The following is a 121896-nucleotide window of genomic DNA, read 5'->3' as shown; positions in this document are numbered from 1 at the left end:
TTATTTCATAATTTACTGGCATAATTTACATATTACTATTTAACTATTTATGGTTCTATTACTATTTATTATTTATGGTGCAACTGTAACAAAAACCAATTTCCCCCTGGGATAAATGAAGTATGACTATGACTACTATGACTATAAAAGAGGTATAATAATATAATGGCTAGGATGCCTAAGACATTTGTACAGTACTGTGGAGCAGAGAGTGAGTTTGTAACTCTGGCAAGAGCAAAGGAGCATCCGTTAGTCTTGTGAGACCATGGATCTGCACCCGGAAAGTCTTCACTCTCCAGGGTGCAGGCGTGGGCAAGGTTGTATGGAAGACGGGCAGTTGCCCATGCTGTAAGTCTCCCCCCCTCCACAACACCGATGTTGTCCAAGGGAAGGGCATTAGGAACCCATACAGCTTGGCACCAGTGTTGTCACAGAGCAATGTGTGGTTAAGTGCCTTGCTCAAGGACACAACACGCTGCCTCGGCTGGGGCTCGAACTCACGATCTTCAGGTGGCTAGTCCAATGCCTTAACCACTTGGCCACGTGCCCACACTCAAAGGATATATATATATATATATATATATATATATATATATATCTATATATATATATATATATATATATCTATCTCTCTCTCTCTCTCTCTCTCTCTCTCACACACGCACAATATTGGAGGAACTCAGCAGGTCGGGTAGCATGGATGTTTTGGGCCAAGACCCTTCATTGGGACTGGAAAGGAAAGGGGAGGACACCAGGATGGGGATAGGGAAGGAGGCTAGCTGAAGAACCTGATATGGGTGAGGCCAGAGTGAGGAACAGATAAGAGGGAGGGAGGCTGTTATAAGCGCTAATGTAAACCCTCGCGTCGGGACGGGAATGATAAAGGTTTGCGTGTCTATTGGTGGGTCCTCGGACTCGGAGGGCTGTCGTGGCTGATCCGGGACCCAAATATTCTGAGGCAGTGTGAGCAAGAGTAGGCGGTGTCTGTGGTTAGATTGGTTTAGACATTGTGTACTGAATGCCTTTTGCGGACCTTGGAATTAAGGAAGAAGGTGGAGATAAAGCTGCCCAATAATCTGAGAAGGGAGCAAGTTCTATATAGTCACATCGTTCATTGCCGCCCAGCTGCTCAGGGTTAATCAGTAATTTAGGTGTGAATAAGAAGCGGGGCCACGGGTGTCGTTCGCTGAACGGAGCAGGAGCGAAATTGGTGTATTTTTGGCTCCGGGAATTGGCTTTGGAGCGGAGGTGTATTTCACTTCGTCAATAAACCAGTGAGTATTCTTACAAGAGCAAACTTTAGCCTTGAACTCGTTTTAACCCTTTAATATAGAAATGAGTTAACAAGGTAAAACTCCGGCTGTTTTGATTTGCATGCTGTTTGAATAAGGTTGTTTGTTGATACCATGTAATCAGGAGACAGTGTGCGCTTTAATTACAACTTTATTTTATATAATTACAGAGATGAGCGGGGGAGAAATTAGTTTTAAAATTCATCCCGCGGCGCTTGGCAATGCCATCTACTCGGATGACCAGACCTGGTGAAGAGAAACGGGAATTAATCTAAATTTTACCAAGTTTCCATCTTATCTATGTTAGGAAGAAAACTTCGTTTAAAAATTTTAAACGAATTCCCGCTTTTCTAGGTCCATGCGCCGAAAATCAACGGAGAATAGCAGGTGCAGGAGAAAAGAAAAGTTGCTGGAGATACTTAGTGGATCAGGGCTGTGTCTGCGAAGATAGTAAAATCCAGTTATTCAGTTCTGAAAAATGGGTCTTTGGCATGACTCCGCTTTCGCCTTGATCAGCCGAGTTTCCCATAACCTTTGCTCTTACTCGCATTTACTGGATACGGGAGCCGGTCTTAAAGCAGGCGGACCAAAGCTTCCCCGTATCGACCTGGAACGTTGACTGCATTTCCTCCAGCACCTTGTGTGAGTTGCTGTTTCTTGCCCGTTCTTTTTTCTCAGAATGTACGATCTGCGATCGGCTTGGCTTTGTGGGCTTAGCCGTACGTTTTCAAAACCGCCCTTTTATTCCGCACGGCTGCAGGCACAGTATAGGAGAGTGATTGCTGGTTATTTGCCGGTGTCAAATTATGACATAGGCGATCACCGTCTTTCTATGACCACGATTGCTCTTGGCAAGTTTTTTACAGAAGTGGTGTGCCATTAACAAGAGAAAATTTGCAGGCGCTGTTAATCCAAGCAACACACACACACACACAAAATGCTGGAGGAACTCAGCAGGCCAGGCAGCATCTATGGGGGAGGGGAAAAAAGTACAGTCGACGTTTCGGGCCGAGACCCTGCCGAAGGTTCTTTCATTGATTCTATTATAGTTATTATTCTGTTATCGATTTATTGAGTATGCCCACAAGAAAATGAATCTCAGGGTATATATGTACTTTGATAAATTTACTGTGAACTTTGAAAAGCACGGCCCGGCTGTCGGGAAGATATTTTCACCAATAAAACACAAAGAATTTGCATTTTTGTTCATTTTGGTTTAATATTATTTTGTGTAATTGCTGTGAGTGAATCCACCTGTTTGAGGCAAAGTACTGGTCAGTGGTTTGACAGTGGGGCAGAAGAGCAGAAGTACTTGCAGGTGGATTGAAAGAACTATGGCTCAATTTAATATCAGAGAATGTGTAATGTCACGGACCCCGTGACGGGTTAAAGAACCAGCAGAGATGGAAAACACTTTGGAGCCCAGTATTGTTGTTAACTAATATTATTTATTAGTAACTACGCAATACAATAATATAAATGTAGATAAATCAAACAGGTTAGCAATGATTATATATAAGTAAGTAAATCAGTAAGTGTGGAAATATATATGAAAATCAAGCTGCTTCAAGTCTAGGGGTCAGTAGATAGTCTTACAACAATGAGTAAAGTTCAGTTCAGTTTGTGGTATTCAGTTGAGTAGTGATGTGGAGAGAGAGAGGGAGAGATTTGAGTCTTCAGGTGAGCTGACGCCGTCGATCTTCTCGTTGTCCTCCGAAATCCTTTAAAGGTCACCGACTGTGACCTCAACAAAGGGGACCGGTTTTCGGTGGTGGAAACCACAGTCTAGAGTCCATCAAAAATTACTGTCCATCCTAACACTTTGACATCTCAACAGTCTGTCTCTGTGTGCCTCTCTCACAAGGGGGAGATGTATATAAATATATATCTCACCAATATGGTCAAAAATAAAGGCATAGACCAAATAATCAAATTACCAAAAATATCATTTTTTAATCAAACACAAATGGAGACAGAAGAAACACTTCCAAATTAAACAAATAGTAAAATCAGAATAAAAACACCTATATCTTTGCTCTTCATATCTGAGTATAAACTCTGAGAGTATTCACATAATTGTCTTTGAATTGTTGTAAAGAGCGTTAATTAATCATTTGTTGCATTGCTCAGCTGCAATCTAACACTGAGTCTTGGTATGATATTTAAATAATTCTCGTTTCTGTACTGTCTATTTTATGAAGCGAAGTAACTGCCTCATTGGTTTCTCTTATCATCAGCGCTCACTGTAACATTTTTTTTTACAGCTACATCAACCAGACATTGCTCTGAGCAGGAAATTTTTACATGGCCACTTTAATAAAACTTTTTTTTTGTAATATGCATACTATGAATATTTAGAATGAAAACTGAAACATCACATACTTCTGATTTTATTTATTATTTGAAGGATATAATGAAGTACAGCACAACAAAGAAAATCTTTCATGTTTTCTCGTCTATCTTTATTACAGCTGTGTGGTAACAAAGGTTATGTACACAGCAGCGTTGCTGTTACTGCAGGGCTCTCTGTCTATCCATCATGACTGATTTATTATCCTTCTCAACCCCATCCTCCTGCCTTCTCCCTGTAACATTTGACACCCTTGCTAATCAAGAACTCATCAACTTCTGCTTTGAATATACCCAAGGACTTAGTTTCCACTGTTGTTGCCTGACCTGCTGAGTTTCTCCAGCATTTTATGTGTAGCCCCCTGGCCACCCTCAGGGACGCTCGGCTCGCTGTCGTCTGGGGAAACAGCCCTCGGCCCCGCCAAACTGGGTAATCAGTTTGTGTGGATGCTGTGTGATGTACCCCACCCCGCCCAAATAACAGACAATAAACCAGATACGATTAAATGATTTACAGTTTATAGATATTACTGGAACTATATAATTAATAGAGAATAAAATATAAAAGGAAAACAAAAGGCGCCGCACTTATCAAAGTTCAATCTCTTCGTGCACAAACAGTTGGAGTTCAGGACCCTTCTTCTGCACCCTGCGACCCCTCGGACCACCTCAACCAGCCGCCTGGGACCAACAATGGTGGTCGACCAGACGCTCCACACGAGTCCGTCTCCGTCTCCTCTCCTCGTCAAACGCCCTCCTCGGGGTCCGACCCCGTTAGCGGATCCTGTGTCTCTGTCTCTCCTGCCTTCTGCCCCCAAACCCCGTGCATACAATATCTTACAGGTACACCAAAAACATAACAGCTATCGCAATTGGTTCATAACATCATCTTATCAGTAACATGATTCAACGAACTGCTAACGGGAGGACTTTCTCAGCATTTAACATAACAAAGAAGCATTCCCAAGTATAACGTAACAAAGAAGCCATTTTAATTAGCCTACGTAGTAACATAAGAGACGAAACCCCCTTACATATGTGTCACTTCATACACAAGACTGTGGTTCTCTCCCCATGACATCTTTGCAATGGCTGCACTAGCTTCCAGTGCATGGCTCAACATGTACTCTGTACCTTGAAATGTGCCAGTCTGCAGCGTTCACTCGACGATATCTCCTAGAACTGGAAGGCCAACAAGTTTCAGGTTATTTTTAGCTAAGTTTCAGCACACCTACATCAAGTGTTTTCTCAAGAAATCAGCATCTATTATTAGGGACTTTCATTACCCAGGTTATGCTCTCTTCTCACTGCCTTCAGCAAGACTGCACAAGAGCCTTAGGACTCATCCCACCAGGTTCAGCAACAGTTATTACCCTTCAACTATCAGACTCTTAACTAAGGTGAATAAACTCAGGGCTTGCATCACCACGTGGAATTATGATGTAGCCATTAGTGAGACTTGGTTGCAGAAGGGGCAGGACAGGCAGCTCAATATTTCGGGATTCCCAATGGATAATGTGTCATACTGGTCTGCTATTAGGGAATGAAACAGGGCATTTGATAGAAGTTTGTGTAGCAGAACATTTTGCATCTAGTTACCACAATGCCATTCATCATCATCATCATCACCATGGATTGGCTTCACGAACGAAGATTTAGGAAGGGGGCTGCCCACGTCTGCTGCAGGTTTGCTGGTGGCTGACGAGACCAATACGGGACAGGCAGGTCTGGCCACAGCGGCTGCAAAGGAAATTCTGTTCTGGGTTTGGTGCTGCTGTGTCACGGTTCTTTCTCCTTCTCTTTTTGTCCTCAATGCCAGCCCTGCGAGCATTCTCAAAGGGGGAGACAAACTGGCGAATGGTGTGTCACCAGGCCTCGCAATCAGAGGCTAGGTTAGACCACTGGCGATGGTCAATGTGACAGGCACCAAGGGATTTCTTCAGAATCCTTTTACCCCTTCTTCGTTGCCCCGCTGTCACAGTGGTAATGGTGAGTTCGCCATACAGCACAATCTTGGGCAGGCGATGATCCTCCATCCTGGAGACATGCCCTGCCCAGCGCAGCTGCGTCTTCGACGGCATGGCCTCGATGCTGGTGACCTCCGCCTGTTTGAGGACTTCGATGTTGGTGACAAAGTCACTCCAGTGGATGCTGAGGATGGTGCAGAGGCAGCGCTGGTGGAAATGCTCAAGGAGTCATAGGTGGTGATGGTAGGTGACCCACGACTCGGAGCCGTACAGGAGGGTGGTCAGTACAACGGCTCTGTACACACTGATCTTTGTGCCTTTCTTCAGATGTTCGTTGCTCCAGACTTTTGTACAGCCTGCTGAATGTGCTGTTTGCCTTTGCCACTCTGTTGTCAATCTCTTTGTCGATCTTGGCATCTGACGAGATGGTGCACCCCAGGTAGCTGAACTGGTGGACTGTCTTCAGCTCTACCTCACCGATGGTGATGCGGGGAGGGTGGTAATCTTCCTGAGATGAGGGCTGATGGAGAACTTCTGTTTTCTTCAAGCTGGCTTCCAGTCCAAAGAGCTCGGCAGCCTCTGCGAAGCAGGACGTTATACGCTGCAGGGCTGTCTCTGTGTGGGCAACAAGAGCGGCATCGTCTGCGAAGAGTAGCTCTCGGATGAGTTGCTCCAATGTCTCTGTGTGGGACTGTAGTCACCTCAGTTTGAACAGGCTGCCATCGGTGCGTTATTGGATGTAAACACCGTCCTCATCTTCAAGGTCTTCTGTGGCCCTTCCGAGCATCATGCTGAAGAAGATGGTGAAGAGAGTCAGCGTGAGGATGCAGCCTTGCTTTACTCTGTTGCCTATTGGGAAGAGTTTGTGTAGCAGAACATTTTGCATCCAGTTACCACAATGACATTAGATTCAAAGTAAATATGCAAAAAGATATGTTTGGTCTGTGGGTTGAGATTCTAAATTGGAGAAAGGCCAACTTTGATGGTATCAGAAATGATCTGCCAAGGGTGGATTGGGACAAGCCGTTCTCTGGCAAATATGTACAGTACTTGGTAAGTGTGAGGCCTTCAAAAATAACATTTTGAGAGCATAAGGCTTGAATGTGTCTGTCAAAGTAAAAGGTAAAGATAACAAGTGTAGAGATTCTTGATTTTCAGGAGATATTGAGGCCCTGGTTAAGTGAACAAAAGGAAGTGCTTGGCAGTATGGGCAAGCAGGACCGAATGAGGTGCTTAAGGAGCATAAGAAATGCAAGAAAACTCTGAAGAAAGAAATCAGGAAAGCTAAGAGAAGGCATGAAGTTGCTCTCGCAGACAAGGTGAAGGTGAATCTTAAGGGATTCTACAGATATGATAAGAGCTAAAGGATTGCAAGGGACAAAGTTAGTCCCCTGGAAGACCAGAATGGTAATCAATATGTGAAGCCTAAACAGATGGGAGAGATCTTAAATTAATTCTAGGTATCTGTATTTACTCAGGAGATGGACACAGAGCCTATAGAAGTGAGGCAAATGGAATGAAATTCACGGACCCTGTACAGATTAGAGTAGGAGGTTTTGCTACCCTGAGGCAAATCGAGATGAAAAAATCTCCAGTGCCTGTGAAGTGCTCCCTCAGACCCTACAGGAGGCAAGTACAGAAATTGCCGGGACCTTAGCACAGATAGTTAAATCATCCTTGGTGGCATGGGAGGGAACATACAATTTGAGGATAACCAATGTTGTTTCACTGTTTTTAAAAAAGGCTCAAAACAGAAACCAGGAAATTGTAGGCCAGTGAGTCTGATATTAGTTGTGGGAAATTTATTGGGATGTCTTCTAAGGGACTGGCTATATAAGTATTTGGATAAACATGGACTGATTAAGGATGGTTAGCATTGCTTCCTGTATGATAAGTCATATCTAACCAATCTTGTAGAGTTATTCAGGGAAGTCACCAGGAAGGTGGGTGACAAGGCAGTGGATGTTGTCTACATGGACATTAGTAAGGCATTTGACAAGGTCCCACATGAGAGGCTGGTCAAGAAGCTTCAATCGCTCGGCGCTCAGGATGAGTTAGTAATTGGATTAGACGTTGGCTTTGTGGGAGAAGCCAGAGAGTGGTAGTAGAGGGTTGCCTCTCTGACTTGAGACCTGTGACTAGTGATATGCCATAGGGATAGGTGCTGGGTCATTATTGTTTGTCATCTATATCAATGATCTGGATGATAATGTGGTAAACTTGATCAGCAAATTTGCAGATGATACCAAGGTTGGGAGTGTAGTGGACAGTGAGGAAGGCTATCACAGCTTGCAGCAGGATCTGGACCAGCTGGAAAAATGGGCTGAAAAATGGCGGATGGAATTTAATGCAGACAAGTGTGAGGTTTTGCACGTTGGTAGGACTAACCAGGGTAGGCCTTACATAGTGAACTGAAGAGTGTGAGAATCTGGGAATGCAGGTCCATAATTTGTTGAAAGTGGTGTCACAGGTAGATAGGGTTGTAAAGAAATTTTTTGGCACATTATCTTTCATAAATCAAAGTTAAGTACTGGAGACATTGGTGAGGCCTAATTTGGAGTATTGTGTACAGTTTTAGTCACCTACCTACAGAGAAGATGTAATTAAGGTTGAAAGAGTACAGAGAAAATTTACAGGATGTTGCTGGGACTGGAGGACTTTATTCTTTAGAATGTAGGAGATTTAATGGAGGTATATAAATTATGAGGGGTATAGATAGGGTAAATGCAAGCAGGCTTTTTCCACTGAGGCTACGTCCACACTACACCAGATAATTTTGAAAACGCCGTTTTCGAGTAAAAACAACTGGCGTCCACACTACGCGTTTTTCAAAATATCTCTGTCTACACCGAAACGGATATTTGGGCGAATCTACTCCTACTGGGCATACGCAGACACATCTACAGAAAACAAGCGAAGAGGAAACGGTGTAATATTTACATTTCCGCGGCGGCGTTGCGCTATTTCCATAGAATAAAACTAGAGTACCAACAATAACAGCGAAATGAAGTTTTCAACAATGTCTTCGAGGAATACAAAGAAAACCTCCGCTGGAAAAATTAGACCGGACTTCTCCGTTTAGACAGACAATGAAGTCGAGCTGTTTCTGCGAGTTACAAACGACTACAAAGTCAGCAAAGCAGTGGAGATGTTTAACTCCAAACAAACTATTAACATAGACAATAAACACACGCATGAAGCCTCCCTCTACCCAAGATCAACAAGTGAGTGGAATCTTCTGCCGCCAGACCTGCACAGTGTTTCTGATATTAATATTTTTAAAGATAGACTCAATCAAATCAATTTAGGGGATCTAGTCAAAAAAGCTCACTTTACAATTTAACTCTCACGCCGTTCACACCGACTGCGCGTTAGAACAGCGGTGGTCAGTCAGTGACAGTGCCGGCTTGGAGACCCCGGGGTACAGGAGATGGAGGGTACGACCACCGGAGACTGGGAGACCGGAGGGTACGGGCTGAAGAACAGAGGATGCGAACAGAGAAACCGAGGGGGCCAGCTTGAAAGCCACCTCCAGTTTAAATTCCATGCGGAATATTTTGAGGATCAAGAACCAAGAACCAGGAATCAAGAACAGCCGTCCAGCAATGCTTGCGTAGCACCAAACAGAAGCAGTAAAAAAAGCATTGTTGTTGTGGTGTTGTCATGACAACGTTTTAAAATCTCTCCGTTTACCCCGTACACACTACAACGCGAAACAATCGTTTTCAAATTTACACACTGTGTTTTCGAAAATCTCCGTTTTCAAAATTATCCAGCGTAGTGTGAGGTTGGTTGCAACTACAACCAGAGGTCATGGGTTAAGCATGAAAGGTGAGAAGTTTAAGGAGGACATTAGGGAAACTTTTTCACTCAGATGGTAGTGAGAGGGTGGAATGAGCTGCAAGCACAAGTGGTGCATGTGAGCTTGATGTCAAAGTTTAAGAGAAGGTTGGATAGGTACATGGATGTAGGGGTATGGAGGGCTATGGTCCCAGTGCAGGTCAATGGGAGTAGGCAGTATAAATGGTTTCAGCCTGGACTAGTTGGGCTGAAGGGCCTGTTTCTGTGCTGTATTTCTTTATGATTCTTGATTCAAAGGGGATAACATCACACAATTTCCTGTGCCCCATCACTGAACTGTTCCCACAACCTTTGGTCTCACTTTCAAGCTTCCTTCATCTCATGTTCTCACGATGTATTGCCTACTTATTATTATTATTATTAATTTCTTTTTGTATTTGCACAGTGGTGTTTTGCACACTGGTTGAACACCCATGTTGGTGCTGTCTATCATTGATTCGTGGTTATTGGATTTATTGAGTGAGTATGTCCACAAGAAAATGAATCTCAGGGTTTAGATTATGAGGACACATAGTCCTCTTTTATTGTCATTTAGTAATGCATGCATTAAGAAATGATACAATGTTTCTCCAGAATGATATCACAGAAACACATGACAAACCGACTGAAAAACTGACAAAAAACACATAATTATAACATATGTACTTGGGTAATAAATTTACTTTGAACTTCGTATTTTTAGTCAAATTGAAGATTTTTCTGCAGCAGTCAACCTTCGTGTCAGTATCCCTGGGAACAGCCCGTAGATACTGTTTGAGCACGTTATTTTAAGCTTAGTCAGCTAAGGCCTTTTGAGACATTCTTGCTCATCTCTGACTCTTAAGACCAGAGGACATAGGTGTAGAAATAAGCCATTTGACCCATTGAGCCTGCTTTGCCATTCAATCATGGCTGATTCTTTTTTCCCCTCCTCAATGCCATTCCCTGGCCTTCTCCCCATAACCTTCGATGCCATGTCCAATCAAGAATCTATCAATCTCTGCCTTAAATACACCCAACTAAGGTTTAAAAAGCCAAGGTTTAAAAGGAGAAATTTTCAACGGTTCTTGTTTCAGTCGAAGCAAGCAGCTGAGAAGAAGGGAGTGAAGAAATCGGGTAGAAAAAGTCATTTTTTTTAAACACTGCTCGGGGAGAAGGGTCTGCACTGCGCAGGCGCGTGACATAACGCGCCAAGGTTTAAAAAGCAGAACACCATATACAGTGGCCATCGTTGTAGCGGCCATCGTCGGAGTGGACTGAGTCAGAGTGGGACGGCTTTGGCTCAACAGGCTTCAGCGAGAACAGGCAGAGGCCAGGGTAGGTTCCGGTAAGTTCTTTGTTCAGATTGTTTAGTGCAGAGAGAATGCCAGGCAGGATGTTGGAATGCTCCTCTTGCAGGATGTGGGAAGTCAGGGAGCCCTCCAATGTCCCTGACAATGACACCTGCAAGAAGTGCATCCAGCTGCAGCTCCTGACAAACCGCGTTAGGGAACTGGAGCAGGAGCTGGATGACCTCCAGATCATTCGGGAGAATGAGGAGATTATAGATCGTAGCTACAGGGAGGTAGTTACGCCAAAGGAGCAGAGGACAGGAAATTGGGTTACTGTCAGGCGAGGGAAGAGGAAAGGGCAGGCAGAGCAGGGTTCCCCTGTGGCCATTCCCCTCAATAACAAGTATACCACATTGTATACTGTTGGGGGGATGACTTACCTGGGACAAGCTGCAGTAGCCGGATCTCTGGCACTGAGTCTGGTTCTGCAGTGCAGAAGGGAGGGTGGAAAAAGAGGAGAGCGGTAGTGATAGGGGACTTGATAGTTAGAGGTGCAGATAGGAGGTTCTGTGGTCGTGACAGAGAATCCAGGATGGTTTGTTACCTCCCAGGTGCCAGGGTCAAGGATGTCTCTGATCGCTTGCATGACATTCTGAAGTGGGAGGCTGATCAGCCAGATGTCGTGGTGCACATCGGTACCAATGACATAGCAAGGAAGAGTGAGGAGGTCCTGGAGAGTGAGTATAGAGAGCTTGGTAGGAAGTTGAAAAGCAGGACCTCAAGGGTGGTAATCTCAGGATTGCTACCTGTGCTACATGCCAGTGAGGGTAGGAATAGGATGTTCTGGAGGATGAACAAGTGGCTGAGGAACTGGTGTAGGGGGCAGGGTTTCAGATTTCAGGATCATTGGGACCTCTTCTGGGGCAGGTGGGACCTGTACAAGAGAGACGGGTTACACTTGAACTACAGGGGGACCAATATCCTTTCAGGGAGGTTTGTTAGTGCTATTGGGGAGGCTTTAAACTAGATTTGCAGGGGGATGGGAACCAGAGTGCCAGAGCTGACAGTGTGGCTGGGGTGAAAATAAATGATGTTAAAAGTTCAAGCAAATCCGCTGATAGAAAGGTTGTGAGTGGTGGTAAAAATCTTCTGAGGTGTATATATTTCAATGCTAGGAGTATTGCGGGGAAGGCAGATGAGTTGAGGGCGTGGATTGACACGTGGAATTATGATGTTGTAGCAATTAGTGAAACTTGGCTACAAGAGGGGCAGGACTGGCAGCTTAATATTCCAGGGTTCCGATGTTTCAGATGTGATCGAGGCAGAGGAATGAAAGGAGGGAGGGTAGCATTGCCTGTTAAGGAAAATATTACAGCAGTGCTCAGGCAGGACAGATTAGAGGGCTTGTCTACTGAGTCCTTATGGGTGGAGCTGAGAAACAGGAAAGGTATGGCCACATTAGTGGGATTGTATTACAGACCACCCAATAGTCAATGAGACTTGGAAGAGCAAATCTGCAGAGAGATAGCAGGCAACTGCAGGAAACATAAAGTTGTGGTGGTAGGGGATTTTAATTTTCCATATATTGATTGGGACTCCCATACTGTTAGGGGTCTATATAGTTTAGAGTTTGTAAAATGTGTTCAGGAAAGTTTTCTAAATCAATATATAGAGGGACCAACTAGAGGGGATGCAATATTGGATCTCCTGTTAGGAAACGAGTTAGGACAAGTGACGGAAGTCTGTGTAGGGGAGCACTTTGGTTCCAGTGATCATAATACCATTAGTTTCAATTTGATCATGGACAAGGATAGATCTGGTCCTAGGGTTGAGGTTCTGAACGGGAAGAAGGCCAAATTTGAAGAAATGAGAAAGGATCTAAAAAGCGTGGATTGGGACAGGTTGTTCTCTGGCAAAGATGTGATTGGTAGGTGGGAAGCCTTCAAAGGAGAAATTTTGAGAGTGCAGTTTGTATGTTCCTGTCAGGATTAAAGGCAAAGTGAATAGGAATAAGGAACCTTGGTTCTCAAGGGATATTGCAACTCTGATAAAGAAGAAGAGAGAGTTGTATGAAAGGTATAGGAAACAGGGAGTAAATCAGGTGCTTGAGGAGTATAAGAAGTGCAAGAAAATATTTAAGAAGTAATCAGGAGGGCCAAAAGAAGACATGAGATTGCCTTGGCAGTCAAAGTGAAGGATAATCCAAAAAGCTTTTACAGGTATATTAAGAGCAAAAGGATTGTAAGGGATAAAATTGGTCCTCTTGAAGATCAGAGTGGTCAGCTACGTGCGGAACCAAAGGAAATGGGGGAGATCTTAAATAGGTTTTTTGCGTCTGTATTTACTAAGGAAGCTGGCATGAAATCTATGGAATTGAGGGAAACAAGTAGTGAGATCATGGAAACTGCACAGATCGAAAAGGAGGAGGTCCTTGCTGTCTTGAGGAAAATTAAAGTAGATAAATCCCCGGGACCTGACAGGGTGTTCCCTCGGACCTTGAAGGAGACTAGTGTTGAAATTGCGGGGGCCCTGGCAGAAATATTTAAAGTGTCGCTGTCTACGGGTGAGGTGCTGGAGGATTGGAAGGTGGCTCATGTTGTTCCGTTGTTTAAAAAAGGATCAAAAAGTAATCCGGGAAATTATAGGCCAGTAAGTTTAACGCCGGTAGTAGGTAAATTATTGGAGGGAGTACTAAGAGACAGAATCTACAAGCATTTGGTAGACAGGAACTTATTAGGGAGGGTCAACATGGTTTTGTGCGTGGTAGGTCATGTTTGACCAATCTATTGGAGTTTTTCGAGGAGGTTACCAGGAAAGTGGAAGAAGGGAAGGCAGTGGATATTGTCTACATGGATTTCAGTAAGGCCTTTGACAAGGTCCCGCGTGGGAGGTTAGTTAGGAAAATTCAGTCACTAGGTATACATGGAGAGGTGGTAAATTGGATTAGACATTGGCTCAATGGAAGAAGCCAAAGAGTGGTAGTAGAGAATTGCTTCTCTGAGTGGAGGCCTGTGACTAGTGGTGTGCCACAGGGATCAGTGCTGGGTCCATTGTTATTTGTCATCTATATCAATGATCTGGATGATAATGTGGTAAATTGGATCAGCAAATTTACTGATGATACAAAGATTGGAGGTGTAGTAGACAGTGAGGAAGGTTTTCAGAGCCTGCAGAGGGACTTGGACCAGCTGGAAAAATGGGCTGAAAAATGGCAGATGGAGTTTAATACAGACAAGTGTGAGGTATTGCACGTTGGAAGGACAAACCAAGGTAGAACATTTAGGGTTAATGGTAAGGCACTGAGGAGTGCAGTAGAACAGAGGGATCTGGGAATACGGATACAAAATTCCCTAAAAGTGGCGTCACAGGTAGATAGGGTCGTAAAGAGAGCTTTTGGTACATTGGCCTTTATTAATCAAAGTATTGAGTATAAGAGCTGGAATGTTATGATGAGGTTGTATAAGGCATTGGTGAGGCCGAATCTGGAGTATTGTGTTCAGTTTTGGTCACTAAATTACAGGAAGGATATAAATAAGGTTGAAAGAGTGCAGAGAAGGTTTACAAGGATGTTGCCAGGACTTGAGAAACTCAGTTACAGAGAAAGGTTGAATAGGTTTGGACTTTATTCCCTGGAGCGTAGAAGAATGAGGGGAGATTTGATAGAGGTATATAAAATTATGATGGGTATAGATAGAGTGAATGCAAGCAGGCTTTTTCCACTGAGGCAAGGGGAGAAAAAAACCAGAGGACATGGGTTAAGGGTGATGGGGGAAGAGTTTAAAGGGAACATTGGAGGGGGCTTCTTCACACAGAGAGTGGTGGGAGTATGGAATGAGCTGCCAGATGAGGTGGTAAATGCGGTTTCTTTTTTAACATTTAAGAATAAATTGAACAGATGCATGGATGGGAGGTGTATGGAGGGATATGGTCCATGTGCTGGTCAGGGGGACTAGGCAGAAAATGGTTCGGCACAGCCAAGAAGGGCCAAAAGGCCTGTTTTCTGTGCTGTAGTTTCTATGGTTTCTATGGTAACTACCTGGTCTCCACAGCTGCATGTGGTAACAAATTCCATAAATTCACCATCCTTTGGCTAAAGAAATTTCTCTGCATCTCTGTTTTAAATGGAAGCCCCTCTATCCTGAGGCTGTGCCCTCTTGTCCTAGACTCTCCCACCATAGGAAACATCCTTTCCACATCTACTCTGTCTAGGCTTTTCAACATTCGAAAGGATTCAATGAGATCCCCCCTCATCCTTCTGAATTCCAGCAAGTACAGACCTAGAGCCATCAAACGTTCCTTGTATGATAACTCTTTCAGTCCCAGAATCATCCTTTGTGAATCTCCTCTGAACCCGCTCCAATGCTGTCACACATTTTCTTAAAGCTGTTCACAACATTCAAGGTGAGGCCTCACCAGTGCCTTATAAAGCCTCCACAGCACATCCCTGTCCTTGTTCAAGACCTCTTGAAATGTATGCTAACATTGCATTTGCCTTCCACACCTGCAAGTTGACCTTTAGAGTGTTCTGCATAAGGACTCCCTAGTCCCTTTGCATCTCAGGTTTTTGGACTTTCCCCCCATTTAGAAAGTAGTCCGCACATTTATTTCTACTACCAAAGTGCATGACCATGCATTTTTCAATATTGTATTTCATTTGCCACTTCCTTGCCCATTCTCCTAATCTGTCTAAGTCCTTCTGCATCGTTCCGGTTTCCTCAACACTACCTGCCCCTCCACCAATCTTTGTATCATCTGTAAACTTGGCAACAAAGCCATCTGTTCCATCATATAAATTATTGATATACAGCATTAAAAGAAGTGGTCCCAACACCGACCCCTGTGGAACATCATTAGTCATTGGCAGCCAACCAGACCAGGATCCTTTTATTCCCACTCGCTACCTCCTACCTATCAGCCATGCCAGTAACTTTCCTGTAATACCATGGGCTCTTAACTTGGTAAGCAGCCTCATGTGTGATACCTTGTCAAAGGCTTTCTGTAAGTCCAAATATACAACATCCACTGCATCCCCTTTATCTATCCTACTTGTAATCTCTTCAAAGAATTCCAACAAATTCGTTAGGCAAGAGTTTTCCTTAAGGAAACCATACTGACTTTGTCCTATCTTGTCCTGTGTCACCAAATACCCCATAACCATAAAGCAAAAGGTAATAAATAGTAGGCATCCATTAGTCTCATGAGACCATGGATTTGCGCCTTTGAAGGTTTCCAGGGCGCAGGCCTGGGCAAGGCTGTATGGAAGACCGGCAGTTGCCCATGCTGCAAGTCTCCCCTCTCCACACCACCGATGTTGTCCAAGGGAAGGGCATTAGGACCCATACAGCTTGGCACCAGTGTCATCGCAGAGCAACGTGTGATTAAGTGCCTTGCTCAAGGACACAACACGTTCCCTCGGCTGGGGCTCGAACTCACGACCTTCAGATCACTAGACGAACGCCTTAACCACTTGGCCACGTGCCAACACAAAAGACAGTAAACTTGGGGCTTAAATGGACCACAAGGAGGTGGATGTGCATCTCAGCGGTGCCAGGGTTACTATGCAATAGGGTTGAGACTTCAGTTGTGCTTTAAAAGACTTGACTGTCCATTATCAAAGCCAGATCTTATTCTTAAGCACAAGATTCTGCAGATGCTGGAAATCATGATCAAAATACACAAAATATGGATGAACAGCAGGTCATGCAGCTTCTATGGAAATGAATATATAGCCAACGTTTCAGGCTGGGACCATCGGGAAGATAGCAGAATTAAATAGTTGTGAGGAGGAGAAAGAGGATAGGTAAAATGTGATGGGTGAATCCAAGTGGGTAGGAAAGGTGGGGAAGGAATCTGATAGGAGAGGGGAGCGGGCCATGGGGAAAAAGGGAAGAAGGAGGGTGCACAGGGGAGATGATAGGCAGGTGATAAGAAGTAAGTGGCATGTGCATGAGTGGGGAATGAAAGAAGAGGAAATGAGAGAATAAAAAGATTCCTGTGAGGAGAAATTAATGTTCATGCCATCAAGATGGAGGCTAGCTAGATGGAATGTGAGGTGTTGCTCCTCCACCCTGAGAGTGACCTCGTCATGGTAGAAAAGGAGGCCCTGGACAGTAATGTTGAAAGAGTAATGTCAGAGCCCCTGGGTGGTGGTCTTTAAGGCAGCCTGTTTTTCTTTGGGTGGAGGAATGGTAGTGGTCTTAATCCAGGGTATGACATGGGTCTGGCCTGGATGACAGGGTGATAGTTTTGGACAGAATCTTGTACTCTATGTACAACAGAGAGGAGGATCTTCAGTTTCTTATCTCTGCTCCCTTTCCTCCTACTGAGGGCTGTGACATTCATCCCCCTGGATTCTGATGCTGTCAGTCAGAGGCTTCGGCCGTGCTGGAAGTGTGTGAGAACAGGCCTGATCTTCCCCCAGGGGCTGGGTTTCATTGTGGTGAAGTTGGCGGGGTTACCGAGGGAAGAACAGCCTGGTTCATGACCACTGTTGTCTCTATCTGCTTCTGGCCTAATAAGTTGATGCTCTGGATCTCAGAGCTGGGCTGCATTGCTATTTAAATTGAGTTGTTTCCTTCTCTTTTGGGCTGTATTTTTCCCTCCATTCTGTCCCTCTTTGTTTTCCTCTTCCCCTTCCCTCTTCTATTCCCCAGTCTGGCTTCTTGCCTCTTCTCACCAACCCATCGACTCTCCGTGGGTCCCTTTCTCCTATGGTCCACTCTCCTCTCCTAGCAGATTCCTTCTTCTCCAGCCCTTGACTTCCCTAACCACCTGATTTCACCTATCGCCTCATAATTCACATCTTTTCCCTCCACCCTTTGCAGTCTTGAAGAAGAGTCACGGCACAAACATCAGCTATCTATTCCTTTCCACAGATGTTGCCTGACCTGCTGAGTTCAATCAGCATATTGTGTGTGTCCTCTTTATTTGATGCTGTTTCCCTCTGCATCCTTTTGGACCTTAAGTTTTGGAGAGGCTACTGATATCCAATAGGGAATACACTGCTTTTTATCCCCACACATCTCAGACGAAAGGAGGTGTAAGAAGCCCCTTCCCTCTGCTAGCCTGCAGGTCACCCCAGGGCAAGGTGTAGCACCTGCTTAGCCACCCCAGGACGGGGTCACATGAAGCCACGGGAGCAGGTGGTGGATGGTCGTATGAGCAGCTGGTGCATATCACAAGTCCTGGTTATGCAACCACTAACATCAGCCACACAACCCCTGAAGAGTATTGATAATGGCTGGAGTCACCTGTCTTGTAAAGACACTGCCCAGAAGGCAGCAATGGCAAACCACTTCTGTAGACAAAATTGCCAAGAACAATGATGTTCATGGAATGACCATGATCACCCATGTCATACGACATGTTTTAATAATGAATGTATGATGCTTCCTTAAATATTTTATATAATCACCTAGATACAGTGCCTATAAAAATATTCAAGCCTCTTAGAAGTTTTCATGGTTTATTGTTTTACAACATTTAATCATGGTGGATTTAATTTGGCTTTTTGGACACTAATACACAGAAAAAGACTCTTTTGTGTCAAAGTGAAAACAGATCTCTACAAAGTAATCTGAATTATTACAAAAATAAAGCACAAAATAATTGATTGAATAAGTATTCACCCCCTTCAAGTCAGTATTTAGTAGATGCACCTTTGGCAGCAATTACAGTCTGTGCGGATAGGTCACATTGCATTCTTGGTGTGATCTTTGCAGGATGCCCACTCCTAGGGAGAGTAGCAACTGTACTGAATTTCCTCCATTTGTAGACAGTTTCGCTTACAGAGGACTGATGAACACTCGGGCCTTCAGTTGTTTTGATCAAGACACGGTGCACATAAACAGCTCTTTCTTGAGAAGAGCAGGCCCTGTCAGTAACCTGACTTTGACAGGGCACCTCTACAACCCACAGCTCCAATCTCATCTCATTGATTGGAACCCCTGACTCTAAATAGCTTTTGCAGAAGGCATTACCACAGAGGTTCAGATACTTTTTCCAACAAGTACATGTAATATTGGATCACTTTTCTCAATAAATAAATGAACAAGTACAATGTTTTTGTGTTATTTATATAATTAGGTTCTATTCATCTAATTTTAGGACTTGCATGAAGATATGATCACATTTCAGGTAATATTTATGCAGAAATAGAGAAAATTCTCCAGGGTTCACAAACTTCTAGCACCACAGTAACTAAGGATTGTGAACAGTTTCCTAACTTGAAGCCCAGGATGAACCATCAGATCTGCATTCTGCAGGGGCGATCAGAGGCATTCACGTCTGGCGACTAAGAAAGTTACAAGAAGTCCAGGAATGATCTCTGGAAAGTCATTTCACGGGCAAAGTGCCAGTTCCAGACTAAACTTGAATCAATGAAACAGGGTGCCGTGCACAATCCTGATTTGATGGAGACGGACGTGAGAGTACGGAGGAACATCTGGTGAAACTTCTGAAATGCCTGTTTCGCTGCTGCTGTGTGATCCAGAATCTCCAGAGGGGAAGGCCCCGAGTCCTCGGCTTTGCTTGTTGCTTGGTGGCTGGGGCGGGATGGAAGTCCTCCGCAGAGATGGTGCTTGGTGTCGGAGAGCTGGTCGGAGGCTCAAAGTTTTCAGACGGACTCAGAGTCAGACTGTGGTCGGGTGCTTCCAATGGTGCTGCATCGACAAGTTTGCGGCACTGGAGGTTCATGGCAGGGAGAGTTTCTCCCATCTACCGTCTGCGTGAGATGATGGGCAATTGGGACTTTGAGACTTTTTTTTTACCATGCCCATGGTCTGCTCTTTATCAAATTACGGTATTGCTTTGCACTGTTGTAACTATATGTTATAATTTTGTGGTTGTTGTTAGTTTTAGTCTTGGTCTGTCTTGTGTTTCTGTGATATCATACTGGACAAACATTGTATCATTTCTTAATGCATGCATTTCTAAATGACAATAAACAAGGACTGAGTGTCCTCATAATCTAATCTAGTAATCTAAATGCTCAACAGCTGTGGCAAGATTTGAATGCTATCACCACTTACAAAGTGAAATCAAGTGACATAGATGACAGCAGGGCTTCGCTTCCAGATGAGCACAACACCTTTGATGTTCACTTTGACTGTCAGAATCAGGTTTATTATCACCGGCATGTGACGTGAAATTTGTTAACTTAGCAGCAGCAGTTCAATGCCATACATAATCTAGCAGAGAGAGGAAAAAAAATAATAATAATAATAAATAAAACCTAATAATAAATAAACAAGTAAATCAATTATGTATATTGAATAGATTATTTAAAAATGTGTAAAAACAGAAATACTGCATATTTTTAAAAAATGACGTAGTGTCCAAAGCTTCAATGTCCATTCAGGAATCGGATGGCAGAGGGGAAGAAGCTGTTCCTGAATCGCTGAGTGTGTGCCTTCAGGCTTCTGTACCTCCTACCTGATGGTAACAGTGAGAAAAGGGCATGCCCTGGGTGCTGGAGGTCCTTAATAATGGACCCTGCCTTTCTGAGACACCGCTACCTAAAGCTGTCCTGGATACTTTGTAGGCTAGTGCCCAAGATGGAGCTGACTGGATTTACAACCTTCTGCAGCTTCTTTCGGTCATGTGCAGTAGCCCCTCCATACCAGGCAGTGATACAGCCTGTGAGAATGCTGTCCATGGTACAACTATAGAAGATTTTGAGTGTATTTGTTGACATGCCAAATTGCTTCAAACTCCTAATAAAGTATAGCCGTTGTCTTGCCTTCTTTATGACTACATTGATATTTTGGGACCAGGTTAGAACTTTTTTTTTGTAATATAATTTTTATTGAATTTTCAAAAGGAATACATGAAAAAATAGAATCCACCCTCCCCCCTCCCCTTAACCCTCCCCCCCCCCCCCCATATATAGTCCTACCTAAAAAGAAAGAAAGAAAAAATAAAGAGAGGAAGAAAAGAACCGCCTGGGTATTGGAAGGTTTCCACATGCTCCATGGGATTCAAAATAAATTTGGTATAATTATTCGTTACTTTCCCCAAGTGACCAAAGTCTTTATCGGAGCATTTAAATATGCCATCCTATCTTTTGTAAATAAGGGCGCCAAATATTCAAAAATGTTACATATTTGTCTCTTAAATTATAAGTAATTTTTTCGAGTGGAATAGAACTAGCCATTTCATTATTCCAACGATCCATACTTAAATACGAATCAGATTTCCAAGTAACTGCTATAGTCTTCTTAGCTACTGCCAATGCAATTTTTATAAATTCTTTCTGATATTTATTCAATTTAAGTTTCGGTTTTTATCCCTTCAATATCACCTAATAGAAATAATACAGGTTTATGTGGAAGTTGAGTTCCAGTAATTTGTTCCAATAAGATTCTTAAATTTATCCAAAAGGGTTGAATTTTAAAACAAGACCAAGTAGAATGTAGAAAAGTACCAATTTCTTGATCACACCAAAAACATTTATCAGATAGATTTGAATTTAATCTATTTATTTTTTGCAGTGTAATATATAATTGGTGTAAAAAATTATATTGTACTAATCTAAGTCGAACATTTATTGTATTTGTCATACTGTCAAGACAAAGTCTTGACCAATTTGTTTCATCAATATTAATATTCAGATCTGTTTCCCATTTTTGCTTTGACTTATGGGTTCCTTGTTTAATTGTCTGTTCTTGAATCAAATTATACATACAAGAAATAAATTTTTTAATTTTCCCTTTTTGTATTAAAATTTCAATTTCATTAGGTTTTGGCAAAAACATTGTTTGACCCAGCTTACCTTTTAGGTAAGCCCTTAATTGAAAGTAACAAAAGAAAGTATTATTAGATATTTTATATTTATCCTTTAATTGTTCAAATGACATCAGTATACCTTGTTCAAAACAATCTCCTATAAATTTAATCCCTTTTTGGTACCAATTATATAAAAGTTGATTGTCCATTGTAAAAGGGATAAGTCTGTTTTGGAACAAAAGCCTCCTTGCTAATAGAGATTTCTGCGTTTCATTATCAACATTTATCTTATTCCATAGATCAATCAAATGTGTTAATATAGGAGATTCTTTCTTTTCCCATATCAATTTAGATTCCCATTTATATATAAAATCTTCAGGTCTATTTTCTCCTATCTTGTCTAGTTCTATTTTAATCCATGCTGGTTTTCGATCATCGAAGAAAGATGCAATAAATCTAAGTTGATTTGCTTTATAATAGTTTTTAAAGTTTGGAAGTTGTAACCCTCCTAACCCAAATTTACATGTCAATTTTTCCAATGATATTCTTGACATTTTACTTTTCCAAAGAAATTTTCTCACACATTTATTTAACTCTTGAAAAAATTTCTGTGGCAATTGTATTGGTAATGTTTGAAACAAATACTGTAATCTAGGAAATATATTCATTTTTACAACATTGACTCTACCTACTAATGTTATTGGTAATATCATCCATTTGTCAAGATCTTCTTGAATTCTTTTCAATAGTGGTAAATAATTAAATTTATATAAATTCTTTACATCATTATCAAGTCTTATACCTAAATACTTTATACCATTTACCGGCCATCTCAATTGGGTTACTAATCGACATTGACTATAGTCTCCTTTAGTAAGAGGTAAAATTTCACTTTTATCCCAATTTATTTTGTAACCTGATACCTTCCCATATTCATCCAATCTAGAAGATAATTTATGTAACGAATGTTGTGGGTCTGTTAAATAGATCAAAACATCATCGGCAAAAAGATTAATTTTATATTCCTCCTGATTAACTCTAAAACCCATAATATCTGGATCAATTCTAATTAGTTCTGCTAATGGCTCTATCGCCAATACAAATAAAGCAGGTGATAGTGGACAACCTTGTCTAGTTGACCTTTTTAACTGGAATGGTGTTGAAATTTGAGAGTTTGTCACTACTTTAGCTTTAGGGTTAGAATTTAAAGTTTTAATCCAATTTATAAAAGATGTTCCTAACCCATATTTTTCTAGTACTTTAAATAAAAAATCCCATTCTAATCTATCAAATGCTTTTTCTGCATCCAAAGCTACTACTATACTCTTCTCATCCCTTTTTTGTGCCAAATGAATTATACTGAGTAGCCGGGTTACATTATCTGCCAATTGTCTATTTTTAATAAATCCTGTTTGATCCATATGTATTAATTTTGGTAAATATTTAGATAATCTATTCGATAAAATTTTTGCTATTATTTTATAATCCGTATTCAATAAAGAAATAGGCCTGTATGATGTTGGTTTCATAGGATCTCTGTCTTTTTTTGGCAATACTATTACAATTGCTGTTGAAAAAGATTCTGGAAGTTTATGTATTTTTTCTGCTTGACGGATTAGTTCCATAAAAAGAGGAAATAATAAATCTTTAAATTTTTTATAAAATTCAAGTGGAAAACCATCTTCTCCTGGAGATTTATTACTTTGGAGTGATCCTAAAGCTTCTTCAACTTCTTTTAATGTAAAAGGCATATCTAATCCCTTCTGTTCTTCCAAATTCAATTTTGGAAGAGAAACTTGTGATAAAAACCTTTCTATCTCGTTAACATCATTTTGGGATTCTGATTGATATAATTCAGAATAGAAATTTTTAAAGGTTTCATTTATTTCAAGAGGTTTATAAGATATTTTATTTGCCCTTGTTCTAATTGCATTTATTGTTTTGGAAGCTTGTTCTGTTTTCAACTGCCAGGCAAGAATTTTATGTGCTCTCTCACCTAACTCATAATACCTTTGTTTAGTTCTTATAATTGCTTTTTCCGTTCTATATGTCTGAAGCGTATTATATTGTAACTTCTTAATGACAAGTTGTTTTCGTTTTTCTTCTGACATATATCTTTGAGATTCTTTTTCTAATTTTATAATCTCTTTTTCCAATTGATCTAGGTCTGCCATATATTCTTTCTTAATTTTAGATGTATAACTTATTATCTGGCCCCTAAGATATGCTTTCATCGCATCCCATAATATAAATTTATCATCCACTGAATGAAAATTTGTATCCAAAAAAAATTGAATCTGTTTTTTCATAAAATCACAAAAATCTTGACGTTTTAATAATGTTGAATTAAATCTCCATCTATAAGCCACTTCTTCCTTATCAGCCATTATTATTGTCATTAATAAAGTGGAATGATCTGATAATATTCTTGCTTTATATTCCATATTTTTCACTCTGTGTTGAATATGCATTGATAATAGAAACAAATCTATCCTTGAAAAAGTTTTATGTCTATGGGAGTAGAACGAATAGTCTCTTTCTTTAGGATTGATTCTTCTCCATATATCAATCAGATTTAAATCCTTCATCAATGATAAAGTTAAATTTACTACCTTCGATTTTATAACAGCCTTGGTTGATCTATCTAAGACTGGGTCTAAGCAAAAATTAAAATCTCCTCCAATTAATATTTTTTCATGCGCATCTGCCAAATTCAGAAAAGCTTCTTGTATGAATTTTGCTTCATTTTCGTTTGGTGCATAAATATTCATAGAAGTCCATAGTTCAGAAAAAAGTTGACAATGTATAATCACATATCTCCCCGCAGAATCAGTTATTACATTTTGTATTCTAATTGGTAACGTTTTATTGATCAAAATTGCTACTTCCCTCGCTTTTGAATTAAATGAAGCCGCAACAACGCTACCCACCCAATCTCTCTTTAGTTTCTGATGTTCTGTTTCCTATAGGTGCGTTTCCTGAAAAAAAGCTAAATCTATCTTCATTTTTTTAATATGTGTTAAGATTCTTTTTCTTTTCACTGGTCCATTAAGCCCATTAACATTAAAACTCAAAAAATTCAATAAATTAGTCATTATTCTTAACAAAGTTACTCCAATCTAAAACATTATTTATCTTCTCAACTCTCATAGTTCCTTGGGGAATCTCTTTAAACTTCACCATGTTGCTATGTGTCTCCCTCCCAACCTTCCAGGCAGAAAGAAAAAAGAAGATAGAAAAAAAACAAAAAAAGAAAAAACAAAATACCCCCCCACTAATGTTGTGAATGAAAGGATACACAACACTACCCCCCTCCATTTTACAGGTCGTGGCAAAAGCCACACTAGCACACATGACTAGCATAGCAATCAATCAGTGCTTCTTCCAGCTCCCCCGCAACAAAAAAAACATTTTATATATATATATATAGACAAAATTAGTATTACTATTCCCAACTAATATTCCTCCAGTTTTAACCTTTCTTACCCCCCTTGTATAATTAATAATATATTTATACATTCATCCAGCTTCAAAAATCCAACAAGTCCATTCTTTAACCCAATCTTCATCTTCAATCTATCTCGCTCTCCTGGGTTTGTTCTTGTATCTGGTGAATATTCAGAGAATCTCGCACAAACTGCTCTGCTTTCTGGTAGTCATCAAAAAATCTTTTTTCTCCACCAGGCAAAAAAAATCTTCAAGGTTGCAGGATAATGCAGTGTAAATTGATAACCATGATCCCATAGGGCTTTTTTCACTGGGTTAAATTTCTTCCTTCTCTTCAAAAGTTCGTAACTTATATCAGGGTAGAAAAAAACTTTGTTCCCTTTAATTATCAATGACCCTTTTCTATCTTTGGCAGCTCGAGCAGCTGCCTGTAGAATCCTTTCCTTGTCTTGAAATCTTAAGAATTTTATTAAAATCGATTGTGGATATTGGTCATCTTTTGGTTTTGGTCTTAAAGCTCTATGTGCCCGCTCAATTTCAATTGGTCGAACCTCCTCTTCCATTTGTAAAACATCCGGGATCCATCTTTGAAAAAATTCTATTGGTTTATCTCCCTCCGTACCTTCTTTAAGACCAACAATTTTAATATTATTACATCTACTAAAATTTTCCAACATGTCCACTTTCTCCAAGAGTCGGTTTCTTTCCGAATTCCAGACAAGCAGATCATTTCCTGTTTTTTCCACTCTATCATTCATATACCCCATTGCTCTTTCCATCTTCTGAAGCTTCTTATCCATTTTGTCCTGTCTTGCCATAACTTTATCATAGCACATCTTCGTATCTCTAAGCTCTTCTCTTACTTTTCTTAATTCAGCTGTTAACTGCAATATAGCCTCTCTCATATCTCTATCATCTCCTTTACTTCCAATCGCTTCCAATTCTTCCTGCTCTTCTTCATCTATGTTCTCTGCAGAATCCAATTCTGACTGAGTCATTTTCAATTGCAGTGGCTGTCGGTTCTTGTAGTTTGTGTTGTGTCGATTTGCGCATGCGCATTTCCGGTGTCTTTTTCAAAGAAGCCATTGCTCCCTGGTCTACCGAAGGAGATCCAACCTGAGTCCGAGGCTCCATCGTTGCAGTAGGCCCTTTTTTTCTTCCCGTCTCGCGGCTGCTTCGCAACAGCAGACTTGTTGTGGTTTAGGAGGCATATCGTAAAGTAGTCTTACAAAGTTTATAAATAGTTTTCAGAAAATATTTACTAACTTAGTTTTGTTTAAATGGTACTTTACTGATTTGTTGCGGGAGAGCTGGATTTACACGTCTCAATCCCACGTCATCACGTGGCGCCCCCTCCCTCCCAGGTTAGAACTTGAAGCTGCTCATTCTCTGCACTTCTGATCGCTCCATGAGGATTGGTAAGTGTTCCTTCGTCTTACATGGAGGAACCATCTCAAACTCTCACAACCCCCAATGATTCAATGATTTCCATCCCTGAAGTTGACGTGAAAACATCCCTCGGGAGGGTAAGCTCACAGAAAGCATCTGACCCAGATGGGGGACCTGCCTAAATACAAAGACCACTGCTGATCAACTAGCTGGAGTGTTCACTGAGCTCTTTAACCTCTCACTTCAGCAGACATCAATTATACCAGTGCCCAAGAAGCACACGGCAACCTGCCTCAGTGACTATTGTCCACAGCACTTTCATCCACATTGATGAAGTGTTTTGAGAAGTTAGTGATAAACATATCAACTCTTGCCTGAGAAGAACTTGGATCTCCTCCAATTTGCCTACCATAGATCCACAGCTCTTCACTCAACCCCGGAGCATTTCAACAACAAAGATGCATGTATCAGGATGCTCTTTATCGACCACAGCTCAGCATTAATACCATACGCTCCAAGACTTTGGCCTCATTATCTTCTTGTGCAAATGGATCTTCCATTTCCTCACTTGTAGACCCCAGTCAGTTCATATTGGCAACAACATCTCCTTTACAATCTCCATCTGCACAGGTATACCATTAAGGCTGTGTGCTCAGCCCCCTACTCCATACTGCTTTATACTTACGAATGGGTGGCTAAGCACAGCTACAATGCCATATATAAGTTTGCTGATAACACCACTATCTTTGGCTGATTCAAAGATGGTGATGGATCAGCATATAGGAGGGAGATTGGAAATCTGGCTGAGTGATGCCCCAACAGCAACGTCTCACTTAATGTCATGACCAAAGAGCTGATTATTGACTTCAGGAGGAGGAAACTGGAGGTTCATGATCCAGTCCTCATCAGAGGTGGGGAGGGTCAGCAACTTCAAATTCCATGGCGTTATTATTTCTGAGGATCTGTCCTGGGCCCAGTATGAAAGTGCAATTACAAAGAAAGCACGGCAGCACCTCTACTTAGAAGTTTGCAAAGATTCAACATGACATCTAAAACTTTGACAAACTTGTGTTGATTTGGTGGGGAGTAGATTGACTGGCTGCATCACAACCTGGTATGGAAACACCAACGCCCTTGAATTGTACAAAAAGTAGTGGATACGGCCCAGTCCATCAGGGTAAAGCCCTCCCCATCATTGAGCACATCTACATGGACCCCCACCACCCAGGATATGCTGTCTTCTCACTGCTGCCATCAAGAAGAAGCTATAGGAGCCTCAGGACTGGCATCACCAAGTTCAGTAACAACTATTACCCTTCAACCATCAGGCTCTTGAACCAGAGGGGATAACTTCACTCACCCTCAACAATCTATGGACTCACTTTCAAGGACTCTTTCTCCTCATGTTCTTTATACCTATTGCTTGCTTATTTATTTATTTATTTATTATTATTTCTCTCTTTGCATTTGGACAGTTGGTCTTTTTCACACTGGTTGTCCATTCTGTTGGTGCAATCTTTCATTGATTCTATTATGGTTGGTTGAGAATGCCCACAAGAAAATGGATCTCAGGGTTGTATATGGTGACATAAATTTACTTTGAACATTGTACTTTAAAAGAGAATGTGCTGGCATTGGAGAGCATTTGGATGAGGTTCACAAGAAAGACCCCGGGAATGAGGAGTGCTTGATAGCTCTGAGCCCGTACTCAATGAGTTTAGAAGAATGGGAGTGGGGGATTCTCATTGAGACCTACAGGATATTGAAAGGCCTAGATAGTGTGGATGTGGAGAAGATGTTTCCATTAGTGGGAGAGCCTACGACCAAAGGACACAGACACAGAACAGAAGGACATCCTTTTAGAACAGAAATGAGGAGAAATTTCTTTAGCCAGTGGCTGCACAGATGACTGTAGAGGCCACGTCATTGTGATTTATCTCGGTATTGTGAAGAAAAATCAGGGAAATTGATTGTAAGTTATAGTTTTGTGTTCTTCTTTGACTAGTAAGCGGTGCAGCTCCCTCGATTTGGGCTTCAGAGAGGGTTACTATAGAATCGCCCAGAGTGGGTGCATGTCTCGTGTTAGAATCTCTGAATGAGAGTTTTAATGTAGTTTATGAGCTAGGACTTGTGTGCTGATGAGCCTGTGGGCCAGTGAGTGCAAGGATTAGAGATTTCATTTCCTAAAGGACAGATATTTTCAGAATCATGTTTAATATCTCTGGCATATGTTGTGAAACTTGTTGGTTTTGTAGCACTGGTACAATGTACTACATAATAGGGAAAATGTATTACAGTAAATGTTTTCTGTAATTCACACACATTTTATAAAATTCTTAAATAACTAGTGCAAAAATAGAAATTAAAAGAGGTAGTGACGTACTGTTCATTGGCTCAATGTCCATTCGGAAACTGGGTGGCAGAAGGAAGAAACTATCTCTGCATCATTCAGTGTGTGCCTTCAGCCTCCTGTACCACCTTCCTGATGGTAGCAATGAGAAGGGGGCATGTGCTAGGTGATGGGGGTCCTTAATGATAGATGCAGCCTTTTTTTGAAGCATCGGTTCTTGAAGATGTCCTGGATACTGGGAAGGCTAGTGCCCATGATGGTGCTGACTGAGTTTACAACTTTCTGCAGCTTTTTCTGATCCTGTATAGTGGCCCCTCCATTCCAAATGGCAATTCAACCAGTTGGAGTGCTCTCCATGGTCTAGCTATAGAAATTTACTAATGTCTTTGATGACATACCGATTCTCTTCAAACTCCCAGTGAAATATAGCTAATGTCATGCTTTCTTTATAATTGTATCAATACGTTGGGCCCAGGATAGATCCTCAGAGACGTTGACACTCAAGAACTTGAAACTGCTCATTCTTTCCACTCCTGATTCCTTCATGAGGATTGGTGTGTGTTCCCTCAAATTGCCCTTCCTGAAGACCACCATCAGTTCCTTGGTCTTACTGATGTTGAGTGCAAGGATATTGCTGTGACACCACTCAACCAGCTGATCTATCCCATTCCTGTACACTTCCTCATCACCATCTGAAATTTTGCTAACAATAGTTGCATTATAGGCAAGTTTGTAGATGGTGTTTGAGCTGTGCCTAGCTACATTTGTGGGTGTAGAGAGAGTAGAGCAGTGGGCTAAACATCCTTGAGGTGAGCCAGTGTTGATTGTGAGTGAGTAGGAGATGTCATTTCCAACCCACACTGATTGTGGTCTCCCCATGAGGAAGTCAAGGATCTGGTTGCAGATGGAAGTACGGAGGCCCATGTTTTGGGGCTTGTTGATTGAACTGAGGGTATGGTTGTGTTTGACACTGAGCTGTAGTCAATAAGCAGCAGCCTGATATAAGTATTATTACTATCCAGGTGATCCAAGGCCAAGAGGCAAGCCAGTGAAATTGCATCTGCTGGAGACCTATTGTGTTGATTGTTAAATTGCAGCAGGACAAGATCCTTGCATAGGCAGGATTTGATTCTACCCATCCACTCAAAGCTCTTCATAACAGTAGACGTGAGTGCCACTGGGCAATTGTTGTTGAGGCAGCTTACAGTTTGCTGAAAGAGGATGTGGAAGCAAACAGGGTAGTGAATAAGGTGTTTAGGGTGCTGGCCTTCAGCCTGTGCAGCCTTAGTTGTAAAGACATTATGTATATACACCATTGGTGAGGCTCCACTGAGAGTATTGTATAGTGACAATACTCTAAACTAAAGACTCTCAAGTAACCTACATCGCATGTTCTTAGTATTATTTAATTTTGATGTGCACAGTTTGTTGTCTTTTGCTTATTGATTGCTTGTCAGATTTTGTTTTATATAGTTCACAAATTCTATTTTATTTATTTTTCTGTGAATGCCTGCAAGAAAGTGAATCTCGAGGTTCTTTGATAATAAATTGACTTTGACATTGCTTTGATCACTCTGAGATTCATTTTCCTGTCAGCATACTCAGCAAAACTATAGAATATAGAATAGTAACTGTATCAATGAAAGATCAACCAGAGGGTAGAAGGTGAAAAAACTGCGCAAATCCAAATATAAATTAATAACGAGAACATGTGATAACAAGATAGAGGCCTTAAAGTGAGATCATTGGTTGTGGGAAATATCTCAATCATGGGTAAGTGAGTAAAGTTATCCCCTTTTATTCAAGACCCTGATGGTTGTGTGGTAGTAACTGTTCTTGAACCTGATGGTGCAAGACCTGAGACTCTTGTACCTTTTATCCGATGGCAGCAAAGACAAGAGAGCATGGCCTGGGTGGTGGGGATCTCTGATGATAGATACTACTTTGGCAAGCTGGACAGGAGGTGGAAGAGATTTACAAGGATGCTGCCTGGACCATATAGCCCAAGTTTCAGGGAGAGGGTAGGCATGCTGGCTCTTTCTTCCTTGGAGCACAGGAGAATGTAAGCTTATAAAAGTTTATAAAATCACTAAGGGTATGATTAAGGTGGCTAGTCATAGCCTTTTCCCTGAGATGAGGGGAGAAATTCAATATTAGAGAGGTAACTTCTTGGCGCAAAGGATCGTGAGTACCTGGAATGAGCTGCCAAGGAGATGGTCAAGACAAGTACAACTGTGACATTGAAGAGCAGTTTGGTTAGGTTTATGGAGGAGGTGGGCTTGGAGCATCATGGGCTGAATGTGAGTAATTGGGACCAGCGGAGAGGTTGCTGAGTTTGGCATGGACAAGCAAGGGTGAAGATGCTGTATTCCTCTCCAAGGTCTCGGATAGATGTACTTTTTCCGCAGTTTCCTGCACTAGAACATACACTCAGTGGACACTTTATTGGGTACCTCCTGTACCTAAATGTGGTGACTGAGTGTATGCTTCTGATCTTCTGTAGCCCATCCACTTCAAGGTTCAATACGTTGTGCATTCAGAGATGCTTTTTTGCACATCACTGTTGTAATGCATTTTTATTTGAGTTGCTGCCTCCTTCCTGTCATCTTAGAAACATAGAAAACCTACAGCACAATACAGGCCCTTCGGCCCACAAAGCTGTATCGAACATGTCCTTACCTTAGAACTGCCTAGGCTTTACCCATAGCCCTCTATTTCTCTAAGCTCCATGTAGCCATCCAGGAGTATCTTAAAAGATCCTGTCATTTCCGCCTCCACCACCGTCACCGGCAGCCCATTCCATGCACTCACCACTCTCTGCTTTAAAAAAAAAACTTACCCCTGACATCTCCTCTGTGCCAATCTTGAAATGGACTGGCTATTATTCTCTGACCTCTCTCATTAACAAGGCATGCTCACCCACAAAACTGTCATTCACTGGATGTTTTTTTGTTTTCACACCATTCTCTGTAAACTCTAGAGACTTGTGCGTGGAGATCCCAGGAGATCAGTTGTTTCTGAGATACTCAAACCACCCCATCTGGCACCATCAATCATTTCACAGTCAAAGTCACTTGGATCACATTTCTTCTCTATTCTGATGTTTGGTCAGAGCAACAACTGAGCCTCCTGACCATATCTGTATGTTTTCATGCATTGAGTTGCTGTCACATGATTGTCTGATTCGGTATTACCTAATAAAGTGGCCACTGAGTTTATATGTTCAGTTAGCTTGGATGAAAATGGCAAGGAATCCCCATAGTTAAGCTTTTTTACCCAGCTAATACTTTTTTTCTCTCTCTATACTTTGACAGATCAGAGTACAAAGAAGGCAACTTCAGAAAGGTACACCTTTATTATCATCTTTCATTCACTTACAGCAAGCCCAAAACCTGGTAAGGATGTAAAGAAATTGTGCATGTTATGTTACAATTTCCTGTGTCCATTTGAGATTACTCAAGTGGTAATAAAAGGGGCCTTTTCAGGTTGGCTACCGGTGACTAGTGGTGTTCCTCAGGGGTCAATATTAGGACCTCTACTTTTCGCATTGTTGGTCAGTGATTTGGTTAATGGAATTGGCGGCTCTGTGTCAAAGTTTGCGGATGATACAAAGATAGGTGGAGGGGTAGGTAGCGCTGAGGAAGCAATGCGGTTGCAGAGAGTGATGGGGTGAGCATGGATGTCTGGAAAATGGAGGAGATGCAGGTGAATGTAGCATCAGTGGTGGAGGAAGGGAAACTCTGTGTTTAAGGAGAACATCTCTAATGTCCTGGAAAGGAAAGTCTCCTCATGGGAACCATTCGTCTTCATTGTGGAAGACATGAGCAGTATGGTAGAAGTCCCAGGTGTTAGGAAGTCATGAAGTATGTGAAGTTAGAATGTTCTAGAGAGAATGTCCAACGGGAAACAAAGTTCTGGAGGTAGATAAGTCACCTGGACCACATGGCGTACGCCAGGTTTCTGAAAGAGGTTGTGGAGGCATTAAAAATGATCTTTCAATAATCACTAGATACTGGAGTGGTTCTGGAAGACTGAAAATGGTGAATATCACACCACTGTTCTAGAAGGGAGAGAGGCAGAAGAAAGGAAATTATAGGCAAGTTAGTGTTTGGAAGGAATTTGGTGCCCATTATTAAGGATGAGGTCTCAGATTACTTGAAGGAATATGATAAAATAGTAGTCAGCATGCTTTCCTCAGATCTGTTGGAATTCTTTGAAGAAATACCAAGCCAGATAGACAAAGGAGAATTGGTTGATGTTGTGTACTGGGATTTCCAGAAGACCTTTGACAAGGTGCCCCACATGAGGCTGCTTAACAAGCTATGAGCTGATGGTATTACAGAAAAGATTCTAGCATGGATAAGGCAGTGGCTGATCAGCAGGAGGCAAAGAGTGGGAATAAAGGGAGCCTTTTCTGGTTGGCTGCCACCAACTAGTGGTGTTCCACAGCGGTGTGTGTTGGGACTGATTCGCTTTATATTTTATGTCAATGACTTAGATAATGGAGTTGGTGGCTTTGTTACAAAGTTTGAAGATGACATGAAAATAGGTGGAGGGGCAGGTAGTTTTGAGGCAGTAGAGAGAAGGATTAGGAGAATAGGCAAAGAAGTGGCAGATGACATACAGTGTCAGGAAATGTATGGTCATGCACATCGGTAGAAGAATTGAAAGAAGAACTGACTATTTTCTCAATGGAGAGAAAGTACAAAAAACCGAGGCATAAAGGGACTTGGGAGTCCTTGTGAACAATTCCCTAAAGGTTAATTTGCAGGGCGAGTCTGTGGTGAGGAAGGCAACTGTGATGTTGGCATTAATTTCAAGAGGACTAGAATTTAAAAGCAAGGGTGTAATGTTGAAGCTTTATAAAGCACTGGTGAGGCCTCGTTTGGAGTTTTGTGAGCAGTTTTGGGCCCCTTATCTTCAAAAGGACATGCTGAAACTGGAGAAGGTTCAAAGGAGGTTCACAAAAATGATTCAGGGATTGAACAGCTTGTCATGTGAAGAGCATTTGATGGCCCTGTGCCTGTATTCACTAGAATTTAGAAGAATAAGGAGTAACTTTATTGAAACCTGTCAAATGTTGAAGGGCTTCAATGGAGTGGATGTGGAGAGGACACTTCCTATGGTGGTGGAGTGTAAAACCAGAGGACACAGCCTCAGAGTAGAGGGACATCCTTTTAGTATAGAGATGAGAGGAATTTCTTTAGCCAGAGAGTGGTGAATCTGTAGAATTCTTTGCCACAGATAACTGTGGATGCTAAGTCTTTACGTATATTTAAGCAGAGGTTGATAGATTCTTGATTGGTCAGGGCATGAAAGGATACAGGGAGAAGGCAGGAGTTTGGGGCTGAGAGGAAAGCCAAGTTGAAATGGCAAAGCAGATTCAATGGCATAATTGTGGTCGTATGTGTATCTTGTGAAATTATTTTTCGTTACACAAGACAGGGTGTGAAAAGATAAAGTTGAGATAACCATGGGAATCAGTAGGTTTATAAAAGATGTCAGTAGACAGTTTGTCTTCAGAGATGGAGACAGGGAGATCAAGAAAGGGGGGAGAGGTGCCAGAAATGGACCAAGTGAATTTAAGGGCAGCGTGGAAGTTGCAGGCAAAGTTGATGAAATTGACAAGCTGATTGTTGGTGGATGAAGCAGTACCATTGCAGTCATCAATGTAGCACAGAAGATTTGGGGAACATTGGCAGGGAAGGTTTGGAGCATAGACTGTGCCTCATAGCCAATGAAAAGGCAAGCATCGCTGGGGCCCATGAGGTTGTCCGTTGCTTGTCCGGAGAAAGTGGGAGAAGCCGAAGGAGAAATTGTTGAGGGTGAGGATTAGTTCTGCCAGATAGACAATAGACAATAGGTGCAGGAGTAGGCTATTCGGCCCTTCGAGCCAGTACCGCCACTGTGATCATGGCTGATCATCCACTATCAGTATCCAGTTCCTGCCTTATCCCTTATATGCCTTATCAGATGGAGGAAGGTTGTGGTGGAGGGCAGCTTGGTGGGTCTTGTGTCGAGAGAAAGTTTTAACTTTTACTTGATAGGGGATAGAAGTTTGGCATTTAGGAACCAGTTAAACAATACCAGCTCTGCCACCTGGTTATTTGAATGGTTGAAGCTGGTATTTTAAAGCATTGTGCTGACCACCAAAATAGGGGATCTCCATTAGCCAGATGATTAATCCTTTCTTTGCCCAGCTTCTGGCATGAGAGTTCTTCCTTGCGATGATGGGTCTCTTAACAAAGTTATTGTTGATAGCACACTTGAAGTGTCCACTTTTATACTCGTTCCTTACCAATTCAAATATTGCATTCCAGTATCATTGGCTGCAGGTAATTTGATTGATCTTTAACTCTTTGTTATTGGCTCTGCTCCAGACCTGCATCCATTTGTTGCCCTCTTCCCAGCAAGTGATCATCAGTAATTTATGGCTCTTTGTTCTCCTCAGTAATCAGCCTGAATCACTCCAGGCAGGCATCATCCCCAATATTCACAAACCTGCATATTATGTTATATCAAAGAATACCTCACAAATAACTTCTTATTTGGAAATCATCTCTAAACCCACAGATTACCTGAAATATCATTGTGTTTACTTTTAAACACAGAAAGCAAAGCAACTCCATCTCACAAAATGGAGGATGTAAAACAGTTCCACAAAATGGCAGCCTCCATCTCCAAGCACATGGCAGGAACAAAGACAATTGATCTGTCTACTTCCACTGTCCTTGACCCATTTGAGTTCAACGTTTTAAATCTGCCATGGCCAAGAACTGTGTTAGTTGATGCAAAGTTGCATTTCACTGCAGGTTTCCATGCACATATAACAAATAAAGCTAATTTTTAATCTCTTTATTGCTCAGGATTGTGGGTGTTTTCACTAGTGAATATTGGTTGCCTTTCATAAACCTTGTGGATTCTTCCCCTGGATCTTGAGGCAATTTTTTTAATATTATTAAATGCAATCGTGAACAATAGCCAGATCAGAAATGCTGATCAAGTCAACTAGTTCCCAAAGAGAACTCTGACAGGCCAATCAGAAGGTTCACTGCTGCTCAGCGATAGAACACAAAAAAAATCATATGTACAATTAAGAAACATTAAAAAATATAGTGGAAATACTGGCGTCATGATGATCATGATGAAGTCTGCTAGAGAGAGACATTTATACACATGCTGTCCTCCATAATTCAAAGAGATTGAAGGATAAGGTTGCAGGGTGACAAAACGTGGCAGGAGCACTTGGAACTAGAAACTAATCCCTACCGGGAGAAAACAGCACCCGTTCTTTCCACACTGTTCTCCAGCAGTTGAAGGACTAAGTAACTGAGTTGACTTTCATTGATGTAATCTTCAGTTGTCATATCAATTGTACTACTGCCACATCAGGACACATTTCACAACGTATGCCAGGGATATTAAACTTAATTCTGATTCTGATGCATTGTGGGATGGGAAGGTGACTACTATTGATTTCAGTTGTTCATCAGAACTATCCAGTCCCAAGGATCAAAGGCCTATTTACTCTGAGATGACTTGAGGTGACTTTGGTGTTCAAGTGCTGGAGGCCAAAGTTCACCTGAAGAAGGATATAGCAACTCCAAGAAGCCATTCAGATAATGCATCTGATACGGGATTAGGAATGTTCCAATCATTCTTATAGATTGGAAAATCATTTGGAATCTGTTAATTATTATCCCCACAGGGGAGCTATTTCAACATGTGCCCGTTGGCCTGAAGGAAAACCTTGACAAGTGATATGCTTAATTCTTTTCTTATCTTGTGGTCTTGCACAGAGATTGAGCTGAGCAAAGGTTCTAACTAATAAGGTAGATATCTGCTCTGGATTTGTCATTCTCAGCCTCTGGGCAATGTGTAACAGAGTAAATAAATTGATTTGAATATCAAAGTGAAATTATTGTCAAAGTGCGTATATGTCACCGCCTACAACCCTAAGATTCATTTTTATTTGAGATGTAGTGTGAAACAGGCCCTTCCCACCCTCTGAACTATGCCAGCAATTTACCTCTATCCTAATCACAGGACAATTTACAATGAGCGGTTAACCTTCCAACTGGTATATCTTTGGACTGTGGGAGGAAACAGGCACACCCAGAGAAAACCCACACAGTCACGGGGAGAATGTACCAACTCCTTGCAGACAGTGGCAGGAATTGAACCAGGATCACTGGCACTTGTGCTACTCTTTCTTGTGGGCATTCAAAGTAAATGCAAAGAAACAAATATAATCAATAAGAAAACGCACACAACAAAGACAGACAAATAACCAATGTGCAAAAGACAAATTGTGCAAAGACAAAAAAAACTAAATAATTAATACATATCAAGAACGTGAGTTGGAGAGTCCTTGAAAGTGAGTCCTTAGGTTGGAGAATCATTTCAGTGTTGGGCTGATTGACGTTATCCCCTCTGGTTCAGGAGCCTGACGGTTGAGGGGTAAAATACGTTCCTGAACCTGGTCATGTATGACCCAAAACTCTTGGCCTCCTTCCTGATGGACCAGTGAAAGGAGAACGTGGCTGGGATGGTGGGGATCCTTGACGGATGCTGCTTTCCTGCGACGATGCTCCTTGTAGACTTCCTCAAAGGGGTGGATGGCTTTACCTGTGCAATACACACAAAATGCTGCAGATCAGGCTGCATTTGTGGAATTAAATAAACAGTCCGCATTTCGGGCAGTGACCCTTCCTTCATCAGGAATTTACCTGTGATAAAAGTCTACGAAGAGTCACAATTTACTGTAAATGTTCCCTTGATCTCAAGTAGGGCAGAGAAGGGACACAGGTGCCTGGAAGGTATACTTTGATTCCAAAGAAAGGCACGTTTGAGGAAGATTACTCTCTCAGTAATCAGCTTTACCAATGAGATTGATGCTGAAGGGCCCTACTCCTTTGAGGACAAACCCAAGCACTGTTGGATCCGCCTAGTGTGGCACCTTGTCTGAGGGTAGCTGGTGTAATTGGAATGAGGATACACCGAGTTGTATAGGATACTGCAAATGGTATGCTGGCATTCATAGCAAGAGGATTCGAGTACAGGAGCAGGGAGGTACTACTGCAGTTGTACAAGGCCTTGGTGAGACCACAGGAAACAGTTGAGGCCAGTTCATTGGCTATATTTAAGAGGGAGTTAGATATGGCCCTTGTGGCTGAAGGGATCGGGGGTATGGAGGGAAGGCTGGTACAGGGTTCTGAGTTGGATGATCAGCCATGATCATACTGAATGGCAGTGCATGTTCGAAGGGCTGAATGGCCTACTCTTGCACCTATTTTCTATGTTTCTATGAGTTGGTGACCATGTGAGATTGCTAGAAAAGATGGAACCGATTCTGTTACAGTACAAGGGATTGTGGGCATGATAAGAGATGAATCAGGCTCGGGTTTTTTTATCATTGGTGTATGCTGTGAAATTTGTGGTCTGTGGCAGCAGTAGTTCAAAGTGTATTTATTATCAAAGTATGTAGATATCACTATTTACAACCCTTGAGATTTGTGAATACAATAGAATCAATGACGAACTGCACATAGACAAAGACCGACAAACAACCAATGTACAAAAGAAGACAAGCTGGTTTAAGATGGCACAATTGAAGATGAATATCAGGTTATTGGCGGTTCATAAAGTAAGAACTATAACTAAATACTGATAACACTCTGTGGAAAATTGTGGTAAATGATCACCCCGGATAATGAACAGGTGAGCGAAGGTGAGGCTAACTGGAGGGTTGTGGTGTATGTGTGCGATGCAAGGCTGGAGTGAGGTCAAGGAGTGGTGATCAGAGCAAGGTTGAGGCATATTTGAGACAGAGTCGGAGTGGAGGACTTTCGAAGCCTATCCGCCTAAACTGAGAGTGAGGTTTGGAAATGTTGAGTACAGGCCGAAACATGTCAGCAGTGTCCAGGCCCAGAGTGTCCCGACGCAACAGGGCCTGGATCGTAGTTTGGGGGACAACCAGTTGTTTGGACGATTGAAACGCTGGGCCAGATGGGCTGAAACAGCAGGGTGTCGGGATCGAACAGTTCTGTTCGCTGCCCTGTGATGCTTCCTCCACTCCCAGCACTGAGGCCGAGGCTGCCCTGGGCTTCATGTCTGCGAGCTTTGCCACGATTTTCCCCACTGTGTGATGAGCTGAGGCTCTTGGCCTACTCCAGCTGCTCCGGGCATTTATTGTTTGCATGATTTCTTTGGTTTTTTTTCTCCCTCTTCGCATATTGTGTTGGTCTTTTTTTAATTGGATACTTCCTGGTTTCTTGTTTTGTGGCTCCCTGTAAGCAGATGAATCTGAAGGTTGTACAATTTATACATTAATAAATATACTTTGAACTTTTTGAAACTATGCAAACAAAAAATAAATAAATAATACTGAAAACATGAGTTGTTGAGTCCTTGAGGGTGAGTTTGTAGGTTAGACCATTATACCGTAAGACATAGGAGCAGAATAGGCCACTCCGCCATCGAGTCCACTCTGCCTGATCTGCCCTCTCACCGTATCCCTTGATGCTTTGACCGATCAGGAATCTATCTACTTCCACTTTGAGATATACCCACAGACTTGGTTGGCCTTCACTGCAGTCTTTGGTAGGGTATTCCACAGATTCACTACTCTCTAGCTAAAAAGATACAGAAGGCACTGGTGTGGAGGGCTATGAATGACATGAAGGAAATCTGGAAGTTGAACCTGACCAGAGGGCTTAGAAAGAGGATCTTCATAGCAGTCATAGAGTCCATTCTCACGTACGGATGTGAGCCGTGGACACTCACCGAGGCTGTACGAAAGTCTCTAGATGGTTGCTATACACGAATGCTCCGGACGGCTCTTGACGTGAGTTGGCAACAGCACATGACGAACGTCGAGCTCTATAACAACCTACCGATGCTCACCACTAAAATCGAGGCGAGAAGACTGCAACTAGCGGGGCACTGTCTACGCCACCCCGAGCTACCTGCCAGCCTAGTCATCATATGGGAGCCCAAGCACGGGAGGATGAACCCTGGGCGCCCTCCCAAGCTTATGGTCAACATGCTCCTAGAAGACAGCGGCGCGGCTAATGTAGATGAACTGAACACACTGATGAGGGAGAGGGAGAAGTGGAGAGTCCATCATCGTGCCCAACGCCGGCCGCCTAGGCCTGAGTCGACAGTAGTCAGTAGTCTAGCTAAAAAAATTCCTCCTTATCTCTGTTCTAAAAGGTCACCGCACAAGTTTCCTCTAGTTCTGGATACCCCCACCATAGGAAACATCATCTCCACATCCATCCTATCTGGTCCTTTCAACATTTGGTAGGTTTCAATGAGATCCCTCTGCATTCTTCTAAATTCCAGTGAATACAGGCCCAAAGTTGCCAAATGCTCCTCATATGTTAACCCCATCATTCCTGGAATTATCCTCGTGAACTTCCTCTGGACTCTCTCTAGTGATAATACATCCTTTCTGAGATATGGGGCCCGAAACTGTTGACAGTACTCCAAGTGAGGCCTGACTAGTGTCAGGTTGTGGAACCAGTTCAGAGTTGAGGTGAGTGAAGTTATCCACTCTGGTTCAGGAGCCTGATAGCTGAAGGGTAATAACCGTACCTGAACCAGGTGTTGTGGCACTAAAGGCACCTGAACCTCCTTCCTGATGGTTGTGGTAAGAAGAGAGCATGATCTTGATGGTACCAGTCTTTGATGATGGATGCTGCTCTCTTGTGGCAGAGCTCCTTGTAGATGTGCTCAGTGTTGGGTAGGGCTTTTGCTGTGATGGACTGGGCCATGTTAGCCATTTTTTGTAGGCTTTTCTGTTCTCGGATATTGGTGTTTTCATACCATTCCGTGTTGCAATCAGGGTACTCTGTGCATCTATATCATTTTTTCAAAGTTTAAAATTGCAATTATACTAATGTTCAAGAATTCTCCATAAGATTATTAAGGGATTGGACACGCTCGAGGCAGGAAACATATTCCTGATGTTGGGGGAGTCCAGAACCAGAGGGAAGTTTAAGAATAAGGGGTAGACAATTTAGAACGGAGTTGAGGAAAAACTTTTTCACACAGAGGGTTGTGGTTCTGTGGAATGCTCTGCCTCAGAAGGCAGTGGAGGCCAATTCTCTGGATTCTTTCAAAAAAGAGTTAGATAGAACTCTTAAAGATAGCAGAGTGAAGGGATATGGGGATAAGGCAGGATCTGGATACTGATTGTGGATGATCAGCCATGATCACAGTGAATGGTGGTGCAGGCTCAATGGGCTGAATGACCTACTCCTGCATCTATTGTCAGACAACATGTAGCCCTCTGGTCCTGGACTCCACCACTATAGGAAACATCCTCTTCATATCCGCTCTATTTAGACCTTCCAACATTGAATAGGTTTCAATGAGATATCCCTCCCCTCCCCACCCCAACCCTGCCATTTTCTAAATTCCAGCAAGTACAGACCCATATGATAGTGCTTTCATTCCTGGAATCATTCTCGTGAACACCCTCTGCACCCTCTCCAATGTCAGCACATCCTTTCTTCGATAAGAGGCCCAAAGCTGCTCACAGTACTCCAAGTGAGGCCTTAGTCCAGTGCTTTATAAAGCTTCGACATTACATCCTTGTTTTTAGAATAAAATAATAATTTACAGTCAAATATGGTGCAGGAGAGGAATAGTGAAGGAGTGTACATGGACCATTCAGAAGTCTAATGGCAAGGGGCAGAAACTTTTCCTAAAACGCTGAGTGTGCATGGAAGATACAGAACTCATAAACGAGAAGATGCCCAAGAATAAAAGGCCAGATTTAACAATGACACGGCTTTTTCATGGAATTTAGAGCTGGTGGAGAAGCAGACGTTCTGAAACAGTTGCTTGAAGGGCCTCCAGGTATATTTGGTATCAAGCATGCTGTGTTCTGATTATCTGGATTTGTATCCAGTAGGTGTTGAAGGAAAATAGGCTTTAGCAAGAACAGCACCAAGTAACACATCTAGCTCTGATTGCACAGAACTAAGTTTACGTTTTTTTTTTGGGGGTGGGGAAGGAAATGTTTGCCATTATGGAGGCTTGTTCAAAGTGGTTCGAAACAGGTGCTATCGAAAAACATCCGTCTGAAGCAGCGGTTTCAAAATTGAGAATAGTCTTTGTTGTCTGTATGCAGAACCCTGAAAGAGCAAAGTGGTAACTTCACCAGTACTGAATTTGCCCAGTTCCTTTAGGATGAAAGATTAGCTTTACTTGTCATGTATGTGTTGAAACGTATGATGAAGTATCGCATTTTGCATCAATGGCCAACAAAGTTTGAGCTGGACAATCCATGTCAGGGGTGTGTAAAAAGGGCTACCTTTTAATCAGGATGAAATTGGGATTTTAAAGGCAGAACTTCGTGGCAGCTTCTCCGAGTTGAGTGAGCAATCAGCAAGAGGCAGTGTGTGGTATGATCTACCTTTCAGTCAGGTCTGCAGTTCAATATTTAAAAAGCAAAGCTTGGAGCTAGTTCCCTCTGAGCTGGACAGTCTACGTCAGGTGTGCATAAAAAGTGATAGGTTTTAATCAGGTTGGTGATTGAGATTTTAAAGGTAGAGCTTTGCGGCAGTCTCTTGAGTTGAGGAACGACCAATCAGTAAGAGGGATTCATTAGAGAGACACATGCCCTTACACTTCCTCCCCCACCACCATTCAGGGCCCCAGACAGTCCCTCCAGGTGAGGCGACACTTCACCTGTGAGTTGGCTGGGGTGATATACTGCGTCCGGCGCTCCTGACGTGGCCTTCTATATATATATATATATATATATAGGCGAGACTCAACGCAGACTGGGAGATCGTTTTGCCGAACACCTACGCTCTGTCCGCCAGAGAAAGCAGGATCTCCCAGTGGCCACACATTTTAATTCCACATCCCATTCCCATTCTGATATGTCTATCCACGGCCTCCTCTACTGTAAAGATGAAGCCACACTCAGGTTGGAGAAGCAACATCTTATATTCCATCTGGGTAGCCTCCAACCTGACGGCATGAACATTGACTTCTCTAACTTCCGCTAATGCCCCACCTCCCCCACGTACCCCATCCGTTATTTATTTATACACACATTCTTTCTCTCTCTCTCTCTCTCTCTCTCTCTCTCTCTCTCTCTCTCTCTCCTTTTTCTCCCTCTGTCCCTCTCACTATACCCCTTGCCCGTCCTCTGGGGTTTTCTCCCCCCCCTCCCCCCTTTTCCTTCTCCCTGGGCCTCCTGTCCCATAATCCTCTCATACTCCTTTTGCTAATCACCTGTCCAGCTCTTGGCTCCATCCCTCCCCCTCCTGTCTTCTCCTATCATTTTGGATCTCCCCCTCCCCCTCCCACTTTCAAATCTCTTACTAGCTCTTCCTTCAGTTAGTCCTGACGAAGGGTCTCGGCCGGAAACGTCGACTGTACCTCTTCCTAGAGATGCTGCCTGGCCTGCTGCGTTCACCAGCAACTTTGATGTGTGTTGCTTGAAATTCCAGCATCTGCAGAATTCCTCGTGTTTTCATTAGAGAGGATTCATTATTCCTCTATAGGATTAATTATTCACTAAAAATAATTGAACTGCAAGTGGAGCAGCCATTCTTTTAAGTGTGCCAGTCTGTAGAATGGCTTAGGTGAGATCAGAGCTGCGTGAGGTAAATCATTTTGCACGTTACTCTCTCCCTGCTCTTATTTGTTCATTCCTCATCTGTTAGGGCATAGTAGTTTCGTGAGAATGGCTCCAGGAGCAGAGTTTTGTACTCTGTGTGGGATGTGAGAACTCTGGGAAAGCCTCAGACTTCCAGATAAACACGTCTGCACCAGGCACAAAAAGTTGTAGCTCCTGAGAGATGGAACTGGAGCTGCAATTCGAGGGCCTTCAACTCGTACGGGAGAATGAGGAGGTGATAGGAGTTACAAGGTGGTAGTCACCCCTAGGTTACAGGAGACAGGTAACTGGGTGACTGTCAGGAGAAGGAAGGTAAATGTACAGCCATTGCAGGGTACACCTGTGACCGTTCCCCTCAATAATAAGTATACAACTTCAGATACCATTGAAGGGGATGATCTACCGGGGTGGGGGGGGGGGACACGGTGACCGAGTCTCTGGCACTGAATCTGGTGCTGTGGCTCCAAAGAGCAGAGAGGTGAAGAGGACTGCAGGGGTGATAGGAGATTCCATAGTCAGAGGAACAGAGACAAGTTTCTGTGGGCATGACAGAGACACTCGGATGGTAAGCTACACTCACAACATGCTGGAGGAACTCAGCAGGTCAGGCAGCATCCGTGGAAAAGATCGGTCGACATTTCAGGCCGGAACCCTTCGTCAGGACTGTAGAGGGAAGGGGCAGAGACCCTATAAGGAAGGTGGGAGGAGGGTGGGAAGGAGAAGGCTGGTAGGTTCCAGGTGAAACCTACATCCAGGTTCCGGATGGTATGCTACCTCCCTGGCGCCAGGGTCAGGGATGTCTCAGATCAGGTCCATGGCATCCTCAAGCGAAAGTGTGAGCAGCCAGAAGTCTTGGTACACATTGGCACCGATGGCATACGTAGATAAGTTGAGGAGGTCCTGAAGAGATGTTTTAGGGAGCTAGGAAGAAAGCTATGAAACAGGACCTTCTGGGTAATAATCTCTGGATTGCTGCCTGTGCCACGCGCCAGTGAGGGAAATAGAACATAGAACTATACAGCACATTACAGGCCCTTCGGCCCACAATCTTGTGCCGACCATGTAACCTACTCTAGAAACTGCCTAGAATTTCCCTAGTGCATAGCCTTCTATTTTTCTGAGCTCCATGTACCTATCTAAGAGTCTCTTAAAAGACCCTATTGTATCCACCACTTCGCTGGCGGTGCATTCCACACAATCACCACTCTCTGTGTGAAAAAACTTACCCCTGACACCTCCCCCCCCCCCCCCCCCCACCGGTACCTGCTTCCAAGCACCTTAAAGCTATGCCCTCTCATGTTAACCATTTCAGCTCTGGGAAAAAGCTATCCACACGATCAATGCCTCTCATCATCTTATACACCTCTATCAGGTCACCTTTCATCCTCCATTACTCCAAGGAGAAGAGGCCAAGTTCACTCAACCTAAGATAAAGTAAGAATAAGATGATTTGGCAGGTGAATGAGTGGATGAGGAATTGGTGCAAGGGGCTGGGTTTCAGATTTCTGGATCACTGGAATCTCTTCTGGGGAAGGTATGATCTGTACAAAAGGGACGGGTTACACCTGAACTCAAGGGGGTACAGGTTGGCTAGAGTTGTTTGAGAGGGTTTAAGCTAATTTGGCAGGAGATGAGAACCCAGCTGAAGATGAGGTAGTTGGTTTACAAACAGAGGCAATACATAGTGAGACTCCTAGCAATGACAGGCTGATGATAGGGCAGTCTTGCTGTCAACAGGATGAGTTGTAACATAAAAGGTGGACAAAATTGAAAAGCATAAATACAGGACTGCAAGTGTTACACTTGTGCGCACGCAGTATGCGGAATAAGGTAGATGAACTTGTAGCACATTTGCAGATTGGCATGTATGATGTTGTAGGCATCACTGAATCGTGGCGGAAAGATTACAGCTGGTTTAATGTCCAAGGATACACATTGTATCAAAAGGACAGGCAGGAATGCAGAGGGAGTGGCATTGCTCTGTTTGGAAAAAAAAATGAAATGAGATCAAATCAAATCATTAGAAAGAGGTGACATAGGGTTGGAAGATGTTGAATCATTGTGGATAAAGCTGAGGAACTGCAAGGGGACAAGGATCCTGATGGGAGTTTTATACAAACCCCAAAACAACAGTGAGGATGTTGCCTACAAAATACAACTGGAGATAGGAAATGCATGCCAAAAGGGCAATGTTGCAATAATCATGGGGGATTTCAATATGCAGGTAGATTGGGAAAATCAGGTTGGCATTGAATTCCAAGAGGGGGAATTTCTAGACAGCTCATGAGATAGCTTTTTAGAGCGGCTAGTGGTTGAACGCACTAGGGGATCAGCATCAGTTATTCTTGATTGGGTTTTATGCATGTAGTGCAATGAACCAGTACTGATTAGGGAGCTGAAGGTAAAAGAATCCTTAGGGGAAGATTGATTGATAAGATTGAATTCACCCTGAAATTTGAAAAGGAGAAGCTAAAGTCAGATGTATCATTATTACAGTGGAGTAAAGGGAATTACAGAGGCATGAGAGAGGAGTTGGCCAGAATTGATTGGAAAACAACACTGGCAGGGATGATGGCAGAGCAGCAATGGCTGGAATTTCTGGAAGCAATTAGGAAGGCACAGGATATATACGTCCCAAAGAGGAAGAGGTATTTGAATGATAGGATGACACAACCGTGGCTGGTAAGAGAAGTCGAAGCCCACATAAAAGGCAAAGAGAAGGCACATAATAGAGCCAATATTAGTGGGAAGTTAGAAGATGGGAAAACTTTTAAAAACCAACAGAGACAACTTTAAAAAGTCCTTAGGAAAGTAAAGATGGAATACAAAGTAAGCCAGCCAATAATATTGAAGAGGATACCAAAAGTTTCTCCAGATACATAAAGTGTAAAAGAGAGGCGAGAATGGATATCGGACTGATGGAAAACAATGCTGGAGAAGTAGTACTGGGGGACAAATTAAATAAGTACTTTGCATCAGTCTTCACTGTGAAGGCACTAGCAGTATGGTGTAAGTTCCAGAGTGTCAGGTGTCAAAATTGTGTGAAGTTGCCATTACCAAGAAGAAGGTTCTTGGCAAAATGAAAGGTCTGAAGGTAGATAAGTCACCTGGACCAGATGGGATATCCCAGAGTTCTGAAGGAGGTGGCTGAGGAAATTGTGGAGGCATTAGTAATGATCTTTCAAGAACCACTAGATCCTGGAATGGTTCAGGGAAACTGGAAAATTGCAAGTGTCACTCCCCTCTTCAAGAATGCAGAGAGGCAGAAGAAAGGAAAGTATGGGCCAGTTAGTCTGACCTCAGTGGTTGGAAAGTTGTTGGAGTCAATTATTAAGGATGAGGTCTCAGGGTACTTAGAGGCACTTGATAAAATAGGCCCTAGTCAGCATGGTTTCCTCAAGGAATAATCTTGCCTGACAAACCTATTAGAATTCTTTGAAGAAATAACAAGCAGGATAGAAAAAGGAGAATTAGTTTTTTTTTGTGTACTTGGATTTTCAGAAGGTCGTTGATGTGGTGCCACATATGAGGCTGCAAACCAAGCTACAAGCCCATGGTATTACAGGAAAAGTTCTAGCTTGAATAAAGCAGTGTCTGATTGGCGAGAGGCAAGGAGTGGAAATGAAGGGAGCCTTTTCTGGTTGGCTACCGGTAACTAATGGTGTTCTATAGGGGTCTGTGATGGGACTAATTCTCTTTATGATTTATGTCAATGATCTGGTTGATGGAATTGATAGCTTTGTTGCAGAGTTTGCAGATGATATGAATATAGGTGAAGGGGTAGACAGTTCTGAGAAAGTAAAGGCGATAGAAGGACTTAGATTAAGAGACTGAGCAACGAAATGGCAGATGGAATACAGTGTCGGAAAGTGTATGGTCATACATTTTGGTAGAAGAAGTGAAAAAAATGGGGAAAAATAAAAAAATCTGAGGTGCAAGGTGACTTGGGAGTCCTTGTGCAGGGTTCCCTAAAGGTTACTTTGTAGGTTGAGACTGTGGTGGGGAAGGCAAACGCAAATTTAGTATTCATTTCAAGAGGACTAGAATTTAAAAACAAGGATGTAACATTGAGCAACACACATCAAAGTTGCTGGTGAATGGGCCAGGCAGCAACTCTAGGAAGAGGTACAGTCGACGTTTCAGGCCGGGACCCTTCGTCAGGACTAACTGAAGGAAGAGTTAGTAAGAGATTTGAAAGTGGGAGGGGGAGGGGGAGATCCAAAATGATAGGAGAAGACAGAAGGGGGAGGGATGGAGCCAAGAGCTGGACAGGTGATTGGCAAAGGGGATATGAGAGGATCATGGGTCAGGAGGTCCGGGAAGAAAGAAAAGGGCGGGGGAAGCCAGAGGATGGGCAAGGGGTATAGTCAAAGGGACAGAGGGAGAAAAAGGAGAATGAGAGAAAGAATGTGTGTATAAAAATAAATAACAGATGGGGTACGAGGGAGAGGTGGGGCATTAGCGGAAGTTAGAGAAGTCGATGTTCATGCCATCAGTTTGGAGGCTACCCAGATGGAATATAAGGTGTCATTCCTCCAACCTGAGTGTGGCTTCATCTTTACAGTGGAGGAGGCCGTGGATAGACATGTCAGAGTGGGAATGGGATGTGGAATTAAAATGTGTGGCCACTGGGAGATCCTGCTTTCTCTGGCGGACAGAGCGTAGGTGTTCAGCAAAGCGGTCTCCCAGTCTGCGTCAGGTCTCGCCAATATATAGAAGGCCACATCGGGAGCACCGGACGCAGTATATCGCCCCAGCCGACTCACAGGTGAAGTGTTGCCTCACCTGGAAGGACGGTCTGTGGCCCTGAATGGTGGTAAGGGAGGAAGTGTAAGGGCATGTGTAGCACTTGTTCCGCTTACAAGGATAAGTGCCAGGAGGGAGATCAGTGGGGAGGGATGAGGGGGATGAATGGACAAGGGAGTCGCGTAGGGAGTGATCCCTGCGGAAAGCAGAGAGGAGCGGGGAGGGAAAGATGTGCTTAGTGGTGGGATCCCATTGGAGGTGGCGGAAGTTACGGAGAATAATATGTTGGACCCGGAGGCTGGTGGGGTGGTAGGTGAGGACCAGGGGAACCCTATTCCTAGTGGGGTGGCGGGAGGATGGAATGAGAGCAGAGGTACGTGAAATGGGGGAGATGCGTTTGAGAGCAGAGTTGATAGTGGAGGAAGGGAAGACCCTTTCTTTAAAAAAGGAGGACATCTCCCTCATCCTAGAATGAAAAGCCTCATCCTGAGTGCAGATGCGGTGGAGACGGAGGAATTGCGAGAAGGGGATGGCGTTTTTGCAAGAGACAGGGTGAGAAGAGGAATAGTCCAGATAGCTGTGAGAGTCAGTAGGCTTATAGTAACATTATGTAACATTGAGGCTTTGTGAGGCACTATTGAGGCCTTACTTGGAGTGTTGTGAACAGTTTTGGACACCTTATCTCAGAAGGGATGTGCTGAAACTGGAGAGGGTTCAAAAGAAGTTCACGAAAATGATTCTAGGATTTAATGGCTTGTCGTATGAAGAGCACTTGATGGCTCTGGGCCTGTATTCATTGGTATTCAGAAGAATAAGGGATGACCTCATTGAAACTATCGAATGGTGAAAGGCCTTGATAGAGTGGATGTAGAGAGGATGTTTCCTATGGTGGGAGTGTATAAGACCAGAGGAGGTATCCTCAGAATAGAGCGACATCCATCTAGAACAGAAATGAAGAGGAATTTCTTTAGCCAGAGTGTGGTGAATCGGTAGAATTCTTTGCCACAGGCAACCATGGAGGCCAAGTCTTTATGTATATTTAAAGCAGAGGTTGATAGATTCTTGACTGGTCAGGGCATGAAACGATATGGGGTGGGGGGGGGAAGGCCAGAGATTGGGATGAGAGGAAAAGTTAATCAGCCATAATGAAATGGCAGAACAGACTCAATGGGCTAAATGACTTAATTTTGCTCCTATACCTTATGGTCTTGAATGCTGGGGGCAGCCTGCAAGTATTGCCTTGCTTCAGGCTTTCAAACATCCAATGTGCAGAAAAGAAAGTAAATTGTGCAAGGAAGAAATGCAAGCCTGAGTCCACAGCCGCGAAGCCAATATTCTCCGCAGCTGATCTGGGTAGCTTGTTCAGCAAAGACAAGTAAACCTCGTGGAGCAGCGGGCTGAACCAGCCCATCCCTTGCCTCTGACTCTGAAACCCGGATCTTTTCATCGAAACTTCAGGTCTTTCCTCCCCCTTGAGCCTGGGGCCCCACCACCTCAACTCTAACTCTCCTCCGCACGCTCTGCCACATCGAATCCGCTCTAGCAACGGCCAGATCATTCCCTGCCTTCGGACCCAGGTTCCGCTGCCTCGATTCGGTTCGTACTCACCACAGCAGGTCGTACAAGCAGTTCAAAGCTCAGCTCCAAAAGGGAAGTTACAGGCTATTAATTGCCGTGATCGTTTAGCAGAAAAAATGGGTGATTAGTATGTGGTTAGTATCTTTGATTGTTTTGTTTGCTACCGACACAAAGTCGCTGTGCTTCTCCAGCATCACCTCACGTCAGCTCAAAGTTAAAAGTACAGATTACAAATGCACAGTACTGTCTGCTCAGCATAGGCTGCTAGCTCACAGTATGGGGCCGGCTGCTGAACAGATGGGGTCTGCAAAGTGAAGTTACTAGGAAGTTCTCATTTGCATCATCTAAATGTAAAACAATAGAGTATGCTGAATGAGATTATCAGAATCAGATTATACCAAGACAAGGCAAAGGTGCAAACGAGGAACTCAAGGACAACACTTACTGCTGGATACAAGCAACACACATCAGAGTTGCTGGTGAACGCAGCAGGCCAGGCAGCATCTCTAGGAAGAGGTACAGTCGACGTTTCAGGCCGAGACCCTTCGTCAGGACCTCTTCCTAGAGATGCTGCCTGGCCTGCTGCGTTCACCGGCAACTTTGATGTGTGTTGCTTGAATTTCCAGCATCTGCAGAATTCCTGTTACTTACTACTGGATAGTTGTTTTGCTAATTCTCAAGTATTATGGGCCTTTAATACGTAGATTTAGTTGGTTATTATTACCAGTTATTGAGTGCAGAAGTGCATAAAGATTCTATTGGGGGTCAATATCTGTATCCAAGTAATCAATTAATGTATAAAAACGGCACTTCTGTGTTCAAACTTCAGAACAGTTTTGTTCTAGATTTGAGCATCTTGAGTCTCCAGTAACCTCAACGCAATTTCTATTGTTATGTGCTCAGGATTTCCAGTATCCACAGAACCTCTCATGTTTATTGTGTTGTTTTATTTTTATCTGACAATTGGATGAGTATTTTTGATCCTCTTTTATAGGTTTCTCTGTTGCGCAAGGAAAAAAATGTCCTCGACTGGTGATTATTATTTCCAGTACAAAGGTTGTAACTTTATTTCATCGATCTACGAAAAAGAACACTTGGAGCAACTGAGACATTTTGAAATAAAGGATTCTGATGTCTTCATTGTGACGTACCCCAAGTCTGGTAAGAAACTTGTGGGTAATTTCCATACATACTGAAAACTCCTGTTTTCTGTTGGTATTTACCTCTCCAGCATCCCCTTCTGCCAGCATCCAACAAAGGATTTTGTTTTTAGTCACATGCCTCCAGCTCACAGGTACTGGTGTGGTTAAAGACAACTCTACGCTTGCTTTGGTATTCTGTTGTTTAATATTTAAGTTTACTCAGTTACGGGGGAGGCAGCATGATAGTGTAGTGGTTAGTACGATACTTTACAGAAACAACAAACCGGGTTCATTTCCAGCCGCTGTCTGTAAAGAGTTTGTGTGTTCTTCCTGTGGCAGTCTGGGTTTCCTCGGGGTGCTCTGGTTTCCTCTCACAGTCCAAACACACTGGTTAATTGGTCATTGTGAAATCCCTCTTTACCGGGTTCCGCTAGAGATGCGGCTTGTTAGCCCCTTATTAACAGTTCCTGGATTCAGCAGTGAGAAAACCACCTTTCTCAAACTCTGTGCACTTAGGGTCCGTATGACTTGGGTCCCACCAAAACCGTGAAGTTGGGATGTCTTGACTGTGCAAATGCTGTGTAAGTACTACCCCTATGCAATTAGCCGTCGGCAAAAACTAACATTGTACACTGTGTATAATTACAAACGTGTATAGGGAAAGTGTATTTACAAATATCAGCTTTATCGAATAGTTAATAGGAAAAAGGAAAGGGAAAAAAAATAAATAGAGATCATTACAGCTAACAGAGTCCAAATGTGCACATATGCTGGAGCTCACCTTGAAGTTGCCTTTAACTCACGCAGTTGACCCACAGTCTGCGTGAGAGCACACAACACCTTCTGACTGTTGCTCGAAATCCATCTCGAACAAACAGGCTCCCACACAGGAGTATTGGTCGTCCCTCCTTGAAGCCATTCAACTGCCCAAAACACCTTGTGCAACAGGGACAGCGTTCTCAGCCACCTTCCCTCCAGTCTTCTCCCAGCTTCCGTCAAAAAGACCTCGACCCCCATCAGTGTCCATCCCAAAAACTTCTCTGCCCAGTGTTCTCCAGAACCTTCTCCCAATTCTACCATCCTGATTGGCTGACACAACATTCCTAAGTTGAACATCATAGTTCCTTATCTTTAGCTTAAACCCAACCAGGCTGAAAGCAGAACAGACTGCTCTTACAGAGCTGCTGAAATGAGATACCTACAGCACAGCAGTAAAAATCGTAACCAGGGCTTTACGTTTGTAAATTGTCCTTTGATTCAGCTAGGGTTAAATAGGTGGGTTCCTGGGCAGCGTGGCTCGATAAAATAATTTCATAAGCAATATTTTAAAAATTGCCTCAGATCATTTGAGTAATTGGGACAGATAATCAACAGGTAAACCAGAGTTAGTACATTTTTAAAAAATCTGAGGGAATTTGTCCAGCATTGGTGGTTATCCCTTTTGTTGCTTGAGTCATGGCCATGACGGACCGACGAAATCAGAGAATGGCCAGGAAACCAAAATTGGTACACCGGAATGGAGCAACACAGCCAATGAGAGAGAGATTTTGATAACTAGCATGAAATAATTTAAAATTTGGTATCAATCTTGTAACTATATGCCAGTGTAAGTGGCAAGCTTGAAAGTTGTACGGTAATTTATCTTACATGGAGCAAATAATGTATCATTTCTTAATGCATACATTACTAAATGACAATAAAAGGGGACTACCTTGTCTTCAGAATCTAAAAAAAAGTTTATAGCTTAGAATGGGGGAGACTAGGAGTGTGTTGGAAGAGGTATGGGTTTCTTCAGCTGTTGTGCTGTGGTAAGAGTGGAGTTGGATATTATAGAGGTGGCAGCAGGTAGTTTCATTGTAGAACAAGTAGTCACAGAAGTTTTTGCAGATGGTGGAAATCCAGAGGCTAATAACTGTTAAGCGTATTTGCTAATGATAGAAACAAATGGGTTGGTGAGAAGGTTAAGGGAGGCTGAATGTGTTTTTTTTTTGCCCATTACACCACTGGCATTTAGGGCAGCTATGAAGATCCTCCATCTCTGACCGGGTTTAGGGCTTCCTTCGTCAGGCCAGTAGCTTCCTTTCAGACTACAGACAGCCATGTAAGCCCCAGGTAGAGACACAGGATACCGTCGCACTCAGATGTAGAAGCGTTCTTCATTGCTGTTTCTCTAACAGTTTTGTTTTACCAGTCAGGATTGTTAGCCCCGAGCCGAACCCCTTGGTCTGGTCTCTACCCTTTGACCTGTTTGGCATGGGTGACCCTATCAAGAGCCAAAGCCAGCACGGCTCTCTGGATCATTGAGGCATTAAGCCTCCAAATCACAGCAAGGTCGGGAATCCTCTTAGAGGCTGAATTGGGTCTTCAGTGCAAAATGGGCTTGGAGAAGGTGCAGGAGCTAAAATTTTCTGCCACGCCTATTCAAGGCCACCCTGAGATATACGTGAATGAGATTTACCTCCCTGAGATATACGTGAATGGAATTTGGGTTGGAAAGAAAGCTAGCGTGGAGTACAATTATAATGAAATAATCAGAGATTTGTGATTTGGACTGGGGAAAAAATTCCAAGGCTGTGTGAGATGGCAAATGCTGTTAATGTGGTTGAATATAATTCAAGAAATTAATGGAAGAAAAATGACAGCTGAGGGAGAAGCATGACTTGAAATAAATTTCAAATTACCGTGAATAAGCATTTACCCAGAGGCAGAAGGAGAGAAAAACACTTAAGTTGTCTCAGTAAGAAATCGTTTGATGTAGTATCTGAAGTGGTGGTAGAAGACAAAATCTCCCATGATTATCATAATATTGCCCCTTTGACATGCCTTTTCTATTTCCTATTGTAATCTATGGTCCACATCCCAGCTACTGTTAGGAGGCCCATGTGTAACTGCCATCAGGATCAGAGGAACAGAGGCGCGATAGAGACACCCAGATGGTATCGTTCCTCCCTGGTGCCAGGGTCAGGGATGTCTCAGATCAGCTCCATGACATTCTCAAGGGGAAGGCTGAGCAGCCAGATGTCTTGGTACATATTGGCACCAATGACATTGGTAGAAAAGGTGAGGAGGTCCTGAAGAAAGATTTCAGGGAGCTAGGTGGGAAGCTGAAAAACAGGACCTCCAGGGTAGTAATCTCTGGATTGCTGACCATACCACGTGCCACGTGCCACTGGGGATAAGAATAGGATGATTTGGCAGAGTATTGTGTGGCTGAGGAACAGGTGCAGGGGGCAGGGGGCATATTTATTGGGATCTCTTTTGGGGAGGGTACAACCTGTCCAAAAGGGATGTGTTACACCTGAACCTGAGCTGGGGGGGGGGGGGGCGCAATATCCTTGTAGGCAGGCTTGCAGGAGCTGCTCGGGAGTGTTTAAACTAATTTGACAGGGGGACGGAAACTGGAGATGGGGTAGCTGGTTTACAAACAGAGGCAGTGTGCAGTGAGACTCCTAGCAAGGCGAGGCTGATAACAGGGCAAAATTGCAGTCAACAGGATGAGTTGCAATGCAAAAGATGGACAAAATCGAAAAAGGTGAATACAGGACTGAAGGTCTTATATTTGAGTGCAGGCCTAGTGTAGTAAATGGCTGTTGTGTGTTCTTCATGCTGGATGGTGGAGTCCTGGGGGATCCAGAGTCTCCCAGAGTACCGTATCTGCGTGAAGTGCATCCAACTGCAGCTCCTTGAAGACCGTGCTAGGATCTGGAGCAGCAGCTTGATGACCTTCAGCTTGTACGGGAGAGTGAGGAGATAATCAACCAGAGTTACAGGGAAGTAGTCAGCCCGAAGTTGCGGGAGGTGAGTAGCTGGGTGACTGTCAGGAGAAATGGAAATGTGAATTGGCAGTTAGCGTAGAGCATCCCTGTGGCCATTCCTCTCAATAATAACCATACGATTTTGGATACTGTTGTGGGGGATGACCTCCCAGGGGATGTCACGGAGACTGCGATACTGTCACTGAGCATAGGTCTGTGGTGCAGAAGGGACCACAGACCTATGCCCGGGGTGGTAATGGAGACAAGCTCGCACTACCTATTAAATGCTCCCAGTGGTGTGCTCTTCAAATAGCCTCTGACAACCAAGTCCATCTCCTGCCCTTCATGTGTAGGTTAGCTACTAAGCCGAGCGGGACCATTTCTACTGACAGGAGAAGGGGCAAAGGTGGGTTACTGGCGCCTTAAACCAGTCATTTTGGGCAGATGGGGCTTGTCAGCCATGGTTGGCAGCTCGTCTAGGAGAAGGAAAACTCTGATCTCAAACCTCTGCTGCCTTGTGGCTGTACTCACTCAAGGGGAAGGCTTCAGGAGTAAACCCCGAGGGAAAAGTCCGGAGCTGGAGTCCCTAAGGCAGTCCTACGTTGAGTTCAATGCTGACTGGCAACTCCTGCGACACTGCTGATACCAAACGGTATCAGGTCTCGGCCGTTCCATTGGGTCCATCAGCTGGGTGGGGAGCAGGAGCTTGCTACGTGGGCAACAGCTTGCTCTCCATATCCTACTGCCTTGGCTTGTGTATCTAGACAACCAGGATCCATGGTCGACCCTGACCGACAGAGGCCTCAGCAGTACAGAAAGAGGGAGAAGAGGGGAGCGGTGCTGATAGGAGACTCAATAGTCAGGTGTACAGGCAGGAGATTCTGTGGACGTGAACGGGACACCCGCATGGTATGTTACCTTCCTGGTGCCAGGGTGAGGGGTGTCTTGGATCAAGTCCACAACGTTATGGAGAAGGAGGGAGAGCAGCCAGATATCTTGGCACATATTGGTACCAATGACATAGGATGGACAAGCAAGGAGGTCCTGAAGCGAGAAACTTAGAGAGCTAGGTAGAAAGCTGAGAAGCAGGACCTCCAGGGCAGTAATTTCTGGATTGCTGCCAGTGCCACATGCCAGTGAGGGTAGAAACAGGATGATTTGGCAGATAAATGTGTGGCTGAGGAGCTGGTGCAGGGGGCAGGGCTTCAGGTACTTTAATCACTGGGATCTCCTCTGGGGGAATGACCTGTCCAAAAGAGGCAGGTTGCACCTAAACCTAAGGGGATCAATATTCTCCTGGGCAGGTTTGTTAGAGCTGTTGGGGGGATTTAAACTAATTTGGCAGGGGGGTGGGACCAAGAGTGAAGGACAGATGGTTAAAAAACAGCAAAGATAGTGTACAGTCATACTGTCAGGAAGGGCAGGCAGATGATAGGACATAATTGCAGCCCGCAGGTTGAGTATCAGTGCATTAGGGAAATGGAATCAAAAAGGGCAGCAAACACAGTACTCAAAAAGTGTTATATCTCAATGCATGGAGTATAGATGTAAGGTGGGTGACCTTGTTACACTATTACAGATTGTTGGGTATGATGTTGTGGCCATCACTGAACCATGGCTGAAGGATGGTTGTAGTTGGGAGCTGACTGTCCAAGGTTACATGTTGTATCAGACAGATAGGAAGGGAGGCAGAGGGGGTGGTGTGGTTCTGCTGGTAAAGAATGGCATCAAATCAGTAGAAAGATGTGACATAGGACCAGAAGATGTAAAAGGACCCTGATGGCAATTATATACAAGCCTCCCGACAGTAGCTAGGATGTGAACCACAGATTATAATAGGAAATAGAAAAGGTGTGTCAAAAGGGCAATATTTTGATAATCATGGAAGATTTCAACATGCACATCGATTGGGAAAATCAGGTTGGAAGTGGATCTCAAAATAGTTAGTTTGTTGAATGCTCACAAGATGGTTTTCTACACCAGTTTGTTGTTGAGCCTACTAGGGGTTCAACTATACTGGATTGGGTGTTGTGTAATGAACTGAAGGTGATTAGGGAGCTTAAGGTAAAGGAACCCTTAGGAGACAGTGATCACAATATGGTTGAGTTCAATTTAAAGTTTGACAGGGAGAAAGTAAAGTCTGACATAGCAGTATTTCAGTGAAGTAAAGGAAATTACAATGGTATGAGAAAGGAGTTGGCCAAAGTAAATTGGAAGGAGATGCTGGCAGGGATGACAGCAGAGTGGCACAGTCATGAGTTTCTGAGGAAAATGAGGAAGATGCAGGATAGATATATTCCAGAAAAAAAGAAATACTCAAATGGCAAAATAGTACAACTGTGGCTGACAAGGGAAGTCAAAACTAATATAAAAACAAAAGAGAGGTCATACAACAAACCAAAAAATTACTGGGAAGATAGAGGATTGGGAAGATTTTAAAATCCTACAGAGAGCAACTAAAAGAATCATTAGGAGGGAAAAGATGAAATATGAAAGCAAGTTGGTAAACAATAGCAAAGTGGATAGTAAAAGCTTCTTCAAGAATGTGAAAATAAAGAGATGAGATTGGACATAGGGCCGCTAGAAAATGAGATTGGAGAAATAATAACATGGAACGAGGAGCTAGCAGATGAACGAAATGAGTATTTTGCATCAGTCTTCACTGTGGAAGACACCAGCAGTATGCCAGATGTTGAAGGGTGTGAGGGAAAAGAAGTGAGTACGGATACTACTACAAAGGAAAAGGTGCTTAAAAGCTGAATGACCTAAGGGTACATTAGTCACCCGGGCTAGATAAACTGCACCCTAGGGTTCTGAAAGAGTTAGCAGTAGAGATAGTAGAGGCATTAGGAATGATCTTTGAAAAATCATTGGACTCTGGCATGGTGCCAGAGGACTGGAAAATTGCAAATGTCACTCCACTCTTTAAGAAAGTAGGAAGGCAGCAGACAGGAAATTACAGACCAGTTAGCCTAACCTCAGGGGTTGGGAAGATGTTGGAGTCAATTCCTAAGGATGAGGTGATGGAGTACTTGGTGACACAGGACAAGATAGAGATTGATAGTCAGCATGGTTTCATTCAGGGAAAATCCTGCCTGACAAACCTGTTGGAATTCTTTGAGGAGATTACACACAGGATACATAAAGGGGATGCAGTGGATGTTGTATATTTGGATTTTGAGAAGGCCTTTGATAAGGTGCCACACATGAGGCTGCTTACCAAGTTAGGGGTCTATAGTATTACAGGAAAGTTTCTAACATGGTTAGAGCATCGGCTGATTGGTAGGATGCAGTGAGTGGGAATGAAACGATCCCTTCCTGATTGGCTGCCAGTGACTAGTGGTGTTCCGCAGGGGTCGGTGTTGGAACCATTTTTTATGCTGTATATCAATAATTTAGATGATAGAATGGATGGTTTTGTTGCCACATTTGCAAATGATACAAAGATTGATGAAGGGGCAGGTAGTGTTCAGGAAACCGGTAGGCTGCGAAAGGAATTAGACAGTTTAGGAGATTAGGTAAGAGAGTGGCAAACGAAATACAATGTTGGAAAATGCATGGTCATGTACTTTGGTAGGAGAAATAAATGTGCGGACTATTTTCTCAACTGAGAGGCAATCTAAAATTCTGAGATGCAAAGGGACTTGGGAGTCCTTGTGCAGAATGCCCCAAAGGTTAACTTGCAGGTTGAGTCAGTGGTGAGGAAGGCAAATGCTATGTTAGCATTAATTTCAAGAGGCCTAGAATACAAGAGCAGGGATGTGATGCTGAGGCTTTATAAGACACTGGTGAGGCCTCACCTTGAGTACTGTGAACAGTTTGGGCTCCTTATCTAAGTAAATAGTGGTAGTATTGGAGAGGATTCTGAGGAGCTTCACAAGGATGATTCCTGGAATGAAAGGGTTATCAGATGAGGAATGTTTGACGTCTCCAGGTCTGCATTCACTGGAATTTAGAAGGATGAGAGGGGAATCTTATTGAAACCTTTCGAATGTTGAAAGGCCTAGACAGAGTAGATGTGAAAAGGATGTTTCTCATGGTGGGGGAGTCTAGGACAATTGGGCACAGACTCAGGATTGAAGGGCATCCATTTAAAACAGAGATACAGAATTTTTTTTTTAGCTAGAGGGTGGTGAATCTGTGGAATTTATTACCACAAGCAGCTGTGGAGGCCAGGTTGTTGGGCGTATTTAAGGTAGAGATTGATATGTTCTTGATTGGACACGGCATCAAAGGTTATGGGGAGAAGGCCGGGGAGTGGGGCTGAGGAGTGGAATAAAGGATCAGCCACGATTGAATGGTGTAGCAGACTCGATGGGCCAGTGGCCTAACTCTGCTCCTCTGTCTTATGGTCTATACGGAATAAGGTAGATGAACTTGTAGCACAGTTACAGATTGGCAGGAATGATGATATGGGCATCACCGAATCATGCCTGAAAGCAGATTATAGCTGGGAGCTTAATGTTCAAGGATTCACATTGTACCAAAAGGACAGGCAGGAAGGCAGAGGGGGTGGGTTTGCTCTGTTGGTAAAATATGAAATCAAATCATTGGAAAGGAGTGACATAGGGCTGGAAATGTAATATTGATGTGACTCGGACACCGCTGTAGATTGAACAACCTTGTTTATTCACCAGACCTCCATTTTTAAAACCCTTTTCCATGTCCTGACGTCATACGCACTCTGATGCTACGAATACTCACACAATACATTACATCCCCCTTCTCAAGATTTTTTTTACAACACCGCGAATCACCAAAACAATGCCTCTAGGTACGCCCTTCTTACAGTGCAACAACTATAACATAAACTAAAAAAATCTTACCTTCTTGTACAGTATTCTGCATTGTATCTTATGATACTAACAGCAGTGTATTTTCTTTTACTAACATAGACTAATAAACCTTTCATTAGTCTCTGTATCTAGCTGGAAGTTTGACTTGTCTCCCAGACCGTGTGTGATACAACAGTGACTGTGCTTGACCTTCATCCGTGTCAGTCTCTCGAGTGACCTCTGTGTCTTTGGGGTCTGCATGACTCTTGGTGTCATTTGTTTCCATGTCTGTGTATGTGGAAATGTCCTGTGCATCTGTACATGGAAACTCACTCTCGCCTGTCTTCAGCAGCTGCTTCCTGTTCCTCCTGTAGACTCTTCCATCCGGCGTGCGAACTATGAAGGATCTTGGTTGTTGATGTCTGTTCACAAGCACAGCTGGTTGCCAAGTGTCTCCTCTCTGTATTCTGACATTTTCACCTGTATGCAGATCTGGCAACTGTCTTGTATGTCTGTCATAGTAGCTCTTTTGCTTTATTTGCTTGTACTTTTGCTTGTCATGTACTTGAGCATTACCTTCAGGAGTCAGTAGAGTTGTGGATGTTGGCAGTCTGGACTTCAGACGACGTCCCATCAACAGCTGCGCAGGAGAGAACCCCACACCCTCAATCGGTGTGTTGCGGTATTCAAGCAGAGCGATGTAAGGGTCTCCGTTGCTGCTATGTGCCTTCTTGAGCATGTTCTTCACAGTTTGTACAGTTCTCTCTGCTTGTCCATTAGACTGAGCGTGCCCTGGACTGGAAGTAACATGTTGAAATTCCCAGCCTTCTGAGAACCCTCCGAACTCACCACTGGCATATTGTGGACCATTGTCACTAACGACAATATCTGGAATACCATGTCTTGCGAATGTCGACTTCACTGCGGTAATGACACCTCGACTGGACGTGTCACTTAACTTGGTGATCTCCGGATATTTTGAATAGTAGTCCACGCAAAGCAGATATTCTGTACCATTGTAGTGAAAGAGATCTGTGCCAATCTTCTCCCATGGTCTTCCTGGTAGTGGGTGGGGAAGCAGAGGCTCTCTTGGATTGCTGTTTTTGTTTTCATTACAGACAGCACACTGAGACACAATGTCCTCTATCTGAGTTGACATGCCTGGCCAATAGAGAATGTCCCTTGCTCTTTCTTTACATTTCACTATCCCCAGGTGTGACTCATGAATTCTGTTGAGCATTTCCTGTCTCATTTGGTTTGGTACGATGAGTTTTGCCGTTTTGGACATTAGTCCTGATGCATAGCTGATTTCCTCTTTAAATGTCCAGTATTTCTGCATTTCCTTTGGAACATCTTTTCCTTCTGTTGGCCATCCATTCATTGTAATGTCTCTTAGCATTTGCATTTCAGGATCATCTGCAGTCACTTTCCTAAACATGTTCAATTTCTCCTCAGAGATGGGTAGCAGAGGTGTAACCCAGTTGACCCCCAGCTCTCTTCCTAGCAACTCTTCCTTTTGCTCTTTGAGGTAAGCACGGCTCAAAGCATCAGCGATGTACAGTTCTTTTCCTGGCTTATGGGTGACTGTGAGAGTGTACCTCTGTAGCCTGAGAAGCATCCTTTGCAGCCTCATAGAAGCTTGGTGGAGTGGCTTTTTGAAGATGCTCTCAAGTGGTTTGTGATCACTCTCAACCTGGATTTCTTTGCCATATACATATTGGTGGAATTTCTCACACCCATAAACTATGGTGAGTAATTCCTTCTCGATTTGAGCATATCGGCGTTGACAGTCCGTAAGTGCTCGTGATCCATACGCCACAGGCCTCCCATCCTGCAGTATAACAGCTCCTATTCCCTCCGAACTGGCATCCACAGACATCGTCACCGGTTTATTGACATCATAGAACTTGAGTGCTGGTGCATTGGTAACCAACTGCTTCAATGTGTCAAAACTTTTCATTTGTTTGTCTTCCCAATGCCATTCAGTGTTGCTCTCTAGTAGCTTTCGGAGTGGAGTGCTGACCTCTGATAAGTTGGGAATGAATTTGGCAAGATACTGTATCATGCCCATGAACCTCAATAGTTCTTGCTTGTTTGTCTTTGGGTGGTGGTAGCTGTACCATAGCTCTGACCTTTTCATCATTTGGTTTTAGCCCATCAGCGCTGAGCACATGACCTATGTACTTGATCTCTGTAGTTCTGATCTTACATTTACTTTTGTTCAGTTTTAGGTTGTACTCACGTGCTCTCTCCAGGAGCTTCCTCAGTCTCTGATCATGTTCCTCAATTGTGTCACCCCATATCAGCAAATCATCAGTGATGTTGACCACCCCGTCCAGGCCTTCAATCACTTGTGCCACGGATCTCTGGAATACCTCTGATGCAGAAGAAATTCCAAAGGGTAGACGCAGGAAACGATATCTCCCTATGGGCGTGTTGAAAGTGCATAATTTGGAACTTTCTTCATCCAGCTTGATCTGCCAGAAGCCTTGATTTGCGTCTAATACTGAAAAATATTTTGCAGTAGGCATGCGGGAGACAACCCTTCAACCGTGAGCAGCAGATAGTGCTCTCTTTTGATGGCTTGGTTGAGATCTTGTGGATCCATGCAAATCCTCGTCTTTTTCTCTGTGACCACTGTCACCATTCTATTCACCCAGTCGGTCGGTTCTATTTGTCTTGTTATGACTTCTATCTGTTCCATTCTGTGTAGCTCCTCCACTACGCGATCCCTGAGAGCTACTGGAATGTTTCTCGGGGCATGCACGACTGGTGCGATAGTTGGATCAATCTGGATATGGTGTTTCCCTGGTAAACATCCTAATCCAGAAAACAAGTCATCAAAGTCTTTGAAAATGTCATTTCCTTTTTTAACGCCATAGATTCGCTTCACCAGGCCTAGCTTTGTGCACGTTGCTTTGCCCAGTATTGCTGAAACATGTTGCCGTACTATTTCAAACTCGATCTTGTATTTTGACCTTTGTACACACAGGTGAGTGCTTTTTTGCCCAGTGGCAACATCTTGTGGCCGAAATATACAACAAGCTTGCAGGTGGATTTTTCCAGTCTTCCTCTGATGTCCAGTGAGTTGAATGTTTCTGCCGACATTACATTGCACTTTGCCCCAGTGTCAAGCTTAAATGTCACTTTTCTCCTGTTTATTATCAGATCTTGGGTCCAATCTTCTTCATCCTCCAATCTCCTATCATCCTTGGGTCCAATCTTCTTCATCCTCCTATCTGATTTGTCAATATTCTTGATGCATACCTCCTGTTCCACTTCAACTGTTGAATCATTGTGGGTACAGCTGAGGAACTACAAAGGTAAAAAGACCCTGATGGGAGTTATTTACAGACCAACAGTAGTAAGGATGTGGTCTATAAATTACTGTGGGGGGGATGCATGCCAAAAGGGCAATGTTAGAATAATCATGGGGCTTTCACTATGCAGGTAGATTGGTAAAATCAGGTTGGTGCTGAATTCCAGAAGGGGGAAAGCCCATGAGATGGCTTTTTTGAGCAGCTCGTGGTTGAGCCCTCTAGGGAATCAGATATTCTGGATTGGGTGTTGTGGAATGGACCAGAATTGATTAGAGAGCTTAATGTAAAGGACCTCTTAGGGCAAGTGATCATAATATGATCTTATGGTCTTAAAAACAGTGGCAGGGATGGCGGTAGAGCACAATGGCTGGAATTTCTGAAAGCAATTCCAAAGGCACAGGATCTATACATCCTAAAGAGGAAGAATTATTCTAAAGGCAAGATGACAAAACCATGACTAATAAGAGAAGTCAAATCCAACATAAAAGCCGAAGAGAGGGCAGATAATGGAGCATAAATTAGTGGGATATTAGAGGATTAGGATGCATTTAAAAACCAACAGAAGGCAACAAAAAAAAATTATTAAGAAGGAAAAGATGGAATATGAAGGAAAGTTAGCCAATAATATTGAAGAGGATACCAAGAGGTTCTTCAGATACACAAAGAATGAAAGGGAGGCAAGAGTAGATATTGGACTGCTGGAAAATAATGCTGGAGAGGTAGTAATGGGGGACAAGGAAATAGCGGACGAACTGAATAAGTATTTTGCATCAGTAATCATTGTGGAAGATTCTAGCAGTATGGTGGAAGTTCCAGGTGTCAGGGATCAGACGTTGAGGAAGTGGTTTTAGGATCTGCATTCAGTGGAAAATTTGACAAATCTGTTGGTATTCTGTGAAGAAATAACAACCAGAATAGACAAACAAAATTCAGTGGGTGTTATGTACTTGGATTTTCAGAAGCCCTTTTCAAGTGCCACACATGAGGCTGTTTAACAAGTTAAGAGCCCCATAGTATTCTAGGAAAGTTACTGGCACAGAGCAGTGGCTGATTAGCAGGAGGAAAGGAGTGGGAATAAAGGGAGCTTTCATTGGTTGGCTGCCTATGACTAGTGTTCCACAGGGGTCTGCATGGGGACCGATTCTTTTTGTATTATATATCAATGATATGGATGATGGAATTGATGGCTTTGTTGCAAAGATAGGATGAAAGGCAGGTAGTCTTGAGGAAGTAGAGAGGCTACAGAAGGACTTAGAGTCGTAGAGAAATACAAGCCCTTTGGCCCATCTAGTCCATGCCAAAGCCATTTAAGCTGCCTACTCCATTAACCTGCACCGTTATCATAACTCTCAATACCCCCACTATCCATGTACTTATTCAAACTTCCATTAAACGTTGAGATCAAACTCGCATGCAGCACTAGTGAAGAAGTTTCCCCTTATGTTCCTGTTAAGCTTCTCTCCTTTCACCGTTAACCCACAACCTCTGGTTGTAGTCCCCCCCAACTCAGTGGAAAAAGCCTGCTTACATTTACCCTATCTATACCCTCCATATTTTTGTATACCTCTATTGAATTTCCTCTCAATCTTTTACATTCTAAGGAATAAAGTCCTAACCTATTCAAACTTTCCATACGCTATAACTCAGGTCCACCTGACCCAGCAACATCCTTGTCAATTTTCTCCGTACTCTTTCAATCTTGTTTACATCTTTCCTGTAAGTAGGTGACCAAAACTGCACACAATACTCCAAATTAAGCCTCACAAATGTCTTATACAATTTCTACATAACACTCCATCTCTTGTGCTTGATACATTGATTTATGAAGGCCAACGTGCCAAAAGCTTTCTTTATGACCCTATTTACCTGTAATGCCACTTTCAGTGAATTATGGACCTGTATTTCCAGACTCCTTTATTCTACCACATTCCCCAGTGCCCTACCGTTCATGGTGTAACATCTACCCTGGTTTTGGACTTCCCAAAGTGTGACAAACAACAAGGGACTAGCACCGATCCCTGTGGCCCATCTTTAGTACCAGGCCTCTGGTCAGACTACTACCACTCCCTGGCTTCTCCCACAAAGCCAATGTCTTATCCAATTTGCTCCCTCATGATTTAGACAGATTAGGAGATTGGACAAGGAAGTTGCAGATGGGATAACAGTGTTGGGAAGTGTATAGTCATGCACTTTGATAGAAGTAAAAGCATAGGCTATTTTCTAAATGAGAGAAAACTCAAAAATCTGAGGTGCAAATAGACTTTGGAGTCCTTGTGCAGAGAATTCCCTCAAGGTTAATTTGCAGGTAGAGTCTTTGATGAGGAAGGTAAATGCAATGTTAGCATTCATTTCAAGACTAGAATATAAAAGCAAGAATGTAATATTGAGGCTTTATAAAGCACTGGTGAGGCCTCACTTGGAGTATTGTGAGCAGGTTTGGGCCCCCCACCAAAGAAAGGATGTGCTGACATTGGAGAGGGATCAAAGAAGGTTCACGAGAATTATTCTGGGATTGAAAGGCTTGCATTATGAAGAGCATTTGATGGTTCTGGGGCTGTACTCACTGGAATTCAGAAGAATGAAGGATGACCTCATTAAAAACTATTGAATATTGAAAGGCCTCTAGAGAGTGGATGTGGTGAGGATGTTTCCTGCACGGGGGAGTCTAGGACCAGAGGACAAAGCCTCATTATAGAGGGACATCCTTTTAGAATGGATTTGAGGAGGAATTTCTTCAGCCAGAGAGCGCTGAATCTGTGGAACTTGTTGCCACAGGCGACTCTGGAGGCCAAGTATTGGAGGCAGAGGGTGATAGATTCTTGATTGGTCAGGGTGTGAAGAGATATGGGGAGAAGGCAGAAGATTGCGACTGAGAGGGAAATCAATCAGCCATGATGAAATAGCAGAGCAGAGTCGATGGGCCAAGAGGCCTAATTCTGCTCTTATATCTTATGGTCTAATTTTTCTAGACTCCATCATTAGTCCATTCCCCTACACATCTCCGCATGGGAACATCCATGGAAATGGTTAACATCTCTATAAACCATACAAAGGATTGTGAAGAGTGCTGAGAGGATCCCTGGGCTCTCTCTTCCACACATCCGAGACATTTATCAGGAGTGCTTTGTATGCAGAGCCCTTAGCGTTGTAAATGGTCCCTATATACAATATATAGCAGCAGCTATGGAAAAAGAAGCACTGTTTCAGATCTGAGGTCCTTCTCCAAAACTTGATCTGTTCTGGAGAAAGCTCTGGAGAAACCGTGAGGGAGCGCCTTGTACCACCTTTGGTAGAGGTGTATCTCCACCCCGACCCTCTATGGAGTGCTTCTTTTTCCATAGCTGCTGCTTGATCTGCTTGTTTTATTCTGATTTCTAATATCTGCTGATTATTTGATTCACCTTCCGGGAGTTAGTTTCCTCACCGTCCATCGGAATTTCCTACAAGGTGTACGATGAGCGATCTTCTGTGTGTTTTTCTTATCACCGTTCTCTCTTGCATGCAGGTACCATTTGGATGCAACAGATAGTGAGCTTAATTTATGCTGATGGTGATATATCTGCAATCCAGTATAAACCCGCAATAGATCGTGTTCCTTGGATTGAGGTGCCAAACTCAAAATTTCCAGAACGCCCATCACCTCGACTGAATACCACGCATTTGCCCTACCATCTCATTCCTAAAGGTTTGAAGGAAAAGAAGGGAAAAGTGAGTTTTTTTTCCCCTATCATTTATTGGATGAGCATGCCCAAATTTTAAACACTGCACCAGCTATAAACATGCCACTTTATATCCCTAAGCTCTCGAATCTGTGACTAAACCTTTCCAAGTCAATGTCTATTTCCTCCCTTCCTATTTCTTTGAGTTTCATCATCATCTGGAACATTTCTTTGTACTCTATCATAGAACATATTCCGACTTATCAAGCCAAACTGCCTATATGGTAGTTACTAATTGCCTGCACCATGAGGCATGAGCTGAGTCCTGGCCAGGGCTGGTAGGCAATGTGTTCAAGCTACACTCAAACGTGGATACATGGTAATAATCTGTGAGCCTTTAGCCTGGGCAAGTGCACAGAGACACAGATGCAGCAGAGAGGTCAGTCAGTCTCTTAGGGAAGGAAAAATAAGATATTTGTAGTCCAAATAAATAAAATAACAGATATCAAACAGGAAAATGGAGCAAGTACCTACATATACTTAAATAATAAAACCCCCTGAGAGATTTGATTTCTCTAAATCAGAGGACAAAAGCAAATTAAGAGTTTTAATCTGCTTTTTGCAGAGAAAAGGAATGTTACTTTGGTTCCAGGTTGTTCTCACGTGTACAGTTTTCAGCCTGCAGATTTAGATTAGTTTAAGATCTAATTTTGAAAGCAAGAAAAACTTGTGTAGAATTTGTCTCAGATTTTTTTTTGGGAGGGGAGAAAAGAGCATCTCTTTTCGCTATGGAAAATGGATATTGAAGATATTAACGAATTGAAAAATAATTAAGAGAGTTTGACTGTTATTCAGCCTCTGTGTTAAAATTTGATTGGGGGGGATATAGGAAAGGATGCTTGGATCCATGGGAAGGTGATGGAAAAGATGTTGGTGGGGCAAGAAATGTAACATCAATGAGGGTAATCGTTGAAGAAGGATTTCAGCTCAAAACGTCGACTGCTTATTTTTTTCCATGGATGCTGCCTGATCTGCTTAGTTCCTCCACGATTTTGTGTATGTTGCTGAAGGGTTCAAAGACTTGGACCATAAGACATAAGAGCAGAATTAGGCCATTCGGCGCATTGAGTTTGCTCCACCATTCCCTCATGGCTGATCCTGGATCCCCATATACCTGCCTTCTCACTATAACCTTTGATACCCTGACCAATCAGGAAACCACCAATCTCCACTTTAAATACACCCACAGACTTGGCCTGCAGCACAGTCTCTGCCAGAGCATTCCACAGATTCACTACTCTCTGGCTAAAAAAAGTTCCTCCTTACCTCTGTTCTAAATGGTCGCCCCTCAATTTTGAGGCTGTGCCCTCTAGTTCTGGACATCCTCTCCATAGGAAACATCCTCTCCACATCCACCCTATCTTGTCCTTTCAACATTCAGTAGGTTACAATGAGATCCCCCCCCCCCGCCTACATTCTTCTGAACTCCAGTGAGTATGGGCCCAAAGCAGCCAAACGCTCCTCACACGTAACCCCATCATTCCCGGAATCATCCTTGTGAACCTCCTCTGGACTCTCTCTAATGACAATGCATCCTTTCTGATATATGGGGCTCGAAACTGTTGCCAATACACCAAGTGCGGCTTGACTAGCATCTTGTAAAGCCTCAGCATTATCTCCTTGCTTTTATATTCTATTCCCCTTGAAATCAGTCCCTTTGCACCTCTAATGTTGAATTTTCTCCCCATTTAGATAATAGTCTGCACTTTTATTCCTTTTACCAGAACGCATTTCCCAACACTGTTCCATCTGCTACTTTTTTGCCCGTTCTTCCAATGTGTCCAAGTCCTACTGCAATCACGTTGCTTCATCAGCACTACCTCCCCCTCCACTTATCTTCGTATCATCTGCAAACTTTGCCACAAGCCATCCATTCCATTATCTAAATCATTGACAAACAATGTGAAAAGTAGGGATCCCAATACTGACCCCTGAGGAACACCACTAGTCACTGGCAGCCAACCGGAAAAAGCCCCCTTTATTCCCACTCGTTGCCTTCTGCATGTCAGCCATTCCTCTGTCCATGCCAGTATCTTTCCTGTAATGTTATTATACAGATGGCTGCCCATTGGTTGACATGCACTTAATGGGCCAAATGGCCAGTTTCCAGACCATATGACTGAACTTCATTGCATTGGTTAGAAACTACTTTTCCCCTGAAGCAAATAAGGAGATGCAACTCAGTCATTGTAGAATCTAAAATTAAAAGTGGTTTGTACATTAATTAAGACTAAGACATAGGAGCAGTATTAGGTCATACAGAGTAGCAAATCCTCCAAGAGGACACAATCTTGTCGTGGTCTGGAGCTTGTGAGCCTTGTTAAGTAGCCAGCAACAATGGATATGAAATTGAGTCAGCATTTATAACAAACAACAATATTTATTAACCTCTGCTCAAAACATTGAAAAGTAAACAAACGACTAACTTAACCGGAAGATAACAGTTAGGCGACTATATCGAACAAACAGTCAAAACTTATAAACTGTTCTTAAGGAGTTCTCATCCAAGGACAGACTTAAAGTGATAAATTCAAAAGTCTATGTGATTTATACAGTCATTAAGGAGAGATTTCCCCGAAACAATGATTCCTTTGAAGTAATAACGAATCTATCCATCTCAGCCGAGAGATGCCTTGTCCGAAGGAATCACGAAGAAATAAAGGTTTTTGACTGGAGGGTGGTCACTGCACAAACCTTCCTGACCTAGCAGGGGTTTTACTCAAATGTGCATGCCACAATTCCCGAACAAAGTTTAAAAAGGTTGATCGTTGTCCACGGGAATGGTACCGGAGGATTGGAGGGAGGCGAATGTTGTCCCCTTGTTCAAAAAAGGTAGTAGAGATAGTCCAGGTAATTATAGACCAGTGAGCCTTACGTCTGTGGTGGGAAAGCTGTTGGAAAAGATTCTTAGAGCTAGGATCTATGGGCATTTAGAGAATCATGGTCTGATCAGGGACAGTCAGCATGGCTTTGTGAAGGGCAGATCATGTCTAACAAGCCTGATAGAGTTCTTTGAGGAGGTGACCAGGCATGTAGATGAGGGTAGTGCAGTGGATGTGATCTACATGGATTTTAGTAAGGCATTTGACAAGGTTCCACACGGTAGGCTTATTCAGAAAGTCAGAAGGCATGGGATCCAGGGAAGTTTGGCCAGGTGGATTCAGAATTGGGTTGCCTGCAGAAGGCAGAGGGTCGTGGTGGAGGGAGTACATTCAGACTGGAGGATTGTAACTAGTGGTGTCTCACAAGGATCTGTTCTGGGACCTCTACCTTTCTTGATTTTTATTAACGACCTGAATGTGGGGGTAGAAGGGTGGGTTGGCAAGTTTACAGATGACCCAAAGGTTGGTGGTGTTGTAGATAGTGTAGAGGATTGTCAAAGATTGCAGAGAGACATTGATAGGATGCCGAAATGGGCTGAGAAGTGGCAGATGAAGTTCAACCTGGAGAAGTTTGAGGTGGTACACTTTGGAAGGACAAACTCCAAGGCAGAGTACAAAGTAAATGGCAGGATACTTGGTAGAGTGGAGGAACAGAGGGATCTGGGGGTACATGTCCACAGATCCCTGAAAGTTGCCTCACAGGTGGATAGGGTAGTTAAGAAAGCTTATGGGGTGTTAGCTTTCATAAGTCGAGGGATAGAGTTTAAAAGTCGTGCGGTAGTGATGCAGCTCTATAAAACTCTGGTTAGGCCACACTTGGAGTACTGTGTCCAGTTCTGGTCGCCTCACTATAGGAAGGATGTGGAAGCATTGGAAAGGGTACAGAGGAGATTTACAAGGATGCTGCCTGGTTTAGAAAGTATGCATTATGATCAGAGATTAAGGGAGCTAGGGCTTTAACCTTTGGAGAGAAGGAGATGAGAGGAGACATGATAGAAGTGTACAAGATAATAAGAGGAATAGATAGAGTGGATAGCCAGTGCCTCTTCCCCAGGGCACCACTGCTCAATACAAGAGGACATGGCTTTAAGGTAAGGGGTGGGAAGTTCAAGGGGGATATTAGAGGAAGGTTTTTTACTCAGAGAGTGGTTGGTGCGTGGAATGAGTTGGTGCCTGAGTCTGTGGTGGAGGCAGATACACTAGTGAAATTTAAGAGACTACTAGACAGGTATATGGAGGAACTTAAGATGGGGGCTTATATGGGAGGCAGGGTTTGAGGGTCGGCACAACATTGTGGGCCGAAGGGCCTGTACTATTCTATGTTCTATGTTCTATTCCCAAGATGCTGAACGACATTAACTTTACCCAATCCTTTGAACTCGGATAACGCTGGTAATGCCTTCACTCTCCGATACTGGACTGTAAGGGAAAAATAAACCTGCAACAAACAAGACCGGTGGTGTCTCCAAACATCTGACCAGCAACAGCAACATTGCACTAAAAATAAAAATGAGAACAGTGTCACATTGGCAGGTTTTGTTTAAATACTGTTTGGAACATGCCATCACGTGACATAACATCACCCCACAGTTAGGAGACAATTACATCATGCCCATTACAAGATAATTACATCAAGCTCACAACATAATTATGTCATGCTCACGGGATATGTAACAGCCTCAGTGACCCGAAGAGCTATGTTTGCTAGAATCGGAGCTTTATGCTTTGGCTCTTGGTAGGTTCATCCATGCCAAACAGGTCAAAGGTCAGTCGCCAAACTAAGAGTGGTCCACCGGTTCTCCAGGTTGGTGGGGGAGGGGGGTGGATTCGGCTCAGGGCTAATAACCCTGAAAGGTTAAACAAAACTGTTACAGAAACACCAATGAAGACCTACTACGTCTGAGTGTATCTCTTCCTAGAGATGCTGCCTGGCCTGCTGCGTTCACCAGCAACTTTGATGTGTGTTACTCAATCATTTACGTTTTGTGTAATTTTAGCTGTTCTGCTCTTGTTCTTTCCTTGTAGGTTATTTATGTTGCACGGAATCCTAAGGACACCCTGGTCTCTTCATATTATTTCCATAACTATTTTGCCCTGTGTGAAGCACCAAAGGATTTCACGGACTTCTTTGAAAAATTCCTTGATGGTAGAGGTAAATGTGTCAGCTTTGTGTAATTGTCAGTTTGTTCGCCAAACCTTTTATCTTTTGCATAGTAGTGACCTAGTCTTAATTATATTTAGTAAATGAAAGGGTGATGGGGATGTTGAATGAAATGTACAAAACTAGAGAGAAGTCATTAAGGTTGTAGTAGCCGGGGGTGGTAATGGTGGTGCTCCTGAATGAGCCTCTGACAACCAAGACAAGCGCCTAGCTCTCACATTTTTATTCCGGCATCTTTCCCATTTTCTCAGTTCTGAGAAGGGTCTTAGTCTGAAACGTTGACTGTTCATTCATTTCCAAGATGCTGCCTGATCTGTTGAGGCCCCCCAGCATTTTGTGTGTGCTGCATCTGCTAAACTTCTTGCGTCTCTCTAACACTTTTACAATCTCTTCCAGCTTCACGTTGCATCCTGGAATTTGGCGGCCCAGTTACTGGCAGCTGTACTTGGTTGCAGAATTTTTTGGGGTGCTTTCCCAGACTTCATAGTGTTGTCCTGTTAGGATTAGTTATCATTTTTAGTGGGGCAAATACACTTAGTAGCCACTTTATTATGCACCCCCTGTGACGTCTTTGTAAAGTAGCCACTGAGTGTATGTTCATGGTCTTCTGCTGTAGCCCATCCACTTCAAGGTTCAATATGTTGTGCATTCAGAGATGCTGTTCTGCACGCCACTGTTATAACGTGTGCTTATTTTGAGTTACTGTCGCCTTCCTGTCAGCTCGAACCAGTCTGATCATTCTCCTCTGACCTCTCTCATTAATGAGTCATTTTCAGCCACAGAATTGCTGCTCACTAGATTTTTTTTGTTTTTCACAACATTCTCTGTAAACTAAAGACTGCTCTGCATGAAAATCCCAGGAGATCAGCAGTTTCTGAGATACACAAACCATCTTGTCTGGCACCAACAATCATTCCACGGTCAAAGTTCACTTAGATCGCATTTCTCCCCCATTCTGATGTTTGGTCTAAACAACAACTGAACCTCTTGATCATGTCCATAAGGCCATAAGACAAAGGAGCAGAAGTAGGCCATTCAGCCCATCGAGTCTGCTCCGCCATTTTATCATGAGCTGATCCATTTTCTCCTATTTAGTCCCACTCCCCCACCTTCTCACCATAACCTTTGATGCCCTGGCTACTCAGATACCTATCAATCTCTGCCTTAAAAACACCCAATGACTTGGCCTCCACTGCTGCCGTGGCAACAAATTCCATAGATTCACCACCCTCTGACTAAAAAAATTTCTTCGCATTTCTGTTCTGAAAGGGCGCCCTTCAACCCTTAAGTCATGCCCTCTCGTACTAGACTCCCCCATCATGGGAAACAACTTTGCCACATCCACTCTGTCCATGCCTTTTAACATTCAAAATGTTTCTATCAGGTCTCCCCTCATTCTTCTGAACTCCAAGGAATACAGTCCAAGAGCGGACAAACATTCCTCATATGTTAACCCTCTCATTCCTGGAATCATTCTAGTGAATCTTCTCTGTACCCTCTCCAACGTCAGCACATCCTTTCTTAAATAAGGAGACCAAAACTGCCCACAGTACTCCAAGTGAGGTCTCACCAGCGCCTTATAGAGCCTCAACATCACATCCCTGCTCCTATACTCTATTCCTCTAGAAATGAATGCCAACATTGCATTTGCCTTCTTCACTACTGACTCAACCTGGAGGTTAACTTTAAGGGTATCCTGTACGAGGACTCCCAAGTCCCGTTGCATCTCAGAACTTTGAATTATTTCCCCATTTAAATAATAGTCTGCCCGTTTATTTTTTCTGCCAAAGTGCATAACCAAACACTTTCCAACATCGTACTTCATTTGCCACTTCTCTGCCCATTCTTCCAATCTATCCAAGTCTCTCTGCAGACTCTCCGTTTCCTCAGCACTACCGGCCCCCCTACCTATCTTTGTATCGTCAGCAAACTTAGCCACAAAGCCATCTATTCCATAATCTAAATCGTTGATGTACAATGTAAAAAGAAGCGGCCCCAACACTGATCCCTGCAGAACACCACTGGTAACCGGCAGCCAACCAGAATAGGATCCTTTTATTCCCACTCTCTGTTTCCTGCCAATCAGCCAATGCTCTATCCATGTATGTAACTTTCCCGTAATTTCATGGGCTCTTATCTTGTTAAGTAGCCTCATGTGTGGCACCTTGTCAAAGGCCTTCTGAAAATCCAAATATACAACATCCACTGCATCTCCCTTGTCTAGCCTACTGGTAATTTCCTCAAAAAATTGTAATAGGTTTGTCAGGCAGGATTTTCCTTTAAGGAATGCATGCTGAGTTCTGCCTATCTTGTCATATGCCTCCAGGTACTCTGTAACCTCATCCTTGACAATCGACTCCAACAACTTCCCAACCACCGACGTCAAGCTAACAGGTCTATAATTTCCTTTTTGCTTCCTTGCCCCCTTCTTAAATAGCGGAGTGACATTTGCAATCTTCCAGTCTTCCGGAACCATGCTAGAATCTATCGACTTTTGAAAGATCATCGCTAATGCCTCCGCAATCTCCACAGCTACTTCCTTCAGAACATGTCAGACTGCTTTTAGACATTGAGTTGCTGCCACATGATTGCCTGATTAGATTTTGCATTAACAAGCAGGTGTACCTGATAAAGTGGCTACTGAGTGTATTTAATTAATGACTCATTCATTAAAAATGCTTTTAAAAACGCAAACACGAGGAAATCTGCAGATGCTGGAAATTCAAGCAACTCACGTAAAAGTTGCTGGTGAACGCAGCAGGCCAGGCAGCATCTCTAGGAAGAGGTGCAGTCGACGTTTCAGGCCAAGACCCTTCGTCAGGACGAACTGAAGGAAGAGCTAGTAAGAGATTTGAAAGTGGGAGGGGGAGGGGGAGATCCAAAATGATAGGAGAAGACAGGAGGGGGAGGGATGGAGCCAAGAGTTGGACAGGTGATTGGCAAAAGGGATATGAGAGGATTATGGAACAGGAGGCCTAGGGAGAAAGAAAGGGGGAGGTGGGAAGCCCAGAGGATGGGCAAGGGGTATAGTCAGAGGGACAGAGGGAGAAAAAGGAGAGAGAGAAAAAGAACGTGTGTATATAAATAAATAACGGATGGGGTATGAGAGGGAGGTGGGGCATTAGCGGAAGTTAGAGAAGTCAATGTTCATGCCATCAGGTTGGAGGCTACCCAGACAAATATAAGGTGTTGTTCCTCCAACCTGAGTGTGGCTTCATCTTTACAGTAGAGGAGGCCGTGGATAGACATGTCAGAATGGGAATGGGACGTGGAGTTAAAATGTGTGGCCACTCGGAGATCCTGCTTTCTCTGGTGGACAGAGCGTAGGTGTTCAGCAAAATGATCTCCCAGTCTGCATCGGGTCTCGCCAATATATAGAAGGCCGCATCGGGAGCACCGGACGCAGTATATCACCCCAGCCGACTCACAGGTGAAGTGCTGCCTCACCTGGAAGGACTGTCTGGGTCCCTGAATGGTGGTGAGGGAGGAAGTGTAAGGGCATGTGTAGCACTTGTTCCGCTTACAAAGATCAGTGCCAGGAGGGAGATCGGTGGGGAGGGATGGGGGGGACGAATGGACAAGGGAGTCACATAGGGAGCAAGCATTAAAAATGCTGGGAAGGTTATATTCAAGGAAGGCACTTTTTCACACCAAACTCTTCTAGGCAAGGCCATGAACATGAATTTATGTCTCTCTAGCTGCATCCTTTGTCTGTAATGTGGAACAATAAATAGGACAAGTACTTTTATAGCAGAGGGTAATAGATTATTGATTAGTCAGGGCTTCAAAAGTTACAGTGAGAAGGCAGCAGAATGGGGTTGAGAGGGATAATAAATTAGTCAAGATGGAATGGCAGAGCAGACTCGATGGGCTGAATGGGCTACTTCTGCTCCTATTGTCGTACAGTTTTATAAACTGAAATCACCCAGATTCATCATCACCATCAATACTTCATAGTTGCTCTATAAAAATTATGTACAGTTTTCACCTAAAATCACTCGAATCACCTCAAGCACATGATGTACTGTGAGAGCATTCTAACTGGCTGCATCACCATATGGTATGGCGGGGGTGGGGGTGTAAGCGAGAGGCTGCTACACATGATCACAGCAAGCTGCAGAGAGTTGTAAAGTTAGTCAGCTCCATCATGGGTACCAGCCTCCATAGTACCCACTACATCTTCAAGGAGCAATGCCTCAGAAAAGTGGGGTCCTTCATTAAGGATTCTCACCACCCAGGTCATGCCATCTTCTCTTTGATACCATTAAGGAGAGAGAGAGAAGTTTGAAGGCACACACTCAGCAATGCAGGAACAGTGCTTTCCCCTCTGCCATCAGGTTTCTAGATGCACATGAACACTGCCTCACTGCTTTTTTTAAATCACTTTTTTCTTTATATGTCTTAATGTAACTATTTAGAATACATATATATATATACTTGCTGTAATTCAGGTTTTTTATTTATCATGTTCTACTGCCACAAAGTTAACAAATTACACAACATTTATGGAGATATTAAACTGATTTTAATTCTTATTCAGTTTTACGTTCTTCTTAGAGAAGAAATCTGATTGCTTTCGTTTTACTGAATGCATGTCTATTTAGGGAAAAGTTATCAGGAGTGTTTAATCATTATTAAAACAGCCAAAACATAAGTGTAATTTTATGTTCTCCTTCTCCAACAGTGATATTCAGCTGTTGGTTTGACCACATCAAGGACTGGTACGTTCACAAGGATGAATTCAACTTTTTGCTGATAACCTACGAGGAGCTGAAGAAGGTAGAACAATTATGCAAGTATTACATTATTTATTAATTTGCAATAACCAAATAGTAGCAATGTAACCAAAGTAATCAAATATCCATTATATCTTTAGTTTCATCCAAGTGCTTCACTTCTTATGGGGCAGCAGTATGGTGATGTAGAGGTTACTTAATAGCATCAGCTCTAAGATTGGTTTCAATTCTTGCTGAGTTTGGGAAGGAACTTGCACATTCTCACTGTGACCATGTGGGTTTCTTCAAGGTGCTCTGGTTTCCTCCCAAAGAGTTGTGGGCATGCTATGTTGGTGCTGTAATCGTGGTGGCACCTGGGGGCTGCCCAGCACAGTCCTTGACTGATTTGACTTGACGCCAAATGACACATCTCTCCCCTCTCCTCCTCCCGCCCTCCACTTCCCCTTTCCTCCCCTCCTCTTCCAATGACACCCATGTGGCCAATTACTTCTTCATATGTCTTTGGACTGTGGGAGGAAACCAGAGCACCCAGAGGAAAACTCTTGTGGTCATGGGGAGTATGTACTAACTCCTTACAGGGAGAGGTGGGAGAACATTAAATCTTCCAAGAACATTAAATTATTAGCTGTATTTCCCATAATTCCTAAAGGCATTTTTCAGTCACCAAGATGCTGCTTTACTAAATTGCAATCTTTGTTCAATGTTTCAATGCACATGTGACAAATAAAGCTAATCTTTAAAATTTTACCTTGTAAACTCAGATGATGCCGTGCCTGTCCTTTCCACCAGCCAGGGACCCACACAGTCATTCCAAATGAAGCAGCAGTCCATTGGCAGCGGTAATTGAGTGGACTACGTTCACTGTTCAGATTGTAGCCTCCTCTACATTAGTGAGACCAAATGCAGGTTAGATTGGAAACAAGAGAGAATCTGCAGTAGCTGGAAATCTAAGCAACACACACAAAATGCTGGAAGAACTCAACATTTCAGACAGCATCAATGCAAAAGAGTACAGTCGATGTATACATAGACACACAGTGGATTCCAATTAAATGGGCTATCGGTTAACCGGGCCAGCTGTTTATTTGGGGCAACTCTTAAAGAACAAAAACTGAGAAAATAGCTGGGGTTCCCTTTGTTTATTCAGGACACTATGCTGCTTAATTGGGACAGGAGATTGCTACTGAACATTTCTATCTCGCATCAGTTGCCTCCACTTATGTGGCTGTTAGACACTACACCATGCTTAGATTATGAAGACACACAGTCCTCTTTTATTGTAATTTAGTAATGCATGCGTTAAGAAATGACATAATATTTCCTCTGGTGTGATATCACAAAACACAGGACAGACCAAGACTGAAAAAACTAACAAAACCACATAATTATAACATATAGTTACAACAGTGCAACAATACCATAACTTGATGAAGAAGTCCATGAGCACAGTAAAAGTTCAAAGTCTCCCAAATGTCTCCATCTCATGCAGAAGGGAGAAGGAAGAAAAACTCTCCCTGCCATGCTGACCACAATCCGACTCTGAGTCATCCGAAAACTTCAAGCCTCCAATCAGCTCTCCGACACCGAGTACTGAGCGCCATCTCTGTCCGAACGATTCGACCTCAATCTCGGTCACCAACAGCAGGCAAAGCTGGGGATTTTGAGGCCTTCCCTCTGGAAGATTTCCGACCGCGCAGTAACAATTGGAGTTTCAGAAATTTCTCCAGATGTTCCTCTGTGCTTTCTCGTCCGCCTCCATCAAATCAGAGTTGTCCATAGCCCCTACTTAACGGATACGATATCATTTTTCACCGGAGGGCTGCGCACGCGCCGCGCGCTGCTCTCTCTCCTCCTGCCTTAAACAATCAGTATAGCATCAATTGTATGGTAGGTCAAATATGACGGTAGAATATAGCATTAATGGCAAGACTCTTGACAGTGTGGAGGATCAGGGGGATCTTGGGGTCCGAGTCCATCGGGCACTCAAAGCTGCTGCGCAGGTTGACTCTGTTTTTAAGAAAGCATACAGTGTATTGGCCTTCATCAATCGTGGGATTGAGTTTAGGAGCCGAGGGGTAATGTCGCAGCTATGTAGGGCCCTGGTCAGACCCCACTTGGAGTACTGTGCTCAGTTTTGGTCGCCTCACTACAGGAAGGATGTGGAAACTATAGAAAGGGTGCAGAGGAGATTTACAAGGATGTTGTCTGGATTGGGGAGTATGCCTTATGAGAATTGGTTGAGTGAACTCGGCCTTCTTGGAGTGACAGAGGATGAGAGGTGAGCTGATAGAGGTGTATAAGATGATGAGAGGCATTGATCATGTGGATAGTCAGAGGTTTTTTCACAGGGCTGAAATGGCTAGCACGATGGGGCATAGTTTTAAAGTGCTTGAAAGTAGGTACAGAGGAGGTATCAGGGGTAAGTTTTTTATGCAGAGAGTGGTGAGTGCGTGGAATGGGCTGCTGGCGACAGTGGTGGAGGCGGATATGATAGGGTCTTTTAAGAGACTCCTGGACAGGTATATGGATCTTAGAAAAATAGAGGGCTATGGGTAAGCCTAGATAATTTCTAAGGTAGGGACATGTTTGGCACAGCATTTTGGGCCAAGGGACCTGTTTTCTATGTTTCTATGTATGTGTTTGTGTTCAAAACAACATCACTCCATCAAACATCCAAATTCGTCACAGAGTCAGTTCAACTCGACAGCAAACTGAACCACACATATAGGAAACTCCTTCATTCATTAAGATTTTCTCCCAGTACTCCCTCCACCCAAGATCAACAAGAGAGTGGAATCTTCTGCCGCCAGACCTGCACAGTATTTCTGACATTATCGATTTAGGGGATCTAGTCAAAAAAGCTTACTTTAAAATTTAACTCCCACACCGTTCACACCGACTGCGCGTTACAACAGCCATCGGACAGTGCTTGCGCCGTACCAAGTAGAAGAAGCTGAAGCAAAAAGCAGTGATTCTTGTCATGGACAATTGGCGAGAACTAAGCAGTAAGATAATTTGGAACTGTTTTGCTCACTGCAGTTGAAGTATTCAAACTTAGAGATGCCAAAAACAGCCAGGAGTGAAAATTAAATTATTTTGCCATTTCAACAAGTTAGAAGCCACAAAGAACTTGAAGGGTTTGGCAATTATCTTCAATGTTACAATCAAAATGAAGATTTGGAGGAGGCAGTTGTGGGAAGCTGTCCACCTCTATCAGGTCACCTCTCATCCTCTGTCGCTCCAAGGAGTTCACTCAACCTATTCTCATAAGGCATGCTCCCCAATCCAGGCAACATCCTTGTAAATCTCCTCTGCACCATGTAAAGGCAAAGAGCTGTAGAGGAGGAGAGGAGTGTGGACCATGGCAGAAAGGGAAGAATAAGGGGCACCGGGGATGTGATAGACAACAGAGCAGAAGAGGTAAGAGCTCAGAGTGGGGAACTGAAGAAGGAGGAAGTGGGAGGGGGGTAGAAATTACCAGAAGTTGGAGAAATCAATGTTCATGCCAGCAGGTTGGAGGCAACCTAGACAGAATATGAGGTGTTGCTCCTCCAGCTTGAGAGTGGCCTCCTCTTGGCAGAAGAGCCGGCCATATTTTCTGTCCGGGTATGTTTCAGTCTTCTGGTCCTTTTAAGGGGTATGCCCTTGAAATGGGAAGGAAACTGGAGCACTTCATGACATTCTCAAAGGTACATTTAACGTCAGAGTATACAGTATACATCCTGAAATGCTTTTTCTTCGCAAACATCCACAAAAACAGAGTGCCCCCAAAGAATGAATGACAGTTAAACGTTAGAACCTCAAAGACCCCCCGCCCAGCTTCCCTCTCTCCTGCACATGAGCAGCAGTGAGCAACGATTCCCCCTTCCCCCGCAGCAAGAAAAAAACATCGGCACCCGCCACTGAGCACTGAAGCGTGCAGCAAAGCATCAATAAAGACACAGACTTGCAGTACCCCAAAGACTACTCGTTCACCCAGTATTCAACATATCACAGGCTCTTTCTCTCCCTAATAAGGGGAAAAAGAGCTGTCTCCATTTCACAGTGGGAGGGGAGACATAACAAACAACTCGTTGGTTTACGATGTTAAAAGTCCGTTGCATCGCTTTCTCTGAGCTCTGTGCCCAAAGATCTCAGGTCTCTGGGCACACAGCCAAGGATCTTCTGACTCCCACACCGACCTTCGATCCACCCGTCTCCAGAGCCACGAGATCTCGGACCTCCAAAGGCGAGCTAAGCTCCTAGGCCACGTCCTTGGCATATCAAAAAAATTCGGCGATTTTGATTCTGTGAACAAGCAGCACTCGTTCAAGACTAAATCTGTCGATGTAACTCTGAGGGAGCAACACTACCTCCTGTGCCTCTGAAATAAATTAGTTTTGGATTGTAGGTGGAAAGGTGACGCAAGAGAGGGTTGAATAAGCTGGCATCAAGTCATAATTTAGGAATTACAGAATGTATGAATAAAAAGAATAGAGATAAAGATTATCTTAGTGTCACATGCACATTGAAATGGGGTAACCTGCAGGTGTTGCTATACCACTGGCTCCAACAAGGTATGCCCACAGCTTACTAACTCCTGAACTGTGGAAGCACCCAGAGTAAATCCAAATGGTCACAGGGAGAACGTACAGACTCATTATAGACAGTGGTGGTGACCACTGGCACTCTATGGTCATTATGCTACCACACCGTCTAATAATAACATAGCATACTCTTTTTATTAGCAACATGATTAAATGATATATTACTTGTACTTGTGAATGGCAGGGAAGATGTAACTTTAGGGAGTGTTACAGAAGCTGTTGTCACTCTTAAGTTTAATCTGTGTTAACAGGATTTACGAGCAACAGTACAAAAAATATGCAACTTTGTTGGAAGACAGTTGGATGATGAACAATTGGAGAATGTGATAAAGTACAGCTCGTTCAATCTGATGAAAACAAATCCAATGGCTAACTATGAAGGAATCCCCAAAAAACAGATGGGTACATTTCTTCGTAAAGGTACAGAAAATTTTATTATTCAGTTTTGATGATTTCGGGTGCAACACGTTTCACTGTGAAACACAGACACAATAGTCACTTTGTAAGGTATCTCCTGTATCTCGTGGTCTTCTGCTGCTGTAGTCCATCCACCTCAAGGTTCAAAGTCTTGTGCATTCAGAGACGCTCTTCTGCACACCGTTGTTGTAACACGTAGTTATTTGAGTTACTGTCTCCTTCCTGCCACCTTGAACCAGTCTGGCCATTCTCCTCTGATCTCTCTCATTAACAAGCTATTTCTGCTCACAGGTTGCTGCTCACTGGATTTTTTTTTTCTTTGTTTTGTATTTTGCACCTGTAATCTCTAGGGACTGTTGTGTGTGAAAATCTCAGGAGATCCTCGTTTTCTGAGATACTCAAACCACCCAATCTGACATCAATAATCATTCCATCGTTGAAGTCACTTATTTACTTATCGAGACACCGCACAAAACAGCCTCTTCCAGCTCTTCAAACTGCACTGTCCATCAACCTTCGATTTAACCCTAGCCTAATCGTGGGACAATTTACGATGAACAATTAACCTTACTAGTGGTACATCTTTGGACTGTGGGAGGAAACTGAAGCACCTGGAGGAAACCCAGGTACAAACTCCTTACAGACAGCAGTGGGAATTGAACCTGGGTCACTGGTACTGTAAAATATTGTGATAACCACTACACTACCGTGCCATCCCTGTTCTTCCCTATTCTTTCCGATGTTTGGGCACAACAACAACTGACCCTCTTGACCATAGCTGCATGCTTCTATGCATTGAGTTGGTGCCACGTGACTGGCTGATGAGATATTTGTGCTAACAAGCAAGTGTACAGGTACACCTAATGAAGTGGCTACTGAGTGTATAGTATATGAGATTGGAAGAAAAATAAACTGATTAGTTTCTGGTAAGTTCCGGAACAGAAAGAGCCACTCAGCTCTGGGGCAGCAGGCTGAGGGTAGCACACACCAACAGAATCAACGAAGTCATTCGTAAGGCCAGTGATGCTGTGGGGATGGAACCGGACTCTCTGACGGTGGTGTCTGAAAAGAGGATGCTGTCCAAGTTACATGCTATCTTGGACACTGTCTCCCATCCACTACATAATGTACTGGTTGGGCGCAGGAGTACATTCAGCCAGAGACTCATTCCACCGAGATGCAGCACAGAGCGTCATAGGAAGTCATTCCTGCCTGTGGCCATCAAACTTTACAACTTCTCCCTTGGAGGGTCAGACACCCTGAGCCAATAGGCTGGTCCTGGACTTATTTCCATCTGGCATAATTTACATATTACTATTTAACTATTTATGGTTTTATTACTATTTATTATTTATGGTCCAACAGTAACGAAAACCAATTTCCCTCGGGATCAATAAAGTATGACTATGACTATGAGCTCGGTGTCCATGCCAGCCAGTCCCATTCCCTGCTCTCAGTCTCTGGCCTTGACCCTGAAAGTTTTGCTGATCAGTTGTTCATTAAGTTACCTTTTTCGTGGTGATGGTCTCTGCCTCCCCTACACTGTGAGACAGAGTTCCAGACACACAGTACTCCAGAGGTGATTTTTCTTTGCTTAAAGAGCCAGGTGAAATCAGTTTAAATCGGATTCATCTTTATTGACCTTTCTGCCAAGTAAAATAGATCCTCTATCTTTACGCAAGAGATTCTGCAGATGCTGGAAATCCAGAGTAATGCACACAAAATACTGGAAGAGCTTAGCAGGTCAGGCAGCAGCTATGGAGATGAATAAATAGTGTTTTTTTTTCTTGAGACATGGTAAGTGTTGTTTACTTCGATGCACTCGCGTTTATTTTTGGAAAAAATAATGAGATTTGAAAAGAAAGAAATGAATAAACAGTCAATGTTTTGGGTCGAGACCCTTGAAGATTGGAAAGGAAGGGGAAAGAAACTAGGATAAGAAGGTGGGGGACTGGTAAGAAGGAAGAGTTAGTAGGTCATAGGTGAAGCTAGTTGGGTGGGGAAACGGGGATGAAGTATGAAGCCGGGAGGTGATAGGTGGAAAAGGTAAAGGGCTGTAGAAGGAGGAATCTCATAGGAGAGAAGAGTAGAGCATAAGAGAAAGGGAAGGATGAGGTGCGCCAGGGCAAGGTGAAGAGAAGAGGTAAAAAGTGGGCCAGAACTGGGAATTAAAGGAGGTGATTTACTGGAAGCTGGAGAAATTGATGTTCCTGCCATCAGGTTGGAGCCAAGCCAGACAGAATATGAAGTGTTACTCCTCCACCCTGAGGGTGGCCACATTCTGGTAGTAGAAGAGGCCATGGACCGACATGTTGGAATGGGAATGGGGATTAGAATTAAAATGGCTGGCCATCTGGACAATCTGCTTTTTAAATCTTTGCCCTCGATATTTATCTTCAATGTTCATTTATCCTCTATAAATATTGCCCTCTCTATTTATTTCCATTTTGGTAGAGGGATGAGGGCTCGGGATGGGGCAGCTGGTATACAACTAGATACAGTACACAGTGAGTCTGCTCAGAAGAACAAGCAACTGATAAGGCAAAATTGCAGTCAGTGACTGCGACACCTCTCTGCTGGTGGCTGTAAACAGGCGACACTGTGACTTGAGGCCTAGTCCTTGCCACACAGCTCCCCCACTGTCCACCCCTTGCTCTCAGTCTCAATCGGTGAATCGAACTGCAGCACAACAGTTTAACAATGTCCAAAAGCATCTTGCCCTAAGGAAAGTGACCAAGATGGTCACACAAACACGAGGAAATCTGCAGATCCTGGAATTTCAAGCAACACACACAAAATGCTGGTGGAACGCAGCAGGCCAGGCAGCATCTATAGGAAGAGGTACAGTCAACTTTTCGGGCCGAGACCCTTCGTCAGGACTAACTGGAAGAAGAGATAGTAAGAGATTTGAGAGGGGGAGGAGGAGATCCGAAATGATAGGAGAAGACAGGAGGGGGAGGGATGGAGCTAAGAGCTGGAAAGTTGATTGGCAAAAGGGATATGAGGCTGGAGGATGGAGAGGATCATAGGACGGGAGGCCTAGGGAGAAAGAAAGAGGGGGGAAGCCCAGAGGATGGGCAAGGAGTATAGTGAAACATAGAAACATAGAAAATAGGTGCAGGAGTAGGCCATTTGGCCCTTCGAGCCTGCAACGCCATTCAGTATGATCATGGCTGATCATCCAACTCAGAACCCTGTACCAGCCTTCCCTCCAAACCCCTTGATCCCTTTAGCCACAAGGGCCATATCTAACTCCCTCTTAAATAAAGCCCATGAACTGGCCTCAACTGTTTCCTGTGGCAGAGAATTCCACAGATTCACCACTCTCTGTGTGAAGAAGTTTTTCCTAATCTCGGTCCTAAAAGGCTTCCCCTTTATCCTCAAACTGTGACCCCTCGTTCTGGACTTCCCCAACATCGGGAACAATCTTCCTGCATCTAGCCTGTCCAATCCCTTTAGAATTTTATACGATTCAATAAGATCCCCCCTCAATCTTCTAAATTCTAACGAGTATAAGCCTAGTCGATCCAGCCTTTCATCATATGAAAGTCCTGCCATCCCAGAAATCAATCTGGTGAACCTTCTTTGTACTCCCTCTATGGCAAGTATGTCTTTCCTCAGATTAGGGGACCAAAACTGCACACAATACTCCAGGTGTGGTCTCACCAAGGCCTTGTACAACTGCAGTAGTACCTCTCTACTCCTGTACTCGAATCCTCTTGCTATGAATGCCAGCATACCATTCGCCTTTTTCTCCGCCTGCTGTACCTGCATGCCCACTTTCAATGACTGGTGTACAATGACACCCAGGTCTCGTTGCACCTCCCCTTTTCCCAATCAGCCACCATTCAGATAATAATCTGTTATCCTGTTTTTGCCACCAAAGTGGATAACCTCACATTTATCCACATTAAATTGCATCTGCCATGAACTTGCCCACTCACCTAACCTATCCAAGTCACCCTGCACCCTCTTAGCATCCTCCTCACAGCTAACACTGCCACCCAGCTTCGTGTCACCCGCAAACTTGGAGATGCTGCATTTAATTCCCTCTTCTAAGTCATTGATATATATTGTAAACAACTGGGGTCCCAGCACTGAGCCTTGAGGTACCCCATTAGTCACTGCCTGCCATTCTGAAAAGGTCTCGTTTATTCCCACTCTTTGCTTTCTGTCTGCTAACCAATTCTCTATCCACATCAATACCATACCCCTTTACCGTGTGCTTTAAGTTTGCGCTTAGGGAGAGACAGAGGGAGAAAAAGACCATAAGACTTTAAGAAAAGGAGAGAGAGAGATGGTCAATCGTTATTAGACTGTACGCCTCCTTCGACTCGGGCAGCAGCACGATGCACAGCTCCTTCACTTTTTCCACCTGTGTAGACCTGCAGTACTTTAAGTTCTTCATGTATAGCAGGATCGTGCCATCATTAAAAACACATTTAAATATGACAGTAGCACCTTTTGTTGACCCCATAAAAGCTGCTGGACCAAGCGCATGTCATCTTAACTGGAAGTTTCCTCCCACAGTCCAACAATGTACCAGTTATTAGGTTGATTGGTTGTGAATTGTCATGTGATTAAAGTAGGTAGGTTACTGGTTGGTGCAGCTCATTGGGCCCGAAGACTGAGTCTGCAATGGATCTCTAAATAAAATAAAATTGCTTTTGAATTGACAAATCCAAGTCAATGCAAATTGATGAAAGTATCCAATCAGAAACATTAACTGATTCCTTCCCCACAATTCTGTCTGACTTGATGGATTTTTCCAATATTTTCTGTTTTTATTGGCATAGGTACATTGCTGTAGGTGCTTTCTTGAACAATTTGCTTCCCTCAATTTCCCAATTTTGTTTTGCGTTTGACATGATTCTTCATTTCTTTTTTTTCTTTCAGGGGTAATTGGTGACTGGAAAAATCATTTCACAGTTGCTCAGTCTGAGATGTTTGACAAAGTTTTCCAAGAAAGAATGAAGGATTTGCCATTGGAGTTCATCTGGGATGAAAAATAACTTTTTTTAAAAAAAGGGGATAAGAAGAAATAAAAACCAATAACTAGTAGATGGTGATATTTTAGAAATAATAAAAGATATTTTCAGTCCATACTTCTTATCACCATCATTATGTGCCATGATGTATGGCATGGGTGATTGTGGTCTTCCATCTGCCTTTAACCTGAGAAGTTCTAATAAGCTCTTCCAAACTTCTGCCTGTCCATCTCTTGAGGTAACTCATCAATATCATACACTGTTGATTATGACTTTGTCTTGTGTCAGTTTTTCCCGTCACTGTAAGATGTTTGAGCTTCTCTTTCCTCAATACGTGTCCCAGACATTCCGGTTGCCGTTTCCTGATTGATGATATCGGCTCCCATCTTATTCAGGCCTTTCACAACACATCCTCATTTGTCCCTCTGTCCTTCCACGATATCGCCATCATTCTTTTCAAAATCCACATTTCCGCAGCTTCAAGTCTTCCCTCACTTTGCTCTGATATTGTCCAACATCCGCTTCCATATGTTAGTGTGGAATGAACGTAGCGCCACAACATTCTGGGTTTCGTACCCACAGAACTTATGTTATTCTTCAGTATCTTGTTCAAACACTCCAAAATATGCATTTAGCAATCCCAGTCTTTATTTATACATTAAACTGTTTATTGTGAATTTATGGATACCGGACTAGTGAATATCAATATCACTCAAAGTGTTCCCAACTGTTTTTTTGCCATGGACCCCTACCATTAACCATGGAATGGACTCTAGATTGGGAGCCCCTGTTCTAGAATATGGTTGTGGGTGTATCTGTTCAGTTAAGTACTGATCATTCATTTAAGTGGTGAATATATCATTGCTGCTGCTTCTTAAGCCCACTACCCCCACAGGAAGCTAGTCGCCGACAGAAGCTTATTGGAGTACTCTGTCCTGGTCCTGGACCGCTGGAAGGTTGATCGGCACTGTGGCTTCTGCTTTCACCACTCAACTTTGTGGCCAAAGATCTTTCCTCTCCCAGGGCTGAAGTCCTTGGAGCTTCTGTCGGCGATTATGGGATGGGGTTACTAGCCCCATGCCCAACCCTCCTCCTCTCACAGCCGGGCTTGTGACTGTCCATAACAGAGTTCTGTACCGTGGAACTAAACTTTTATTTGACAATGATTGAGGGGAATTTGAGGGTGAGAGCGAGAGAAGGGTAAATGAACCACTTGTCAGAAAGTATCTATTGCCCAGGCACACTACTGAGTAATGAAATCAATAGATGCTGGTGGCTCCTGGCTCTGTGTACTGAAGAAGTGGTGTTTAAGCACTTGAATGTTGGATGTAATTATCTAACTAGAACTTAATTGATGCAATTGTTAACTTTACATGGATTGGCTGAAGTGAGGCTGTTGAGGGCTGGGCTATTTCACCCTCGAGGTTCGGGATGTTGGTGAACCCAAACTTGGGATGGGACAGAGTAAACAAAATCAATTAAATTACCGAGTACACACTGAGCATGTGTTTATTTTCATATGACATTTGCTGCCTCTGCTGGCTTTTTCAGGTTGCTTATTGATTGCATTTTTACATTTGGGAAGAATATACTTTCTTTTGTACCAAAACATACAACAAATGTGATAGATAATGTGATTAATTGCAGAAAGATGTATTTAGATTTACAGACTACACTAATTATGCTAATAATCTGGACTCTGATTTTACATATAAGTATTTCCATAATTTTTGTAGGAAACAGTCATACATTATTTTATAGTGGTTGGACAATTTTGTATTCACCCTGATTCAATTAAAATGTATTCATTTATTGCATGTTTAAATTGAATTGTATTCTGATTTTAACATATGGTCTTGTCTTGATTGAAACTGATTAAAATTAGATGTTGTACTTGATATACTGATGCTAGGAGATAAATTTGATTAATCATTTATACTTGTCTTGAATTATTAACTGTTTTAGACCATAAGACATAGGAGCAGAATCAGGCCATTCAGCCCATCGAGACAGCTGTACTATTTGATCATGTCAGATTCATTTCTTTCCTTCTCAGTATTGCCCCCACCCACAAAAATTTGCACAAACAGCAATGAAAAAAAACTGAGCAAAAACACAGAATATGGAACAAAATCAAAGGGCATATTTCATATTCAGTTCAGCTCAGTTTTCATTATCTTCAGACCGCCTCAGTTCAAAAATTGCTCACCCAGAATCTGTAACAAAAAAGGAGCGACCAGAACTGGAACTAGAACTAGAAACAGAACACATCATAGAAAACAAATTAAAGTTCAAATCTACAATCCGCATTGATTAAACCTTGCTCTGGTATCGAAGGAGAGAGAGATCACACAAATTCAAGGACCCTCCCTTGGGAGCAGTGAGAGAGAGGGCGACGGACTGCCACATGCAAACATCTTATTCTGCTTTTTACCCGTAACTCTTGACACTCTTGCTACTCAAGAACCTATCTGCTTTACGTATATCCAACAACTTGGCCTCCACAGCAATCTGTGGCAATGAATTCCACAGATTCACCACTGTCTGCCTGTTGAAATTCCTCCTCATCTCTATTCTAAAGGGGCACCCTTCTGTTCTGAGATTGTGCCCTCTTGTCCAGGAGTAGCAATTACATGCCAAAAATTGTTCACTTATATCAAATTGCGCTGCTGCTCGATTTTTTTTTCCAAGATCTTCACTGCTCAATGAAAAAGTGAATGATTTTTTTTAACGTAGGAAAATGAGATGATTTCATGGGAAACATCTCACACCAGCCTGATGGTTGCAACAATATGTAACGTTGGGGAATACAGTTTTAGATCCTCACAGACATGGTGTACACATCAGTATTTGGATAGTAAATGGTTGGTCCAGTTGGCATTGGCTTAGCTCTACCTGTATATTTTTCTCCTATCATTTGTGTGTGAACACTGGATTGTCGATCATGATCATGGTAAATCCATGTAGTTGGGCATCTCAATGAATATTCATGAGTCATTGTTTTCAGTCATCAACTTGCTGCCTGTTACGCTGCTCACATTTAGGGCAACAACAAAGATCCTCCATCTCTGTCTGTCCTTGGCCATCTCCTTGATTGTGCCCTGGGTGTGGTTCAGGGTCCTCATTTGTCCTTCAATGGTATGGCACCAAGTTGTCTTTTGTCTCCTATCTTTCCTCGGCCCTTCAGGGGTCCAAAGAAGTGCTGCCTTGGTGATGGAATTGGCCTCTCGTCACGTGCTCTATCCATCTCCAATGTTACCTCAAGATGATTGTGGTCATGTCCCTTTGATGACATTGAAGGAGTAGGTTGTAGTTGAAGACCTTTCTTGGCCAGAAGATTAGTTAAGTCTAATTATAGGACAAAAGAGGGACAGGAGTGCCTACAGGACTGCTTTGAGTCGGTAGACTGGACTGTATTCAGAGATTCATCTTCAAATCTGGATGAGTATGCTGCAGTTGTTACTGACTTCATTAAAACCTGTGTGGATGAGTGTGTGCCTGCAAAGACTTACTGTACATTCCCAAACCAAAAGCCTTGGATGGCCAAGAGGTATGTCGTCTGCTGAAGGCTTGATCAGTGCCATTCAAGTCTGGCGACCCAGGCCTGTACCAGAAAACCAGGTATGATTTGCGGAGGGCTACTTCAAGACTGAAGAGACAATTTTGAACGAGGTTGGAAGTGATATCAGATGCACTGCAACTCTGGCAGGGTCTGCAAGAAATTACTTCCTACAAAGTGAAACCCAATAGTATGAATGGCAGCAATGCTTCACTACCAGGTGAACTCAATGTCTTCTATGCACGCTTTGAAAGGGAGAATATAACGACAGCTGTGAAGATCCCTGCTGCACCTGATGACCCTGTGATCTCTGTCTCAGAGGCTGAAGTTAGACTGTTCTTAAAGAGAGTGAACCCTCGCAAGGCAGAAGGTCCCGATGGAGTCCCTGGTAAAGCTCTGAAAACCTGTGCCACCCAGCTATCGGGTGTATTCAAGGACATTTTCAAACTCACTGCTATGGGGAGAAGTTCCCACTTGCTTCAAAAAGGCAACAATTATGCCAGTGCTGAAGAAGAATAATGTGCGCTACCTTAATGCCCAGTAGCAATCATATCGACAGTGATGAAATACTCTGAGAGGTTGGTCATGACTAGACTGAACTCCCGCCTCAGCAAGGACCTGGACCCATTGCAATTTGCCTATCGCCACAATAGGTCAACGGCAGACTCAATCTCAGTGACTCTCCAAATGGCTTTAGACCACCTGGACAACACAAACACCTACGTCTGGATGCTGTTCATCGACTATAGCTCAGCATTTAACATCATCATTCCCACAATCCTGAATGAGAAGTTAAAGAACCTGGGCTTCTGTACCTCCCTCTGCAATTCTCAGCTTCCTAACCAGAAGACCACAGTCTGTGCGGATTGGTGATAACATCTCCTCCTCGCTGATGATCAACACTGGTGCACCTCAGGGATGTGTGCTCTCTCTATACCTATGACTGTGTGGCTAGGCATAGCTCAAATACCATCTACAAATTTGCTGACGATGCAACCATTGTTGGTAGAATCTCAGATGGAGATAAGAGGACTTACAGGAGTGAGATATACCAACTAGTGGAGTGGTATCGCAGCAACAACCTTGCACTCAACATCAGTAAGACGAAAGAAATGATTGTGAACCTTAGGAAGGCTAAGACGAAGGAACACATACCAATCCTCATAGAGGGATCAGAAGTGGAGAGAGTGAGCAGCTTCAAGTTCCTGGTTGTCAAGATCTCTGAGGATCTAACCTGGTCTCAACATATCGATGCAGTTATAAAGAAGGGGAGACAGCGATTATATTTCATTAGAAGTTTGAAGAGATTTGGAATGTCAACAGAAACACTTAAAAACTTCTATAGATGCACCATGGAGAACATTCTGACAGGCTGCATCACTGTCTGGTATGGAGGGGCTACTGCACAGGACCGAAATAAGCTGCAGAAGGTTGTAAATCTAGTCAGCTCCATCTTGGGTGCTAACCTACAAAGTACCCAGGACATCTTCAGGGAGCGGTGTCTCAGAAAGGCAGCATCCATTATTAAGGACCCCCAGTACCCAGGTCATGCCCTTTTCTCACTGTTACCATCAGGTAGGAGGTACAGAAACCTGAAGACACACTCAGCGATTCAGGGGCAGTTTCTTCCCCTCTGCCATCCTATTCCTAACTGGACATTGAACCCTTGGATACTACCTCACTTTTTAAAATATACAGTATTTCTGTTTTTGCACAATTTTTAATCTATTCATATACTGTAATTTATTTATTTATTATTTTCTTCTTCTTCTTCTGTATTTTGTATTGCATTGAAATGCTGCTGCTAAGTTAACAAATGTCACGTCACATGCCGGTGATAACAAACCGGATTCTGATTCCTGATGAAAATAGTGCAGTATGCATAGCTCTCAAAATGACCAAGTACAAGCCAGATATAAAATAAATGTGTTTATTTTCCTCTCCTTGATCTTTTATAAATATAAACCGAAGATTAGAATTTCACAAACAACAGGAATTCTGCAGATGCTGGAAATTCAAGCAACACACATCAAGGTTGCTGGTGAAGCTGGAGACATCCACTGATGTCTACTATAAGCCTACTGACTCTCACAGCTATCTGGACTATTCCTCTTCTCACCCTGTCTCTTGCAAAAACGCCATCCCCTTCTCACAATTCCTCCGTCTCCGCCGCATCTGCTCTCAGGATGAGGCTTTTCATTCTAGGACGAGGGAGATGTCTTCATTTTTTAAAGAAAGGGGCTTCCCTTCCTCCACTATCAACTCTGCTCTTAAACGCATCTCCCCCATTTCACGTACATCTGCTCTCACTCCATCCTCCCGCCACCCCACTAGGAATAGGGTTCCTCTGGTCCTCACCCACCACCCCACCAGCCTCCGGGTCCAACATATTATTCTCCGTAACTTCCGCCACCTCCAACGGGATCCCACCACTAAGCACATCTTTCCCTCCCCCCCCCCTCTGCATTCCGCAGGGATCACTCCCTACGCGACTCCCTTGTCCATTCGTCCCCCCCATCCCTCCCCACTGATCTCCCTCCTGGCACTTATCCGTGTAAGCGGAACAAGTGCTACACATGCCCTTACACTTCCTCCCTGACCACCATTCAGGGCCCCAAACAGTCCTTGCAGGTGAGGCAACACTTCACCTGTGAGTCGGCTGGGGTGATATACTGCGTCCGGTGCTCCCGATGTGGCCTTTTATATATTGGCGAGACCCGACGCAGACTGGGAGACCGCTTTGCTGAACACCTACGCTCTGTCCGCCAGAGAAAGTAGGATCTCCCAGTGGCCACACATTTTAATTCCACATCCCATTCCCATTCTGACATGTCTATCCACGGCCTCCTCTACTGTAAAGATGAAGCCACACTCAGGTTGGAGGAACAACACCTTATATTCCGTCTGGGTAGCCTCCAACCTGATGGCATGAACATCGACTTCTCTAACTTCCGCTAATGCCCCACCTCCCCCTTGTACCCCATCTGTTACTTATTTTTATACACACATTCTTTCTCTCACTCTCCTTTTTCACGCAGCCAGCATAATCAAAGAGCCTACCCAGTCTGAACATTCTGTCTTCCCATTGGGAAGAAGATACAAAAGCCTGAAGGCAGGTACAGGCCCAAAGACAGTTTCTACCCGTGTAATAAAACGATCAAATGATTCCCTGGTGGTGGTTGTCTCTCGGGGTTCGAGGAACACTAAACATCATCTGTGGATACGCATGTGGCTTCGAAGGCCAAAGCACACATGGGGTTGCAGGTTGGACATGGAATGGTGGTTGTTAGAACAGGTGCATACACGGCTTTGTGGTGTCGGTCTCGTGCTGCTGCAAGGCGCTGATTTCGGTCATCCTCAGAGTCAGATGCAGCTTTTCCGGTCAGGGCGCGCCACGCAGCCCTGTCGGCTGCGGTCTCCTCAAGCTGTCAAGGCTGGAGGTCTGCCCATTTGATGTACGATTTCAGATTGCCTTTGAATCTTGTTTTGGGACGGCCCTGATTGCGACTGCCAAGCTCACCATAAAGCAGCCGCCTGGGGATTCTTGTTTCACCCATGTGGGTTACGTGGCCAGTCCAGCGTAGCTGGGCCTGGAGGATCCTTGCCTCAACGCTTGTGCTGTTGGCTTTGTCAAGGACTTCCTGGTTGGTGATTCGGTCCTGCTATCGAATCCTCATGATCGACCGCAGAGAGCGCATGTGAAACTGCTCCAGCTGTTTGATGTGCCTGCGGTACAGGTTCCAGGTTTCTGCAGCCGGACAGGAGAGAGGTGAGGACCACAGCCTTGTACACCTTGAGCCTGTTTGAAAGCTGAATGTCCTCGTGCTCCAGAACTTTGACACGGAGTTTCCCGAGTGTCTGGCTGGCTTTCTGGATCCTTGCTATGACCTCTTTGTCAAGGGATCTGTCACTGGAGATGGTGCTTCCTAGATACCTGAAGCTCTTAACATTCTTCAGGACAGTGCCGTCGATGGTGGTGCATGGCTGAGGAGGGTGACTGTTTGGTGCAGGTTGTAGGAGAACTTCTTCTTACCGAGGCTGATTGTCAGGCCGAACAGCTTTGAGGCTGCGGAGAACTTGGTGACAATCATCTGCAGGTGGTTCTCCTGGTGGGCCATGAGGGCACAGTCATCAGCAAACAGGGCTTCAGTGATGACCCTCAGCGTTTTGGTCTTTGCAGCAAGGCGTCTCAGGTCAAACATCGATCCGTCTAGGCGATACCTTATGTAAATACCCAGGTCTAGGTCCTTAACAGCATGCTTCAGCATTTGGGTGAAGAAGAGGTTGAAGAGCATTAGTGCTAGAACGCACCCTTGCTTCATGCCATTTGAGATGTCGAAGGTCTTAGACGGGGGCCAGCTGGTGGCACGATGACATCGGCGCCGGACCGGGAGCGGAGGTTCCCGAGTTTGAAACCAGTTGGGTCCGCTCCCAAGTATGCTTTCCATCCGTGCCGGGTTGAGTGTCGAGATCGCAGTTCGACCTCGTAAAATAGACAGAAAAATACTGCGAAAATGTCTGTGTGAGGAGTGGCGTGCCACACAGTCTCTCTCTCGCTCCGCACATTGTAAAAAGCCATGGAAAAGACATCATCACAGACACATGCACGCAGACGCACAGACTCGCAGGCACACACCAAAAAAAAAAGTCTCAGATGGGGAACCATCTAAGACAGGGGTCCCCAACCTTTTTCGCACTGCGGACCGGTTGAATATTGACAATATTCTTGCGGACCGGCCGACCCGGGGGGGCGGGGGGGGGTAGGGTTGCCAACGGACAAGAGTAGCAGACAAATTTGTTGAGTTTACCCTAGAAAGACTACAATAACCATGAAGCCTTGCGCGGGCACCAGTGCGCATGCGTGACCTACCGATTTCTCCTCCCCCCCCCGCCCCCTACAAATTGTTTTCGGCCATTCTGTTCGGGGGGGGGGGGTGGGGTGTGGGTGTTAATCACGACCGGAATATAGGTGATAAATGGCTAATACACAATTTCATTTCTAAAAGGGTTTATCTAACCAATTTAATATTAAACACACAGCGCATATTTTCCACGCATGAATATAGTGATAAGTCAATTATCAGGGGAGGACAGGGGAGCTTCATATAGGTGTTGAACAAACTTCCAGTAGAAGTGGTAGAGGCAGGTTCGATATTATCATTTAAAGAAAAATTGGATCGGTATATGGACAGGAAAGAAATGGAGGGTTATGGGCTGAGTGCAGGTTGGTGGGACTAGGTGAGAGTAGCGTTCGGCACGGACTAGAAGGGCAGAGATCGCCTGTTTCCGTGCTGTAATTATTATATGGTTATATAAGTAAGTCAATAGCATCATAACATTTTAAGTAACGTTTGGATATTAAACACACAGCACATATTTTCTGCGTATGAACATATAAAATCATTGCAACACACCAATATCGCTGAATCAGTGGAAGACCTGGGCTTGTTTTCCTGCAACATCACGGTCCTATCGAGGGGTGATGGGAGACAGCGATTCTCGAAGGGGGTTCCTTATGTCCAGTCTATTTCACAATTTAGTTTTCATTGCATTCAATGCAGAAAACTCCGCTTCGCAGAAAAATGTTGGAAATGAAAACAACGTTTTCAGTGCTTTCGTGGCTATCTCAGGATATTTAGCCTTGACTTTGATCCAGAATGCCGGCAGAGATGTTATGTCAAACATACTTCCCAGCCGGCCGTCATTTGCAAGCTTGAGGAGTTGATCTTCTTCCCACGCTGACATGGATGACGCATGTGTAATGACCTCGCGTGCGTTCAAGCTCAATAGTGCATATGACAGGGAATGAGGAAAGGTGCATATCGCCAAATCATATCGTTTCCTCGCAGCCCGGTAGCACATGCTTTGCGGCCCGGTGGTTGGGGACCGCTGACCTAAGAACACTCCACCTGTCATGCCATCGTGGAGCAGACGGATGAGTGTAGTGAATTTCTGCGGGCAGCCAAGCTTTCTAAGGATGACCCACGGCGCGTTTCTGTTGACCGTGTCAAACGCCTTCGTCAGATCAATGAAGACAGCGTATAATGTCATGTTCTGTTCCAGGCACTTCTCCTGTATCTGTTTCGCTGCGAAGATCATGTCGACAGTGCTGCGTTCGGGACGATAGCCACATTGTGACTCGGGAAGGTTCTCTTCTGACACTGTTGGAATCAGTCTGTTGAGGATGATGCGGGCGAGGACTTTTCTGGCAATGGAAAGTATAGAGATGCCTCTGTAGTTCCCGCAGTCATTCCTTGAACCTTTATTTTTGTAGAGTGCTATTATCGTTGTGTCTCTGAGGTCAGGGGGCATCTCTTCTTCTTCCCAAATGCTGGTCAGGGTGCTGTGGAAAGCCTCAAGTGATTCCTTGCTGAGTGTTTTGTACAGTTCAGCAGGTATTCCATCCTTGCCGGGCGCCTTGCCGCTGCTCATCTGCATGATAGCCTTCTTGACTTCATCTATCAAGGGAGGACCATCTAGTTCCTCGTGAATAGGCTGTTGGGGGATTTGGTCCAGAGCAGACTGGTCGACCGATGAAGGGTGGTTCAGGAGCTGGCTGAAATGCTCTTTCCATCTGTGTTGGATGCTCTCCTTGTCCTGTAGCAGTGTGGTTCCATCAGCAGACAACAGTGGAGATGAGCCAGATCTTGAGGGGCCAAAGATCATCTTGATGGAGTTGAAGAGCAGCTTCGAGTTGTTGATGTCGGCGAAGCGTTACACCTCTTCAGCTTTCCTATCCCACAACAGGTCGTGCATCTTGCGAATTCCCGTTGGGCATAGGCCTGAAGGGACTTGAACTGCTCTTTTTTGGGAATGGAGCTTGGGTCATTTTGCCACTCCACGAATGTTTGGTTCTTCCTGGCCAGGAGATCTTTGATGGCACTGTCATTCTCAATGAACCAACCTTGGTGGTTCCGCTCCTTGGGGCCAAGGACTGATTTTGCTGTCTCCGTCACTATCTCTCTAAACTGATTCCACTTCTGGGTTGGCCCACCAGTAAGTGGTTCGTTGGCAGACAGATTCTCATCAAGGGTTGTCTGGAACTTGCAAAGATACAGCGGCTCTTGGAGTCTGGCGGTGTTAAAAGCTGTTCTGATGAACTTAGGGCGCTGGGGATGGTGGGGAGTAACATGTAGCTTCAATGTGGTGCAGACAAGCCTGTGGTCAGTCCAGCACTCTGCTCCTCGCATGGCTGTGGTGATGAGGACATCCCGGATGTCTCGGCGACATACTATAACGTAGTCGATCATGTGCCAATGTTTAGATCTTGGGTGCATCCATGTTGTCTTGTACTTGTTCGCCAGCCTGAACACTGTGATTGTGACGAGGAGGCCGTATTCTAAACATTTCCTAAGGAGCAAGAGGCCATTGCTGTTCATATTGCCAATACCATGTTTGCCTAGAACCCCTTCCCAGCGACTGTGATCGCAGCCTACTCGGGCATTGAAGTCACCGAGCAGGATTAGTTTGTCGTTGGCAGGGACTGAGCACAGAACAGAGCTAAGGTCAGTGTAGAACTGTTCAATGGTCTCATATTTGCTGGTTATGGTGGGGGCAGAAGTGCGGATGACTGTTGCGTGATGTTTGTGGCTGAAGGGCAGAAGTAGCCACATAAGCCTTTCGTTGATTCCCATGGGGAGGTTGGAGAGTTGTTTCAGGAAGCTGGACTTGACTGCAATCCAACTCCATGAATCCTCTCTTCATCTTGCGCTTTTCCTTTCCAAAAGAAAGTGTAGCTGCTGGTGGTTTCAGTCAGGGATCCTTCCTCCGCAAGCCTGGTTTCACTTAGGGCTGTGATGTCGATGTTGTATCGTGAAAGTTCCTTGGCAACAAAGGCTGTTCTTCTTTGGGGTCTTGCTGAGTTCTGTCTGTCCATGAGTGTGCGGACATTCCATGATCCTAACAGACGTTTCTTTCGTCTCCTTTGAGTGTAACCGCATTGGCCAGCTATCTGTCTTTAGGACAGGCAACGTTTAGGCCACCTTTTGTAGGCCCCTCCCTATCAAAGGGTGAGCAGTGCTGTCCTGAAAAGGGCTGCTCAGTTGCCATTGGTGCTGCCGGACTCCTCTGCTGTCCTGGGTACAAAGAACGACCACATGTCCAAAGGCCGCCTAGGTGCGGGTTTGTGGCTACAACTCCCAGTGGTCACCTCCACCCGTTGTTTCGCCACTCCTCCATCGCCGTAGGACTTGTAGAAGACTGGTAGGAATCGAAAGTTGGGAGATGAATGTTGCGCAATGTAACCAGTGCGTGAAAGATATTAAAATGGAAAAGCCTTGCACAGAGACAATCCCACTCTCTCAGCCTCAGGAGTCAGGATCCAGTGGCACGGAGATTGATTTTGTCTGGCCACTTCCCTGGCTGTGTTGGATGGCCGGGTTTCCACAGTGCGCTGCTGCGATGCCTTCTCAGCCGTTGAACCCCGAGGTTTCCGCCGCCTGATCCACCAAAGCAGCCTTCGCATGCTGGGATGAGCAAATTCCTATCTCACCAAGGGTTTCAGACCCGTCGGCTGCCCTCACCTGGTTTAGCTGGCCCATCGAAGCCGTTGCCCGGGGTGTGGCCGCTGTCGCGTGCAAACAGCTACGAGGAGCCACAGGTGAGAGTTGGGCATTGGTAGGGACTGATAGATGATGAGCCAATCCAAGGAGTGCAACAAGCCCCCCACCTAGAGGTGCTAACCCTCCCATGCACCCCGGTACAACCATGCACCACCATGATTCCCTGGTACAAAAAGATGAACTCCAGACCTCACAATCTACCTCATTGTAATCTTGCACCTTATTGTTAACCAGCACTGCACTTCTCTGTAGCTGTTACACTTTATTCTGCCATGTTATTACTTTAACTTCAATGTACTGTGTAATGATCTGATCTGTATGGACAGTATGCAAGGCAAGCTTTTCTCTATACTTTGGTCCCTGTAAGAATAATAAACCAATACTATTAATAAGTTAGCACTTATTAATTTCAGCAGCTGCAAATCCTTTTGCTGTTAAGTGCACCAGATGGTACATCAGAGAAGCAGATGTAAAGGACAAAAAGTTGCTTTCAAAACTTAATATTATTTTAAGGAGCTTTTTGCAGACATTTTTTTATCATGCCCTGTAATCAACATGTCTTAACTTTAATCTCAATTTTTATCCTTGCAAAGCAGGAGAGAGAGTTTAAGAGAAGTGAGCAGGAGCGGTCGGCCCTTTTTTGCATGCCACAGTGCCGAGGAGACACAAGGTTGCGCAGAGGGAAAGAGAGCATAGAAGCGAGCGGGGACAATCAGCACTTTTTTTGCACACCAGTCTCGGGGAGACAACGGATTGCATTGTGAAAAAGAGAGGGAGCTTAAAAGAAATGAGCAGAGACCATCGGCATGTTTGCCCACCATGTCTGAAGACACATTGGATTGTATAGAGGGAGGGAGAGAATTTAAAAGAAGTGAGTGGAGGCAGTTGAGACACCCAGCAGGCCACCGCTCCTGAGGAGATGTGGGATTAGGCATAATTAGGCACTTGGCAAAGACCAATAAAAAGAAGTTAGGTTTAAGTGGAGCGGCCACCGTGGAATTGTGCCAGTGTTAGTGGGGAGTTGAGGCTTTGGCTCATCGAAGGAGAGAATAGGCCTTAGGTAGATTTTTTTTAATGATTTAATCTATCTTTCTTGTTGCGCATTTAGAGCAGTGAGGATGCCAGACAGCACAGTGGAATGCTCTCCTTGCAGGATGTGGGAAGGCAGGGAGGCCTCCAATGTCCCTGATGACTACACCAGCAAGAAGTGCATCCAGCTACAGCTTCTAACAGACCAGGTCAAGTAGTTGAAGCTGGAGCTGGGTGAAGTCTGGGTCATTTGGGAAGCTGAGGGTTGATAGACGGTGTGACGGGATCCTGAATTACCCCTATGAACTGTGCTTTCGAAGAGACAGAGAGAGTCATTTAACACCAACATGTTGTTTTGGAAAGAGAGAGAGAGAGAGACAAAGACTAACTGTGAGACTGTCACTTTAAGAACTGGTTAACTTTTGGATTTCTGCTGAGTTGGAGACAACACCGAGAAGCTCGTAAGTTGGTATGGTGACCGAAGGCGGTGTAATTTAATGGACACCCGATGTTATGATTTTCGGCAGGTTGTTGACACTTCTCAAGGACTTTTGCCTGCTTGTGTTTCTTCACAGAGAGAGGAAGAAGGAGTTACTTGAATGACAGTTGATGCTCAGCACTGGAAGATAAAATAGGAGGTCAGATGATAGACCTCAGACACATGTTCTGGACACTGAATGAGCATTGTGCCCACAGGAAAAGTGGGTTTTAGAGGATTGATCAGGTGGATCAATCCGTCGCTCTTGCAGTGGGAAGGAAAAGGGGTTGACTGGTGGGGAGTTGTCCATGTGTCCACCCTTGCCTGGGGGATAGCTCCACCACAGAAAACCGGTCCCCTTTGTTAAAGTCACAGTCGGTGACTTCTAAAGGATTTCGAAGGACAATAAGAAGATCGACGGCGTCAGCTCACCTGAAGATTCAAATCTCTCCCTCTCTCTCTCTCTCTCTCTCCATCACTACTCAACTCAATACCAAGAAATGAACTGAACTGAACTTTACTCATCATCGTAAGACTGTATCTTTTTACCCCTAGACTTAAAGAAGCTTGGTTTTTCATACACATATTTCCACACTTACTGATATACTTACTTATATATGTAATCATTGCTAGCCTGTTTGATTTATCCACATTTATATTACTGTATTGTGTAGTTACTAATAAATATTATTAGTTTATAGCAATACTGGACTCCAAAGTGTTTTCCATCTCTGCTGGTTCTTTATTCCCGTCACGGGGTTCGTGACAAAATTGTGGGCTCGTCCAGGATATGAACAAATTCTGGGAGGCTTGTTTGAATTGATTGGGGAAAAATCCATTTTGATTTGGTTGTGTGGAAATACAGAAGTGTTAGTGTTGAGGAGTTTATGTTGGAACCAACCCCGGAAGCATTGGAGGATGCTACGAGGGTTGTGCTGTTGGGAATTGCTCAAAAGTTAAAACTAAAGGTGACCACTAAAATGAGGAAAGCTCAGATGCAGAAGGTAATAACCCAACATTATATTGATAAGGGAAGTTTGATGAGGAGGCGTTAGAGTTGTTTGTTGGAAGGAAACCTATTGAGGATGAGCTTCAGCTTCAGTTGGAAAGATTAAGACTGGAGGATGAATTGAAATTAAAACAGCTCGAGAGAGAGGCTAGAGAGGCAGCAAAACAGAGAGAAGAGGCAGCAAAATGGAGACAAGAGGCAGCAAAACGGAGAGAAGAGGTAGAAAGAGACACCTTGAGAGGGAGAAATGGCAGTGTGAAGATCACGTGGCAGACAAGCAGAGGCAGTTTGAGCTGGAAAAGATAGAGAAGTTGTAGCAAAGAGGTTTACTGTTGGATCCTGATGATTTTTACAGCTCGGAAGGGCTTATTTTGTGTGATGAATTTGAAAGTTGTGCTCCTGATGAGGTAAGGGCATGCCCAGAGGCAGGGGATACCGCTACCCTGCAGGGGTCTGATAAGAAAGCAGACGAAGAAGTTTTAACCCACGAGGTTGAGTTTACTCCGGATGAGAGTTTGCCAGAGAATAGCTGGGAGGTTCGGAGTGACCTTGAATTTGAAACTGAGACAAGTGATGACAGCCCAGAAGAGGCAACTGTCCCGATTGAATGTGTTCAGGTTGTGGAGGTACCTGTGAATTCACAGGTTTCTGAACCTTATGTTATAGCTCGGTTAAAAGTCTGAAGTGCCTGGCTTGGTTGAAAAGGAATGCAGTTTTTGTGTGTCAAATGAATTTGGTTCAGTGACTAAGGGGTTAACCTTGGTACCAGTGGAATGTGGGGATTCTCAGTCGCTTGTATTAGACCGTATTCTAAAAGTTGGTGATGAGGTGGAAATTGGTGAGGTCAGTGTTGCTGAAAATAATGGGAAAAGTGCTGTTCCTGGACTTTTAGATAAAGTGCTGGAAAAGGTTGGATTGGTTGTGTGACCTTTGACCCTGCTTGCAGGACAAAGGCCTGCTGAGAAAGGATGTGCTACTCTGTGGAATTTTGTTTGGACATTTGGAAGTAAGCACCTGCAAGGTCATGCTGTTATCAGTGTAATGTTATGGAGATAAGTCGGAGAGAAAGTCGGAGGAATTTGATGAACGGATTGTTTGGTCTCTTCCATAATGTATACATGGTTCTCATAAGCCTGATGATGGTGCTGAGTTTAGTAAACAATGGAGGCATGTTGACACCTCTCCAAGATAAGAGTGTTTCAGAAATTCAGCTGATGAGCAAAGCTGCTGTTGAGGCCTATGATAGCAAAACCAGAGGTTTAAATTATAATAATGTGTCACAGTCTTTTCTACCTTCCAGGTTTCAGCAGGACTTAGAGGGTAGTAAGGCTGAGAAGAGTAAGATGTATGAGAAAGGTTTGTCTTTATTGAGGAAGGAATTTATAGAGGAACAGAAGGGAGATTCTGGAATGGTGGCTTTAAGGGAGATAGCTCTCACAGGAGAGGAGATTCAGAGAGAGAATCAGTAGGATATTACCTTAAAGACGGGGTGTTGATGAGGAGGTGGAGACCAGCCACAGTGCCTGCAAGTCACATGGTGGTTCTGAAAGTTTACAGGGCTGAAATTTTAAACATGGCTTACAGTATGACTTTAGGTGGACATCATGGAGTGAGAAAGACAGTGAATAGGATTGTGAAGGAATTTTACTGGCCTAGTTTAAGAAAGGATGTTGTGAATTTTAATAGGACTGACCATACCTGTCAAGTTGAGGGGAAATCTAATCAGGTTATTCAGGTAACACTACTTAAACCGATATCTGTTTTTAGTGAACTTTTTCCTAGGGTCATAGTGGATTGTGTAGGCTGATTGAAAAGGACTGCAGCTGGTTATCAGTATGTGTTAATAATTATATGTACTGTGTCTAGGTCTCCTGAAGCAGTAGCTTTTGAAAACACTGAGGCTAAGATTGTAGTAACAGCATTGAGTAAGTTTTTCACACTGATAGGTCTGCCCAAAGAAATTCAATTTGACCAGGGCAGTAACTTTACCTTGGGAACATTCCAGGGGATAGTTAGAGAATTGGAAGCTAAACACATGGTGTCATCTACATATCACACAGAGTCCAAGGGAGCCTTGGAACGGTCCAACTCAACTCTTAAGACCATGATTAAAGCACATTGTGTGAGAAATGGGAAAAATTGGGATGAGGAGGTTCCCTTCCTCCTATTTATTGTTGGAGATTTGATTCAGAAGGCTTTGGAGGGTAGTTTGTTGGAACCTGTATTCAGTTACAGGCCAAAAGGACCTTTGACCCTAGTTAGAGAACTATGGTCTGATTTAGAAATATGTGTCAGTGTGCTTAATTATGTTTTCAAGCTCTGGAAAAGATTTAGTAAGCTTTGTGTCCTTGCAAAGGCAAGTTTACAAAATGGTCGAATCAAAATAAAACACTTGTTTGCTAGAATTGCAGCTGGAAGAATTGTTATGGAACAAAATGGAGTCGTGGAATCTGATAATGGAGTGGAAAAACATGTTTACCCACTAAATCTAGTCTCACCAAAATGTCAGAATTCCATTGTTTTGGGAAGTATTACTGATAAGGCCCATCAGTTGGATCCAAAACTGCAAAAACATGTGAAAGATACTGACAATATTATAGCTAATTAGTTATCCAGATATTAAGTTGGAAATTGTACATAGTTTTGTTCTGTCATCTGATGATTTTACCTGTATTGTTTCAAACTCTGTAATCTACATTTAGACAAAAAAAAAATCTTTGTCAATTTTTTTTTTCTCTGAGGAAAGGGAGTGTGACAGGATCCTGAATTACCCCTATGAAATGTGCTTTTGAAAAGAGAGAGGGAGAGTTATTTAACACCGACATGTTGTTTTGGAAAGAGAGAGAGAGACGAAAACTAACTGTTGGACTGTAACTTTAAGAACTGGTTAACTTTTGGATTTCTGCTGAGTTGGAGACAGCACCGAGCAGCTTGTAAGTTTCTATGGTGACCGAAGGCAGTGTTATTTAATGGACACTCGATGTTATGATTTTTGGCAGGTTGTTGACACTTCTCAAGGACTTTTGCCTGCTTGCATTTCTTCACAGAGAGAGGAAGGAGGAGTTATTTGAATGACAGTTGATGCTCAGCACGGGAAGATAAAATAGGAGGTCAGATGATACAGACCTCAGACACATGTTCTGGACACTGAATGAGCATTGATGTGCCCGCAGGAAAAGTGGGTTTTAGAGGATTGATCAGGCGGATCGATCCGTCGTTCTTGCAGAGGGAAGGAAAAGGGGTTGACTGGTGGGGAGTTGTCCATGTGTCCACCCTCGCCTGGGGGATAGCTCCACCACAGAAAACCGGTCCCCGTTGTTAAAGTCACAGTCGGTGACTTTTAAAGGATTTCGAAGGACAACAAGAAGATCAACAGTGTCAACTCACCTGAAGATTCAAATCTCTCCCTCTCTCTCTCTCCATCACTACTCAACTCAATACCAAGAACTGAACTGAACTTTACTCATCATTGTAAGACTGTATCTTTTTACCCCTAGACTTAAAGAAGCTTGGTTTTTCATACACATATTTCCATACTTACTGATATGCTTACTTATATATGTAATCATTGCTAGCCTGTTTGATTTATCCACATTTATATTACTGTATTGCGTAGTTACTAATAAATATTATTAGTTAATAGCAATACTGGACTCCAAAGTGTTTTCCATCTCTGCTGGTTCTTTATTCCCGTCATGGGGTTCGTGACAACAGGACAAGCAGGGAGGTAGTTACCCCCAAGGTGCAGAAAACAAGTAACAAGATGACCATCAGCTGGAGGGGGGGGTGCAGAAAGAGGATAGGTAGCCAGTACAGAGTACATATGTGGACATTCCCCTCAACAAAAGGTATACTGCTTTGGATACTGTTGAGGGAGTGACCTAGCAGAAGAAAGCCACAGCATTTGTGTCTCTGGCACTGAGTCTGGCTCTGTGGCTCAGAGAGAAGGTGGGAGGTATGTGAAGAGGAGGTGAGCTGTAGTGATAGAAGATTCATTGACCAAAAAGCGGAACAGACAGGAGGTTTTGTGGATGAGAACAAGATTTTTGGACGGTTTGTTACTTCTTGGGTGTCAGGGTTAGGGACATCTCAGATTGAATCCACAACAGGAGTGTGAACAGCCAGAGGTTGTGGTCCACATCGGTACCAATTGCTTGTAGGATGAGTGACGAGGATCTGTATAGGGAATACAGGGAATCAGGTGCTAAATTAAAGGACAGGATCTCCAAGGTTGTGATCTCAGGATAGCTACCTGTGCCATGTGCTAGTGAGGCCAGAAATAGGAAGATTATACAGCTTAAGACATAGCTAAGGGGTTGGTGCAGGAGAGAGGACATAAGACTTTTGGATCATTGGGCTCTCTTCCAGGGAAGGTGGGACCTGTACAGAAGGGATGGATCGCACCTGAATGAGGGGCACTAATATCCTAGTGGGAAGGTTTGCTGGTGCTGCACTGTGGAGGATGGGGGTGTTAAAATACCATTTCAAAGGGATGGGAGCCAGAACAACAGAACAGATAGTGGAGTAGTGGTGGAGAAAGATGTTGTTAAGCCTACGTACAAAGTCAGTCATCGTAAGGTAGAGAATGGTGGGACTGATGTTCTGAGCTGTGTATATTGTAGGAACAGCAGATGAGCTCAGGTCATGAATCAACAGGTGAAATTATGAAATTGTAGCCATGGTTGCAACAGGGGCAGGACTAGCAGCTTAATGTTCTGGGGTTCCGTTGTTTTAGATGTGAAGGAGCAGGACGGGTTAGAAGGAGGGGGGTGGCTTTACTCGGCAGGGAAAATGTCACAACAATACTCAGTCAGGACAGATTGGAGAACTTGTCCAGGGAGGTGTTATGGGTGGAGCTGAATAATAAGAAAAGCGTGACCATGTTAATGGGGTTATATTACAGACCACTCAACAGTCTGTGGGATTTTTAGAGGAGCAAATCTGTAGAGAAATTGCGACTGTTGCAAGAACCACAAGGTTGTGATAATAGGTGATTTTAACTTTCCACATATTCATTGGGTCTCTCATACTGTAAAAGGGCTGGAAGGGAAAGAGTTTGTGAAATTTGTTCAGGGAAGTTTCCTTCATCAGTACGTAGAGGTCCCAATAGGAGAGTGTGTGATCCTTGATCTCCTATTTGAGAATGAGACAAGGCAGGTCTTGACTTGACTTGACTTGCAGAAATTAGCAGTACACTGTAATGTTGGTACAGAGCTCGCAACACAGCTGCCGTATGCCGTGTCATCTTGGTCACTGAATAGAAGTCAGTCCATAGGTGACAGAAGTTTGTGTTGGGGGAAAATTTTGCATCTTGTGATCATAATGTCATTAGTTTCAAGGTAATTATGGTAAAGGATGAGTCTGGTTATCAGGTTGAGATTCTAAATTGGAGAAAGGCCAGTTTTGATGGTATCAGAAATGGCTGGCAAGTGTGGATTGGGACAGGTTGTTTTCTAGAAAAGGTGTACTTGGCAAGTGGTAGGCCTTCAAAAGTGAAATTTTGAGAGCATACGGTTTGTATGTTTTTGTGAGAATAAAAAGCAAGCAAAGCAGGTTTAGGGAACTTTTGTTTCAAGAGACATTGAGGCCCTGTTAAGAAAAGGAAAGTGCACGGCAGGTATAGACAGGTGGGAACAAAGGAGGTACATATGGAGTCCAAGAAATGCAAGAGAATACTTAAAGAAGGAAATCAGGAGGGCTAAAAGAAGGCATGGGGTTGATCTAGCAGCCAAGTTGAAGGAGAATCCTAAGGACTTCTACAGATATGTTAAGAGCAAAAGGATTGCAAAGGAAAATGTTGGTCCTCTAGAAGATCAGAGTGGTAATCTATGTGTGGAACTGAAAGAGATGTGGGAGATCTTAAATGGATTTTTTTGCATCTGCTTTTACTTGGCAGATGGACACAGTCTATAGATATGTGGCAAAGCAGTAGCAAGGTCATGGCCCTGATACAGATCACAGAGGAGGAGGTGTTTGCTGTCCTGAGGCAAATTAGAGTGGACAAGTCTCCAGGACCTGACTATCTGTTTCCTCAGACTCTGTGCGAGGCAAGTGCAGAAATTGCAGGGGCCGTAGTAGAGATATTTAAATCACACTTCGCCACAGCTGAGGTGCTGGAAGATTGGAGGATAGCCACTGTTGTTATGTTATTTAAGAATGGCTCTAAGAATAAGCCAGGAATTTGTAGGCCAGTGAGCCTAACTTCAGTAGTGGGAAAGTTATTGGAAGGTATCCTAAGGGACCAACTATATAAGTATTTGGATAGACACGGGCTGATTAGAGATAGTCAACATGGCTTTGTGTGATGTAAGTCGTGTCTTAGAAACATAGAAACATAGAAAATTATAGAATTTTTCAAGGAATGTTAATGAATTCAAGACAGTGGATGTTTTCTACATGGACTTCAGCAAGGTCTTTGACAAAGTCCCATATGGGAGGTTAGTCAAGAAGGGTCAGTTGGTTGACATTCAGGATGAAGATTGAACATTGGCATTGTGGAAGGAGGCAGAGTGTGCTAGTAGATGGTTACCTCTCTGGCTGGAGGCCTGAGGCTAGTGGGGTGCCACAGGGATCGGTGCGGAGTTCTTTGTTGTTTGTCATCTACCAGGGGTGATTGATAAGTTTGTGGCCTAAGGTAGAAGGAGTCAATTTTAGAAAACCTAGCACATTTATTTTTCCTACACCTACACACTTAGTCCAGCGGTCGTGGAACATACGGATCCCTTCTTTGTAGAAGTGGTCCACAGCAGGGATGATTGATAAGTTTGTGGCCTAAGGTAGAAGGAGATGCGTTATTAACTTCAAACTTTCTGCATTTTCACTCAAAGAGTTGAATTGCATGTGCATGTAACGTGAGCTGTATAACTCATCTCCTCCTACCTAAGGCCACAAACTTGTTAATCACCCCTGCTGTGGACCACCTGGAGGTCCAAGATGCTCTCGTTACATGCACGTGCAGTTCAACTCTTTGAGTGATAATGCAGAAAGTTTGAGGTTAATAACTCATCTCCTTCGATCTTAGGCCACGAACTTATCAATCACCCCTTGTATATCAACGATCTGAATAATAAACTGGATCAGAAAATTTGTAGATGACATCAAAATTGGAGCTGTAATGATAGAGAGGTGGAGGAGTAGGTCTGAGGAAGCAATGTGATTGCAGCAGGACTTAGATAAATTGGAAGAATGGGCAAAAAGTGGCAGATGGAATAGTGTTGAGAAATGTATGATAATGCATTTTGATAAAAGGAACAATAGTGCAGACTATTATCTAAATGGGGAGAAGGTTCAAACATCAGAGGTGCAGAGGGGCAAAGGAGTCCTCGTGCAAGACTCCGAGAAGGTTAATTTACAGGTTGAATCTATGGTAAAGCAGGCAAATGTAATTTGCCATTTATTTCAAGGAGAGTAGAATATAAAAGCAAGGAGATAATGCGGAGCATTTATAAGACTTTAGTCAGGCTGCACTTGGAGTACTAACAGTAGTTTGGGACCCATATCTCAAAAATGATGTGTTGTCATTGGAGAGAGTCCAGGGGAGGTTCACGAGGAAGATTCCAGGAATGAAGGGGTTAAAATAGGAGGAGCACTTGGCAGCTTTGGACCTGTACTCACTGGAATTTAGAATAATGCAGGGGGATCACATTGAAACCTACTGAACATTGAAAGGATTAGATAGGGTGGGTGTGGAGAGGATTTTTCCTCTGGTGGGGGTATCCAGAACTAGAGAGCATAGCCTCAAAATTGGGGAACAATCCTTCAGATCAGAGGTAAGGAGGAGTTTTTTTAGCCAGAGAGCAGTGAATCTGGGATTGCTCTGCCATGGACTGCGGTGGAGGCCAAGTCTGTGGGTATACTTAAGGTGGAAGTTGCTAGTTTCCTGATCGGTCAGGGCATCAAAGGATATGGTGAGAAGGCAGGTGTAAGGGGTTGAGTGGGATCCGGAATCAGCCACGATGGAATGGTGGAGCAGACTTGATGGGTTAATACTATTCCTATGTCTTATAGTCTTATGGTTCCTCCAGCAGTTTGTAGGTGTTACTCTGGAATTGCCTGTGGGACTTCCCACCTCATTTTACTGTCAATCCAATTCAGCTTGTTCCTGCAGTAGGGGAATCATTGTCATAACATTTCCTGGCAAGAGTTGCAGAACAAGGCCATACCAATGTTCTTGCAAGCCCACAGGTAGTAGATATGCTCTCACCCGTGCCTGCATGCTTAGCTTTAATCGTACACGCAGGAGATTCTGCAGATGCTGGAAATCTGGAGCAACACGTGAAATACTGGAGGAACTCATCAGGTCAGGCAGCATCAATGGAGAAGAATACACACTCGGCGTTCTGAGTCCTGATGAAGGTGTAGGGCAATGTGATGGATGGAAGCAAATGTATTATTCACAACCGTCGACATTGAGTCTCTGCCGTTTTATTTACACAAACCTACAGAGGGTCTCTACCCAAAACATCGACTGTTTATTGCTCGTCAGAGGTGCTCCCAGACCTGTTGAGATCCTGCCATATTTTGTGCTTGTAGCTTGCCTAGTTTTTGGAGTGGCAAAGCTCGTCTCTTATCTTTCTCCATTTCACTGTATGTTTCAACGTTTATATAACGTTTATTGCTCTTCCCTGCAATCCAGTCAGAGCATGTTACCAATTTCAACTCTGCCACAGCAAAGTGAGAACATCACGGATGTATGAATATCAAGGTATTACGATGGGATCCACCCAAGGCAGAAATTGGCAATCACTGTTGCCTCCTCCACCTCCCAGTCTAAAATCATCAAATAGTCAAGCCCACAGTGATTCCTCTTCTCCTTCTGTGAACGCTCTATGGATCCGGGCCCTTTGCCCCACTGGTGGGCTGTACGTATCCCTTACACATGCAGTATAATTGACCTGATGTTTGAACAAGGAAACCTAAAGCCCCTGAACATTTATTTTGCTGCAGCTATTGTTGTCAGTCCCTTTCCAGACCTTGAACACTGCAATCTAAACACGCGTTAAAACCACACCTACCTCAATCTGCAGCGCACAGAGTTGCAAATAAGAGTTTAAATAGCTGGGTTCTAATACAAATCAATTTTGGAAGGAGGTATCTTGAAGAGAAACTCATAGGGACAAGTTAAATTGAGTGAAGCAAAAGCTCACATTTAAAATAAAAAGGCAAACAGAAGGTTGGGTTGAGTTCTTCTCCAATCTTGGCAATTTGGCTGCAAATGTTTTGTCACCAGATGAGGAGATATCATCAGGGCGTTGTTGATTATGAATGCTTGGCCCTCATACTTTTTCCAATCAGCTGACTGGTCATCATTTCAGAAACTCAGTTATGAGATGGGGAGGAAATCTCGTCGCTGATTGGCTGTATGGTGAACTTCACGCATTGTAGTCTGGAATTTTGCCTGCATCAGCTGATAAGTAGATTTGGGGTCTAAAAAAGGCATCCGTTAGTCTTGTGAGACCATGGATCTGCACCTGGAAAATCTTCAGTCTCCAGGGCGCAGGCCTGGGCAAGGTTGTATGGAAGTTGCCCATGCTGTAAGTTTCCCCTCTCCACGACACCAATGTTGTCCAAGGGAAGGGCATTAGGACCCATACAGCTTGGCACCAGTGTCGCTGCAGAGCAATGTGTGATTAATTGCCTTGCTCAAGGACACAACACATTCCCTCGGCTGGGGCTCGAACTCACGACCGTCAGGTAGCTAGTCCAATGCCTTAACCACTTGGTCACATGCCCACTATTTGGGGTCTACACCTTTGTTCACAGAATTGTTCATGGAAAACCATGCTTCTAGGAATTCTCTTGCATGCTGTGTGTTTGCTTGCGCCGTGACTTCCACTGATGCCCGGTCAAATTTGTGCCCCTCTCGATCTTCATGGGTAGAGACAAGAGAGTTGGTCTACCCACAGCAACACCGAGGATAGGACTTTACAGACCAAAAGAATGAACCAAGCTATGAGACAAGACCAGCGTGGTCTTCAAAAATCTTTGCAGGGACTGCAGCAACTATTACGTTGGCCAGACTGGGAGAAAATGATCCACAAGGATCCATGAACATCAATGGGCTGTGAAGTGGCATGACCAACTCCCCCGGTATATTAAAGGCCAACTATTTGAAGGACACACCAAGTCAATAGCGACTGATGATGTCATGGGGAGATACAGCAAAAACAGGACATTTGGCCCATTGAATGCATGCCTACCATCAACCACCCATTTTATGCTAATCCTACATGAATCGCTATTTTTTTCTCTCCACATTCTTAACAATCTCTCCATGAGGTGGCACATGAGGAGCAATTCACAGTGACCAAAGACCAATTAAGAGTGAGCGGGGGACCCCGTTATCAAAGACTATTGGAGTGGGGTACCTAATGCCCTACAAGACATCTTTAAATGTGAAATACCCTTAGAGCAGGGGTCCCCAACCTTTTTCGTACTATGGACCAACGGACCAGTTTCATATTGACAATATTCTTGCGGACCAGTCGACCGGGGGGGGGGGGGGGGGGCGGGGGGTTGCCAACGTACAAGAGTGCCAGTCAAATACGTTGGGTTTACCCCGAGAAAGACTACAATGACCATGAAGCCTTGCGCGGGCACCAGTGCGCATGCGTAAAAAAGTTGCTGGTGCGGTGCAGTCGACATTTCAGGCTGAGACCCTTCGTCAGGACTACGTGCCGGCGTTTACGTGCCAATTTCTTAATTGTTTTTGCCGATTCTGTTGTCGGCGGCAGGGTGGGGGGGGGGGGGGGGGAGAAGTGTTAATCCCGACCAGAATATAGGCGATAAGTGGTTAATACACTCAATTTAGTTTCTAAAAGGGTTTATCTAAACAATTTAATATTAAACACACAGCGCATATTTTCCTCGCATGAATATAGCGATAAGACAATTATCAGGGGAGGACAGGAGAGCTTGAACTGTTGAACAAACTTCCAGTAGAAGTGGTAGAGGCAGGTTCGATATTATCATTTAAAGAAAAATTGGATCGGTATATGGGCAGGAAAGGAATGGAGGGTTATGGGCTGAGAGCAGGTCGGTGGGACTAGGTGAGAGTAAGCCTTTGACACAGACTAGAAGGGCCGAGATGGCCTGTTTCCGTGCTTTAATTATTATATGGTTATACAAGTCACTTATAATAGCATCATAACATTTTAAGTAATGTTTGGATATCAAACATACAGCGCATATTTTCCTCGTATGAACATATAAAATCATTGCAACACACCAATATCGCTGAATCAGTGGGAGCCCTGGGCTTGTTTTCCTGCAACAAGACGGTGCCATCGAGGGGTGACGGGAGACAGCGATATCCGAAGGGGGTTCCTTATGTCCAGTCTATTCCGCAATTTAGTTTTTGTTGCATTCATCGCAGAGATATGTTGGAAACGGAAGCAACGTTTTCGGTGCTGCCGTGGCTACCTCAGGATAGTCACCCTTGACTTTAATCCAGAATGCCGACAGAGATGTTATGTCAAACATACTTTTCAGCCCCTCGTCATTTGCAAACTCGAGGAGTTGATCTCCTTCCCGCGCTGACATGGATGACGCGCGGGTCATGACCTCACGTGCGTTCAAGCTCAGCAGTGCACGTGACAGGGAATGAGGAAAGGTGCAGCTGATTCATATCGTTTCCTCGCGGCCCGGTACCGGTCCGCGGCCCGGTGGTTGGGGACCGCTGCCTTAGAGAGTAAGACCATATAGTTTGGGTATATACCTCAAGGACGGTTGATAAGAGATAAATATTTAATGAATATACTGCTGGTAGCTGGTAAAAAGACCAGGAGAGCCCTACTTTAAAGGTATGGATGGAAATTACAATGGACATTTACAAAATGAGGATAACAGCATCTATTAATCATAAGTCGGAACAATTTGATTTATACTAGGGAAAATGGTTTAACTGCATAACACCCCATAGGCCTGATTTTATTCTCACAAGGCAATGAATATGTTGTAAAAAAAATCACTCCCTACTTTGTACATAGTTTTCTTCTTTCGATTGTTCTTTCTTTCCTCTCCTTTCTATAAGTGTATACCTCAGATAAATATTATGTGGAGATTTGTGACAAATATAATTATATAATATATGTACAGTATCTGAAATACATCTTATGGAAATGTTTGTTTGATGATGAAATTCAATAAAAAATAAATTATTGAAAAAGAATGAGTGGGGGAGTTCTATCAAATGTTGAAAGGCCACAATAGACCATTAAGATACAGGTGCAGATTTAGACCATTTGACCCATAAAGTCGGCCTTCATCATGGCTGATCTATTTTCCCTCTCATCCCCAAACTTCTGCCTCACCCCGCCCCTATCCCTTAATGCTCTAACTAATCAAGAATCTTTTAACCAACCTCCTGAAATATACCCAATGACTTGGCCTCCACAGTCGACTGTAGCAAATGAATTCCACATATTCACCACTCTCTAGCTAAAGAAATTCCTCCTCATCTCCATTCTAAATGGACGTCCCTCTTTTCTGAGCCTATGTTCTCTGGTTCTAGGTTCCCCACTACAGGAAACATCCTCTCCACATTTGCTCTTTCTCAGCCTTTCAACATTCAATATGTTTCAGTGAAATCCCCTCAAATTTTTCTGAATTCCAGTGAGTACAGACCCAGAGCCATCACTCACTCCACATATAATAAGCCTTTCAATCATTGAAGCATTTTCAGGAACCTTTTCTGAACCCTCTCCAATGTCAGCATATCCTTTCTTAAATAAGGGGTCCAAAACTGTTCTCAATACTCCAAGTGAGACCTCACCTATGTTTTATAAAGCTTCAATATTACATCCTTGTTTTTATATTCCAGGTTGAGTGGATGTGTGGAGGATAGTAGTGGACCAGAGGACACAGACTCAGAATAGAGGGACATCCACTTAGAATGGAGATGAGGTCTGCCCATTCTCTTCTGACCTCTCTCATTAACAAGATATTTTTTCCCTCAGAACTACCATTCACTGGATTTTTTTCCCCCACACCATTCTCTACAAATTTTAGACTGTTAGGCATGAAAATCCCAGGAGATCAGCAGTTTCTGAGATACTCAAACCACCTTGTTGGGCACCGACAATCATTCCACAATCAAAGTCACTTAGATCACATTTCTTCCCAATTCTGATGTTTGATCTGAACAACAACTGAACCTCTTGGCCATGTCTACATGCTTTTATGCATTGTGCTGCTGCCACATGATTGGATGATGAGATATTTGCATTAATGAGCAGATCTACAGGTGTACCTAATAAAGTGGCCACTGAGTGTTTTTAGGAAGGTGAACCAGTGGCTAAATGTTTCACAGTAAGAAATTTGACCATTTATTGTAGAAGCACATTAGCAATTTAAATAATCTATGTACAGACTTACCCTACCAAGAAAAGTAACGGCTTTTATCTGAAGTTCTGACGACAAGGTCTGTAAAATATTACAAATGTAGTCATGTTGAATACAATGCAGTTCACACTTTTATCAACAATCTTACAATAAAACAAAGCTGAGGAACTGTAGTTGATCAGATGCTTTGGGAAATTTATGTTCCATGAATTGGTTAACTTGATAAGTCACCTCTAATAAAATCACATTTGAATTCTTAGTATCACTATGATTGTCATTATATACACTTTTTTGTACCATTCTTAGGGTATACAGTAATTTTTCTCCCTCGACTTCTCTTTTTCAATTCCCCATTCTGGTTCCCCTCTTACCAAAAAGTTTAACTTGCAGGTTGAGATGGTGATGAGGAAGGCAAATGCCATGTTAGCATTCATTTCAAGAGGTCTAGAATACAAGAGCAGGGATGTGATGCTGAGGTTTTATAAGGCACTGGTGAGGCCTCACCTTGAGTATTGTGAACAGTTTTGGACTCATCTAAGAAAAGATGTGCTGGCATTGGAGAGGGTTCAGAGGAGATTCACAAGGATGATTCTGGGAATAAAGGGGTTATTGTATGAGGAACATTTTGTCACAATGGGGGGGCATTGGGAGCAAGGGTGGACCCAAATGCAAGACACATCTTGAGAGGTTAATCAAATTTAGTTTATTGTTTGATACCAGGAGAGCAAGGCAGGAGCAGGAATAGCAAACTGAACAAGGACTGAGGACTACGACTAGGCTGGGGCAAGGGTCTGGGCTAGGACTTGGAATCAGATCCCAGAACTAGAGGCAACATGAAGAGGCTACGGTATGGACTCCGAGCCAGGGACTGGGCAAAGACATAGGGCCGGGACTCACACACAGAAGAGAGAGCCGGGACCCCTCCTTGGGTACAGGACATAGGGCCGGGACTTATGACCCCCCGCGGGACATTGGCAAGACGGCCTGACTTACCCCACGGAGGCGAGGACAAGACATGACCCCCCCACGGGGCAATGGCAAGATGGCCTGACTTACCCCACGGAGGCAAGGACAAGACAAGACCAACACGAAAGAACACCAGACAGTACCAATCTAGCTCCAGCGATAGAACTAGACTGAGGTGCAGGCGAGGGCTAGAGGCGAGAGGGGCAGAGAAGGAATTCAGACAGGTGGGTAGAACAGGAATCACAGACCGCCAGGGCCAGGACGACTCAGAACTTGGATGCTGCCAGGGCCGGGACTTGACTTGAAGCCTCCGGGTAGTGGCGAGCTCTCGACTCGGCCCGGGAACAGTAGACAACGGTTCTTGATTCCCTCCGGCGGGTTACCTGATGGACCCACCTTGGTGAGGAAACTTTGCAGGCTCGCTTTGGCGAGGTAACTTGACAGGGTTGCCCTGGTGAGGAAAGGCGAATTACCGGCACTTGCTCCAGCCAGATGACATTGGCACACCGTACCTTGGTGACTTTGCAAATGCTCTCGTGCTGAACGGCTGAAAGCCGGAGACTATAAACTACCGCTTCAGCTGAGAGTTAATTCCCTCCAATCACCAAGGCCGAGGGACACGGGAAAACAGGGAACCAAAGGGAAACAGGGAATCAATGATCCAGATCGTGACATAAACAAAGTAAATTTAAAGGGACCCCGATCTGGACCATGACACGTTTAGTGGCTCTGAGTCTGTACTCACTGGAATTTAGAAGGACGGGGTTGGGGGTGGGGATCTCATTGAAACCTTCAGAATGTTGAAAAACCCAGGCAGAGTAGTCATGGAAAGGATGCTTCCCCTGGTGGGGGGTCTGGGATGAGAGGGCAAAGCCTCAGGATCCAGGGGTGACAATCTGAAAAAGAAATGCAGAGCAATTTCATTAGGCAGAGGGTGGTGAATTTGTTGAATTTATTACCACAGGCAGTTGTGGAGCCAGGACGTTGGGTGTATTTAGGGCAGAGCTTGATAGATTCTTGATTGAAAATGGCATCAAAGGTTACGGGGAGAAGGCTGGGGAGTGGGGCTGAAGAGGGGAAAAAAGATCAGCCATGATTGAATGGTGAAACAGACTCGATGGGCCAAATGGGCTAATTCTGACCCAAGATCTTATGGTTTTATGGTCTTCCCCTTCTCCTCACCTGCCTTTGGTGCCCCTCCTCCTTCCTTTTTTCCATGGTCCACCATCCACTTCTATCAAATTGCCTCTTCTTCAGAGCTTCACCTCTTCCACCTATCACTTTCCAGCTTCTCACTTCATCCACCCTCTGTCATAAGGGGGACATTCGTGTCGGACCCAAATGCAAGACACAGACACTGAAGTACTAGGAACAGGACTCGGTGTGTCAAGAAAGCAAGAGAAGTGGGGAAGAAAGAACACTGGACATTGACACAGGCCCTGGACGAGACTAGGATGCAGGGTCTGGGTTAGGACATGGACAAGAAACACGGAACCCAGACAAAGAACTAGGAACAAGGAGCCTGTCCTAGGGACATGGACTCCAGAACTAGAGCCTGGACAAGGACCCAGAACCTGGGTCTTGGTTGGGAATAGGAACCTGGGTCTTGGTTGGGAATAGGAACCTGGGTCTTGGTTGGGAATAGAAATCCAGGTTTAGGCTAAGACAAAACGTGGCTACAAGACAGGACATGGCTACAGGACAGGACGTGACACTCTTGGACAGGACGAGGGAACTCCAGCACCAGACGACAGAACTCCAGCACAGGGCTGAGCGAGGTACTCCTGGGTTGGGTGAGGCACAGGGACAGGACAAGAACACAAAGCCTTGACTTGGTCTTGGGAGACAGGAACCTCAGAGCCTTGGACTTGGAACTCAGGAACATGGAACACAGAGCCAGGACCCCTCCTTGGGAGCAGGACATAGGGCCAGGACTCATACACAGCACATAGAGCCAGGACCCCCTCCTTAGGAACAGGAGCAAGGGCCAGGGCTCTTTCTATACACAGTACACTGTACACAAAGAGACAGCTCTCCACTCGGTAGCGGCAAGCAGCCTGACCTATCCAGCAGAGGCAAGGACACAAAGAGACAGTTCCCAACACAAGGTAGCATCAAACAGCCAGACCTTCCTAGCAAAGGCAAGGGCACAAAGAGACAATTCCAAACAACAACAGATTGTTCCTTATCTTGACACAACAAGGCCCCAGTCTTGCTCCGGCAGGTGAACTTGACAGCATTACAGGCAAGGCCACAGGCAAAGGCTTCAGGCAGAAGGAGAAGGGAACAGTCCAGCAACTGAAGCTGAACCCAGCAGCAATTTATGTAGCCAGCACAAAATGAGAATCAGGTGCCTCAACTGAGGCACCCCAACAGAATAAGGGAAAACCGGAAAACCTGGAATAAGGATCGATGGACCGGACCGTGAAACGGAATGCAGACTTCACGGACCAGACGATGACACCCTCCCACCTTTCCCCTCACCTGGTTTCATCCTACACCTGCCAGTTTGTAATTTCTCCTCATCCCACCTACTTATTCTGGCTTCTTCCCACTTTCATTCCTGTCCCGATGAATGGTCTCGACCCAAAATATTGAATGTTTATTCCTCTCGTGAGCTACTGCCTGAACTGCTGAGTTCCTCCAGCACTTCTGTGTATTGCAATCAAATTTCAATTGTAAATGTTACTTAAGTACGCATGTTGAAAGTATGTTTACTGTTGTGTCTCTGGAACTACATATCAATTAAATAAAAGCACTGACGCGGTAGATAGCTTTAACTGGAGTAGTCACATTGCAGTGGGAGAGGGAGCGAAAACAATGCGCATACATAGACTACAACACATGTGTAGACAACAGATCAATATGTAGTGTTAAGGGGAGGGAGTCATTGCTCTAAAAGAAATAGATCCATTCATTATGCTTCCTCCCCCTTTAGATTAATGCAACATAAAATTGTCCATGTACAAAACATTCAGTTTCCCTTTCATAACCCATATTCCAAATAAGCACGCTTTCACAATAACAGTCCATAACTAACTTCACTATACCAAAGATTCAGCCTGTTGGGTGGTGCTCTGTTTCTTTCAGGACATGCCTCTGCACCCGTGGAGTTGCTTCAGGTTTGGCAGGTACCATGTCTAAGATGTTCTCAGTTGCCAGTGTCACATTGCTGTCAGTGACATGATCATCACTGGGAGTTAAGTCTGGTGACTGTAAAGTGTCCATCTTGCTGGATGCAGTCGACACAGGTGTGCTCTTTGGTTGAGCATCCAGTATCTGGTCCATATGATATCTCTGTGTCTGATCTCCAACATCAGTGGTCCAGTTCTTGCAACTATCCTACCGGGTGTCCACCTGTCTTCTCGGTAATCACGCTCTAGAATTTCCTGCAACACACATCAAAGTTGCTGGTGAACGCAGCAGACCAGGCAGCATCTCTAGGAAGAGGTACAGTCGACGTTTCGGGCCGAGACCCTTCGTCAGGACTAACTGAAGGAAGAGCTGGTAAGAGATTTGAAAGTTGGAGGGGGAGGGGGAGATTCAAAATGATAGGAGAAGACAGGAGGGGGAGGGATGGAGCCAAGAGCTGGACAGGTGATAGGCAAAAGGGATATGAGAGGATCATGGGACATGAGGCCCAGGGAGAAGGAAAAGGGGGAGGGGGGAAGCCCAGAGGACGGGCAAGGGGTATAGTGAGAGGGACAGAGGGAGAAAAAGGAGAGAGAGAGAAAGAATGTGTGTATATAAATAAATAACGGATGGGGTACGAGGGGGAGGTGGGGCATTAGCGGAAGTTTGAGAAGTCGATGTTCATGCTATCAGGTTGGAGGCTACCCAAACGGAATATAAGGTGTTATTCCTCCAACCTGAGATCTTTACAGTAGAGGAGGCCGTGGATAGACATATCTCATTGGTGTGGTTTTTCTCTTTGGTTGTGCTTTCTGTCTGCCAGGCGCACTCTGTCTATGTGATCCATTCATTATGCTTCCTCCCCCTTTAGATTAATGCCACATAAAATTGTCTATGTACAAAACATTCAGTTTGCCTTTCATAACCCATATTCCAAATAAACACGCTTTCACAACGATGGCCCATAACTAACTTCACTATACCAAAGATTCAGCCTTTTGGGTGGTGATCTGTTTCTATCAGGAAACGTCTCTAGACCTGTGGAGTGACATCCTGGTGGGCAGGTATCGTGTCAACAATAACGTTCTTATCATGCCTCTGCACCTGTGGAGTGACATCCTGTTTGGCAGGTATCGTGTCAACAGTAACGTTCTTATCATGCCTCTGCACCCGTGGAGTTGATTCAGGTTTGGCAGGTATCATGTCTAAGACATTCTCGGTTGCCAGTGTCACATTGCTGTCAGTGACATGATCATCACTGGGAGTTAAGTCTGGTGACTGTAAAGTGTCCATCTTGCTGGATGCAGTCGACACAGGTGTGCTCTTTGGTTGAGCATCCAGTATCTGGTCCATATGATATCTCTGTGTCTGATCTCCAACATCAGTGGTCCAGTTCTTGCAACTATCCTACCGGGTGTCCACCTGTCTTCTCGGTAATCACGCTCTTGAATTTCCTGCAACACACATCAAAGTTGCTGGTGAACGCAGCAGACCAGGCAGCATCTCTAGGAAGAGGTACAGTCGACGTTTCGGGCCGAGACCCTTCGTCAGGACTAACTGAAGGAAGAGCTGGTAAGAGATTTGAAAGTTGGAGGGGGAGGGGGAGATTCAAAATGATAGGAGAAGACAGGAGGGGGAGGGATGGAGCCAAGAGCTGGACAGGTGATAGGCAAAAGGGATATGAGAGGATCATGGGACATGAGGCCCAGGGAGAAGGAAAAGGGGGAGGGGGGAAGCCCAGAGGACGGGCAAGGGGTATAGTGAGAGGGACAGAGGGAGAAAAAGGAGAGAGAGAGAAAGAATGTGTGTATATAAATAAATAACGGATGGGGTACGAGGGGGAGGTGGGGCATTAGCGGAAGTTTGAGAAGTCGATGTTCATGCTATCAGGTTGGAGGCTACCCAAACGGAATATAAGGTGTTATTCCTCCAACCTGAGATCTTTACAGTAGAGGAGGCCGTGGATAGACATATCTCATTGGTGTGGTTTTTCTCTTTGGTTGTGCTTTCTGTCTGCCAGGCGCACTCTGTCTATGTGATCCATTCATTATGCTTCCTCCCCCTTTAGATTAATACCACATAAAATTGTCTATGTACAAAACATTCAGTTTGCCTTTCATAACCCATATTCCAAATAAACACGCTTTCACAACGATGGCCCATAACTAACTTCACTATACCAAAGATTCAGCCTTTTGGGTGGTGATCTGTTTCTATCAGGAAACGTCTCTAGACCTGTGGAGTGACATCCTGGTGGGCAGGTATCGTGTCAACAATAACGTTCTTATCATGCCTCTGCACCTGTGGAGTGACATCCTGTTTGGCAGGTATCGTGTCAACAGTAACGTTCTTATCATGCCTCTGCACCCGTGGAGTTGATTCAGGTTTGGCAGGTATCATGTCTAAGACATTCTCGGTTGCCAGTGTCACATTGCTGTCAGTGACATGATCATCACTGAGATTTAAGTCTGGTGACTGTAAAGTGTCCATCTTGTTGGATGCAGTCGACACAGGTGTGTTCTTTGGTTGAGTATCCAGTATCTGGTCCATATGATATCTCCATGTCTGATCTCCAACATCAGTGGTCCAGTTCTTGCAGCTATCCTACTGGGTGTCCACCTGTCTTCTCGGTAATCACGCACTAGAATTTCCTGTCCAATCTCGAAGCTCCTTGCTGATTCACTTGGCAACTGGCTGAACTGTTTATTCTCCACTTCCCTCCGTAAATCTGGTTTCAGGAGGTGTATGCGAGATCTCAGATTCTTGCTCATGTACAGCATTGCAGGTGTTTGATTTGTTGTCACATGAATAGAGTTCCAGTACACAAGAAGTAAGTTATCCATCTTGTGCTCGAGAGAAATGTCCTCCTTGTCCATCATTTTAATGGACTTCTTGAAGGTTTGAATAAACCTTTCAGCCAGCCCATTCACTGCTGGGTGGGGAGCAGCTGACCTGAAATGTCTGGAGCCATTTTTTTTCATGAACAGTCGGAATTCTTCTAATACGTATTGTGGTCTGTTGTCACTCGCAGTTTGTTCTGGTAAGCCATTTCTAGAGAAGAAAGTCCTCAGGGTGAAGAAAGTCTTTGCTGAGGTGGTTGACTTCATTGGTATAAGCACCGGCCACTTTGAACGAGCATCCACAGCAATCAGAAACATGGAGTCCATGAATGTCCTAGCAAAGTCAATATGCACTCGTCACCATGGAGATGACAGCCACTCCCATGGGTGTATCAATGGCTGTGGGGGTGCATTTTGAACTTCTTGGCACCCTGAACAGCTTTTGGACAAGTTTTCAACCAGTTTGTCTATTCCTGGCCACCAGCCAGAGTTCGGGGCAAGACTCTTCATGTTGAATGTACCCAGGAATCCTTCATACAGATTTTCTAACACAGTTTAGAGGGAATCACAACACAAGATCCACACAGGCCAAAGATGAAATGATTATACTGGAACAGTCCCTTGTGAGTGTTGATTGTGAGGAATTTCCTGCTTGACTCCTCAATCTCCAATTGCAGATAGGCTTGTGACGTCAGTCTTTGAAAACCTCTCCCCTCCTGCCAAAGATGCAAAAATGTCTTCTATTCATGGCAGGGGATACTGCACAGTACACAGCACCTGGGTTATTCTCACATTGAAATCCCCACATATGCAAACAGCTCCACCTTTCCCTTTCTTGATCACCGGGACAATGGGCATGCTCCAACTGCTCCACTCAACCTTGGAGAGAATTCCAGACAGCT

General features: G+C 43.9%; 1 protein-coding gene across 1 annotated transcript; it reads left to right on the top strand.

Moving 5' to 3' along the window:
• Positions 1-1052: 1052 nt before the first annotated feature.
• On the top strand, positions 1053-87987 carry sult3st1 (sulfotransferase family 3, cytosolic sulfotransferase 1). The gene is made up of 8 exons (XM_072279356.1): positions 1053-1274; positions 31945-31975; positions 50593-50759; positions 66096-66298; positions 71217-71343; positions 76037-76131; positions 80926-81094; positions 85988-87987. The coding sequence occupies exons 3-8, from the start codon at positions 50618-50620 to the stop codon at positions 86101-86103; spliced, it is 852 nt and encodes a 283-aa protein (XP_072135457.1). The 5' UTR covers positions 1053-1274; positions 31945-31975; positions 50593-50617; the 3' UTR covers positions 86104-87987.
• The last annotated feature ends 33909 nt before the right edge of the window (positions 87988-121896 follow it).

Source organism: Mobula birostris, chromosome 2 (assembly GCF_030028105.1).
Source record: "Mobula birostris isolate sMobBir1 chromosome 2, sMobBir1.hap1, whole genome shotgun sequence".
In the NCBI taxonomy this organism is placed as follows: domain Eukaryota; kingdom Metazoa; phylum Chordata; class Chondrichthyes; order Myliobatiformes; family Myliobatidae; genus Mobula; species Mobula birostris.
The sequence above is the reverse complement of the archived record's forward strand: the minus strand, read 5'-3'. Positions and strand labels throughout refer to the sequence as shown.

Coding starts and splice junctions, on each gene's coding strand:
- sult3st1 (XM_072279356.1), top strand. CDS start 50,618: ATGTCCTCGACTGGTGATTATTATTTCCAGTACAAAGGTTGTAACTTT. Junction 71,344..76,036: donor AAAATTCCTTGATGGTAGAG/GTAAATGTGTCA, acceptor CTTCTCCAACAG/TGATATTCAGCTGTTGGTTT. Junction 76,132..80,925: donor CCTACGAGGAGCTGAAGAAG/GTAGAACAATTA, acceptor CTGTGTTAACAG/GATTTACGAGCAACAGTACA.